Source organism: Stenella coeruleoalba, assembly GCF_951394435.1.
Source record: "Stenella coeruleoalba genome assembly, chromosome: 19".
NCBI classification, from domain to species: domain Eukaryota; kingdom Metazoa; phylum Chordata; class Mammalia; order Artiodactyla; family Delphinidae; genus Stenella; species Stenella coeruleoalba.
In genome coordinates, this window is record NC_137165.1 from 43618332 (window position 1) to 43723968 (window position 105637).

General features: G+C 48.5%; 3 protein-coding genes across 11 annotated transcripts; 2 read left to right on the top strand and 1 right to left on the bottom strand.

Moving 5' to 3' along the window:
- The first annotated feature begins 3034 nt into the window (after window positions 1-3034).
- DBF4B (DBF4B-CDC7 kinase regulatory subunit) lies at window positions 3035-30027 on the top strand. Of its 2 annotated transcripts, XM_079905550.1 has the most exons (13): window positions 3035-3156; window positions 3641-3703; window positions 11077-11231; window positions 14384-14569; window positions 15192-15242; window positions 15998-16085; window positions 17261-17334; window positions 19383-19416; window positions 20866-20911; window positions 23219-23335; window positions 26587-26695; window positions 26834-26958; window positions 27795-30027. In XM_079905550.1, the coding sequence occupies exons 2-13, from the start codon at window positions 3670-3672 to the stop codon at window positions 28732-28734; spliced, it is 1959 nt and encodes a 652-aa protein (XP_079761676.1). In that variant the 5' UTR covers window positions 3035-3156; window positions 3641-3669; the 3' UTR covers window positions 28735-30027. The 2 variants fall into 2 exon arrangements, with proteins under 2 accessions (XP_079761676.1, XP_079761675.1); XM_079905549.1 differs by having other exon boundaries at window positions 26587-26958.
- A 5055-nt stretch (window positions 30028-35082) lies between these two features.
- Window positions 35083-54982, top strand: ADAM11 (ADAM metallopeptidase domain 11; the record flags this gene model as incomplete). Of its 4 annotated transcripts, XM_079904352.1 has the most annotated exons (26): window positions 35223-35307; window positions 35763-35938; window positions 44131-44207; window positions 44356-44422; window positions 45415-45500; window positions 45582-45657; window positions 46071-46137; window positions 46206-46273; window positions 46617-46691; window positions 46772-46843; window positions 47050-47216; window positions 47752-47836; window positions 47952-48042; window positions 48159-48210; window positions 48719-48818; window positions 48901-48972; window positions 49082-49174; window positions 49547-49627; window positions 50172-50222; window positions 50321-50384; window positions 50587-50686; window positions 50890-51009; window positions 51101-51269; window positions 51359-51473; window positions 51561-51651; window positions 52302-52477. In XM_079904352.1, 26 exons carry the CDS (start codon window positions 35238-35240, stop codon window positions 52348-52350), a joined length of 2334 nt encoding a protein of 777 aa, XP_079760478.1. The 4 variants fall into 4 exon arrangements, with proteins under 4 accessions (XP_079760479.1, XP_079760480.1, XP_079760478.1 ...); XM_079904353.1 differs by lacking the exons at window positions 51561-51651; window positions 52302-52477 and adding an exon at window positions 52835-54982 and having other exon boundaries at window positions 35083-35307; window positions 51359-51494; XM_079904354.1 differs by lacking the exon at window positions 51561-51651 and having other exon boundaries at window positions 35083-35307; window positions 52302-52738.
- A 9744-nt stretch (window positions 54983-64726) lies between these two features.
- GJC1 (gap junction protein gamma 1) lies at window positions 64727-101495 on the bottom strand. Of its 5 annotated transcripts, none has more exons than XM_079905646.1 (3): window positions 100804-101495; window positions 72763-72838; window positions 64727-71588 (listed from the first exon to the last, which is right to left on the bottom strand). In XM_079905646.1, exon 3 carries the CDS (start codon window positions 71566-71568, stop codon window positions 70378-70380), a length of 1191 nt encoding a protein of 396 aa, XP_079761772.1. In that variant the 5' UTR covers window positions 71569-71588; window positions 72763-72838; window positions 100804-101495; the 3' UTR covers window positions 64727-70377. The 5 variants fall into 5 exon arrangements, with proteins under 5 accessions (XP_079761772.1, XP_079761773.1, XP_079761774.1 ...); XM_079905647.1 differs by lacking the exon at window positions 100804-101495 and adding an exon at window positions 100361-100418; XM_079905648.1 differs by lacking the exon at window positions 100804-101495 and adding an exon at window positions 92911-94405.
- Window positions 101496-105637: the final 4142 nt, after the last annotated feature.

Consider the following 105637-nt stretch of genomic DNA (forward strand, 5'->3'; position numbering starts at 1 on the left):
TATATAAGAAATTTAGAAAGACTAGGTGCCAAAATACCCAGGACAATACTTATATATTTTTTGTATCATATAGGACTGAAATCCCAGGAACTATGAACACTCTGGACCTTGTGTGGTTTATTCCTTCCATCATTTCAAACATAGAAAGTAGGGCCTGTAAGGTTCTTTGCTCACAATTCCCACATTCATACCAGTATACATCAGATTTGCTCTTCTTTTTTTAGTTAACCAAGTCTTACAGTGATTATCTAATGTCTTTCTGTAAATCTCATTTTGTGCTGTTATAGAAGACCTCCATTTTGAAAATCTACATTGTACAGAAGCACATGTTTTTAATGTCTCCAGACAAAAAAGCCTTAATTTTAATGTTTGCGCTTTGGGGTGCAACTTACATGATGAAAGAATGGGAGGAGGCTATTAAGTACTTTTAGTAAAATGTTGCCTTTGTCTTGTGCAGGACATATAGAACATGCCCTTTAACTTAGTAAATATTTTTTAAAAGGTAGAAATACTTTGTTATTGTAGCTAAAACAATTCTTAATCATAAAATTTCTGAAATTCTTGTAATTATTTTTCAAACTTATCTGAAGCTGTTTACCAACTTAATTTTGTTTGAAGTGTGATTCCCAACCTCTCTTGCAAAAAAAAAAAAACAGAAGTGGGTTTACATTTAATACTTTATATGCCTTTTGAGCTGTGTAACTTAATATTTGGATACTTGACAATTCGTTTTATTATGTAATTGATAATATGGTGATGTGTGTTAACGTTAGCTCAACCATATATTTATACTGCCCGGGAACATGTGGTTATAGTTCTGTGGGAGAAATAATTCGTCAGTGTTCACCAGCTTGTAAAAATCTAGTGTGAGGGCTTAAACCTTAAATAAATGATGAAATGCATTTATCGTCATTGAAAAAAAAAATGGGTAATGATGTTAATATCACTGTAAAAAGTTTCAACCTCATGGAACCTTCTGAAAGGGCTGAACCACACTTTGACAATCTTGAGCTAGATTCTGATATGGTAACAAATGATGCCGAAATCTCAGTAGGTTACAACAACAAAGGTTTATTTTTTTTTAAGGTGAATGGCTTTTTCTTAAAATTAATTTATTTTATTTCTGGCTGCATTGAGTCTTTGTTGCTGCGTGCAGGCTTTTCTCTAGTTGCGGCGAGCGGGGACTACTCTTAGTTGTGGCGAGCGGGGGGCTACTCTTACTTGTGGTGCGCGGGCTTCTCATTGCAGTGGCTTCTTTTGTTGTGGAGCACAGGCTCTAGGAGCGCGGACTTCAGTAGTTTTGGCTCATGGGCTCAGTAGCTGTGGCTTGCGGCTCTAGAGCACAGGCTCAGTAGTTGTGGTTCACGGGCTTAATTGCTCCGTGGCATGTGGGATCTTCCCGGACTAGGGCTGGAACCCGTGTCCCCTGCGTTGGCGGGTGGATTCTTAACCACTGCGCCACCAGGGAAGCCCTATTTCTTAATCATGCTACACATCCATTATGGCTTGCCCATGGTTCTGTTCCAGGTCCTCTTCACCAAAGAACCCATGTTGACAGGGCACCCTTTGGCTGGACATCACTAGATAGGGGAAGAGAGAACTTGGTAAACCAGCCTGCCTTTTAAAACGTATTCTTGGAAATGATGTGTCACTTTTTTCCTTGTTTCATAGCCAAAGCAAGTCACATGGCCAAGCTGGATTCTTCAGAGCTGAGATGTGTACTCTTCTGCAGGGAGAGGCCCCATGGGAAGGGATACCAAGTATATGTGGTATATAAACTTCTACCATGGTGCTTAAAGAATATCACTGGTTGCTCATGGAGAATGGATTATACTGGGAAGAGGTAGGAAGCTATTCAAGAGTAGAAGTATGTTAGGAATTGACTGCAGTACTTCAGGCAAGAAATAACAGTGGGTTGGACTACAGTGGTGGCAGTGGTCTGATTCAAGATGTACTTTGGAGTTGGTAGAATTCGTTCTGGGAGTGGGGTGGGGATAAGGGAAAGTACTGAAAGATAACTTATAGGTTTGAACAACTGAGTGGATGATGTGACATTTACGGAGATGGGATAGGCTGAGAAAAGGATAGGTGAGTTTTTTGGGGGTGGAACAAATGTTAAACATCTTAAGCCTGAGATGCCTATTTTACACCTAAATGGAAATGTCTAGTAGGTACTTGAATATATGTCTGGAGATCTGGGGAGATGTCAGAACTTGGGCGTTAGCATAGAGCTGAATTGTAAGGCCATGGAGTTGGAAGAGATCTCCTTGGGAGAAAGTGTTAATAGGGAAGAGAAGAGGGCTGAGGGTTAAGGGCTAAAGCCTTGGCCTACGCCAACATTTTTAAATGGAAGTGGCTTTGGATCCAGCAAAGGAGGTTGAGGAGGAGCCATTGAGGTAAGATGAAAATGGGTAGAAATGGAAGCAAAAAGAAGAAAGTGTTTCAAGAAGGAGGGAGTAGGCTGTTTCAATGTTCTGTAAGTCAGATAGGATTGGGGAAAATGCAAGTCACAGTTGATAAGTGGAGGGGTGAGGATCAAACTCTAATTGGGTGAGTTGAAGAAAAGAAGGGAAGTGAGGAATGGAGACAACTTTTGAGAATTTTGGGGGGGGGGGTTGGATAAGTGGGAAAAGGGAGACAAAAGGTGTGAAGATGAAATTGTGTGTACGTGAAATCTTTATGTAAACTATAAGCTTTAGGCTTATTTTGTTAGTTATTATTGAACTCCTAGGAATTTCAAACTAGCTTAGTGTGAAGAATCACTAAGATGCTACTGCTAGTCTCCAGCTTGCTGGCTATTAAGCCTCAAAATATCTCCAGCCTATGAAAAGCCGAGACATGAAGAGACAGAAATAGAAAACAGAGCGGAAAACGAAGGGAAAGGGGGGGGAAAAGGTTTGCTGAGTTAATATTGTCCTCCCAGGGCCCCCGTAGGGCAGTCTCGCAGCTCTTACGTAGTTTTAGAGGCGGAGACGACAGGAAATTTAAACCGAAGCCGCGGCCCAGGGCACCTAGAGAATGATGTTATAGTTGCAAAGGAACAGCCGGTGCACGGGAGGCTGAAAGCTCATGGAACCCGCGAATGTGATACGGCGGCCTTAAAGGAGTACGGAGGCCGAGAAAGAGCCGAGAATTTGAGGAGGGAGCCGGGAAAGGGTACGGATGCCGGGAAGGGGAAGCAGGGGTGAGAAGCAAGGCGGAAAGGGGTCCTAAGAGTTAAAGAAGGGTGCGGGGTTGGGAAGTGGGCACAGGAATTGGGGAGCAGATAGGTCCGGGAGCTGGGGAGAGTAGAGGGACCGGGAAGGGGTCACAGGAATAGAAGGGATAGAGGTCTAAAGGGGGCAGAGGGACTTGGGGGACAAGAGCCTGGAGAGAGGCACGGGAATTGAAATGTAAGACAAGGGGTGGCGAAGAGGCCACGGGAGTTGAGGGAGCAGAGTATGAAAGGGGGCTGAGGGATAAGAACCTAGAAGGAGGCGCGGGAGTGGAGAGGGGACATGGGTTGGGATGGAGTTGAGTCTTGGGGTTCCTGGGACCCTCGATGGGAATTGTGCGGGGTTTGGGAGGCGGGAGGAGGGGATGATGGAAGGTCGAAGGCTAGTGAAGGTGGTTCAGCTGCTGTTTTGTCCTTCTTTTTCAGGCGACGATTGCCTTGAACTGGAGAGTTCAATGGCTGAGAGTAGGCTCCGGGCTCCGGACCTAGGTGGGTAACAGGTCAACCCTAGGGATGCGAGGTCACAGTTGCAACTCCCGCCCCAGAGTCTCTTGGGAAGAAAAGGCCGAGAAATGTTAGTTCTCTTAAGGTTTTCTAATTACTTTGTGTGGCGGAGGGGGAGTGGGGGAGTAGAGTATGTGTTGAGGGATGTCATGGATCATTTAGGAATTAATGATAAAGGTCAAACAAGAGCTTTCAGTCAGATATTATGAATAAGATTAGAAGACTTGCTAATTATTAACTTATAAAACCCGTATCCATGGTTATTTTTACCATAAAATTCTTAAAGTTATCGATAAACGGCCCCACCCAATTAGATAAGTATTCTAGCATGTAGTCACTTCCCTGGGTACTGCCTTCTCCCCTCTTAGCATCATCTAGTTTGAGTCCTGGATTGTTACAGATATGCCGTTTGTTCGTTGCCTTTCAAACAGTGATACACCTCGCTAAATTATTTACTCTCCCTTCCCATGTCTGTTGCTTTCTTCTGGATCTATTTCTCTTTTTGCTGATGAACTTTCTCCAAGAGTGTTTTCAAAAGGGGGCTTTACGTGATAAACTTTCTGAGGCTTGTATGCCTGAGAACATGTTTATTTCACCCTTGTGTTAAAATTCTTGAGTCAAAGTTTTTTTTCCTTCAACACATTGAAAAATGACGGTGGTTTCTTCTTGCAAAAAGCAGGTGCTGTTGAAAATTGATGTCAATCTGGTTCTTGTTACTTAGTTTGTGACCTGCTTTTCTCTGTAGAAGATTTTAGATTATCCTCTTTATATTTGTTCTTAAAATTCACTATACCATAACCATGTGTGACTTTTGGAGGGTTTTAGTTTTCATAAAAATAAAATTATGAGAAATGAAAACAAAAATTACAGTTTTATGCTTACACAGTTTATTTTTTTTTTATTTATTTATTATTTATTTTTGGCTGTGTTGGGTCTTTGTTGCTGCGCGCAGGCTTTCTCTAGTTGGGGCGAGCGGGGGCTACCCTTCATTGCGGTGTGAGGGCTTCTCATTGCAGTGGCTTCTCTTGTTGCGGAGCAAAGGCACTAGGTGCACAGGCTCACAGGGTCAGTAGTTGTGACTCGCGGGCTCTGGAGTGCAGGCTCAATAGTTGTGGCACACGGGCTTAGTTGCTCCGCAGCATGTGGGATCTTCCCGGACCAGGGCTTGAACCCATGTCCCCTGCATTGGCAAGCGGATTCTTAAGCACTGCACCACCAGGGAAGTCCCTATGCTTGCACAGTTTAAAAGGCCAAGGTATGTCACACACACACACACACACACACACACACACACACAAGAGTGGGAGTTGCTCCTCCTTTCGTAACTCCTGATTCCTAGGGTACAACCATTTATGCTCTTTTAGCTATTTCTTCTAGTATTTACCTTCTTATTTCTAAATAGCGTGCTCATACTGCTTTTGTTGTTTTCAATTTTAAATTATATCTATTGACTTTCTGATATAGAGGATAAAGAGGTTTTTCTGGCCCCCTCTCCTCTACATCACACATAAACACATACACATTTCCCTCCTCTCCTCCCATTCCCCCAATATATATGTAGTAATTTTTGTTGTCATTTTTGTATTTACATGATGATGATATTAGCTGAGCCATATAGCAAACCAAAGTAAGCTTTGTTTTCTGTGTGTGGATCACGAATTCATGTCTAAATATAAACCAAATATAAACCAAAAATATAAACCTTCTCTCAATACTTTCAAGCTCATGAGAGAATCAGTTTCTTCTTTGTGGGGGACATACCTCCTGAGACCATTTGTCTTAGTACTACAGTCTGGTCCAGCTGTGCACTAGGCCTGTTGCACTGATTCCATCCTAGGATCTCCCTTCATCATTCTGTGGAATTCCCTTTGCCGCTTTCCTCTGTAGGGTTCCCTGTGTTCTAAATTCCATATTTTCCTCTCTTTGTTTACATCCTCATTTTGGGCGAGTACATCTTCTAGTATAGCTTCCTGAGAAAGGGTATGTGACAAGTAAATTTTTTGAGACCTTGTAGGTATGACAATTCTTTATGCCACATAAAGAGTTCTAGGTTGGAAATAGTTTTCTCTGAGTTTTGAAGACACATTTCATCTTTTAGCTTCCACTGTGCTGTGGCCAAGTCTGATGTTACCAGTATTTCCACCCTCCTCCTGAACACTGACTGCAAGGGCCTAGGCCCCATGTGCTCTGAACCACCCCCACCCCATCAGCATGATTGCTGTCTAGCAACAATACTGTTGTTATTATTGTCTCTCCTTTTTACTTCCGAATTAGTCGTCATTATGATTGTTTTACACAGTCAGTGATTGTTTAGATTTATACATATTTTTACCAGTTTGGGGACATTTCAGTCCTTCCTTCTGGGTTCAGTTTCCTTCTTTCCAAAGTATACCTTTTAGAAGTCCTTTAGTAATAATTGGTTGATGATAAACTGTTTGGGCTTTTGATTAAAATGTGTTTAGTTTACCCTCATTCTTTATTTAATCAGATGTAAAATTCAAAGTTGACGTTTATTTTCCCCCAGCATTGTAAATACTTATTTTAATAAAATTAAAGTATTTAATAATTTAAATACTTATTTTATAGTCTATGTCTGATCATTCTGTTTGAAGCTCTTGGGGATCCAATCTTGCTGTCTTTAATTTCTGCTGATTCTTATCCATGATGGTTTGTTTTCTTTGTGTGTTTTTTAATGTTGGAGTGTGATGTTGGTTTTTTTGTGTGTTTTTTTTGCGGTACGCGGGCCTCTCACTGTTGTGGTCTCTCCCGTTGCGGAGCACAGGCTCCAGACGCGCAGGCTCAGCGGCCATGGCTCACGGGCCCAGCCGCTCCGCGGCATGTGGGATCTTCCTGGACCGGGGCACGAACCCGTGTCCTCTGCATCGGCAGGCGGACTCTCAACCACTGTGCCACCAGGGAAGCCCCATTCCCTTTTTTTTAATTAAAAAAATCTTTTATTGAGGTACGATTGACATACAACATTCCTTTTTATTGTTGAATATTATTCTGTTGTGTGGATTACCACATTTTATCCATTCAGCAGTTGATGGACATGAGTTTCCACTTTCTGGCTATTATGAATAATACTGCTGTAGACATTTGTTTCCAGGTTATCGTGTGGATATATATTTTTTTCCATGAGTGTACACCTAAGAGTCATATTGCTCGGTCATATGGTAACTCTCTGTGTAACCTTTTGAGGAACTGACAGACTTTTCCAATTGGCTGCACCATTTTACATTCCCACCAGCAAAGAATGAGGGTTCCAATTTCTCTATGTTCTCACCAACACTTGTTATTATCTGTCTTTTTTTGTTAAAGCCATCCTAGTGGGTATAAAGTGGTATCTCTTTGTGGTTTCAGTTTGCATTTTCCTAATGGCTAATGACTTTGTGCATCTTTTCATGTGCTTATTGGCCATTTGTATATCTTTGGAGAAATGTCTGTTCATTGCCCATTTTTAAATTGGATTTTTTTTTTAATATTTGAGGGTTTTTTTAACTATTATATTTTTTACGTCCATTGTCTCCGCTTACTTCTTTTCTTTACCTGCTGTTCCTATTTTATGTTTCTAGTATGCTCCTTGCCGTCTTGAGGATATTTATTATGCTTTAAAATTCTTTTTCCTGTCTGGTCCATTACTTATGAGAGAAAGACAGCCTATACCAGAGAAAGCATCTTTTATAGTACTTGCTTTCTTCAGTTGCCTCATATTTTCTTAGAAGCTAATGTTCTCTTGAGACTGTTAGCCACTCTGATTGGTAATGTGCTCCTGGAAGAAGATGCAAAAGCTTAGGTTCTCATGTTATGCCCCTCCTTTGAGTTTAGGGCTTGGGGGTTGGATAGAAGAGGAAAACCACCCCAAGGTGGGGAGCCCCTGGTTCCAGTGTGGGCTCAGTCACCCCCCGCCTTTGCAGCAGCATTTTGAGCCCCCCAGTACACACACGTTGCATTGTTATTCATTTGCAAGAACTGTTCCCTTGAGTTGTAATTACCAAACTAACCAAATGGATGGGGCAAGGGAGGGAGGCTCATTCGTGCCATCTTGACCTCTTGTTAACTGTTTCTCTTTCTCACACACACACACACACACACACACACACACACACACACACAAGCATATTCACCCCAAGGTAGGCTCCACCACTGCCCTGATGTTACCCTACTGTGTCTGGTTGGTGCTGGGCTGCTTATCTGGCACTGGCAGTGACCCACTGAGCACAACTAGAAGGCATTCTCCAGTCTCACCCTCCTGCGAGTCCTGGCATTCCGCTGTAGGCTTGCTGTTCACCCAGCCCCCCGTTTCTGACTCTGGCATCCATCTAATTCCCTCTTCAGTGGCTTCCCTAGGATTAGGTCCTGTGGAGAAAGTCACAGGCCTTGTGTGAAAGTCAAAAGGGCTTATTCTGAGAAAGCCTTCTATACAAATATTGAATCCTTATGTTGTATCACCTGGAACTAATATAATGTTGTATGTCAGTTATACCTCAATAAAAAGAAAAAGAGGGACTTCCCTGGTGGCACAGTGGTTAAGAACCTGCCTGCCAGTGCAGGGGACACGGGTTTGAGCCCTGGTCTGGGAAGATCCCACATGCCGTGGAGCAACTAAGCCCGTGCGCCACAACTACAGAGCCTGTGCTCTAGAGCCCGCGAACCACAACTACTGAAGCCCGCGTGCCTAGAGCCCGTGCTTCGCAAAAAGAGAGGCCACCGCAGTGAAGAGTAGCCCCACTCGCCACAGCTAGAGAAAGCCCCCGCGCAGCAACAAAGACCCAGTGCAGCCATAAATTAATTAATTATTTATTTATTTTTTAAAAAAGCAAAGGAAAAGAAAGCCTTCTGGAGAAGGTGGCCTTGGGGAGGGAACCAAAATGGCTACAGTTATAATAATTCCCCTGGCTGACATTCAGCGCATACTCCTGGTGTGGCTGTATCAGATGTTTCTGGCCAGTCTCCGTTCTGAATGGTTGGTGCCTGTTTTGAATAGCTCCTCAATGAGGGTGGGTGTTTATCATTATCACTATTTCAGAAGTGAGGAAATAGGGTTTCATAGACACTAAGTGAGATTATTGTGGCTTACCCAGGGTTACACAGCTAGTCAGAGAGTGAGGCAGGACTCAACAAAGGCCTTTTCTGTAAAATGCCAAGCTGACTTTCCAGTATTTCCTGTCTCTATATACCTAGGACTTTCAGGAAAATGTTGGTTTATGGGACCAGAAGGTAAGTGCTTGAGGGTCAGGTGCCAGCTGAGGATGGGAGAGCAGGATCTGGTTTAAGCATTATGGGAATGATAATGATGTGTAAGTCAGAGGACTCTTCCCAAAATAGTTCCCAGTCTACTGGGGAGATCAGAGGTGGACCTGAAGGAGTGAGTAAACAAGAATATGAAGCTGAAAATACTAAGAGGACAATCAGTAATGTGGAACTCAGAGAAAGAAAAACAGTATCTCATCAGGGCAAGCAGGGTTTAACTGAGGGGGTCCAATCAAAAGTCTGGCTGGCTGGTAGATAGGAAAAATTCAGGAATTCATGGAGTCGAAGAGTTTTAGAAGATTTTAAAAAATACCAGGTCCATGGGACTTCCCTGGTGGTCCAGTGGCTAAGACTCTGCGCTCCCAATGCAGGGCGCTCGGGTTCGATCCCTGGCCAGGGAACTAGATCCCGCATGCCTCGACTAAAAGATCCCGCACATGGCAATGAAGATCCCGCGTGCCGCAACTAAGACCCAGCGCAGCCAAATAAATAAATAAATATTTTTAAACAATAAAATCAGGTCCAAACCCCTCATTTAAAGTCCAGCAGTTTTACTAACTATATCTTGGTATCAGCTATTCTGGGTCAATTTTTTGAAGTATGTGTCATGCTCTTTCAATATGTTAGTTTCAAATATGCATTTTTATTTCAGGAAAGTTTTTAGAGTTTTTAGTATTCTGGGTGTTTTTGTTTGTTTTAGTTTTTGTCTTCAGAGACTCTGATTATCTGTATATTAGAACTTCTGTGCTTATCTTCAGTATTTGCCACTTTCTCTTGAATCCTTTTTATCTCTTCAAATGTTAACATTTTGTTGTGAAAGTTTTCAAACCTGCAACAAAGTCGAAAGTAACAGTGAGCACAGACACACCACTTAGATTTTACCATTGACATTTTATTTGTTTGTGTGTGTGTGTGTGTGTGTGTGTGTGTTTTGGGTTTTTGTTTGTTTTGTTTTGTTGTTTTTTTGGCCGCACCACGTGGGTTTTGGGATCTTAGTTCCCTGACCAGGGAATGAACCTGGGCCCTGGCAGTGAAAGCACCGAGTCCTAACCACTGGGAATTCCCTATGACTGACATTTTAATACATTTGTTTTATCACATATCTATCCATCTTATTTTGATACACTTCAAGTAATTTGTAGACATTATAATAATTCAGCATGCATTTCATTGACCAGAATTCCATATTTGTTTGTAGTTTTTTTCCTTTTAATGTAAGATGTGTATACAATGAAATGCACAATTCTCAAAGGTATGTTCATTGAGGTGGGGTTTTTTTTAGCTTTATTGAGTTATAATTTACATACTGTAAAATTCATTTGTTGCAAATGTACACTTGCAATGCTTTTTAGGTCATTTACAGAGTTGTGCAATTAACACAACAATCTAATTGCAGAATATTTCCATCACCCCAGAAAGAACCTCATGCCAGTTTGCAAACGCTCCTCATCCCCACCCCCAGCCCTAAGCAGCCACTAGTCTAATTTCTGTCTCTCTATATTTTTCCTTTTCTGAACATTTCATAAAAATGTACTTTACAGTATGTGGTCTTTTGTGTCAGGCTTTTCTCACTCAGCATATTTCTGAGGTTCAGAACTGTAGCCTGTTGCTGTAGCCTGTGTCCACAGTTCATTTGTTTTTCTTGCCAAATAATATTCCATCATATGGATAGACCACATTTCGCTTACCATTTTATTTACATTTGAATTGTTTCCACTTTGGGGCCAAAATGAATAATGCTGCTGTGAACATTCTTGCACAAGTTTTATTTGGAAGTATGTTTTCATTTCTCCTGGGGGTATGCCTAGGAGTGGAATTGCCGGGTTTCATGTTAACTCTATACTTAACCTTTTGAGAAACTGCCACACTGTTTTCTAAAGTGGCTGCACCATTTTACATTCCCACTATCCATGTATGAGGGTTGGGTTTCTCCGCATCTGGGCTTCCCGAGGACAGGAACACAAGTCTCACGTCCACCTTGGTGGACAGGTGCCCGAGGCCTGGCCAGGTGCCATGCAGGGGCTGTTTGCGAGGGCTGATTGACCTGCAGGACTCTCTCTTACCTCAGGCTTCTCACTTTGCTCCCCTTTGTTGTTGTTTTCTAGGGGCTCAGCTAGGAGTTTCCAGTTGTCTGGGAAAATGCCCGAAGAGCTCACCAGATGCTGGGAGGCAGCCCTTTTCTGGAAAGTCCTTTTACTTGGATCTGCCCGCTGGCAAGAACCTACAGTTTTTGACGGGGGCCATCCAGCGGCTGGGCGGGGTATGTAACCTGCTTCTCCCCTGTGGTACCGTGTGCCTTTGCGAGTTGTAGGGCAGGAGCTGGAGAGGGATTATATCTGTGACCTCCAGGTATTTTTAGGGCTATCACTACATTTTCCAAAGCAATTTAAGTATAAACCATTTTTAAAAAATAAATTTGTTCCCTAATTGGAAAAGTAATATCTGTTCATTCTAGAGACTTTGGAGAACATGGAACTGTTCAAGTAACAACCATCATTGTAATACATTTATTTTCTTGTGGATTCTTTTCTTCTTTCCCTCCCCTCCCCTCCCCTCCCCTCCCCTCCCCTTCCCTTCCCCTTCCCCCCCCCCCTCTCTCATGGCTTTATTGAGATATAATTCACATACCATACAACTCACCCATTTAAAATATACAGTTCAATGGTTCTTAGTATATTCACAGAGATGTGCAAATTGTGTGATTACACAGTCAATTCTAGAACATTTTCATCAGCCCCCCCCAAAAAAAGACCCATACCTATCATCAGTCACTCCCCATTTCCCTCAACACTCCCAACCCTGTATAACCACTCATCTACTTTATTTTATTTAATGCTTATTTTCTGTATAGCTATTATCATGAATACATTTTTGATTACCAACTTTTTGCCCATAACCTTAAAGCATTAGCACTTTCCTATCATTCTTACCCCTCATGGACATTCTTTGTAATGAGTATATAATATCCTTTTGAGTAGATTATTAATTTATTTAACAGTTAACGTATGGGCATTTAGATTATTTCTAAATTTTAGCTCTTATAAATAGTACTGTGGTGAACAACTTTGGGGTGAAAGCATTTGCTGTATCTGAGTCCATTACAATATTTTCTAGAGCACATCATACAGTACTTTTAGTAAGGGGTTGACAGGGGTATTTCTGTGTTTAGAAAATAGGATGGTAACACTTGGCCCAAAAGAGGCAGGTAACTGGGGAAATTGCATGAATAGGATCAGAATGCAGAGGCTCTTTGCCATCAAACGAATGGAAACTCAGGGATCTAGAAACTCAGCAATGGGGATGGACAGAATGAGGATTATACACCCAAACCAGCCCAAAATTACATGTTGAACTCTCAGTCTGTTCTTTCATTTAGCCTTTGCTGTGTAAAAAACCACCCCAGAACTTGGGCTTAAAACAATTTATTGTTTCTCACTGTTCTGTGTACTGGCTGAGTGCTTTCTCTGCTGGTTTCATAAGGGCTCACACCTGCAGCTGCGTTCGGCTGCAGGGTCAGCTGGGCTGGAAGGACCCAAGATGACCTCCCCCACACAGCTGGCTGTTGGTGCTGGCTGCCTCTCTGTGACTTCTCATACATTGTATGAGAAGTGTCTTACATATGTCATATGTATACACACCATCCTATGTACATACAGCGAGCTAGACCAGCTAATCTACAAGGTGGTCTTAGGGCAGCTTTCCCAGAAGATGAAGGGAGAAGCTGTAAGGTCTCTTGAGGCCTAGGCTGTAGAACTCACACGTATTACTTTCATCACATTCTGTTGGTCAAAAGGAGTCCAATTCAAGGGAGTGGACAAATGGGTTCCATCTCCTGATGGGAGGAGCAGCAAAGTCAAAGGAGTGGGTTTGTTGGGATGGGAGGAACGTGTGGCCCTGAAATCATCTATCTTTTTGCCATATTACAGAAGATAGGCACACTCCTTCTAGCCATAGCTTTAAAGATTTTTTAAAATTGTGATAAAATGGATATGACATAAAATATGCCTTTTTAACCATTTATAAATTCATTCTTTTAAGTTCATTGGCATTAATTACATTCATCCTGTTGTATAACCATCACTATCTGTTTCCAAAACTTTTTTCACCCCAAACAGAAACTCTGTAACCTCTAAGCAGTAACTTCCCATTTCACCTCCCCCAGCCCCTGTAATGCGAATCTACATTATGTTTCTGAATTTGCCCATTCTAGATACCTCACATCAGTGGAATCACTGATGTTTGTCCTTTTGTGTCTGGCTTATTGTGCTTTAGCGTAAAGTTTTCAAGGTTCACCCATGTTGTAGAATAGATCAGAGCTTCACTTCTTTCTCGTGGCTGAATAATGCTCCATTGTATGGATAGACCACATTTTGCTTATCTATTCATCCATGGATGGACACTCGGGTTGTTTCTGCTTTTTAGCTATTATGAATAATGCTGCAGTGAACATCGGTGAACAAGCGTCCATTCGAGTCCCTGTTTTCAATTCCGTTGGGTGTGTACCTCGGAGCGGAATTGCCGGGTCATGTGGTAATCCATGTCTAACTTTTTGAGGAACCTAAACTTTTTTTTTTAAACCTAAGTGTCAGGTTTCTCATCCAGTCACACTTCAGAGAGATCATCCATCCTTACTTTCACAGGGGTGCTGGAGCTGGCAGCTGCTGGCTCACGGGAACCAATTGTTACCATCTCTTTCCAGTTCCACATTCACTGATGTCATCTGGCTAGCTTGAAATCAGCCACAGTAGTGTTTTACCCCATAGAAATCGGCAGATGCTACAAAGCGGGTTTTTTCACCCGGAGAGCTGGTCATTAAGCATTTGCCAGCTCACTACTGCTTATTTCCGTCTTTTCTTCTTCCCACAGACATGAGTTTTGTCATTGCGTTTCCGGCACTGTGTTGGGTTCTTGGGATGCAAGATGAGTCAGACCCTCTCAGTGCCGTGACGGGCTCACAGGTAGGATGAGCAGATATTTAGGCAGCTGAGTCGTAGCCAAAACCCATTTTTGTTTCAGGCTTTTGGTAGGGTGGTCAAGATTACCGATGCAGCGTGTGGATGTCCCAGTGTATCTTCACAGCAAAATCATGGCTTAGCCAAGTTCTAATCTTCTCCGATCACTTCAGTGTGCTCTCACTCCATGCAGACTCAAACTAGTCAAATACTCAGAGCCTCCGGGCTTCTGCTGCTGGGGCAGGAGGAGCTGCAGTTCTGGAGACAAGAACCTGTGTCATATCCTGTTGTATTTCAGGATGATGTCTTCTTGGGGGCCTGGCACTGAACTGCATTTGGTCTATTTAAAGACATTGATTCTAGAACTTCTGGCAGCCAAGATTTCCTTCCCCTACCTCTCGATATTGATGATTCTACTTCGGCCTTTTGGGTTTTAGCCACCTCTGTGATCTGGTTTCAGGTAATTGAGGGGTTTCTGAGCAAAGAAGTAAGTTACATCGTGTCCAGCCGCAGGGAGGCGAAGGCTGAGAGCAGCGGGACAAGTCACAGAGGCTGCCCCAGCCCCAGCGAGGTCACAGTGGAAACACTGTCCGTAGCCAACCCAAAAGGCAGCCATGCCAGCCCCGCACAGAAAGCTGTGGACTCGGTAAGAACCTCATGGGGAAGGAAGTGTGTGTCTGATAAACGAAGGAAGTAGGCCTCGGTGAGCCCGCTTCGGCAGTTTCTGGTTTTAGTTTCATCTGGTTTATTTTAATCTCATATTTGAATTCAGGGGCTGAAACTGTCTTATCATAGCTCTGGATCTACACACCTCAGCGACATGCTATCCCCACGCCCTCCCTTCTGTGATACACGTTCACTTTTTCTGGGACTTCAGAGTCTGAGGTTCAGAAGCAGTAGGAGCATCCTCTGTAAACCAGAGAGGCCTTGTTGGATTGGCCGAAGCTTGTCTGCTGGGGAGTGCGGGCTCTTCAAGAGAGGTCTCAGGACATTTGTAACGCTTGATCTTGGGTGAATTCAGAATGCCCTTCACCAGGCTGCAAGCTGCCTGGGCTGCAGCTCCCTGTGGGTGACCTGAACTTGAGTGTGGCTTTACCTTTACCTCTGAAAGGTTCTCCGGGCTCTCACTTCTGCCACTCCTCAGCTGTCACTGCTCCCAGCTTTCCGAGGGATGTGACTCCCAGACGTCCTTGCCAGCCCCCGTGGAAACATCTGTTTGTGCACAGGTGGTCTCCACAGCTGCCCCCATTGCTCCTCTCTTCCGCCAGGTGCCTCTGAGCAGAGGGAAGGAGCTCCTGCAGAAGGCCATCAGGAACCAGGTGAGCTAGGGGGACGGGCTGGAGGCCGGTGTCTCTGGCACAGGGACGGAGTCAGCCTTGCCTCTGGAGGTTCTTCTGAAGCACTAACACAAAAGGCACACCCGGGCAGACGTGTAGAACTGTCGAGATTTTCTCCTTACAAACGAGGAAGTGGGGCTCAGAGAAGCTAAGTAATCTGCCCAGAGTCACCCAGGGTGGAGGTGGTAGAGCCAGGGTTTGACTCCATGATCTTTCCAACTCCAGGGCCTCCCAAGAGAGCTTGGGAGAAACGCTGTGGCACGTGTCAGACTTTGTACTGCTTTCACAAGTAGCTGTTTATCCTTTTTGTGAGAATCCAGGGCCATTACAGTGAAGTGGCAGGAGGAGGAGTTCAGGTGCCGTCAGTGGGCGCCTTGGCTGTGGCTGTGACGCGGGAGGGTGGTGTCGCCGGACTCGGGCAGCCAGCGTAGTTTCCTGCTCGATGATGGTGACTGTTTATTGTGTCCTTCTGGTCCCAAGGTGGCCGGAGCAGAGCCTATAGGCAGATCAGCAGTCCGTGCCCTCCCGATGTGGCCAGCCCGTGCGGAGGAGAGGCTCTTCCCCGGGGGTTGGGATCAACTGTCCAGGCCCTGTGCTCTCGCCCCTGTCCACCCCGCCCCACACGACAACCCCGCACATGGATGACCCGGGGCTCCCAGAAGCCAGGCCAGCCTGTCCCCTGGTGGTCAGGCCTTGGGGGATCTCACGCTCCTGCATGACTTGGCTTGTCTTTCCAGGGCAGCGGCGGCGGAGGCGGTGGCGGGCGCAGCAGCAGCCTCCTGAGCAACGCCCGCTCCTGGGGGGTGCGGATTCTCCACGTGGATGGTACCCTTCCTGCCCGGGGCCTGCGGAGGGGAGGGTTGCCGACTTTGTCTGGGAACCTCGACTGTGATAGGGACCAGAGCCGTGTACTAGTTGAAGCCAGATGTACTCAGTTACTTACTGTGCTGCTCTGCTACGATGCGGGGGGTGGCGTGGGGAGCAGCACCAGCAGTAGCAGAGCGCGGGCGCTGGGGAGGCTGCTTTGTTTAACCCAGGCACAGCCCTCCTCAGCTGCTGTGAAGATCCTGTTTTATAAATAAGAAACAAATCCTAATATCCATGACCCCTTATCAGGTATTTCCGCTGTGCTAGGAATCGCCTAATTTAATCCTCACCGCAGTCTTCTGCCCATTGTACAGATGAGGAAATTGAGCCTCAGAGAATGGATTAAGTAAATTATCCATAGTCTCACCAGGAGTGAATAGTGTGGCTCACATTCCCACCTATTTTGGCTCAACTAAATTTCATGTTCTTTCTTTCCTCTAGGGTTGCCTCACACTATAACCACCTGTTTGCAGGTTATAATAAATTTACATGAGAATAGCTGTCTTGAATCTGCAGCCAGCCCTCACACCCAGCTGCACTTTGCTTCTGGGGTTTTTTCTCTGACCCACTGAAGGGGGATGGTCCAGATCCAGCCCTAGATCTGTGGTCGGTGGGGGGGTGCGGGTGGTAGGGAACTGTGCTGGGGAAGATCCTGGTCTGGGATGCTGGGGGGTTCCATCGCCGCTGGAAAACCAGCCATTTCTGACTTGATCTAATTTCCTGCCTTCCGTGTATTAGAGAAGCTGCAGCATGTGTAGCCCCTGCTGGGTCTGCCACCTAAGGGTGCATCTGAGTAACTGCCATGGCTTGGTCTCCCCCACAGAAGCCGCTTTTCAGTAGTACCTTAAAGCTCTTTATGGGTCATAAGGCACCTCCTGTTCAAGACTTGTATTCAGTGCTCCAAAGGAGCGTGAAGCCAGCTTAGGTACTTTTCCAGGGATAGAGGACCCAGCCCTCTCTTTTATTATCAGCAGGTGCAGAGATGACACGTAGCCAGAAGGTGGCAGGCAAGGCTGGTGTGATCCAGCAAGCCAGGCCGGGTGAGAAGTTTAGTCCCCCAGCCCCAAGATGGGGCTGTGCTGGGGAAATGAGGAGAGGAAGCCTTCGGCTGCAGCCCTCTGTTTCCTCCACAGAAATGATGATGCATGTGCAGCAGCTGTCTCTTGATGCGCCATGTGTGAAGAAGCAAGGGCCAAAGAAGCCAGAGGTAGGTCATTCCCCTGAACTGAAGGGCAACAGCAAAGTCTGTGACAACGCTGGTAAACCCAGGACCCACTCCAGCCACCTCCTTCTGGCCTTGACCGAGAGGAGCTCGGCCTCTCGGTCAGCTCATCCCTGGTGCTCACAGCCCTGCGTTGCCCTGTCTTCTCTCCTCCCTGTGCTACCTGCGCATCCCCCATGCTACACTGAGGCATTCGTTGCAGCCTGGGCTGTGGACTGCCTGCGGGTAGTCCTGGCCTGGATAAAACATAAACACTCGTGGCCTGCTGGCCAGCCTGCCCTTCCGAGGATGGCTCTTGGCCCAGGAATGAGCCTACAGATTGCACGGGTGGCGGCAGTGGGGTGATGGTGTGGGAAGTAGCTGCCGTATTCCAAATCCTTGTTTGGCTTTTCCTTCCTTTGCTGGAGTTAGAAATTGATGTGTATCACATCAAGAGAGCCGGGCTGATTTAAAGCCACGGGGTATTCACCCAGCCTGAATCCGAGGAAAAATTAAGCCCCACAGGTCCATCCAGGGCCTGATACCCAGGAGCAGAACCACATCCAAACCAGATGGCGCACTCAGCCTCGACACCCCTCGCCCCAGCCCCTCTGGTTTGGGCATCTTTAGGGTCTTGCTGCCGCTGCTAAGTAGATTTACATTGCTCGCATTTGGGAAAAGTATACAATGAAAGTCTCGTTCCCCTCCAACTCCTGCTCCCCAGCCGCCGAGCTCCCTCCCTGAGGTCCACAATGTGAACAGTTTCTCAAATGTCCTTCCAGGACTCCAAGCATCTACAAGCAGATACATCAAAATTCCCCCCCTTTACACGAATACATAGTATTTTTACTTTGTTCGCTTAATAATCTCTTTTGTAGTTACTTGGGACCCTTTCGGAGCAAGTTCTGGGTGCAATCTGCTGATAGGTGAGGGCAGGTGAAGGGTTCTTCGGGCTGTGTTTGCCCCGGCAGTGCAGCCTGGAGGAGAATCTGGAACCTCCTCGGGCCCAGAGGCGCACACAGTCATGGAGCCGTTGGATCTCTCATCCTATCCGAACCCTCCCAACTCTTTAACTGATTTTTAAAAATTTGTTCCATTTGGTTTTTAATATTAGCTTTGTTTGACCTTCGCCTAAAAGTTGGTTTGTTGTTTTTTTTGTTTGTTTGTTTTATTTATTTATTTTTGGCTGCATGGGCCTTCGTTGCTGCACGCGGGCTTTCTCTAGTTGCAACAAGCGGGGGCTACTCTTCGTGGTGGTACACAGGCTTCTCATCGCAGTGGCTTCTCTTGTTGTGGAGCACGGGCTCTAGGCGCACGGGCTTCAGTAGTTGTGGCACATGGGCTCAGTAGTTGTGACTTGCGGGCTCTAGAGCACAAGCCCAGTAGTTGTGGCGCACGGGCTCAGTAGTTGTGGCTCGCGGGCTCTAGAGCACAGGCTCAGTAGTTGTGGTGCACGGGCTTAGCTGCTCCTCAGCATGTGGGATCTTCCCAGACCAGGACTCAAACCTGTGTCCCCTGCATCGGCAGGCGGATTCCTACCCACTGTGCAACCACAGAAGTCCCCTAAAAGTTGGTTTTGACAAACACAGTCAGGGTATGCGAGATAGGGCACCGTAAGCAAGAGGCGTTGTCTTCACCCTTTTCCTATCAGCTGCCCTGAAATGGCAGCCATGCCTAGAAAATACAGGCTGCCGTTAGCAAGCACCTACTCTGCGTCAGGTCTGTTACCTGCTGGAATTTCATCTGTGCCACATCCAAAGAGTTAAGTGGGAACTCTGCACATCGGCCCCCGAGCCCTTGCTCTTTGCTCTGCCCTGCATTCCCTGTACAAAGTCAGCTGCCGTTGAGATTCACGCAGAGTTCACCACACTTCAAGTCCCTGGGGAGGTGGAGGGAGCCGTGGTGCTGAGGTCTGCTCCAGCTCACAGTCCAGCCGTGGGCAGGAAGCTAAGTGGGGCAGACTGGTGGCAACTCGGCTTACTGGGCCCAGTTCCTCGACCCCCCCCCCACGCCGGCTGCCTCACATCCTTAACCTATTTTCCCTTTCCATTTAGGGAACATGTCCAGCAGAGTCAAGAACACGGAAAGGTCAGTGTGATAGCTCCTCCTCATTTAATTGCCATCCCTCCCTCCCTAAATGCTTCCCCACGACTCCCTCTGTGGCAGCATCTGCTCGCTTTTCTGCGGCAGGAAGCAAGTCCAGGTTGTATGGCCCCATCGTGTTTCCAGGGCCTGAGCTTCGGAGAGGAGAGTGGTGGGAGAGAGGCCTCCATGAGCGAGTCCCGGGCTGCTGGGCCGGGCCTTCTCTTTACAGCCAAGACCTCAGGCGGTCGCTCTGGCTCCTGCATCCTCTGGCTGTTCCTGGTCACTGATCGCAGTTCAGCATCCTTTTCCTTCTGATTCAGGAGCAGTTTGGGGTGGGCACTTTGACAGCTGCCTACCACTTGCAGAAATGCCAGACTCCCTGAAACTGACAGACAGGCAAAATGGTAGGCCGGCTCTCCTTGGACAGCAGGAGAGTTTCTCCCCCTGGATGTTCCTCCCAGAGATGCTCTTTAAGTGGCATTTATTCGTGCACAAACAGGAGCTAAGAAAAGTCACTTGGCACCTCTCACATGTGAAATCCAAGGAAATCTGTAGGGGACTTGATTTTAATCACTGGCTCAGTTAATTAGAAAGACGAGAAGTCGCCCCAAAAAGTAATTAATGGGATCTGCTGCTACTCAAGGAGAAAGGCTGCTTCTGTTTGGGCAGTGGTGGCCTGGAGCGGGCCTGGGAGCTGAGAGGGGCCAGCCTCTTTGGGGATTTGGTTCTGCCCAGGCTTCCAGTGCCTTGGCTTCCCCTTTGACAGGACTTCTGGTCATTGTGGGAGCGTGGAAGTGGTTTATAATGCCTAAGAGAGTCTGTAAACTGTGCAGATAGGCAGCTAGTAGGGGATGAATCTCTTGATTAATTGACTCCAAATCTGTCTTCTCAGCACCCCTTTGCCCTGTTTTTTCAGGAACCAGATTTCACTTTTGATATTTTTTTCCTGTCCTTCTGCCAGGACCTTGAAACACTCTTTTGCTCCCTTCCTCACTGCTCCTCCCCTAAAAAAAACCCAGGATTCTCGTGGAGAATTCTGTCTAGGAGCTGTTCTCAGGCCCCTTGGTAAAGGTCTGGGAAGGAGCTGAGGCTTTTAGCAGAAACCAACAGGGGCTGGGTTTCTCCCACGCAGCCAAGTTTCTGACGGTCGAGGTTGACAGCCTCCAGCACCCACGCCCAGGAGGCTGAGGGCGGGCACACCTAGGACCCCGGGCACCCTGCAGCCTCTCCCCGCAAGAGTTGCTGCCTCTCTCCCAGGTAGAGGCTGGAGGAAGTAAGAGTGGGTGCCTCGCTCTGCAAGTGGAAAGGCGCACCTCGGGGCGGCAAGCGTTCCAGCTCCGAGAGCCCTTGAGGCTTTGGCAGAGCCTCACCTCCCTGCGCATTTCCTGCGTGTAGAGCTCAGGCCCCACACCGGAGCAGACAGATGGCTAACGGGCACACTCTTCCTTCCAGTGGCCAGACTGAAGGCACCGTTCCTCAAAGTCGAAGATGAGAGCAGGTGAGTGGGCCACCAGATGCAATGGAGGAGAGGTACTCGGGGGCCCCAAGCTGCCATGGGGACATGAAGCCCCTCAGCCCTGCACTTTTGTCTTCCCCGGAAGTCCCTTTGTCCCCTCTGTCATGGAAAAGTCTCACACGGTGCCTCTCAGGCGGCACCGTGCCCAGCCGGCTCTCCTCTTGGTCATAAGTCAGAGGTTAATGATCCTGTGTGTGAATTCCCTCCTTTTAATGCTCTGCTTTTGTGAGTCCGTGGTGTCCCATCCAGGCTCAGTTTTGCTCCTCGTTTCCCCCCCACATGCACACTGACACTTAATACCGAATCGTTGCTGGTATTAGTGCTAGTACTGTCTTGGATGAAGTGAAGATCTCTGGGGTGATATTGGGGTTCCCTTGTCAGACCACCTTGTACTTGATGCAGCCTTTCTGTCTGGCTGTGTAAAACCCTTTCCTGGTACATGTTATCTCGTGACAGCCCTGGGTAAAACTGGCATGAGGAGAGTCCATTCTCTTCCCAGTGGGGAAACTGAGGTCAGAGAAATTAAGGGACATGAACATGGCCACTTTCCTAATGAATCTTAGCCCAAAGCTAGAATCCATATCCAGCCGGGCGCCCTCTCCACTCTGCCCTGTCTGCCCCCACGAGGGCCCCTTCTTACCTAGAGCAGGAAGGTCACATTGATGATAACCTGATGAGCTGTTAGCCACCTGGGTTACCACTGACTCTTCCGTAGAAACTAGATCAGGAGTCTGTGAGAATCTAGAATTAACCCAAAAAGTTTTTTTAAAAGAGAAAAAGCCCACATGTACCCAGCAGCAACTCCTGCACCAGAATTCTCTGTGTCCCTCAGCTCAGGTGGGCCAGCTAGAGACCCAGGCCCAGGAGCCTGGCCTGCCTGCCCGCCCTCCAGATGGCACCGGCACACAGTACAGAGCTGGCTCTGGCAGCTCGAAAGCCAGTAGAAAGAACACGGGTGGAAGGAGGCCCCCTCGTCTGCTGTGCCAGTGGGCCGGGAGGCACGTCCTTCACACTCAGCCCCTTCACAACCAGCTAAGTCAAGTAGTCATGACTCCAACGCAGTGGCTGAGACACCGCCAGGGTCTCAGTATCTCTGCACACGGCATGCACAGGCCGTGTCACCGGTAACCGGAGCAGGGTACATGGGTTTGTGTGTCCCTGGCATCGTAGGCAAGATCCAAGTGGAGCTGAGCTTTCTCACGATCCTTTTTTACGTGTGGTTCTAAAGCAGGCGGTCTTCAAAGCCCAGCATAGCCACACCAAACTCAACTTTCCAGCCTCCTAAGCAGGAACAAAGAAACATGGAGGAGGCGAAAGGCGGGTACCAGGGCTGTGAAGGGCGCCTCCGTCTCCTTCAGGGTCCAAGAAGACTTTTTTTTTGGCTGTGCCGCACGGCTTGCGGGATCTTAGTTCCCCGACCAGGGTTTGAACCCGAGGCCCCTGCAGTGGAAGCGCCGAGTCTTAACCACTGGACCACCAGGGAAGTCCCCAACAAGACTCATTTGTTAATTCACTTCTGAGGCCGCGGGGCTCTTACTGTGCCACCCAGCAACCCAGGGCCTGCTCTCCTCTGGAGCACCGGCCACTGCAACCCAACACCGTGTGCCCAGGGTTTGCTGAGCATCCACAGATCGCCAGATCTGGCTCTGAAAGTCTCCTGAACGTGAGCAACTTGAAGCAAACCCCCCAAATCACTCAGTATAGGTCTGACTATCCAGAACCTTCACTGTGCCTCTCTTCGTTCCAGAGCACCACCCCTCAGATAGTACAAAGGACCAGCCCAGAGCAGAGATGTTCCTCTTCATGGAACAGGAAGATCACTGCTCTGGGTTAAACATCCTTGCATTTAGATTCTGCCAGGCTAGAGTCCTCAGAGGTCACGTGAAGATCGAGAAACAAAATGGAAAGATGGGAGGAACTAGATCAGGATTTGGGAGACGTGGCCTCCCACCTGGACCTGGCCACTTACAGGTCGTGAGCCCTTGGGCAAGTCACAAAACCTTCTGGGCTTTGTTTCCTCTTGTGTAAAACAGGGCGACACCGTTGTCCCGCTCAGCTCAGAGGTTACAGGATTCAGGGGAGGCAGTAAGTGTAAACAGTCTTGGAAAGTAGACAGGAAGAGTGTTCATTTAAAATATTAATCTAACCTAGTAAGGCAGATGAGAGCATTGTTCTAGAATTTAAAAGTTGGGCAGGTGAGAGTGGAATTCTCGGGAGTTGGGCCAGCCCCCCTTCCTCACCCTTTCCACTTCCCCACTGTAGTCAAAGTGGAAGTTTTCTGTGTTTCAGGAAGTTTCGTCCTTTCCACCATCAGTTTAAATCCTTTCCCGAAATTTCTTTTCTGGGACCCAAAGACGCAAGTCCCTTTGAGGCCCCGACGACTCCGGGCATCTCGCAGCATACCAGGTGGGTCTTTCTGGTTCCTGAGTACCAAGAGCTGGTTCCAGGCCAAAGTCCTCCCCGTTGGGCCTGCTGGTCCGGTTTGGGAATGGCCATGTGTTAGCTCCTTAGGCGAGGTCTATTCCGGGAACTTAGCCCAGAGAAGAGAGACGCCAGGAGTGTTCATTTTATTTGGTGCTTTCCATCCATACTGAAGAATTTGACTTGTGTCCAGAGGGCAAGAGGCTGTTTTCTAAAACTCGAATTATAGACCACCTTCATCAGAGTCCCCTGGGGTCCCTTTAAAAATGCAGGGTCCTGGACTCCACACTCATAGAATCACAGTCTCTGGCGATAGAGCCCCCAAACCTGCATGTTCGTGGGCTCCCCATGTGATTTCAGTGCACATCAAAGTTCGAGGCCTTTTGGGCTAAACATGGGGGCAGGGGATCTGGGGGACCTGCCACACCATGTGGTCCAGAGTGGCTTGTATGCTGGTCGGTATTCCTACTCTGCAGATGGGTGAGAGTTTGAACCTTCACTGACCAAATCACAGAAGGAAGGTGGTTCGGGTGATGGCCTGGACACCTTCTCAGCCCCTTTCTAACTTGTGGACCGCAGGGTTAGTTTACAGACCAGGAGAATAGAAGGCAGATGTTCAGCCCGAGGGTCCCCAGGGCCAAGGAGGACCTGTGGCTTCCACCAGCAGAAAAGGGCCACGTGATCAGGAAACAGTGCTAATGGTAAGAAAAACAGAAAGGGAATGTGGCAGTAGATGGAAAGCAGAGGAAGGCAAGAACAGGCTGGGGTGAAGTCCAGGTGCCCCTCATCCCTTTCTCAGAAGGTGCAAGGGACAGCAGAGAGGAAGTCATGAGGCCGCCCGGGCTGGGCCTGGGCGGGGTGCTCGGCCTGGGATGGCCTGGGGATGGCAGAGGAGCCGACAGGTTGTAAAGGGAAGACAGTGAAGCAGTGAAGCTTTGGTGACCAGATGTGAGGAACAGAGAGGGGGTAGCCCAGCGTTTTGGGGGTGTGCATAGAAAATCTGTGGGAGGAAATGTTACATTTTTTTTTAATTTTAAAATTGTTATATTTTGGTTCAAAATTCAAGAGTTACAAAGGGTTTAAAGTGAAAAACCTACATTCTACACCCATCCCCCAATCTCCAGACTGTGAGTCTCTCTCCAGAGAGAGTTTATGGACAGAAGTACATTGTGTATCCTTTGTTCCCTCTTCTCACAATATTCTTCCCTGTGCTGGATCTTGCTTTTCCACTTAACATATCTTAGATTAATTTCTATTAGTACCTGAAAAGCATCTTCATTCCCTTTAACGGCTGCAGGGTATCCCATGGTATGGATTTACCATATTTTATTTAACAGACACGTAGATGATTTCCAGTCTTTGGCTGTCATAAACAGTGCTGCAGTGAGTAGTCTTGTTCAGAGTAAATTTGTGACTGTTCAAGTATATTTGCAGGATAAATTCCTAAAAGTGGAAATGCCAGGTCAAAGGGTGCTTACATTTGTAATTTTGAGAAATGCGGCCAAATTGCTTTTCATGGAGGTGATGCCAGGGTACGCTGTCACCCGCACTGGACCAGAGCCCGTTTCCCCATCCCCTTGGCTAATGCTGTGAGCTGTCAGACCTGTTGACTTCGGCCAATCTTATAGATTAAAAACCGTATCTCAGTGTAATTGTAACTTTTTTTCTTTTTATGAATGAGCTTAAGTGTGTTTTCCTGTGTTTGATCATTTGAATTTCTTTTTGTGTAAACCTTTTTCATATCCTTTGCCCACTTTTCTATTCAGTTATTGATCACTTACTGATTTGTAAGGAGCCCTTTGTGTTTCAGGGAAATGGGCCCTTTGCTATGTTATTAGTTATAAATGTCCTCCCCAGTTTATGGTTTGTGTTTTAACTTTGTTTATGTTTTCTGCCATGCATATATTTTAAAAAATTGCATGTAGTTGAATTTTTCAGCTTTTTTCTGTTTCCTGGGTTTTGTGTCATACTTGGAAAGTCCTTAGGGGAATATTTTGGACCCGTTGAGTTTGCTGGGACAGCCAAACACCAATGCCCTACAGGCTGTTAAAAATGCAGGACTGACTACAAATAATAAATGCTGGAGAGGGTGTGGAGGGAAGGGAGCCCTCCTGCACTGTTGGTGGGAATGTAAATTGGCGCAGCCACTATGGAGAACAGTATGGAGTTTCCTTAAAAAACTAAAAATAGAGCTTTAGTTTTGATGCCATATGATCCATCAGTCCCAAGACATGGAAGCAGCCTAAATGGCCACGGACAGATGAATGGCTAAAGAAGATGTGCGCGCACACACACACGCACACACACACACGCGCACACACACACACACACACACACACACACACACACACGCACACACAGCGGAATACTGCTCAGCCATAAAAGACACTGAAATAATGCCCTTTGCAGCAACATAGGTGGACCTAGAGACTATCATACAAGTGAAGTAAATCAGGTAGAGAAAGACAAATACCATATGACAGCGCTTATATGTTGAGTCTAAAAAATAATACAAATGAATTTATTTACAAAATAGAAACAGACTCACAGACATAGAAAACAGACTTATGGTTACCAAAGGGGAAAGGGGGTGGAGGAGGGATAATTTAGGAGTTTGGGATTAACAGATACAAACTACTGTATATAAAATAGATAGACAAGAAGGTCCGACTGTATAGCACAGGCAACTATATTCACTATCCTGTAATAAACCATAATGGAAAAGGGTATGAAAAAGAAAAAATACACACACATATATATATAAACTGAATCACTTTGCTACATAGCAGAAACTAACACAACGTTGCAAATGAACTATACTTCAATTAAAAAAAAAAATACAGGACTAAATTCAGAGGAGAGGTCAGGTTCAAGAAAGATGTGAAAGTCCTCAGTGAAGGTGCAGCTGTGCGGGTCAAACGAACATGGGTTTGGGTGCGTGTGCAGAGCTGGAATGTCCTCAGGGATTCTTGCTGCCACTCATCAGCCGTCCTCACCTGTGGTTTGAGATGTGTGGGCAGGGACAGGACAGAGCTAAGAAAGGGTACTCACAGGGAGGCCTCGCCTTCCTTGCTGCCTCTCCTGAGGCCAAGTGTAGGCAGGCCAGCCTGTGCCTGCCCGGCTCTGGCCATTTTGGTCCATCCCTGCCCTGGTCTGGGCTCCAGGCCCCGGAGCAGCAGTTCCTGCTCTGAGGGCCCCAGCAGTGACCGCTTTCCCCCACCCTGTCCCCTCGCCAGAGAAGCCAGGGACCAGGAGCCAAGCCGGCGATCAGCCGCCTGCACGGTGCCCAGGAGGAAGAAGGGGTACTGCGAGTGCTGCCAAGAGGCCTTCGAGGAGCTGCGCGGGGTGAGCTCCTTCCCCACCACACACAGCAGCTCCCAGCCTGTCCTGAGGCCGCCTGCCCCGCCCGGTCTCTCCCGCCTGCTCCGCTTGTCTCCCGCCCTGGTCTGGTCTAATGCCCCTGCCTCCTCTCACCCTGGGCAGCATCTTCAGAGCCCCCAGCACCGGGGCTTTGCCCTGGAAGCCCGCCCGTACGCCGAAGTGGATCGGATCATCGCCCAGCTGGGCCACAGCTTTGCGGACATCCCCTTCCAGGCCAGCCTCCCCGGGTGAGCGCCACCGTGCCGCCCTGCTGCGGGTGGCGGGCACGACCACCTGAGGTGGGAAGGACCCTCAGGTTGGCGGCAGCAGGGACCAGGCTATAGCGTCCCTTCCCTTTCTTTCCCGCCATCTCCTGTCCTGTTTGTTTCGGGGGGGGGGTTGGGGGGGGGGAAGACCTCCATTTGTGGCTTCAACTGATCAGATCAGGATGGGCCCTGATCAGAGTGTGGCTCCCTTTTCAACGCCCGGGCATCGCCACAGTTGGGGGCACAGGAGGAGCAGTTCAGCTGCTGTTTCCCGCCATGTGCCTGGTCATGGGCCTTTCTGGCCTTCTAGAAGTGGGGAGGGGGATTCCTGGGTCCTTCCCAGGTGGGTGAAGAGGAGGATCTTGCTGCTTCTCTAGACGTTTACCCCCAGAAAGGATTGCAGGGGATTCAGCAGAATCCCAGGGCCCTCTGAGCCCCAGCTTCCCTCTGCTGCCCACCAAGGAGCTGTGGCTTCACCTCCCACCCCAAGTCTCCACCCCGGGCAGCCTCCCTGGGCTCAGGTTGGACAGCCAGGACCTGTGCTGCTTTCTCTAGCCACCAAAGGGCACAGCCTCCTGTGTGAAGTTAATAAATGAAGCAGCCTCTAACCTGTTCCCCTGGCCAGCCCCGAGCACAGGCCGCAGAGCCAAGAATGGGCCTCTCACAGGGACCCAGAATGGCCAGCTGTCTTCAGCACAACCAGAACACAGAAGGCCCCCGCTCTGCCCTCGGCCCCAGCCTCAGCCCGGGAGGACCCCAGCTTGCCACCTGCTCTGGAGTTGAACGCTATGGCCCGCTGGGTGCTTTTATCCCCACAGGCAGCCAGGCTCCTTGGCTTCCGATTGTGACCCTCTGTGTCCTGAGACTCCGCCTCCCAGCCAGCCGTCCTATCTCAGGGCAGCATCTCCCAGGAGGAGGAAAGAAGACGATCACCAGGCCCCAGGTGCCTCAGAGCAAGATGGGACAGTGGGCGGCATGAAAGCACCAGCTGAACCTGTGGAGGCTGGCAAGATACCTGGACCAATAGCAAGCCACCAGGAGCCGGGAGGGTCGGCTGATGTCTCTGTGGACCCCCGAGAGACACCAGTGTCCAGGAGCCCTGCTTACCAGTGCCTGCTGACCAGCTCTGGATTTGCTGAACTCTCCTCTGGCCCAGACCTGGCACTTGTTGGCCACAAGCGGAAGGTTCAGTTCCCCAGTGGCAATGCCGAGAAGAGGCCAGGGGTGTCCCGGCCACAAGCCTCATTCTTCGTCCCGAGAGCCCCCAGCCCCTGTGGCACCAGGACAACCAGTGGCAAGCATCTTCCCTCCCTTCCCCTTCCAGGCCATGAGCCCAGGCCTCTGGCCTCCCTCCAGCCCGTGTGCCACCAGCAGACCTGCCTGTCCCTCCCGGGCCCCTTTCCCGGGCAGCCCACAGACAGGCCAGCAGAGTTCTGGGCCACACAGGCCCCCTGGCCTGGGGGAGGATGGCCCCCAGGATCTAAGGATTCTGAGTGCGCAGCCTCTGGCCCTGTCTCCCAGCAGGCTGAGCAGCTCCCCAGCGGCCCCGCAGCTCCAGGCCAGCTGCCAGCCCACCTGCACTCAGCTGCGGGCACACAGATCCCAGGAGGACCTGCAGAGAGCCAGGCTACCTCTCTGCCCCCGCCCCTTCCAGCCAGCCGGGGGGCCAGCCGCTCCCGATGGTCCTGGACCCCCCAGCCTCTCCCTGTCTCCCAGTCCCAACCCCAGCCCAGTGCCAACAGAGAACTACTCCTGTGAGTCCCCCCGGGCACGCAGCTCTGGGGCCAGACAGCTCCCAACTCAGGTTAAGTTCCACCTCTGCCGAGTGCTGCACACCCAGCCCGGGCTGACCGGGCACACGGGGAGGAGCTGCGCCAGGGGCCTGGCCCTTGAAGTCCACGTGAACAGCTGTGGTCATGGCCAAGCTCTGTGGGGTTGACGGGGCCAGTCCTCCCACCCGCCAGGTCTTCAGGTGGGACCAAGAGGGTCTGGGCTGGGGGCTGCCCTCTCCCCTTCCTCCAGCCATGGCTCGTGCAGCCACGGCCAGCTGCCCAGGCCAGGAGGCAGAGGCAAGGTTGGCATAGGGAGAGCCCACAGAGAAGCTAGAGCAGCAGGCGCCATGGCCTGGCTTACCGTCCCTCTGCAGGTACTTGCTCTGCAGAGCCAAGAGGGTTAGTTGTCGGTGTTCACAACCACCACCCCCCAGCCTCCTTTCCCACAAGCATGTGGCTCTCTTGCTTTCTGAGATGTGTTGTCCCCTCCCCCAGCCCCCCACGCTGGTGCACACAGATCCTCAGGAACATATGAAGCAGAGGAGGGGCTCGGCTGTGCACTTCCAGAGCTCCCTCCCTGCTGCACTTAGTGGGGGCCCGGCACTGACCTCTCCCCTGAGCCCAGGATGTAGCCAGAGCCCCCTCTGGGGACCCCCGTCAGCTCTTCCCTGCCGCTCAGCTCTGGCTGCCCACCCAGAGTTCAGTTCCAGTGTCAGTGGCTCACCTGCCAACTTCTGCAATCACCCTCCTCCCTCTCTCCTTCCCCGAGGACCTCCCCCCATTTCTTTCAGCCAAGCCATTAATCTGGAGACAGATGAGTTTGCTATCGATTCTTTGGCCACTTTTTTTTTTTTTTACATTTTGTACTGTGGTTCTTCTCACCCTTCTCTGCCTCTGTGTGTTTCTCTCTTTAAATGTGGGGCTACCAGAAGGCTGGTGCTATTCTGTATCTCATTTTGGAGGAAGAAAGGGGGGCCTACCTGCAGGTGAGGACCTGAGTTGTTAGTTTGGAAATAGAGCAACTATGTGTGCAACCCTCATAGAGGTCTTGTTTGTCCTTTTTATGCCATCCTGTTAAATTTCACAATTAATCTTGGTTCAGGAGATGTAAAATAAATTTGTTAATAACAAATAGCAAAGATAGGGGGGCTGGAGTATGTGTGTCGGGCCTTGATCTCCCCTCCAGGGACCTGAGCAGTCTGACAGCCCAGCAGATACAGACAGAACAACTGGTAAAAAGGACGGCTGCCTCCTGCAAGTGGGAGAGCATGTGTGGGTGCCACCGCCCTCCTGAGGGCTGCAGGGAGGTGGGGCCGTGCCTGTCCAGTCTGCTCAGGTCACTCACTGGCCCTGCTGCCCACTGAGTGGTCGCCTGCTGAGGGCATGCTCGCCGCCCACTCCCAGAGAAACTCCTTCGCCCTAATGAGCGTTCTGCTCCAGGCCCTCTCCCCTTCCCTGGGGCCCAGACAGTAGCTTCCTTCTGAGCTCCCTGATGGGTGCATCCCTTTCCTTTTGTGACACATGGGCATGCCTTGTCCCCCAGTGCCTTTCCCATGACTCTGCCACTCTGGGTGGGAGCTCCCCCGCCCCTTCCTGAGACCTCTGATAGCCTCACATGCTACTCACTCCAAAACCGATGCACCAGGTCCTAATACCCTCATCACCATCTGCCCAGGACCTCACATCCAACTGTATGGAATTCCCCTCCCATTTCAACAATTTCATGTGACCTTGGACATCACATCTCTGCCAGGTCAAACCCCAAGGTAACATCTCTCCACAGCCATGTCTCTGTTCTGGCCTCCAGGATATAAGTTGAGAGGAACCCAGGACGTCTGAGGTCCGAGCCAGGACAGGTAGGTGCTGCTTGACCTTGATCTTTAATTGAGGGGGCTTGTTTGAGATGATTTCAAGGGTCCTTCCTCCGATAATAAAATACCATAACCTCCTAGGAATCCCTGCGTCCCTCCTGTCCTGCTGCCACCACAGAGGGACTCTGGTCCGAGCCTGGATCCCCTGCCCACTTCGTCATACGTCTCTCCTGTTTCCTCCACCAGCCCCAGGGCCCTCCAGTGCACTCTCCCTGCTGGCAGTGCTCCCCTTAACCCACCCTCCTCCCTGTCCTCTCGGCCCCCTCCATCTCGGACCCTGTCCAGCCAGACCATCGCGGGCAATGCAGCCCCGTGTCCTCACTCTTGGGCCCTGACCTAGAATGACCCTCCAAAACAGCCGGAATGCCCACTCTTCAAGGCACAGCTTCCATATTTTCCACGAACCCTGTAGCCTTCAGGCCACGCAGGCCTGAGTTTAAATCCAGATCCTGCCACTTTGTGACCTTGGGCAAACTCCTGAAAGTTTTCTTAATCTGAAAAATGGAAGTAATTGTCATTGCCACATCACCAGGAAGTAAGAATTAAATCTTATGTCGGCGAGGTGCTTGGCACATTGTAAACACTCAGCAAACTAACTTATTATTACATCCTCCCACCAACACACTCACCTGCGAGGCCTGCCTTCTAGACATTTCACCAGAGATGAATTTCACTCCTCTCCCACCTCATGCTGGCTCTCTGACCCATAGCCCCGTCTCCAGTGTAAATTTGTGGATGAAGCTGCTAAGGGGCTCTGTGAGACACCCCATCCCTGGGCACCCCACTTTCCAACAGCCGGTTCCCCAGAACTCCAGGAGGATCCCTTGCATGGGACAGGAGGGGCAGTGGGGTGGGCGTACTGTTGGCCCCCCAGGGGCACGACTGCATTTGTGCACTGTGAACCTCTCAAAGGGTGGGTGTCCCCAGGATTCTGGCACCCTAGGCACCTCCAACTCCTCCCTGAGGCGAGGCCTCAGAGCTTCAGAGATTAAAGGAGGGGGCCACCCAGACAACCAAGAGGGAGGAGCTGAGGCTTCCCTCGGAAGGATATTCGGACGACAAGAACGGTCCTCTCCTGGTGGAAAGGACAGGGCACTGGGTGGGACCTGGGAGGAAGCAGAACGAACTTCTTGTTCCACCCCCCACCCCTCAGTATCATGTCATTAGGCACAGTCTCCCCACATGCTGGGTAGAGAGGACCCCGCACATGCTGGGTAGAGAGGACCCCGAGGCCCCCAAGCCATAAAGGAGTCCTTTGGGTCCTGGACAACAGCCAGGAGCTGGTTTCCTCCTTGTCACCGTAAGGGCAACATGAACAGTGTGAGCCCAGGGTGAGTGAGCCCTTCTGTCACCAGGCACTGCTCTGAGCACCTGAGGCTCACCCACTCATTTATCTCCCCTGCAACACTGCGGGGAAGACTTTTTACCCCCATTTCACAGATGAGGAAACTGAGGCTCAGAGAGGTTGCGGGACTCGCTCAAGGTCACACAGCGATTAACCAGGATTGGGACCCCAGTGGGTTGCCTGGAGCCCTGAGTCCTACTCTTACTCACCTCACCACCCTGCCCCCTTGCCTGGCGTGGTCTCTGCTGCAGGCCTCGCAGACTAGGCAGGGGGCCTAGACTGCCTCTGTTGGCAGGAATCCCTGCCCACCATGCTGCCCCAGGGTGGAGGCAGCAGACACCCCTCCCTTACCTGCAGCTGCTGCTGGGACTAGGTCTTGGTCCCACATACGCCCAGCTTCGCCCCTGTGCAGGAAAATTTGAGGGGAAAATTGGCTGAAGGGCAGGAAGAATGTACAGGGAAGGAGGCCCCAGCCTCCTGATGGTAGGGGGGCTCCTGAGAGAGGACTGGGGGTGGGGACCAGAGCCTAACATCTCCCCAGAGGGTGGCCCGAGGATGGCATCAAGACAGCAGTGGCCACCAACCTCTGATTTCTTCTGCGTGGGGAAACAAGTGATGGGCAGAGGGTCCAAAGGAGCCCACCATAGCTGTGGGGTTAGGGTGAGCATTCCCTCAGGGAAACCAACCCCTGTTTGAGGGGGAAACACAGGCCCTGCCCTCAGGAGCCCCCATCTAAGGAGAAAACCATCCTTGCTATCAGGGGCCAAGTAGGATGGGGCGGCAATCCCTACTCTTGTGAAGTCCCAGTCTGAGCAGAAGCTGTCTACAGCCGCCACCCCCGACGTCAGGCAGGAGGTTGCGTGAGGGAATTGAAGGAAGCCTCCTGCTTGGGAGTGGCGTGCAGCTTGTAGCAGAGCTGCCACTGAGGACACGATGGGGAGGAGGGGACTTGGGTGGGGAGTGGAGTATGGTCAAGGGAAGGTCAAGCTGTCCAGCTGGGTGTGCTCAAAGCTGGGAACCCAGAGAGATAAGGGGCTGTTGGAGGCCAGTGGGCCCTACAATTGAGCTCCAGGGGAGCTGGCCCAGAAGGCCACGGGAGACGTGTCACTCAGGACCAGCAAGATCTCCCCACCTGGAAGACCAAGGAACCAGGGCCACAGAAGTTGTAGGAATGTGCTTCAGCCTAGGAGGTCCGGGCCACAGACTGGGGTCTCTGTGTGGTCTTGGGCATGTTGCAGGAGGGGATCCAGACTCCCACAGGCCCAAAGCCCTCCATGGTGAAATGAAACCCTGGGAGGCCGTGTAACATGGCGAGGGTAAGTTAGGACAGACTCACCCTGGTGGTGTCTGGGGTGCCAACCAAAGGGGTAGAGGGTGGGATAGATGGACCAGATGGGCCAGTCCCTTCTAGGTCCCAGATAGAAGGCAAAGGTGGGGATAGGGGTGGCCAGGGAGGAGGGAGACCCTGGAATATGGGATGTACCTCTCACCGACCAGCTGTTTGACTTTGGGAGGCTCGCGTAGCCTCTCAGAGCCTTAGTTTCCCCACCTGTAAAATGAGAAACACAGTCTCCCCCTCCTGGATAATTGTGGGCTTCCAGGGAATATCACACAGTAGGTCCTAATTCCTCAGAGCCCCTACACCCTGGAGGAGGTTTCCAAGATGTCTCAAGGGTGAAGGAACAATTGACTCAGACTTGCTGAGCATCTGGGTCTGGAATGGCAGGTGGTTGGATGGGGGGGAGGGGGAGTCACCCTGTTCCCAGCATTGATGTCAGCGCCTCCTGGGAAATCACCTTCTCACCTCTCCTGGGCCTAAAATAGAGCTGGGGGGGCCTGTCATGAGCCAGAGGCAGCTCCCTCCCTGGCAGAGGCCCTGGGTCCCTGGGGAAGCAGAGGACCCAGCAAGGGGATCCCTGCCTCCATTCCTGCTCCTCAGTGATCTGTGGTCTCCCAGTGTGGTGTGAGGATGCTCTGGCTTGGGGCACAAAGTCAGGGTGAGGCCTCACCAGCGGGGCTCACGCGTCTTACCACACCCTAACCCATCACTGACTCTTAGGATTCCTAGCAGGGGTCAGAGATCCCAAGCCCCCAGTGTGGGCACCCACCTTGCCCAGGAACCTGGGAGCTGAGCTGAGGGCACAGCTGGGGAGGTAGGTTGGGAGGCCAGATGGTCTATAGACAGGGCAACCTAGTTTGGCGAGAGAGGGGAGGCTGGGGCTGCAGAGGTATCTTCTGCTCCTCAAAGAAGTGGGCTGGCAAGGGAGGGACAGAAATTGGACATGCTAACCTCATGTAAATTACCTGGCTAGTTTATATATTTAGGGGAAGGGGAAAGAATTGAGGTGTCCTGTGTGAGGGACTCAGCCCAGTGAGGGGAGGACCCCCCCCCGTGACAGCAATGCCTGAAGCCCTCCTGGAGGCAAGGGCATCATTCACCCAGAGAAGGAGGCTGCTGGATGGAAAGGGGTCTGGCCCAAGAGTTTGAGAGGACCCAGCAGTGCCCTACTCCACCGGGAGAGATCCCAGAGGCACTGAGTTGGGTTGGCCGCAAGAGCCCCTGCCCCTCGCTTCCATCCCTGGGGCCTCAGCCTTCCCAGCTCCAATAGCCTTCAGTGGAGCAGGGCTCTGGGGGCTGGGTCCAGGGAAGCCCTCTCCCGGGTACGAAGCCAGAGGGGTGACCCCAGGCGGGGCAGCCACGCCCCCGCACCTCGATCGCGCGGGTCCCCAGAAGAGCCGTCACCAGATCAGAGCCCGGGGGTCCCTCTGTACCCGGCCTCCCTCCCCCTATGAATCGACGGGTCCTCGGAGCTCCCCAAGCAAGGGCAGCCGAGGAGGGGATCGCGAGGTGGAAACCGCGTGCGCCCAGCCCTGCACCTGCCGAGGGGGCCGAGGAGGGGCGGGAAGGCTGGTCCCGGGCGGCGCCTCTTTTGTCCTCCCGTCGCGGCGGCCCCGGCCCGGCCTAGCTGCGGGTGGGGGTGGGGGGCCGCGGAGGGCGGGGGCGGGCCCTCGGCTCACGTGCTCGCCGCTCGGCTCTTAACCCGGCCCGCAGCCCCGCCGGGATGGCCGCGTCCGGAGCGCGCTGAGCCGGGCGTCCTCCCTGCCGCCGTCGCCGCAGCCGCCGGCCCGCGCACCGCTCCCGCCCCTCTCCCGACTGCCCGGCGCCCCCGCCCGCGGCTCCCGCAGCCCGCGCCTCCCCGCCCGCCCTTCCTCCTGCCCGCGCCGCGCAGCTCGCCGCCGCAGCCCCCGGACCCGGAGGATTATGAGCGAGCCATGAGGCGGCTGCGGCGCTGGGCGTTCGCGGCGCTGCTGCTGCTGCTGCTGCCGCTGCTCCCTTCGCCCGGTGAGTGACCCCCGCCCGGCCCGGCCTCGGCGCCCCCTCCCTGCCCCCGCCCCGGGTTTTGCGGCGGTTTCTGCTGCAGCCACATTTTCCTGCAGTGCTCGGGGTGACAGCAGGTCCAGAGCGCGGGAGGGCGTGGGGGGGGGGAGGGAGGGTGCGTGCACCCACCTGTCCACATCTGCCCCCCACTGCGGCCAGCCCCCTGCCGCCGGCCGGCGGACTCTGCAGGTCTGTGAGGCTTTGGTGGGGGGGCAGTCGTGACGGTCGGGCTGGAGTGCAGCTCCTGGCCCCCTCCCCATCGGGTTCTTGCCTCGGCAGGGCAGCAGATCCTCTCACCCAGATCCCCCCAGGGTTCCAGGGGCCACATCAGAGTGGGGGATGGGCTGCCGTACCCACCCCATTCCCGTCTCTTGCCCCATGGTGGGCATCTGTCTGCAGCTATGCCCTTTTCTCCCCAGGTGTGGGGACCCGGGGTCCCGCCGGAGCTCTCCGCTGGAGGGTCTCTCCCCCGTTGGGGGGCATGGAAGCCCCGGAGGTCACAGAGCCCAGCCGTCTGGTGGGGGAGAGCTCCGGGGGAGAGGTCCGAAAGCAGCAGTTGGACACCAGGGTCCGCCAGGAGCCTCCCGGTGGCCCGGTGAGTGGGGCCGGCAGTGAGGCCAGGGGGCTGGAGCAGGCCTTAGAGCCCAGGGGAGACCACGGGGCAGCCAGGGCTTGGGCGCCTGCCTCCCCAGCAGCCGGCTCCTGCAGCTTCCCCTTCTGTACAATGGGCTACCGAGGGGGTGCTGGAGCCCGCTAGTGGGAGCACACACCTGCCCCTCTCCAGGCCCCCTCCCATCAGGGTGGGGATCCCCTGCCCTCCGCGGACCTAGAAGGCCCAGGGCTCAATCCAGCCTTGGTCAGCTTTCCGCCAGCCCCCTCTCCTGCCAAAGCAAGCCGTCCTACACCAGATGGGGCTTGGGGAGGGCAGTGAGAGGCAGGAAGAAGCAGCTAAGAGGCCAATCAGGGGTTAGGGCTGCTGGGTGCCCGCCACAGCCACCCTCAGTGGGCTTTTTTGGGGACCAGCTTAGTGCTTGCTTCTGCCTCAGTTTCCCCCTGTGCCCTGATCGAATTGTTGTTCTCCTTTCCGTTCTCGCTGTGCGTGGGCCTTGGGAAAATGTTCAAGGCCCCAAGCTCACTCACAAATGCCCACTCCACTCACCCACTGTCCCTTTCAGCTGCCAGGCCCCTCCTGCCTCCCTGAGGAAGGTTGGGAATGAAGGAGATTAATTGCAATTAATAATTAATTAATGTCATGTGAATAATAATCACCCAGATGGAATATTCATTCAGCATGCCTAGGCTCTCCAGGAGCTCGAAGCTGCAAGTTAGCCAGGCCAAGGGGTCGGCGAGGGCAGGACGGCAAAGGCCTGGCAGAAATAGGAGGAGGCGAGAGACTCAGAGGAGTACAATCAAGGTCTGGGAAGTTTTGGCAGCTGGGAGTGGTGGGAGGTAAATTGGGCTGGGCAGAGGGAGGAAGCAGGGAAACGGAGGCTAACATTGCGGACATCTGTCAGACTGGCTTCTGGCCCTGCCTAATGTACTTGGTTAAAAGCCCTTGGGGGGGTGGAGGGGGCTGTGGCGTTGCCGGGGGGTGGGGGGGCGGGGGGGGCGGGGGTACTCGGGGAAATGGAATGGAGCAGGAAGGCGGCATGCATAATAGATGGACCATCACTCAGGGCAGTGTGGGGTGGGGGAGGGGTGGTTAATGGTCCTGAGCGGGCAGGCCTGGTGAAGATGGGGAGGGGTGGGGGGAGGTGGGCTGGGAGGGAGGGGAAGGCGGTGGAGGCTGCCTTTGGGGCCTGCCCAGGCTCCCTGGCAGGTGGTAGATGGGCAGTAGGCATGGTCCCAGGGCCAGGGATAGGGTGTCCTTGCTGGGTTTGGCCCTTGGTCTGACTTTCTTCCTTGGTGGCCCCCTACCTGTGAACCGTGCACCCCAAGTCTGTGTTGGCTGGGAGTTGGCTGCCGTTCCTGGCTGCTGGGAGTCTGACTGGTGTCTTAGGGGATGTCCAGATTGGAGGATGGGGTGGTACCACAGTGGGGTCAGAGGACAGGGATGAGGGAAAGCCGGGGGGCCAGGGAAGGCTGAAGAGTGGGTGCTCCTTCGGCTTAGTCCTTCCTGAAGAGAAAGAGTGGGGGCAGGAGTCTGAGGTATGGTGGTACCTGTGATGGTGGGGAGACGGGGATGGGTGCGCTTGGACTGGATGGGTTGAGTATGCAGAGGATGGGGGAGTCTCTCTGGGTGTCTCTCTGCTGGGTGAGTGGGTGGCATGTGTGCATGTGTTACAGTGTGTGAGTGACCAAGTCTGAATAAGCCCAACCGGGTGTCTGGAGGGTGGGAGTGGAGCTTCTGTGGAGCTGTGGGGCAGTGGTCACGGTCGCTTCCAGTGGGGATCTCTCTGGGACTGAGCCTTCCCTGGGACCTCCCTGCAGCCTCCCAGTGAGGCTCACTCATTGTCCTGACTTGTCTGTACCCCATTTTCCCCTGGGGTGGAATTCTTACAGCTCCGTAAGGCGGGTAACTTTTGTCTGCCCATTTTGCAGATGAGCAAACTGCGGCTCAGAGAGATTAAGTAACTTGCCCAAAGTCAATGAGATCTTAATCAGTGGGGTGATTTTCTCCAAGAGCAGGGATCTTCCCACAGTGCCGTTCTGCCTCCAGGCACTCTCTGGGTTTTGGCACGGGGGTGGGGGTGGGGGGGGCATTTCCCAACCTCCCTCCCCCCACCCCAGCCCAGCACAAGGTGGAGGAAGGCCAAGGGAGACAGAAAGACATGTCCAGAATATTCCCACCTGACCGGAAGGAGGCCCCTCTAGCTCCCACTTGGCATTTCTCCCTGGAGCACTTCTGGCCTCAGAACCTCAGGGGCCGATGGTGGAGCCCGTGCAGCGTTGAGCCCAATGTCCCAACAGGAAGTGTCCCACCCTGCTGCTGTGTGGTTTTGTCTGAAGTTCTTGCACCCATTTGGGATCTCAAGCCAAACAAGGTCTTGGGTCAGCAGCAAGATCTCCATCTGCTGTGGGTCATGTGACAAGTTTGGGGGCACGTGCGGGCCGGCAGGGATGGGATGGTGGGAACCAGGGTGCTCACCTGCTCTGGCCTTGGGCCAGCACCTTTCTGAGCCCGGATCCCTCAAATCAGGATGATGAGAACATTGATCTCAGACCCACCCACTGCCAGGAGGTAGTGATGGGGAAAGACTCCTGGGTTTTGTGAGGGGGGACCAGGGAGAGCGAAGCAGTCCAGGAAGGAGTTCGAAGCTAGAGAAATCACAATTTACTGGGCCCTCAATGGGACAGGCACTGTTCTACCTTTCTATGTTATTAATTTATTTCATCCGCATCACAACTCCAGGAGGTGGGGCTATTATTATTCCCATTTCACAGATGCGGAAACAGGCACAGAGAGGTGAAGTAACTACCCCAGGTCACTCAGCACTTAAGCAGCATGGTCAAGCTTGATTTTCAGGGCAGCCCTCTTAGCCAGTGCATGCTGGCCCCTCGCTCAAGGGTACAGCAAAGAGAGGCCCAGGGGACTCTGCCCTCCTTGCCACGGCTCTCAACATCTCACTAATGTCCAGTTTGGAAACAGGCTAGGCCTGAGGCCGAGAGGTCGGGGAGCTTCTGGAAGTGTAGAAATCTGGGATCACAGGGAGCCTGCAGCTGGGTGTGAGGCGGAAGAACAAGCAGGGCCTCAGTGTACAGTTGGGCTGGTTGTTCACTGCACAAGGGTGCCCGGGCCAGTGGGCTGAATGAATCGGAGGACTCGTGAGGCTGCCTGTGTTCTGAAGGGACCCTTTTTCTAATCCACACGAAGCGGCTGTGCAGGTTGTGCCGCCCCCTGAAAAACCCAGCCTCCTTCGGAACCAAGGAGAGGGCAGGATGTGAGTTAGTGAATGGGGGCGTGGAGGGTCCCAGGCCCAGGAGTCAGCTGGCAGAGGGGACCTCAGTCACTGGGTTGAGCTCCTGTGAGAGCTGCCCAGACCAGCATTTGCCACCTGTGCTGTGGTGTCTGCGTTTTCTTGCTGAGGAGGAGTGGGGGGCAGTTAGGCAAGGCTCAGTCCTCAGCCCCTTGCAAGATGGCAGTCACGGGCAGGAAGCCACAGGGCCTGTGCCTGGAGCCCTAGTGCCTGCCCTGGGTCAAGGTCACAGCTCTGACCTGGGATCAGAGGCAGGAGGGGGTTCCTGGGAGGGGGCTGGTGGCTGGAAGGATTTGTGCTGGGCCCAGCTCGCTCCAGGGTGGGCCCTGAATGAGCCCTGCCGTGAGGCTGGGCAGAGGGAGAGTTCATGCAGGAAGCTCAGCTTCCATTCGAAAGGCTGTACCTGTGGCTTTGGCGCGGGACAGCCTCAGTGGGTCCTGGCTCCCCTGCTTCTGACTGAGTGGCCTGGGCAAGCCTTCCGAACCCCACCTTCCCCATCCATGAGATGGGGGTAACTAGTCTCTACTTCGCCCAGGCTGCTGTGAGGATTAGAGGAGATGATGGGTGTCAGGTGTCCTGCCTGGGATCCGGCAGGAGCAGATGTTCAACATCTGGCCTCCTGAGTGTCCGGGGCCAGGTGTGGCAGGAGGGCTGGGTGTCAGGAACAGGAGCCAGGGCATTTGGGGTTACCTGTCAGACTCCGTGCAGGGTTGGGGGAGGGGCAACGTGGCAGGAGTCTTGAGTCCTCCCCAGCCAGACTCCAGCCTGTGGGCTTGGCCTCACCAAAGCACCCCTCCTGGCTGCCTGGAGGGACCCAGCTGCCCAGAGTCTGTCCCCAGAGAGACTAATGACCCTGTCAGGAGTCACTCTGTCCTCAAGCATTTAGGTCAAATCCCATTATCGGAAGTTGGTCCAACTGTTCTCACTATCTGGGACTCCCGCTGTCCTGCCGAAAAGTGCAGGCTCGGCGCATCTTGGGGGACCAGGGCTGGGAAGGCGGGGATTTCTCCCAGGTGGGGCTCCTGCCTCTCTGGCTCCTCCCCCTCTGCCACCACCAGCCCACGCGGTTTCTCCAGTGCCTCAAAGCCCTGTTCAGCTGGAACATTTACGCTTCCTTTTTCATTGATTATTATATTACTAATCCTTGTGAGAAAAACACATGTAAAAGGGCTTTCATTTAGTCCTCATGACAGCATCATTTTACCAGTGGGGAAACTGAGGCTCAGAGAGGGTAAGCAGCTCACTCGGCCCTTCTGATGCCTTTCCTTCAACATAAGTGTTGAGCCCCTGGGCAAGGAAAAAGGTGGGTGTAGCCCGAACCCCAGGGGACTAAAGGCCGCCCCTGTGAAGAATTGAATCAGTGACCAAAGAAATCGATGTGCCCGAGGTCCCAGGGATAGAGAGGGGCCGAAGCCCTGTCAGGTGGGTGGGTGGGTGCACGCCCTGTGGTCGCAGACGAGGGTGAGGAGAAGGTCCTGGGAGGAGATGGAAGCTTGGGAGGAGGGATTCAGGGTAACTGTTTGAGGGGTAGCGCCTGGATGTTCAAACTTTCTGAGGTGTTTGGGAACCCGAAAGATATTTAGGCTTCCCCTTCCCGAGACTGTGATTCTGTAGGTCTGGGGTGGAGGCCTGGCATCTGTATTTGTGATTCTGGGACTTCAGTGGGGATTTTGCCTTCTTGCCTCCACACTCATATCTGGTGGGGGGCAAGCAGGTGCCTGGAGAGTGGACCAGCTGGCGACAGGGGAGGGTGAGGTCACCGCAGCCAGGTGGTCACAGCGGCCATGAGAGACAGGAACTCCGGCCCGAGGGTGAGCCTCGACCCAGCTTCTCCCAAGCGTGGCCCTGGGCCAGTCACCTCCAAGTGTCCCTCCCTGGCGTTTATAAAATGAGCACCAGACTGCCCGGGCAGGTTGAGATCCAATGAGCCTGAGCACGTGAGAGCCAGTGGCCGGGGAGCGAGAGGCAAGCACGGGGCACAGGGTGGAGGCCCGGTCGGCCGGTCACCAGCAGCGCTGAGCTGGGTGCAAAGGAGGGCAGCAGTCGGGGACAGGAGGGGCTCCTGAGGGAGGGACTGAGGGATAGCAAGAGAGGTCAGGGACAGGTCTGGCAGGATGCAGGCCAGGAGCAGTTTGGATTTGATAGAACATGGGCTGAAAGCTCGGCTGGGAGTGTGTGGGTTGGTGGGGGGAGCTTAAGACTCTGGTGCCAGCAGGAACCCCCTACCCGGGCGCCTGGGGTCCAGAGGGCCTGGGGACTGAGGTGGCTTTGCCTGATCTTTCTCTTCCTGCGGACAGGGGGTGTCCCCCCCAGTGCCCCTGCATCGGGCCAGGTTAGGCAAACGTGCCCCATTATCTACTTTCCGTCCTCTTCTTCCCATAGCCTTTGGTGGTTCCCCCAACCCCTCCTGGGCTTGCCTCCCAGTCCCAGCAGCTGCCCTTGCACTGCCCCAGGATCCTACCTGGCCTGAACCCTGTGTCCTGCTGGGGAAGAGGGCCTCCCAGCCCCACAGTTAGGCCTTGCCAGGTAAGGAGAGGGATGAGGCCTCAGCAGGCTGCAGGAAGTGGTGGGGACAAAGGCCACCTGGTGTCTGCTCCCGCATCGGTCCGGGCTTTACCCTGAGTTGGGGTCAGCTTGGTCTGCACAGAGAGTGGGGAGGCCAGATGGGTTAGCTCTCTGACTTTCTGAGTGGGGGAGATTCTGCAAGCACCAGGGTCGACTCTTCCAGAATCCCCCAGGCCCAGGACAACCTCTGCCACACAAGGCAACCTTGCAGCCTTGCATCTGGGCTCATCTTACCATTTTCAGTGGGAAAATCTGAGGCTCAGAGAGGTTGCTTTAGAGAGCGGAATCAAGGCAAGGGGCCTGGACAGGCTGCTCTCCTGGGTGGCCAGCATAGGGGCCGGTATACAGGCTTGTCAGTGGGGGCCAGAAAGAACAAGCAGGAACAGACCTGAGGGCAAGAGAGGGCAGAGGTGGTCCAGACAGGGATGGGTGGGGAAGGCAGAGATAGTCCAAGTCCAGGAGGGGAGAGGGAGGGCAGGGATGGTCCAGACAGGGATGGGTGGGGAAGGCAGAGGTAGTCCAAGTCCAGGAGGGGAGAGGGAGGGGAGGGGTGGTCCAGACCAAGGAGTTAGGGTATTGGGGACAGAGCTGGTCGAGGCCCGGGGCAGGGGGAGGGCAGGGGTTGTCCAGACCAAGGTGGGGAGAGGGAAGCAGTGACTCCTTGTCTTTGACTTTCTATTTCAAATCTGGTTGACGCTCTACGGGCTCAGGATGGAGCTTGGAGCCTCGGTCAGCCTGGGGTGGGGTGAGTCAGTGTCTTTGGGGCTCAGAGGGCTGCCTACCTCACCCTGACTCCCAGGGCCTCTCATGGACACTGGGCCGTTTCCATCTTACCTCACCGTTGAGGGGAGAAGGCCCTAGAAGCTGGTTCCCTAGGCTTGAATCCCAGCTCTACCACTTCTTAGCCTTACGACCATGGGCATGTTAGTTAGCCTCTCTGTGCCTCAGTTTCCCCATATGTTAGATGAGGATAACATTAGTATCTATCCCACTGGGTTGTAGTGAAGATCAAATACGATGATACTTGTAAAGTGTTTAGAACAGTGCCTGGCGCACAAGCGCTCATGAAGATTAGAAATCTAGGGGGCTGATGAGGAAGCCGACTACACCAGGCTATGGAGTTTTGTGACATCGGGGCTCCCCTCCATCTTGTAACCTGCTCCCCCAGAAAGAAAGGCAGCCAACAAACTTCCTCACATCTGTACAGCCCAGTGGTGGGCCCCTCATCTGGGGATCTGGATTTCAGTCTCCTTAAACGGACGGGGATGAACAGAAGTCTCCAGCCCCCCTCAGGCCCTCCCTGTGCTTTGAGATCTTTTGTAAGACCTGAGGCTTGGGCTGGGGATGTGGGAGCCGAGAAGGCTGACTTCTCCTCAGCCCAGACTCTCCTGCCCCTTCTTCTCTTGGGGTCGCTTTCCCTCCAGGCACACTAGCGTCAGGTCTGGAATCCGCACCCGCTACAGTAGCTGGGCACCCAGGCCTGGGAGGGCAGCCATCTTGCTCAGGCCTGGTACGTTGCCATGACAACCTGGAGCCTCCCAGCCCCACTGCAAAGGCCCCTCTGAAAAATTTATCAGGAAAACTTCCGTGTTTAAAAATTAACCATGGGATTGAAATATCAAAGATGAGCTGCTTTGGGCGAGGCAGAGGGCAATGGACTTGGGGGTAGAGGAGGCACGTTCTTTCCCCCGACAGGATGGCATTTGCCCATCATCCCGGCTTCCAGGGGCCCTGCGATCATTTCTAACCCATTCCACCCCTGTCTGCAGTGTACGAGGCCTCCTCCATAAGTTGAGGCTAGGGCCAAGGTAGGGGGACAGGAAGGGAGGGGCCTGCTTCAGCAGGGCCCTGGGGTCACACTGCACCCCATCTCCTGTTTGCCTTTTTCCCGTGATACTTCTCGGGGCCTCCCTTTAGTTCACCTGTGGGTGAGCGTGGCCCTACCAGCAGCAGGGAGGGCCTGGCGTGAGGCAGTGGGCAGGCTGAGCTGCCCCTGCCCATCCCTACCGTAGACTGGCCCCAGGGCCACACCAGAGAGGGTGGGCTGGCACCCAGAGAGCCAGGAGGCCTGTGCCCCGGGATGCGTGCTCCTGCCCCTCCCCCCAGAAAGGAACAGGGTCTTGGAGGAAGATGAGCTTGGAGGAAAGCATCTTCCCCCTAGATCAATGGTACCCACAGCTACTGGGCCTGGGTCATCCCCTCCCCAGGGCTACTCCCCTTACTGGGGTTTCGCCAGTCCCCCCAGTTCCCACCTTCAGGCCTCCCCAGGTTGACTCCCCTTCTGCCTTCCCCCACTTTCTCCCAGCCTGTCCACCTGGCCCAGGTGAGTTTCGTCATCCCAGCCTTCAACTCAAACTTCACTCTGGACCTGGAGCTGAACCAGTGAGTGTGGCCTTGAGTCTGGGGGAAGGGCAGCAGGCGGGCAGGCTGGCTGGGGCAGGGCACCTGGATCTGAGCTGTGGTGGGACCCAAAGAGGACCCAGCCCCACTGTGACCCGCTCCTTCCTCCTGCCCACTCTGTCTGTTCCAGTCACCTTCTCTCTTCGCAATATGTGGAGCGCCACTTCAGCCGGGAGGGGCCCACCCAGCACAGCACCGTGAGTGCCTTTGGAAGGGGATGGGGAGGTGGTACGAAGGGACAGGTGGCCGGTGAAGATGGGGTCTGGGGTATTTTCTACACTCGGGTTGGGCCTGGCCCCTCCAGGATTGGAGTCGGGGTGGCCTGTCGAATGGCATGGAGCCCTCAGCTCCCCTCGCCCAGCTCCAGAGGGCTGACCCCCAGCCAGCCTGTCTGCCAGCATGGAGACATTCCAGGACCCCCACTGCTCCATGCCCAGAATCTTCTGGCAGGGGGCGGTTGGGGCAACGCCCCTCTTGTTCAGCACCAAGGAATTCCAGGCTGCCTGGGACCCCAGGGTCCCAGCCCTGAAGGCCCAGGGGTGCAAGCAAAGATGAAGGGGTGTCTATAGATAGCCTCGGCCCTCCCCCTCCAGACTGGTCAGTAACCGGAGCACAAGTCATTCTGCAGGAAGCAGAGGGGAGGGGGTGCTCGTCCCCTCTGACCTGTGAGCCTGGCCAGGAGGACACACGCTGCTCACGTTTCCTCAGCCACAGACCATGCGTCCAGGGGTGGTCCACAGAGGCTGTGGCGTCTGTGAACACACCGTGTGTGAAATGGTGTGTGTGTGTTGGGGGTGAGTCCATAGCTTTCATCTGATTAAGTGAGCTGATCCGTGGGAAGTGCTTAGAATGGTGCCTGGCACCCAGTAGGTGCTATATGAACGTCAGCTATTCTTCTCAGATGAGTCTGTGATCCCTGTACCAGCCCCAACTCATGGTTAAGAGCCACTGATGTGCCCCAAAGTCCTCACGTTGTAGGTGAGGTAAAGCAGGCCCAGAGAGGGCTAGGAACTTGCCCAAGGTGAAACAGCAAATTAGGAGCATAGCCAGAGCAGAGCCAGGCTCCAGATCCCCAGGTGTATCCAGGGACCGTAGCCCTGCACACGGGGCAGCTTCAGCGGCCCTCACCCATCCTCCTGCCTTCGTGCGGGGAAGGGAGCATGTCCACTCACGCTCTCTGCTCCCCCAGGGGGCTGGAGACCACTGCTACTACCAGGGGAGGCTCCGAGGGAACCCGAACTCCTTTGCTGCCCTCTCCACCTGCCAGGGGCTGCAGTGAGTATGGGGAGGGGCTGGGCGGCCAGGATGAGCCTCCAGCCCTGGGGACGGTGGGGAGCTGCGTCTCTCTTGCTGCAGCGGGGTCTTCTCTGACGGGAACTTCACCTACATCATGGAGCCCCACGAGGTGGCCAGGCCTCAGGAAACCCTCCAGGTGAGCCCCTCCCTGGCCCCTCTGACAGCCCTGCTGCGCTCGTCCCAATGGCTGTCACCTCAGTGGCTACTGCTGCCTCCTCATCCTCCTGCCTTGGTAACCTCAGCCTCACTGCCCTCCCCCGTGCCCCCAGCTCTGGTTCCCTCCCCCGTGCCCCCAGCTCCAATGTCCCCTCTGTCCCCCAAGTGACCTCCCATCGGGCTCCAGTGTCCTTTGCCCCTGTCTCTCAGGGTGCCCCCAGGTCTCGACCCCGGAATCTGAGCATCTGGGAGATCAGATCCGACATGGGAGCTCTGGCCAGTTCTGGGTCACCCTGGGGTGGGGTGGGGGGAAGGGCTGGAGATGTTCCCCCGCAACTGGGCTCAGAGCAGATCTGGTCGGCCTCCCCAAGAACTAATTTCCCCTCATTGCAGGGACCCCTTCCCCACCTCATTTACCGGACCCCTCTCCTCCCAGCCCCCCTTGGATGCAGGGAACCAGGTAAGGGAGGGAAAATGGGGCTAGGGAGGGGGTCGACTGTGCCCCCCTCACCGGCACCCTCCCCCCAGGCTGCCTGTTTGCTGCCCCTGCCCATTCTGCTTCTCCGAACCGACCAAGGCTGAGAAGGAAAAGGCAGGTATGGGGGCCCGCACAGACCTCCTGCTGCAGAGGCCTCAGGCTGTGGCCGGGAGCAGGAGGTCACCCCCATCCATAGCCGGGGCAAAGGAGGGCTCAGACTGATGTGGCTGGAAGCCAGGGAACCACCTCTGGCAGGAAGCGCCCACCCTAGGCCCTACCACTAGTGACTAGGCAAACCGAGGCTGCCTGCCCTGGTACCAAGGCTGGATGGGACCCGCACAAGTGGGGAACCGACACTGTCTCTGGCTGGAGTCCAGCCCCTCCTTGAGTCTGTCTGTGGCTTGGCCACGATGCCAGGCATGGAGGGGACTGATTCCAAGTGCCCACCTCCCCCCCGCCAGGTCCGCAGGGGCCACCCTACAGTGCACAGTGAGACCAAGTATGTGGAGCTGATTGTGATCAACGACCACCAGCTGGTACAGTCCCAGGCTGGGAGTAACTTTGGGAGGAGGGGCTGGAAGCAGACTGGCCCTCCGCCCACTCTGTTCTCTCCCAGTTTGAGCAGATGCGACAGTCGGTGGTCCTCACCAGCAACTTTGCCAAGTCCGTGGTGAACCTGGCAGATGTGGTGAGCAGCCCTCCCTTCCCTTCCCTCTCCTCCCACCCCCCACGCCACCGCAGGCATCCTCAGGGTGAGCTCTCAAGGGCACCGTCAGCCTCTGACCCCCACTTCCTGGAGGGACAGATTGAGACCTTCCTCCAGCCCTGTTCCCCCACACCCACTCCCACCCTCCAGCCCCAGCCCCCTCCTCATCTTCTCCCTTCCTGGCCCAGATGTACAAGGAACAGCTGAATACCCGCATCGTGCTGGTTGCCATGGAAACGTGGGCAGATGGGGACAAGATCCAGGTGCAGGATGACCTCCTGGAGACCCTGGCCCGGCTCATGGTCTACCGGCGGGAGGGCCTGCCTGAGCCCAGTGATGCCACCCACCTCTTCTCGTGAGTCCCTCACCCCATGAACCCTGCCAGCCTCTGCTGGTGGCTGTGGTGCACAGGGTTACTGAACATGGCTCTGGGCCAGGCATGCTTGCAGGGTGTGGGGACTGGGCTCCCCTTGTACCTACTCCCAGCCATTTGCAGCAGTGGCTGGGCATCTTCCCCTGCATCTTAGGCTCAGGCCCCTTTTCCCTACCACCCGTGGTCTTCCTCTGCCCATACCTCCCCTTCGTCCCCTCTTCCCCTTTCAAATGGTCCCAGCATCCCTTCCTCAGGGCATCCCTTCCAATGCCCTAGTAGGGAAAAAAATCTGATAAAAGGTCCTTGCAGTTAGAGATGATCTATTAGGAATCCCTCATTTGGCTTAAGGGCAAATGAATCCAAAGAAGGGAAGGGAATTGCCTGAGGTCACACAGACTGACATGAAGGGCAGAACTCACCTCCTCATGGGGGGGGGCTCACCTGTCTCCCCATCAGAGCCCAGGGGAGCCACCACAGGGAAGGCAGTGGGTTCTCCTGACAAGCCTCTCCCTTCCAGGGGCAGAACTTTCCAGAGCACCAGCAGTGGCGCTGCCTACGTGGGGGGCATCTGCTCGCTGTCCAGGGGTGGGGGTGTGAACGAGGTGAGCAGTGGCGGGGGCGTGGCCAGGTGGGAAGGAGAGGGGCTGCGAAGGGCATGAGCCCTGTGCCTTTGGGAGGGATGTAGACATCTTTGTGCTCCATCTTCCTCACCCCAAGTATGACAACATGGGGGCCATGGCGGTGACCTTGGCCCAGACGCTGGGGCAGAACCTGGGCATGATGTGGAATAAACACCGGAGCTCGGCAGGTATCAGTGAAGACCCTCACACCCCGCCCAGACCCACACTCTAGAGATGAAGAGGGTGCCCACGGGAGGGGGGCAGTTCTTCACCCTCCCTTATATTCACCTGGCTTACCTCTCAGGGGACTGCAAATGTCCGGACAACTGGCTGGGTTGCATCATGGAGGACACTGGGTGAGTTCTTGGGGACAGAACGGGGGAGGATCTTGGGCAAAGGGAGTCCTAGAGCGAGCACTGGGTGACATTCTGGACCCGGTGGCCTCAAGAGACCCAGCTCTCTCTCGGGACCACTCAGAATTCCAGGAAGCACAGCTGTCTGTGGACACTGCATAGGGAGACGCACATTCCCCAGCCGGACGCCCGAATTGTTCAGGCTTGTAGTGCGCACTGTCGCCACTGGGCACCGCCAAAGCCTCATTTGGAGGCACCTTCCCTCCTTGGCGCACAAACCTCCGACTCCCGGAGTCCTGAGGTTTCGGGGAGAAGCCAGGAGCGGCGTCCCCTGCCCACTCCCGCTTGATGGGCAGGCGGGAGGATTCTCATGCAGTGTCCAGGCACATAGATCTTCAGCCTCCTCGAGATGGTGACCGAGTCCGCCGGTGCACCCCATCCCAGTCTTGAGAAAGGACGAGACAGTGGGCTGGCGGGGACTTAGCGGCACGGCCCCCTCATCCCTACCCAGGTTCTACCTACCCCGCAAGTTCTCGCGCTGTAGCATCGACGAGTATAACCAGTTTCTGCAGGAGGGCGGCGGGAGCTGCCTCTTCAACAAGCCCCTCAAGGTACCAGCCCCAGGGCTGGGAACGTGGGAGCGGGGCTTGGGCAGGGTCCCGGCCAGACTCCCGACACCTCTTCCCCGTCCAGCTCCTGGACCCGCCTGAGTGCGGGAACGGCTTCGTGGAGGCGGGGGAGGAGTGCGACTGCGGCTCGGTGCAGGTGCGAGACTAGTGCTGGTGCCAGGTGGGGGGCGGGGAACGCAGGGGTGAGTGCGAGGGAGGGTCTGGGTGGGGAGGGTCAGGGCTCGCCCTTTCCCTGCGTCCCTCAGGAGTGCAGCCGCGCGGGCGGGAACTGTTGCAAGAAATGCACCCTGACTCACGACGCCATGTGCAGCGACGGGCTCTGCTGTCGCCGCTGCAAGGTGAGGGGGACCCGCCGCTGGGACGGGAAGGAGCGGGGACCGGGAGGGACTGGGCTGCGGACGTCCAGATAGGGGGCGGGACTTAAGGAGGAGGAGCCGCTGGAGGCAAATCTGTAGGGGCGGGGCTTGACGCGAAGAAAGCGCCAATGGGGAGGGAGGAGCTGGGCGTGCGGCCCTCTCCGTTCTGTTGAAGGCGGAGCTACGGGGAGTGGGGCGGAGCACCTGTTGAGAAGTAGCGGGGTGGGCGGAGCCGTGAACGGATCTGGGGGCGGTGCTGAGTGGGCAGGGAGCGGGCGGGGGCCGGGCCGAGGAGGCGGGAAGACGAGGGGTCGGTGGTTCTTGCTTGAGCCCCGCAATGCATCCCTTCCCTAGTACGAGCCGCGGGGTGTGTCCTGTCGAGAGGCCGTGAACGAATGCGACATCGCGGAGACCTGCACCGGGGACTCGAGCCAGGTCCGTCCGTCCCGGCCGCCCTGCGGAGTCCCGAGCGAGGCAACCACTATCCCTATCCGTTTAGCTCTGCTGGGTGACTGTTCTGCGCGCCCCTCCTCTCCGCTGCTGTAGTCGCCGCCGCTGATCAGCCTCCGTTTCTCATCTGAGAAAGGAGTTCTTCATGCCTTCTGGCTTTGTTCCTCCAATCGTTAAACCAGTATTTATAGTCTAGCTGGTGTTCCCAGTGCCTGGCGCAGTGCCTGGTGTCTACTAGGGATCACAGTGGATAATAATATTATTTAACCTCTAAGTCCTTATTACATACCAGGCATTCAGTCCTCCCAGCCCTGTGAAGGAGGTGCAGGAAACTGAGGGAGACTGGAGAAACTATGGGACCTGCCAATCCATGTGGTCTGAGTTCCCTCCTCTTGTCCTTGACCTGGAGGAGCCCTGGGACCTGAGCCCCCACCTGGTGGGCCTTTGGCACCCCTTTATTCTTCCCTGGAGCCGACCTCAGCTCCCAGTCCTGGGTCAGCTCTACTCAGTCCAGCCCCTTTCTCCGCAGTGTCCCCCCAACCTGCACAAGCTGGACGGTTACTACTGTGATCACGAACAGGTATGATGGGGTGGAGCTTCCACCCCCTGTGGGTCTCTGGCTCAGTGCAGTTTCTTGTCCTCAGTGTCTGTGTCCCTTGTCTCCTGTCTGTCCCTCAGGGCCGCTGCTACGGAGGTCGCTGCAAAACCCGGGACCGGCAGTGCCAGGCCCTTTGGGGCCATGGTGAGTCTTTGGCTGGAGATGGGAGAGGGGAACGTGGAATACCTGGAATGGAGAGGCTGGGGACAGGCTCTGGCTGAAATGCCTTCTGCCAGATGTGCGGCTCCCCAGGATCTCAGGGACCCAGCTGGACTTGGGGTCAGGCCTGAGGCCCCAGGTGGGTTCTGGAGTGGGTGGGGTGATGCCTGGCGTCATCTCCCTACAGCGGCTGCTGATCGCTTCTGTTACGAGAAGCTGAACGTGGAGGGGACAGAACGTGGGAACTGTGGGCGCAAGGGGTCAGGCTGGGTCCAGTGCAATAAACAGTGAGTAGTCAAAGCTCCTGGTTGGGCTTCCCCAGTTTTGGGGCTGGGGCTCTGGGGCTGGGCAGGGTTTTTTCAGAGATGGGGCGGGCTATGAGTCCCAGCGGGAGACTATGTGAAAAATCAGGGGGAGAGGGCAGATACAAAGTCAGTTGTTGGGTCTGAGGTCAGACTTGGGGCCCACTGTCTCCACACTACCCCAACAGGGATGTGCTCTGTGGCTTCCTCCTCTGTGTCAACATTTCTGGAGCTCCTCGGCTGGGGGACTTAGGGGGAGACATCAGCAGCGTCACTTTCTACCACCAGGGCAAGGAGCTGGACTGCAGGTGTGGGCTGGGACCATGGCTGGGGAAGGGGAGGTTGCAGCCGTGATGGGGTCGGGGGCAAGGGCAGAGGTCGGCTGTGCTGTTTCCCCAGGGGTGGCCACGTGCAGCTGGCCGATGGTTCAGACCTGAGCTACGTAGAGGACGGCACAGCCTGCGGGCCCAACATGCTGTGCCTGGACCATCGCTGCCTGCCAGCCTCTGCCTTCAACTTCAGCACCTGCCCTGGCAGCGGGGAGCACCGGATCTGCTCCCACCACGGGGTGGGTGCCTGGAGGTCAGGGATCAGGGGAAGGGCTTACAAGTGGGGACAGGGCCCTGCTCACCTCTACCGGCCCCACCCCACCTCTAGGTCTGCAGCAATGAAGGGAAATGCATCTGTCAGCCAGACTGGACGGGCAAGGACTGCAGTATCCACAACCCCCTGCCCACGTCTCTGCCCACAGGGGAGACGGAGAGATATAAGGGTGAGGCTGGAGCTGGCCAGGGTGGGGCTCCATCTTTCCTGTCCTCCATGACTGTCCCTGCCAACTGAGCCCTGCCCTCCTCCCTAGGTCCCAGCGGCACCAACATCATCATCGGCTCCATCGCCGGGGCTGTCCTGGTTGCAGCCATCGTCCTGGGCGGCACGGGCTGGGGATTTAAGTAAGACACACACACGGCCCCTGCACCCCCTGGCATCCTCTGGGGTTATCAGAACCCCAGGCTGTTGGAATTGAGGGGGCCTCCCTGAGCGGTTAACCAAACCGGAGCTCGCCTGTCACAATCCAAGCCAGCCCACAGCGTCTTGTCTTAACATTTAAAAAAATTGGTTGCTCACATTTAAAAAACCAGGAGATTTTACATTAAGAATCCTGATTTCCAGCTTCTCTTGAAATGTGAGAAGATGGGGGCGCCTTGTGCTTCAGTGCATCCCAGCCTGGCCACAGTGGAGCTGAGCAGGGAGCTGCCCGAGTCCTCAGTCCCCAGGCCCCACCCAGCCTACGGTGCTCTGTGGGCACCCGTGTCTGGGGCCCTCGAGCTGGTCTAACCCCTGAGTGTACAGAGGAGGACCTGAGGCTCAGGGTCATGCGGTGAGTTAGTTGCAGTCAGGACTCAAACCCAGGACCCAAGTTCAGTAGGTATTCCTGGTAGCGCTCCCTGGGCCTGTCATTAGCATCTAGGTCCTGGGGCCCCTGGCCCATCTCTGGGGCAAAGGGTCTCCCGGGAGCCAGAAGGCCCCTCCCTGGGAGAAGGACAAGGTCACAGACGGCTCCTTTTCCTTTCTCTGCCTGTCCTCTCCTTGGCTCCTGAAGAAACATCCGCCGAGGAAGGTATGACCCGACCCAGCAGGGGGCAGTGTGACGCCGGCCACGCCATCCCTCCCGCTGTCCCTGTCTCCTCCATCTCATTCGTCACCTCGCATTCTGTGGATGGGGAGCTGGGGCTGGTTCCTCCACCCTTGCTGTCACTGCTGTCACTACAGGGGTGGGAGAACCCCACTCCAGGAAGTGTCCTCGACTTGCCCCTTGCCCCTTCCTCCAGTCCACCCGCCCCCTCAGGCCTTGGTCGTTTAACTCCTGCCCTTCCTACGGCCAGACCACCTCTGGCCCCGTGGACCCTGGAGCTGTGCCCCCGCCCACACAGGCCCTAACCCCTGGGAAGGGAGCCTACCTCTGCGTCCCATCTGTTTTGTCTTTCATGTCACCGCTGTCTGACCTCCCGCCAGATCCCCTCCCTGACCAGCCTGTGACTTGCTCCAGGGCCCAGCACGACCTCCCAGGGCCCAGCTCGAGGCTCTCCTGGGCCCTGCCTTATACCCTCCCCTGATGCCCCCTCTCCATTCCAGGTCTGGAGGAGCCTAAGCGCCCTCCCCCTCCCTCCGAGCCTGGCGTCCACCATCTCGGCCCTGAACCAGGAGTCTGCCCCCGCCCAGCCACGGAGGGAGGCATCAAGCAAATGTCTTCCGGGCTCAGCCCTTCAACCCCCGGCCCTACAAGGGCTTGGGGCCGGGTTGTGGCCCTGCCCTCACACCACCAGGGTGGACCAGGCCTGCAGGGCATTTCCCCCATGGTCCCCCACCCCACCTCATGCAGCTTTGGCCTTGCACACCAACTCTCCCTGTGTGAATGTACCTTCCATCATCACAGATTGCCACAGCTCAAGTTGGGTGGGGGGAGGACTAGAGGGGTGCCCCAGTGGGGCAGGCAGCCACCAGTGGGCATGGCCTGGGATGGCCCCTCCTCAAAACCTGGCAGCTGGGACCAGGCAGGGTTTAAGCTCTCTGGGACCTAGTGGGAGAGGGCTGACATCTACATTCTTTTTTTTTTTTTTTTAACTGAATCTCAACTGATGAATGTAACTTTGGGGGTGCTGGGGCCAGGGCAGTTGTGGGGATGTTTCGACATTTGCAGGAAGGACTGGAGGAGCTGAGGTCTGACCATCCCCGCCGTCCCTCCCCTGGGATGGTCACACCTGGAATCTTCTCACTGAACACAGACGTCCCCAAGCCAGGCAGGGGCCTGGCATCCCTGCTTGCCCCCTCCGCCCAGCCCTGCTGAGCTTGGAGAGAAGTAAGAGTGCTGATTCAAACCAAAGCTGCCTGTTCCGTGCCCAAGGCCTAGGTTATGGGTGCGGCAACCACATGTCCCAGATTGTCTTCAATTCCAAAACAACCGTCCTGCTGTCCCTGCCAGGACACATGTATTGGGGGGACGATCCTAGAAAATACAGTCCCTAAAATAACACGGCACCTTCCCCCTTTCAAGAAGGGTGATTCTGACTCAGGGTTTAGGTGCCCCCTGGCGTGGCCTGGAGGTTCCCGGCTGGGCCATCTTCCCAGGGAGCACTCTCCCAAGGACGGAAGGCCAGGGGTGGCCCAGTGCCTGGAGGGTTAGGGGCTCTGCCTGTGATGTGCAAGAGGACGTAGGAAAAGGCAAGTCTCATGTTTGATCCTCAGCTTCTAGAAAAGTCCTCAAGTCCCTGTCAAACCCATTCTGCTCCTTAACCCCACTCCAGGGCAGAGTAGTAAGTTTACAGTCGTTTTCCCCATTAGTCCTCTGATCCCCACTGCAGCTGAGCCCGAGACCGAGGCTGGCAGAATTCCTCAGTCCCCCCACAAACACAGTCCTGCCCAGGGCCTTTCCTCATGACCCTCGCTTGGGACAGAGGAGCTGGCTCCTTAACTGCTGAAAAAAAGCCGGCAGGGGCAAGCTGGGGGTCAAGCCACCTTCCGGATGAAAGCCACAAATGAACAGAGCCCGTCTTCCCAGGGATACCCCCACCCAGACCAGCAGGGGTTTCTGAACACCCCAGGGCCTTTGAGCTGCCTCCCCCTGGGGCATCTTTGAGGAGGAATCATGGAAGAAATGGCTCCCTGTTTATTTGCACCACCCCTCAGGGCAACCTGGGGACTGAGGCCCACTGACACCCTTTAAGGTGGCTGGATGCAGCTGCAGTGGGGTCCTTGATACTGAGCTCCAGCTGGTACTGCCCAAGTGAGGGGAGTGGATGGGGTACCCCTCTGGCCAGTACTGCCCCACCAGCCATACAAACTGAGGCAGGGGCAGGAGGCTGAGGGCCGGGTTTTGCACTATTGCTGCGGTATCTGAAGGCATCCTCTGGTGGTACACACGTGCACACAGGTGGCGATGCATCTGGCACAAGCATTTGGATCCACATCTCCGCACAAGTCTGAATACCTCTGCACGCACAGGCACACCTGTGTGTGCGTGCACATGGGGGTGGGGGTGGGCATGTGGAGAACACAAGACTTCCTGTGACCAGTCCACCTGGCTCCCAGCTGTCTGCATCCTCCTGCCCCACCCTGGCAGCGCCCACCCTGGCAGTGCCCAGGGAGGAGTGGAGGCCGCACTGACCTGGGCCTGGAACTGGCTCCATACAGTATCCTGTAAATATGTCATCTGGGGCTCGGGGTGGGGAGGCAGGGACAGGAACATCAATTAAAGATCATGTCCAGGGGCTTCCATGGAGCTCACACCGACTTGTGTCTCTCCTTTCTGTAAATGACCGCGCGGTGGCTCGGGACCCTTCCCTGTCCTCTCTGGCCCAGGAGGGAGTGTGATGACTGGGCACTGAAGGTGGGACGGGAGCACCCAGGACTGGGCTCTGGGAGGCTGGGGGGAAGGGGCGTAGCTTTCCATTCCCAGACAGGAAATAGGCATCGACTGGGTGGAGGGCCTGGCGCTTCCGCTTCCTTGCTCTCCTGACAAAGATAATGCTGTCTCTGGCTTCAGCAAAGCAGATGGGAGTTGAGTTAGGAAAGCATCTTACCAACAGGCAGAAGACCCAACTTCCCTTTTATGGTTGAAGCCAGAGCAGCCTGTCCTCACCTCCCAAGAGAGTCCAGAAAGCTGGATAAAACCGCTATCTGGTCCCAAGGGCACTGTGCTCTTGAGCCCACAGAGAATTTGCTCTTTCCTCACTGTGCCCGGGGCAGGAAGGGGCTGAGCAAGGCCAAGGCTGGGAGTCCCTCCCCCACTGGGGGCCCAGTTTGAGCCAAGAACCTCCTCCTCCCATCCTCCCCTCCAGAGCGTTTTGGGCCTGCAGATATCTTGCTCTGAAAGTCCTGCCTGTTCAGGGGAAAGATAAGATGAGAGAGGTTGGGGCAAGGATGGAGGAAGGGAAGGGTAGAGAAGAGATAAGGGGAGCAAGAAATAGCTGCAGTGGGCAAGGGCCTGGGGAGGGCGAGCAGCTAGAAGCTGCCGGAAGGGCAGGATTCCTCGGACCACCTCCACGTGCAGGACCACCTCCACGGGGCAGTGCTGGCCTAAATTCCTGGTCCCCACCCTGTTCCGGCATCTCAATCCCCCAGCACATCTGCAACCTCTACCCCCAGACTCCCCCACTGCAGAAGGTCAGTGACGACCGATGACGACTCTTCTTGCCGAAAGGACTTCACGGGCTCTCAGTAACGGCTTCAGCTTCAACATTTGGCCTTTGAAGATGGAGATTAATTCTCATTTCTTAAGATGCTACAGATACATTTAAGGGAGTGAGATCTCTGCACCCCAGGCTCACGCAGACCCCCAGGAGCTCCCGCCAACCCCGGAACCCTCCGCACCCCAACCTTAGCTCCACATTCACAGTGGCTCTTCAGGCCTCCTGGTGCTGAAAGCAAGGTGGGAAATAAACGTCGATCGGTGCTGTGGTTCAAACTATCACTGTTCTTTTATGACCTTACGACCTGGACGCCACCCGTGGTGACAGTTCCTGAAAGGTGCGGCGACAGCCCTTGGGGCAGGAGTCCTCAGGAGGACTTGCTGTCGCCTGAACCTGGGAGAAGTGTCTCCGTACTTCCTGAACTTGATGAGGCTGTGAAGCCCCGGATCCCATCCCCCGCGCAGTGCTGCCTTCCAGCTCAGCTGTAAGGAGATGAGGCACACTTGGTCCCCCAGAATGCCAACAGAGCATCCCTGATGCTGGACTGCCCTTTGCTCTTGCAAAGAGCTCTTCACGTGGTCCGTCTGACCACGAATTGAGACCCAGCCTGACCCACCCCCCCGGGAAGTGACGCCAGCCGTGTTCAGTACACTCACGGCCCCAGGGCAGCCCAGACCACTGGGCTCAGGCCTCGCGCCCCCACTGCCGTCTTGGGCTCCGAAGTGTTACCTGCTGCTCCCTGCAGATCCCCACCCCGGCCCCTCAGGGACTGTCCTGGCCTTCAGCCACCTGAACCCCTGCCCACTTGGCAGCCTACATGCTTCCTGACAAGTGTCTGACCAACTGCCAACCTCTATTCTCCCCAAGAGCTGTCTGCTCCTCCCTGGCAGCTGGAGTGCCCACTTGGGTTTAAAAATAAACTCATGCTCTGCCTTTCTTCAGCCTGACCCCTGTAACTTCCTCCAGGTTAAGCCTGATCCCGGCAGCTGCTGAAAGTACGGGGCCTCCATCACCCCAGAGGCCACTGCAGGAACGTGTTCCAGCGTCTCCACTGAGGACAGACCGTATGAAGTTTGTCCCAGAAAACTCTGTTTTGTCATGAGATGATTGTCAGTTCTCTGGGGTTCATTCCCAGGTTGAGGTGTGGTTGAGGGCACAGGGGTAGGGTGGTGGGAAGCAGGGCTGATCTTAGGGGGAGAGAGACTCTCAGGCTTGCCCAGGTTGACATCATTACAAAACCGTAGTCTCGAAACAACCTAAATGTCCATCGACAGATGAATGGATAAAGAAGATGTGGTCCTTATATACAAGGGACTACTACTCAGCCATAAAAAAGAATAAAATAATGCCATTTGCAGCAACATGGATGCAACTAGAGATCATCATACTAAGTGAAGCAAGTCAGAAAGAGAAAGACAAATACCATATGACATCACTTATATGTGAAATCTAAAATATGACACAAATGAACCTATGTACGAAACAGAAACAGACTCACGGACATAGAGAACAGACTTGTGGTTGCCAAGGGGGAGGGGATTGGGGAAGCGATGGGGTGGGAGATTGGGGTTAGCAGACATAAGCTATTATGTATGGAATGGATAAACAATAAGGTCCTCCTGTATAGCACACAGAACTATATTCAGTATCCTCTGATAAACCATAATGGAAAAGAATAAAAAAAGAATACATATATGTATAATTGAATCACTTTGCTGTACAGCAGAAATTAACACAACATTGTAAATCAACTCTACTTCAATTAAAGAAATAGGTAAAATTAAAAAAACCAAAACCAAAAAAAACACAGTAGTCTCCCACCTCAGCTGGGTGCTCACAGCAGCGGCACAGGCACACCTGCATTTGCCTGGTCGATGCTTTCCTCTCCCCGTCATTTAATCCCACCTCCTTTGCTCCCGACAAACTCACCCCATCCCACCCCTTCTCACCCAGATAACCACTCGCCTCCTACTTCACACTCAAACTGAAACCCCACTCTTAAGCCCTGCCGGGGTCCCACTTGCATTCTTACCAGTGCTCTTGAGTCCTTCCTCCCAAAGGTCAATCCCTCTTTAGCTTGAACCGCAACCCCCCCTACCTTCTCAGGACATCATTCTGCCATTAATTTTTTTTTTTTAAGTTTTACTTATTTATTTATATATCTTAGTTGCGGCACGTGGGATCTTCGTTGCAGCACGTGAACTCTTAGTTGCGGCATGCATGTTGGATCTAGTTCTCCGACCAGGGATCGAACCTGGGCCCCCTGCACTGGGAGCGCAGAGCCCTACCCACTGGACCACCAGGGAAGTCCCCATTCTGTCATTTACTAATCCTCTCCCCTGATATCTTCTACTTCTTTGCAAACTCAAGACCTTTCCATCTTTAAAAACAAAACCACCACCACCAGAACACCCCTGGCTACCAGCCCTGAATCTTCACAGCCACACTTCTTTTTTTTTTTTAATAAATTTATGTATTTGTTTATTTATTTTTGGCTGTGTTGGGTCTTCATTGCTGCACGCGGGCTTGTTGCGGTGCGCAGGCTTCTCATTGCAGTGGCTTCTCTTGTTGTGGAGCGTGGGCTCTAGGCGCGAGGGCTTCAGTAGTTGTGGCACCACAGCCACACTTCTTGATAGAATTGGCTGCTCCTACCATCACATTTCCTCATCAATCATCCAGGGCTTCCCTGGTGGCGCAGTGGTTGAGAGTCCGCCTGCAGATGCAGGGGACATGGGTTCGTGCCCCGGTCCGGGAAGATCCCACGTGCTGCGGAGCGGCTGGGCCCGTGAGCCGTGGCCGCTGAGCCTGCGCGTCCGGAGTCTGTGCTCCGCAACGGGAGAGGCCACAACAGTGAGAGGCCCACGTACCGCGAAAAAAAAAAAAAAAAAAATCATCCAGTCCTTGGAGCAAACACTGGAGGTTGTCAACTCCAAATCCATCTCCTTCTCTATCCCATCATCCGGACCCTGGCAACGGCCAGCTCCACTCCTCCAGCCACGCCCTCTCCAGTCATTCCTCAACGCGGAGCTCTGGCTCACCTTCCTGTTCCCTACCTGCCTTTCCAGCTCACTTCAAGTCCACCTTCCCCCTAGACTACAACCTTGGGAATCTCTTTCAGTCTCTTGAAGTTTTTCAGGACCTTCTCCCCATTTATGACGTGACTGACCCTCATTTTCTCCAGCTAACTCCTATTCATCATTTAGGTCTCAATGGACGTGGCTTGCTCCAGAAAGACACCTGGGTTGGGTGTCTCCCCCACATGTTCTTGGAACACTTGTTCTCCTTCCTAGATCAGAGCACTCAGCACACTCCATCACACTAGCCTGTCCACGCATGCTTCCCACCCCTCCAGACAGCATCAGCTCCGTGACGGGTGGGCAGAGCCTGCCTTTCACAGTATCATATTCCCAGCATGTAATGTGATGCCTGCAATATTCATGGTGCTTAGTGTTTGTCAAGTAAAAAAAGGCAGTGCCTCCAAAGACTAAACTGGACTGGATTGGATGGCTGTGCACTGGGCTAGGGAAAACAATAGGAAACGTACAACTGGACCTGAAAATCCAGACTGGCTCACAACTGTCCTGCTTTTTTGTTTTTTTGTTTGTTTTTCTCGGCCACACAGTGGATTCTTAACCACTGGCCCACCAGCGAAGCCCCTGTTGTGTTGAACTGGGGTTTAATCTGGATTGTGAATGATCTATGGGGTGTGAGAGCAAAACAGTTTCATTTGAGACATACCCCACAACAGGTGTTCACTGTGGAAATTTCTTTCCCAATGCACAGCAGAAAGAATATCTGACTTGTTACTGTAAAAAAGAATTGGGATTATATTCCCAATCCCACACCCTCTCCCTCAACCATATTTCCTCTGAGCCTTTCCAGGTTTATTGGTGGAAACACCATTCGTCCCACCAAGTACCCTCATGTATGAAGCCTTAGAACTCACAGCCCCTAGTTAGTAAGGGCTTACAGTGGGCCGGGCACTGGCGCAGCATCTCAGGTGATACACTCACCAAATGCAGGTCTATTTTAGCCCCACTTGACAGATAAGGAAACCCAGCCTTAGAGGACACGCCCCCTTGAACCCACTATGTTGCTTGTAACGTTCATCTGACCCTGTTAACTTTGATGTAAAGCTCCTATTTTCTACAACTCTGTAAAGGCACTCAGGGAGTCTCGTTTTCTGTCTTTTTGCAACTTCTGCAGAGTTTTTTCTTATGTGGGGCTACCTAACATCCTTGCTGGGGAGGACGCTAATACATGACACCCTGTGCAGTCGCCGTGGCCCAGAGCGGAGACGGTGGAGCTATGAGGTAGAACAGGCCTGCTGCTCCAACACAAGAGCCGGCCACTAGCTTCAGAGGATCTCCATGGGTTCTTCCCTTTTCTGAGTAATTCATAAACTTCAAAGATTTATAGTGTTTACTTACTAAAACACTTGGCCAGCCCCTCCAGGAGCTTCAGGGGAAAGAATAAAAGAAAAAAATCCTAATAATCAGTGTTGTTGAAAGGGGGATGGAGACTAAAATCTTGTTTATTCAGACAGAACTGCAGAATCAGGAAATGAGAAGGACTTGAGAAAGTATCTGTCCAACTTCCCGCTTGATTCCTGCTGCAAACCCCCCAGTTTAGGCTTCGTGTGAATTACAATGATGGGAAACACACCACCTCAGAACCCTAGACATTCTTTATCAGAAAACTTAAATTGTAACCACGTTCTGCCTCCCTCCGATTCCTCCTTGCTAGTGTCCTCTTATCTTCCTAGGACTGTCCTTTTTTTTTTTTTTCGTCCCGCTGCATGCGAGATCTTAGTTCCCTGACCAGGGATCGATCCGGTGTCCCCTGCGGTGGAATCCCGGAGTCCTAACCACTGGACTACCACGGAATTCCTAGGCGAGTCCTTTAACTGAGAGGACTGCTCCTACTTCCCCAGTGCAAGTCTTCTCTCCCTCAAGCTAAAGATCCTTTCGGATTCCTTAAGTGCCCTTCACGGGCCAGGGACCCAGGTCTTGCCCTGTCCTGTTATTCTCCTCTGGACATGCCCCAACCTACCCATGTTCCTCCTAAAGCACGTTGCCCAGAAACAGAGAATACGCCAGTGTGTCACGACCAGTCGAGCCAGAGCAGTGGGCCCATTACCATCCTTGATGAGGAAACCTCACTTCTACAGAAGCAGTACCTGTGCTCTGATCAGACCACATCAGAAATGCGTATTTACTGGCCTTCATCTTACCATGATTTGGCCTAACTCTGTAGATGTTAAATCTGAGAAAGTTTTGGGGGCTAAATTTAATAACAGTTTTTAGGAAAGAGCCAAAACTACATGTCAATCCTTGTTCAGAGGATGTATTATACGAAGACACTAGAAATTACGAAATTACGCTCGGAGAGACAGCTGAAGACCCCCCATCAAGCACCTGCATGGTCTTCGCTTTTGGTAAGCGCTTGCAAATTCACTTCTGGGAAGCTCTCTCTCCTGTTCTCTTGAGAACATGGTGTTGAGGGTTGCTAGGAGCATAAAGTATAAAACTGAAGGCATCCAGCAAAGCAGGTCTACAAACGCTGGTGTGAAAAGTGCTCCAAGATGTAGGAAGTGAAAAAATAAGACATGGAGGTGTCTATAGGATGACACCTCATACGTAGACTGATATACGCACAGGAAAAACCTGTGTAGAACTCACAAAAACAGACCAGCATTTACATTTGGGGAGAAAAACTATTGGGAAAGGGATATTTACTCTTCACCCACTTAACACATTTTGGTACATTGAATTTTTGTTTGTTTGTTTTTGTTTTCTTTTGCGGTGCGCGGGCCTCACTGTTGTGGCCTCTCCTGCTGCGGAGCACAGGCTCCGGACGCGCAGGCCCAGCGGCCATGGCTCATGGGCCCAGCCATTCCGCGGCACGTGGGATCCTCCCGGACCGGGGCACGAACCCGTGTCCCTTGCATTGGCAGGCGGACTCTCAACCACTGAGCCATCAGGGAAGCCCCAGTACTTTGAATTTTTAAGACATGTGCATGTATATTACTTTTTAAAAAATACATAAATGTATGTATTTATTTATTTTTGGCTGTGTCGGGTCTTTGTTGCTATGCGCGGGCTTTTCTCCAGTTGCAGCGAGCGGGGGCTACTCTTCGTTGTGGTGCGTGGGCTTCTCATTGCGGTGGCTTCTCTTGCTGTGGACCACGGGCTCTAGGCACGTGGGCTTCAGTAGTTGTGGCACACGGGCTCAGTAGCTGTGGCTCGCGGGCTGTAGAGCGCAGGCTCAGTTGTTGTGGCACACGGGCTTAGTTACCCTGCGGCATGTGGGCTCTTAGTTCCCTGATCAAATGCATGTCCCCTGCACTGGAAGGTGGATTCTTAACCACTGGACCCAGGGAAGTCCCTACTCTTCTAGCTATTTCCCGGGATCATAGCCAACAACTCAAAGGGCTGGCTTGAGCAGCTGCTCACAGCCTAGGGTCGATTAAGATAAAGGAAAAGCAGTTCCTACCCCACACTATGTGTCTTCTGGGTCAACAAGCCCCCCAAAGCAGACCACTGGAACTAAACACCATAATCACAAGCTGGTCTATAATCACAACTGGTTCAAAAGCTGTAGCTCAGGCTTCCCTGGTGGCGCAGTGGTTAAGAATCCGCCTGCCAATGCAGGGGACGCGGGTTTGAGCCCTGGTCCGGGAAGATCCCACATGCCGCGGAGCAACTAAGCCCGTGCGCCAAAACTACTGAGCCTGCACTCTAGAGCCCGTGCTCCACAAGAGAAGCCGCCGCAATGAGAAGCCCGCGCACCACAACGTAACCACCGCTCGCCGCAACTAGAGAAAGCCCATGTGCAGCAACAAAGACCCAACGCAGCCAACGATAAATAAATTTATATTTTAAAACAAAGCTGTAGCTCCTTTCTCTGTGATCATTTCCACATTTGAATGTGAAGTAAGCAATCCACTGACAATTCGCGCTGTTTCCAGGGCTTTTGGCATTAAAAGTGTCTTACGGAGCCCAAATCCTGTGCAGACCCCTCTGCAGTCAGCAGTTGAGGCCTGTCATTGCTCTCTACAGCACCTGGGTGCAGGATCGAACATCAGTCTCTGCCTGCTGGGCAGAAGCCACAGCTGCAACACGCTTTCAGGAAAATGGGCCAGGCTGAAGGAGCTCCCTGTCAGTGTTTTTCAATGTTTCCAGAGCAAAGATAAAATTTCACTTTCACGGGACTGACTGTACAAACTAAAAATAAAATTGAAAAAAGCTATCTAGTTCTGTATCATTTTTCCCCATGGTCAAGTCCCATTCAGGTCACTGGCTATGCACCGAAATCGGTTATGAACAGTTGCTTGGTTCTGCCTTGCCTGGAGTTTAAGGCTGTCAGCCAGCCCATACCCTGTGTGATGGCCCCGCAGAGCAGAGCAGACAAGGATACTTGTGGGAGGTTTGGCCGAGGGTAAAGAGGGAATCCGGTCAGCTTTTCCTTGAGGCACTAGCAGTGGGCTTCCATAGGTTTTCTTTCACCATCCCTGAATCTCGTTTAAAGTAGGCATAGCATGTCAAGGGCAGGGCAAGGAAGTGCTGTGCCGTTTCCTCAGGATTGAGAGGGCAGGAGAGAAAACCAACTGACAGCGGATGCGTGTTACCACGTCATCATCTTTTTCCTTTTGTTTTCCAACCCTGAGTCACTTCCTATTTCTAATTTCCTCAAAGATGTTATAGAATGTAGGGTGGAGAAACTCCGAAGTAAAGACACCAAACTCGTTCATATACAAGGTGGGATGGTTCTTGGTCTAGTCATAGTCATAAGCCAGAAGTCCTGAGTGCATATTGGAAGATGTTTTGAAAATTTATGCTTGGGGGGGGAGGGATAAATTGGGAGATTGGAATTGACATACACACGCTACTATATATAAAATAACTAATAAGAACCTAGTGTATAGCATAAGGAACTCTTCTCAATACTCTGTAATGATCTATATGGGAAAAGAATCTAAAAAAGAGTGGACATATGTGAACGTATAACTGATTCGCTTTGCTGTACAGCAGAAACACATTTTAAATCAACTATACTCCAATAAAAAAACACTTATGTTTAAACATCTAGTTGGAGACAGCATTCTTCCCAGCGGCCCCCGCCCCTCCCCCAAATCACTTACGGACTAACCCACTGATTCCAGATGAGAGTCTGAATCATCCTGCAGTCCTCCACTCCAGACAGCCATCAGTCTGAGCTGGCACGTGAGATGACATTCATGTGCTACGTCAGGTTTAAACCTCCTTGAACAGAGATCGCTCAAAACAATCCCCCTCTCACTTTTATTCTGGCCCACATTCCATGTTTTCATTTTTTTCCTAAGTGGTTCTCAAACCTCAATATACCTAAGAATTACCTAGAGAGAATTTTTGGGTGATGTCACTATTCTGTATCTTCCGGTGGTAGTTGCTCAATGCATGCATTTGTAACTATACACTAAAAAGGGTGAATTTTACATCATGTAAATTACACCTTAATAAAAGATTAAAAATCACCTGGAGAACTTATTAGTTCTTATTATAGGCCTCAGATGGGTCCAAGGAACCAACATCTTAATAGGAATTCCCTGTTACTTCTTCATAGGTGGTCCAAGGGTCACATTTGGAAAAAATGCTGTAAACACAGGACGGTCCAGCCAGCTGGATCCACCCCCTGCCACAGTGAGAGCCCCACTCATATCTGCTTCTGCACTTCGCTAGGAAAAGAACATAGGATGCTGGATTAAGCCACTGCGCAATCACTGTGCAGACCTGGATTCTGTTCTCAGCTCCGCCTCGACCCCCCTATCCTTTATGCCCCTGTGTAACATGCTTCCAACTCGAAATAACTAAAGGAGGCAAACGCTAAAAGTATTACATGTTAAGATTGGTATAAGCCCTTAAAACCTTAGAAATATTGTTTTAATCTCTATGTAGCAAAGAAAACAGACTTTAACTTTCATGCAACAGCTTTTCCAGGTACTAATATCTGTTCTGATGGCAAATCTGCTAAAGAATCCACTTTCCAAACTAGCAGTGACTTAACAGCTCCAGCAGCTTTCAAACAGCTCACAAGTTTATTACCAAATATGGTTGGCTGACCAGTTTACAATCTGTGCCGCTGAGGGTGGGCTTGACGCATGACCTATTCTGTCACTCAGTCAGCTATTCTGTGTCTGGGGTAACAGAGGGCATTGTTGGAATAAATGCTACCCTCTCCTCAGCCCTCTCCCACATCCGCTACTCTCACAAAGTGGATTAGTCACACCAAGACTGGTCTACGTCTGTGAGGAGCATCTTTCTCAGAAGGCACTCCTCTTCTCCAGGCCTCGAGAACCAAAGGGAGCCAGAGAGCGGGTATGTTCCCGGTTTCTGTGCTTAGACCTTAGCCTCCACCCTTAAGGCCACCTACGCCTCCCAGATTGGGATGCCACAAACACGCCAAGTCCTTTTAGCCACAGCCATTCCAGAGGAGTTCTAACCCAGCTATGAAAACAGGCATCTTTTGAGCCCAAACCTCTACTTGGAAAATTTCCTGCTCACGTATTTCCACTGAGATCAACTTACAGGTGAAGGTATGGGAAGAGACTTTCATATCAGGTTTTCTGTGTAAACCATTAAGCTCTCGGGCACTATCTGACACAAAGAATGGGGTAAAAATCCTCAATATGACATCTCCTGGCAGTTGAGTTTTCACGTTTGGAAAAAGATGCACAGACCACGAATGAATCTTCTAAGCTGTATTTGGAACTGACAAAAACATCTGGAACTGACAAAAAATCTTCCTAGAGACAAGGCCCTCAGCAGAGTCTGTCCCCACCATAAAATTTTACATCAACTGTACAGAACAAAATTAGCAACGAGTGATCTTTGGCACTAGAATGGGTAACTCCTTAGCTGTTCATACAATATCCAAACTGCACATCACATGACATTAAATTGCTGGTTAACAGTTGAATTTTACATTTAAATTATCTTAAAAAGTTGGAAGTCCTAGCTAAGATTTTTGGTATCAATATGCTAATCATATCTAACACTTAGTGCCTGAGGTAGAGACTTCTGTAAGAGATTTATCGAAGAGGACACAATAGAGAGTACAGAAAAGAAAACCACTTCCAATCTTGGAATCATACAGCCAAATGTCTTTGCTGGTTCAGCAAGCCAACCCTGAAGTGCAGAACTCTTACTTCTTTTATTTCTGTAGAGATTTTGCACGGGAGCAGGGCTTTCTTTTGTTTGGACTCCTGAATTTTGGAATCCATGGATTGCTTCTTTCAAAAGTATGATTATTAACATGGAATGTGCATGAACCAAACTCACTTACCATCATTATTAAAAACAACACAACTGCACATTAGGGACAACAAATAAAATCTTTTAAACTCTCCAGGACATGTGGCCAGAATGCGTGACAAGTATGCAAGTCAACCTAGTGACTCTAATCTTTGATGGTGACTGTGGATTAGTACAGATTTACGATATATAGGCGAGCTGAAATTTTATTTCCAAACTCTGCACTGTATAGGTGCAGGGGCTTTACTTTCAGGTGGTAAGACTCTTCGTGAAATTACATGATTTTATAAAGATAAAATTAATCTAACAACTGGAACCTTCCAATCAAAATGACCAGCAGCTGCATATCTCTGACTTCAGGTACTTTTCTTCCAGTTGGGAAAGACCTTTCCTGTATAAAAAGGCATTTGTGAAGTAGGTTCAAGTATAACATACTTGCCTTTTATAAAAAAACTGGCTGGCCAAAAATTTATCCTAAACTATAGGTATTATTTTTAGCAGTGTACTGTCTCTTAAATGAGACAGAAAACGTAAAGCCTAGACGTTTATAAGCATAACGGGTAAAGCATAGGTATGACTAATAGGAATAACATTTAAGTCCATTCTTGGTATAAACTGCTTAGAGCAAGTTAAGTGTTTTAAACAATCACTGACTCCTGTGATAAAGAGCACTGAAGGACTTCTTACTACATCACATAGTTCTTTCACCTATTTTTTTTTTGAAGCTCCAAGGTCAGACAAATGACAATAATAGTTGGCTTTTTAATACTTTTTACCAGACGCTTTTTCTAACTACTTCATAACACTTCTGAGAGGTAAGTGGCTCCTGGAACTTGGAAAAGTAAAGTGAACTGCCTAGTCTCATACCATGAAGAAATGACAGTTAAGGTACCTAATGATGACGTTTTTCTTTTTAAAGATATAGGTGTCCTTCTAAAAGACAGATATATGGGAGCCCTAACCTGTGAGAACCATTTTAGTTGGCAAAGTTCCTTTTTATCGAAAGTCTGTAGACGTCAGTCAAGGAAAATCCCCAGACAAACTGACTTCAATGAAGTAACACGCTTGTGGTTTTAAATGAACAAATATAGAAACAGGCGAAGCTAAGGCATAAAGCAAAGAGGAAGCCACAAAATGAACAGTAACATTTCTTTAGGGGAAAATGTTATATAATTCTTCCCTCAAATTTGAACTAAGAAAAAAAGCCTATTTGTTTTACTGATCTCTTCTGAATAATTGTAACAAAGATGAACAAAGGACACACCACATCTGAATAAATCCAACTGTATTTTAAGGAATATAACATGTTGACCATATCCTGATTGTAGTCTGTGAAGGACTAAGCACTCAACTTCTATTTAGAGAAGCAAATGTCATACGACAGAGCATGTCTTTTTTTGCGGTACGCGGGCCTCTCACTGTTGTGGCCTCTCCCGTTGCGGAGCACAGGCTCCGGACGCGCAGGCTCAGCGGCCATGGCTCACGGGCCCAGCCGCTCCGCGGCATGTGGGATCTTCCCGGACCGGGGCACGAACCCGAGTCCCCTGCATCGGCAGGCGGACTCTCAACCGCTGCGCCACCAGGGAAGCCCTACAGAGCATGTCTTATACAGCAATTCAAAGGAATGATTTTGATAGGGAAAAAAAACCCTGCTGACAGGTGTTTTATACAAATACCTGCAAGTTCCAGAACAGTAACTGGAACGATATTTTATAGACTCAATGTAGACCCAATTAATGGGTTAACAAGCTAGACACTGATAGGGCCGTTTTCTTAATGTAAGTCCACGACATGTTGTTAGGGGAGAATGGCCTTGGCAAACTCATATGTTCAAAGGCTGAAAGAAATGGACTAAGAAAGCAGTGAGAGTTCGGAAATCTATGTCATAATTAGAACTTTAGTGAGAGAATAAAAATAGACCTTAACACATGTGAAGTGACCCAGAATATCTTTCTATGTACTTGAGGAAGTTGAAGAATTATCCAGACACAAAAGATAACATTCTCATCAGAACAAGCCCAGATGAAACACCAGAGGCCCTGTTTGTAGAAACTAAGTGGATGCTTCTGGCGCCGAATGTCTGCCTGGCATTTCTGCTTGACTCCTTCCCTCTCTCTCACTCAGATCCCCAACCCTTCCACCGGCAAAGCCACTCTGTTCTCCTTCAGGCTCTGAATATGGATGTGAATGTATGTGTATTTTTTCTGTCCTTCAATTAAGAAATATACATGAAGTTCTACTGACATAAGAATTATTGCTAGTTCTTTATCTTAGCTGGCCTGAAGTATTTAAAAGCCTCCCTGTTTTAGAATAATTATTTGAAATTCCTTATTAAACACTTGGTTTCAAGGAAACTGTGCAGGTCTATTAATTATCAAGGATCCATACATGTAGAAATCATTTTCTGAATTTCCCCTTCAGTCTCAAGGGAGTTTACCTTTTGCTTAAGTGTTTAGAGATCCTGAAGAACTTCTCTAGGCTAAAATTTACAGACTAAAAAAAGCAAAATAAAGGTAAATGCATGGTTAGAAGATAAGCTTAAATTTGCAACTGAGTGTCTTTTGCGGGGGGGGGGGGGTGGAGGTGGGGGAGAAATGCAATGGACAGCAACAAAGAAAAAAAGAACTGCATACAGGACGCTGTTCTAAGAATAGAGAACTGACATTTAAAAATTAAGTCAAAAAAATAGCACTCTTGGAATTTCAAAGTTGGAGGTGGCTTGCAATAACTTTCTGTTGGAAGAGAGTGAGATACCCAAAATGAAAGCTCCCTGGTGAAGCAAACACCGCTCCCTTTAAATCTTTACCAAAAGCTCTTACTCAGAAGCTCATAAACTGTAAGACAAATGATGTGAACATGACAGGAGAGCAAAGTTCTCCAACGTTAGAGAAGGTTGAAAATGGCAGTAAAATACTACTGCAAATTACGAGTGTTATGTGAACATTAATGCTTGTCATTAACTAATAGATATGCCTATAGCAAATAAATACTGAAATTCTCTTTCGGTCTATTCACAGATAGAATCCCAGGTCTGACTGGTCTTCCAGGCAGAAACCTACATTGGCAGAAATATGTAAATTATAAAAGTTCCACGGTGAATTATAAAAAATAAGGAATTTGAATTTAGGCCTTCTGCCATATGCAGTTTAAGGTAGCTTTAATTTTTAGCCTAGAAGGGAATTTTCGTATTTTTACTGTTACCATATAAAAAAAATATCCAGCACTGGCTTCTTAAGAAACCAGAGAGGCAGGTGTTTGCATACAGGTTTAAGGCAAATCAAACAGGTCCACAACTAAACATGTCATCAGGGCTTATTTCCCAGGAGTGCCTTTGTTTTGTGACAGAGGAATCTTAGAACAGTTCTAGCCAGGGTCTCCACACTGCTACTGGATGAGGACAGCTTTGTGCACCAGCCTTTTGAAAGAATTGACATTATATACGCACCATCAAAGCATACACTGGCAAGGCTTGATATTTAAAGGACTTCTGCAGTGAATCACTTTATCTTCTTTGAAAACACAAATAGGTTTTCAAAGACTAGATACAAATCTGGACACATGAATGAGATTCAAAGATTTCTCAAGTCAAAGAAAGATCTCAACCTCCCTCTACTATGGACTTTCTTTCCAAGACTGAGAACTGATTCATCCTCCTCCGGCTCCTTACATATCTGAAATCTTCCCTGCAACACGAGAGGCACTTTTATTAGGTATGTAGCATCTATTAAAACTTTAAATCCAGGGTAGAATTTGCTGAACAAAGTAATAACACTAGCCTAATAGGCATTACCTTAAGAATTATTTCCCCTTTAATATAAAAGTATAACTACAGTGGTCCAATATACAAATACAAAGAAAAGTTCTCATACTAAAAAAAAAAAAAGTACCATAATACTGTACATACAAAAACTGTTCAACAAGAATGATTTAAATATATCTGTTCTTTTCCAGATCTGGAAGACGCAAATGTAAAGTTCTGCAACTGTATTATTGCTGGAACATGTGTCCAGGAACACTGTGTTTCCCGTTCTTTCCCCCTGTCCCAGCCCCCACTTCAGAGTCCCCTGAGCTTGGATCATGAGCCAACAGCATCCCTGAAAATAACCAGAGCTGAATGTTTACTCAGTGGAAGTCGTTATTCCGTGAGCCGCTGCTTACCGTGAACTATGAAAAGCACAAGTTTTAAGCCCAGCCAAGGTTAAATCCAGACGGAGGTCTTCCCATCCCCCGATTTGCTACTAGCACTGCTTTTGTTGGACCCAGCCTTGGACCCCACTTTGGCTTTTTTGTCCCGGGGACCATGGGGGTTGTTTTGGTGACTGTAGGCCTGGATTGCCAGATCCAGGCGTTCCTGAGCCATTTTGATTTCCCTCTGCAGAGTCTCCAGGTCAGCTGGGAGGTTGTCCTCATGGCTGCCGTACTGTTGTTCCTGGGCGATGTTGGCCTTGTTTTGCTTGTAGGCAATCTTAGCGTTGGACAGTTCGGTGTACTGGATTTGATCTGGTTTGACGGCAATGTTATAGCCAGGGGGAGCAGATGGTGTGTTCCAAGTGAAAGGATAATTATAAGCACCCGGATCTTCCAGTTCCCTCCTTTTACTGTTTAGTGAGTCTCGAATTGTCCCAAATCCTAAATGAAGCATCTCCCAAATGTTAAGCAACAGGCAAAGGCCTGTGACACCATACATTATCAGAAGAAAGATGGTCTTTTCAGTGGGTCTGGAAATAAAGCAGTCTATCTTATGAGGGCAAGGAAGTCTGCTGCACACATAAAATGGGTGGACTTGGAAGCCATACAGGAAGTACTGCCCTATCAGAAAGCCCACCTCAAACACGGTCCTTGCCAGCAGCTGCAGCACGTAGATTTTCATGAGCCCGTCCTCCTGAATCCGGTGTCGGCCATCATGCTTAGGTTTAGATTGGTTCTGATCTTTATTTTCTTTTTCACTTTCTAATTCCATTTCTGGATACATCATGGGATCCTCTTCATGGTCCTCTTCTGTTTCTTCCAGGGCCCGGTGCTGTTTCCAACGCATTGCATAGGGTTTGCTCCGAGCGGCCTTCTTGTCTGCTTCACCGTGCTCCATTTTGGCAATCTTATGAATGGCGTAGCCCAGGTACATCACTGAGGGGGTGGCCACCAGGATGATCTGGAACACCCAGAAGCGCACGTGGGAGAGGGGTGCAAAGGCATCATAGCAGACGTTCTCGCAGCCTGGCTGCTCTGTGTTGCACACAAATTTGCTTTGCTCGTCGTAATAGATGGACTCTCCTCCTACAGCTGTAAGGACAATCCGGAAGACGATCAATACAGTGAGCCAGATCTTCCCCACGAACGTGGAGTGGTTGTGGATCTCCTCTAGCAGGCGAGTGAGGAAGCTCCAACTCATGGTGACTGAACTGGTTCACCCTGATAAAAATGAAAAAATACTAAAGGAAAATCAGCAAATATTAAAATCTTAATTTTTTCATTGATGATATCTCTAGTAAGTACTTCTCTACATACTTGAAATTTATCTTCAAGGCTCATACTAGAATGACTGTTAGAATAAATAGCATCTCACTCTCTATACTACCATCAGGTAGGACCATTCACCTCAGTCTAAGAGCACTGGTTTGGGCCTACAGGGTCCTAGGAAGTCTGATTAGTTTTCATGTCTTCCTTAGCTTAAAAGGTAAAATTATAGCTATCATTTGAGATATATATCTCAAAATATACTGGATTTTTTTTTTTTTTTTTTTGCGGTACACGGGCCTCTCACTGCTGTGGCCTCTCCCGTTGCGGAGCACAGGCTCCGGACGCGCAGGCTCAGCGGCCATGGCTCACGGGCCCAGCCGCTCCGCGGCATGTGGGATCTTCCCGGACCGGGGCACGAACCTGTGTCCCCTGCATCGGCAGGCGGACTCTCAACCACTGCGCCACCAGGGAAGCCCTATACTGGATTTTTTACATACAGTATTATTTCATAAGACCTTCGAACTTTGTGGAATATAGAGAAGAAAATAGCACAGAAGCATGGCTATTTGGTCACAGTAAGACTGCCACTGAGAACATAACGGGGACACCCGGGCTGGATGGACTCCATTGTGAAGAGGTACCTTACCAGGAAAGTTAAATTTTGGACCTGGTGACAAAGTATTAAAAAAGAATTAAGGAGATAGTACAGCTGCAAATAACTGGCAAAGATCAAGAACTAAAATAAAAGACAGAAAGAAACAAGGAAGACACTCCTGAGCCAGGCTGCATCACAGAGATTCTAGCATTCTGTATGTTTCTGTATTTTGTTTACAGTAGAAGTTAAAAAATGCCTGTAGATTGAATTGTGAGGACATTAAAAATCCAATCAATAGACAAATCCACTTAAAACAGAATTTTGAAGGATAGTTTTATTCTGAGATTCTTAGATCTATGTCCAGAATCCAGGTAAAAACCATCAAATGAGATAATGTACGTAAAATCCCTAATACAACCCCTGCCACACAGCACACCTAGCTTTTCTCTTCTATCTTCCCTCTCTTGGTTTACTTCTGCAGATAATAGTTGATTATCAGCATCACCAAAGAAATCTAAATATACTTTTTACCTGTTATCCAGAATTTCTGTTATCCAAAATTTTCTAAGAGAAATGATGTTTTGCTTACAAGTTTTCCAGATTCCCTCTGGAAGGGAAAAAGAAAAAAGAAGGTCATAAGTTTCCTCCCACAGAAAACAATAAATCACTAGAACGCCATTTTCAGGGAGAAACAGTTTTCTATGTACCATAGGAATCAATCAGCATGAGATGGAAACAGGCTTGAGTTTGAATATCACTGTTCTCTCCTCCTATACGTGGTAGGAGAAACTACCTAACAGTGACTCAAAGAGTCTTAGGTCACTGTAGTCTAAGAAAATATGACAGGAAGATGAGTCATTGGTGAAAATCTGAAGCAGATGAACTCTGGCACCTATAGGAAAAAGCCAAAGTAGAAAATTTCACCAAATTTAAACTGGGTCACTACAGGCCTTGCAAAAATCTTCACCCTGTGTGCTCTATTCCTGTTCTATTCTCTGGAGCAGCCAATACCTCTCCCAATGGGATCTGAGCAGCCAACTAGGAGCGAGCTGTTTAGTTTAAACACCCAACAGCTGGCTCTCAGTCACTGGGACACCCATATCCACAGAAGGTGATTTACAGACTCAACTGCTCACAGAAGGAAAACACCTGCATCTGTATTGTGATTAAAAACTATATATATAGGACAAATTATTGCTCATTATCAAGTTCTGCAAACTATGGAATAGCTATGGCCAAGAGTCATCCACACTTACTATCATTTAATTTAATAAATGAATGTAAAACAATCCCTGAGTGTTCCAAGTTATTATGTGTTCAAAATAACTTAATAAAAAAGATACATGAAAAAAACTCAGAACAGTTCCCAAAAGGTCAATGAAGAAGAAGAAAAGTTCAGGCATCTGCATAACATGCGAGTACGAAGATTCACATACAGAATCCAACCACACAAAGATCTCACCATAGGACTTCAAGTACAACTCTTATTTCCAGCCCTGATGTCCAACTGAGCTCACCACTTCTCTCACTGCATACACAAGTTATAAAACCACACCACAAGAAGTAAATAATATGCAGTCTTTAAATGGTGATGTAAGCCAGATTTCCAACACAGAACTCAATAATGATTCACGTCCACAAGTCCAGATTCACATTTTCCCAAACGCCATATATATCTAAAGCATTTCCCTTAAAGCCTGAAATTCTATTTGTTCCAATAAGCCAAAATCGTGAAAGTGCAATTGTTAATTAGTTAGGAAGCTCATCCTCTACACTGCCGTCCATACCGAAAACAAATGGGTACCTTTTTAATAATTATTGCTATGAAATAATTTCTCAACAGTTCAGGGGGAAATTAGTGACAAACCCTTCAAAGCTTATAAGTTATAAAGCAGCCACTTAAACACATCCAGAAATACACACTGCATACTGGTTAAGCTGTAGGCCTAGACAATGATGAACCCTTAGAGCCTGGTTTTCCGTGGCTACTTATAAGTGCCACAGCACCCTATACCTGAACCCTGAGTATAAATGATGTGTAAGGTAATGTAGCTTCAGCATCTCATAAAATGGGTGACGGGTGATTTTCTTTCTAAAATAACCATGGGCTTCCTAATCAAATGGCAGCTCACCACTATGGATCTACTGAGCTGTCAGTAGGTTTTTCTTTGATACTCTTCCCTTTCCAAATCCCTTTCTTCTCCTTGTAAGCATTAAGAGAAAGGCTTAAGTATCAGAGTAGACTCCTCCAATTTGGGGGGTGGGGTGGAAAGGGGAAGAGGGAGAGAGGGTGTGAGAGAGGAGAAAAAACTGAATGAGAAGAATGGTGGGTTCTGGAATTGACATTTCTAAGCAAAAACGTGTCACTGCCAAGTGTGGTCTTGCTGTGTTCTTGCTCCACTAAAATTCCCTTTTCTCAGAAACATTTTTTCGCTCTCCTACCAGAAGCCTAAGATTCAGAACACAGTCTTCTCTGACTTCCCTGTTTCAGCACACAGACTTGGTTATAGAGTAGGGAGTGAGAGCATGCAAAATTAACCTGTGAACAGCTCTCGTGAAAAAAATAAAAATCATTTCCATACTCTATGAATGGAAAATATGGGAGCATGTGATGAGTGGTGGTGAGAGGTGGGGGGATGCCAAACACCTAAATATTTTTTGCCGATTAGGAAAGCCAACTGATTTAAATGTATTTTGACAATGTCTTCTTGAATATATTCCTTTATACTTTGGTTGAATTTATCTATAGACAAATTCTAGGAAGTGCTATTATCAGGACACAAGAAATGTAAGTCTGCGTGGTTTTTGCTCTGTACTGGCATTTGACTTTCTAAAAAGGTCTTAGCAGTTTACAATGCCTGGCAATGAATGAGTACAATTTTACCTCAACCTCATCAGCACTGTCTGTTATGCTACTTTGCTAGGTATAAAATGGTATTTCAAAATTATGTCAATTTGTATGTTTTTAATACAGCAGGATACCCTTCCCCTATATTCCTCCTTCTTTGTGAACTATTCTATCCTTTTGCCCATTTATCTGCAGAATGTATTCTTAATACAGTACAGAAATCAATCATTTGACATTTAATAGGATTCTCAATTCTCTCTCCACCCCCCAACATACTGAAGAAAATCATGTTTGCTTTTATAACATTTACTGGACAGAAATCAAATGTGCTATTTTTAGTCTGTTTTCCAAATAACTTTCAAATCTACCTTGTCTTACACTAGAAAATAGAATTTAAAAAATTACTTGGTATCAACACGGTAATAAATTAAGTAATCCCCTCCCAAATTATTTATATTTGAAGAGTTTTCTATCAGCTACATCCTAACAGGATCAAGTCAAAGTTTACTGTATGTCTAAAACTCAGGATCTTTGAAGATTAAATATAAAAGCTCATTATTTGGATTATCTCTGGAGGTGGATTATATGATTAGATCTATTTTAAAGATGAAGAAATGAGGTCCAGAAAGTTTATAAAATTTGCCCGAGATCATCCAGGTATTAAGAGGTGAAACTAGAATCTGAAGTCAGCCAGTCTTGTTCTAGTCTCAGCTTTTAACTACTAGTAAAGAATTACATTCCAGATGAGGTGGAACTATGTACAGGCCCCAGGTGAATAAAGAGGAGGGCACCTCGCCCCAATCTTTGGAATCGGAATTAAACTAAATAATAAACTCACAAAGATTAAAGGTGGGGGGTTAGTTCTGCTGCCAAAAGAAAGTGGAAAAAAAAAAATCAAAGGGGGAAATTTCAGGGTTTAAGATCTTACACATAGAATGAATTGAAAGTTAAAACAAAACAAAACCCCCCAAAACAAACAACAACAAAACATAAAATCCAAAAAGAACTCCAAGGTTGTTTCTTGGCAGTTGGAAGGGAAGAATAAACTAGAAAAATGGTATCTTCAACAAAAATGTTTTTTTTCACTAAGAAGGATAACTTCTTTGGGCATTGAGAAAAGTGACACAGAAGGTGGTAAATTTAGTTCAGGGGTGAAAATGCTTGTAAAAGGGTAGATACAAAGATGGTATACATATGAAGTGCTCAGAGCTGTGCCTGGTCTCAAGGCAAGCACCATTATTACCATTACTACCAGTGTTGCTGCAACTTTTTGTCTTACCACCTCAACTGTACTGGGAGCCCCTAGATGTTAGACACATCTTTTATCTCTGCTTCCCTAGCATCTAGCCCGATGATTGGCCATTTTTTAAAAAAATCAATTACCTTATTTATTTATTTTTGCCTGTGTTGGGTCTTCATTGCTGCACGCAGGCTTTCTCTAGTTGCCGTGAGCCGGGGCTACTCTTCATTGCGGTGCACGGGCTTCTCATTGAAGTGGCTTCTCTAGTTGCGGAGCACAGGCTCTAGGCGCACGGGCTTCAGTAGTTGTGGCACGTGGGCTCAGTAGTTGTGGTTCACGGGCTTAGTTGCTCCGCAGCATGTGGGATCTTCTCGGACCAGGGCTTGAACCCGAGTCCCCTGCATTGGCAGGGGGATTCTTAACCACTGTGCCACCAGAGAAGTCCCTGATTGGCCATTTTAAGTGCTAAATAAACATTTGACAAACAAATGAATAAATGCATTCCTATCAGATTTGCCTTACATTTTTCACTGCAATCTCTTCTCTCTATTTTTTTTCCTCCTAGATTCCCACTGCATCAGCCTCTCCAAAAATGGAATAAGCAGCCTCATGAAGCAGTGAACCCTGGTATAAATGCAGCAGGGAGGGTAAAGGGATAAAAAGGGAGGTGTCTGTTCTTCACTGAAATCTATAAAATGTGACACCAATGATGGCAATACATTATGTATGTACAGTGTAATACCTAAAACAACCACTAAAAAAGCACACAGAGGGACTTCCCTGGTGGTGCAGTGGTTAAGAATCTGCCTGTCAATGCAGGGGATATGGGTTCAAGCCCTGATTGGGGAAGACCCCACATGCCACAGAGCAACTAAGCCCATGCACCACGACTACTGAGCCTGCGCTCTAGAGCCCACGAGCCACAACTACTGAAGCCCACATGCCTAGAGCCCGTGCCGTGCAACAAGAGAAGCCACCGCACCACAACGAAGAGTAGCCCCTGCTCGCCACAACTACAGAAAGCCCGCGCGCAGCAACGAAGACCCAATGCAGCCAAAAATAAATAAATAAATTTAAAAAAAGAAAAGAAAAGAATAACCATACCTAGTGTTGGTGAGGATGCGGAGAAACTGGTACTCTCATACAAGTAGGAATGTAAAATAGTATAATCACTTTGGAAAATAGTCTGGCAGTTTCTTAGAAGTTAAACATATACCAACTATATGATCCAGCCATTCTGCTCCTAGGCAAGAAGTGAAACCGTATGTCTATAAAATGACTTGCACATAAATGTTCACAACAATTTTATCTGTAATAGGCAAAACCTGGAAACAACACAAATGCCCATCAGCAGGTTGATGAGTAAATTGTGGTACACTCATACAGTGGTATACTACTCAGCAGTAAACTATTGATACGCATAGCATGGAGGAATCTCAAAATAATTAGACCAAATGAAAGAAGTCAGGCAAAAAAAAGGCACACACTGTATGATTCCATTTATATAAAATTCTAGAAAATGCAAACTAATCTATAATGACATAAAGCACGTCAGTGGTTGCCTATGGATGAGTTGGGGGTGGGAGGCAATGAGGGACTGGCCAGCCTGATATCAAACTCTCGTGGCTATTATTTTTCAGTTTCTACTTCTGTCTTACTTTTCCTTTTCCAAACTTCTAAATACATATCCTGATTTTTGTCCTATCTTATTAGCCTCCTTTTCAGTGCTCTTTGCTGGTTCTTCCACCAGAATCCAAGCTGGAAATGATGTCCCACTTTGCTCCAACATCTCCCTGAAACTTCAGACTTGAAATTCATCTGCTACTCAACATCTTCTCTTGGATGTCTAATAGGCACATGAAATTTAACATAACCCAAACCAATCCTCCCATCCTCCAAAGAGCTACTCTTACTCTGTCTGCAGTTTTCCCAAACTCAGTAAGTAGTTTCACCATTCATGCAGTTTTTTAGGCCAAAACCTTCAAGGCAACCTCACTCCTTTTTCTCACTCCATAGGCAAACTATACCAGCAAATCCTGTCAGTTCTATCTTCAGAATATACCCACAATCCAACCACTTCTTTCCACCTCCACTGCCATCAACTCTGATCCAAGCCCCCTTCAACTCTAACCAAGATTATTGTAAAAGCAAGAGTCTTCTAATTGGTCCCCTAGCTTATGCTCTTATGCCTCTCAAATCTCTTCTCCAAAAAGCAACCAGAGTAAAGCTTTTAGAAAGTAAGTCAGATCATGTCCCTCTTCTGCTCAAAACTCTCTCAGAACAAAACCCAAAGTCTTTACTATAGTCTACAAGGCCCTTTATCATACAGCTACGAGCACACTTCCGGTCTCATCACCTTCCATTCTCCCTCTTGCTCATTCCGATTTAGGGATATCTACATCCTCACTATTCCTCTGATCATACCAATCATGCCATACTTTTGCCTCAAGATTTCTGTACTTGCTATTTTCACTGCTTTGAACTTTTTTATTTCATAGATATTAGCAGAACACTCTCTCATTTCATTCAAGTCTGCTCAAAAGTCATCTCCTTAACTTTCCTCAGACCACTTTCCTAAAATAACATCTGTCATTCTCTAGCCCCTTTAATTTTCTTTATAGCACTTAACCCTCACATAATTTTTATTTTACAATTTTACTGTTTATAGAATATAAGCTCCCTGAAGGCAGGATTTTGTTCTTTTATCCCCAATATCTAAAACCCCACAGCCTGACAAATGGTAGTAGGTTCTCAATAAATATCTGTTCAATAAATTAATTCAAACATTTAGAAAAATGCTCCTGATGTATTAACGGAAAAATATAGGATACGGAACAGAATTATCCCAATTTTGGAAAATTTATGCATTAAAAAATCCTAGAAGAAAAACAAAAATGTAAAAAAAACCCCACCAAAACCTGAAAGGTTATAAACAATACCCACTACTTTCTCCCTGCTTCAGCCTGTTTCCTGCATCTCTACTAGAATTCTCTCTCTAAAATGGATGTGTTACTCCTTTGCTGAAAAACCACTAATGGAGGTGGCTCCTCAAACCAGTGGGGCAAAGACGGACTTTTTAAAGTATTAGAATAAAACACAGTTGATATCTGTTATAACTCTGGATATGAGAAGAAAAGATGAATCTGAGTACAAAAACTAAAAAGTGTCTCCGTGGTTAAAAGAAAAAACAACCTAAGCAATACTGAAAAACAATGGGAACTTGCCTGGTGGCGCAGTGGTTAAGAATCCGCTTGCCAATGCAGGGGACACAGGTTCAATCCCTGGTCCAGGAAGATCCCACATGCCACAGAGCAACTAAGCCCGCGAGCCAGAACTACTGAGCTCGCAAGCCACAACTACTGAAGCCTGTGTGCCTAACAGACTGTGCTCCGCAACGAAGAGTAGCCCCCGCTCGCTGCAACTAGAGACAGCCCATGCACAGCAATGAAGACCCAATGCAGCAAAAAATAAATAAAAATTAAAAGAAAAACAATGAACTGGGGAAAAAGGTTTCAGTAACTCTTTTATAAGCAAAGAGCTAATTTCTAATATATAAAGAGTTCAAAACGTACATTCTACAGAAATAAAAACACAAATTCCCCTTTATAAATGCACAACGTGGATGAACCTTGAAAACATAATGCTAAGTTAAAGAAGTCAGACACAAAAGCCACCTATTGTATGATTCCATTTATATGAAATGTCCAGAATAGGCAAATCAGTAGAGACAGATTAGTGGTTGTCAGGGGCTATGGGAAATGGACTGTGACTGTTAATGGATACTGGGTATCTTTTGGGGATAATGAAAATGTTTGGAATTAGACAGTGGTGGTGGTTACACAACCTTGTGAGTATACTAAAACCACTGAACTGTACACTTTAAAAGGACAAATTTTAGCACATGTAAATTATGTCTCAATAATAAACTACTCTAAGATACAATTCTTCTCCTATGACACTGGCAAAAATCCAAAAGTTGGAGAGGCTATGGAAAAACAGACATTCTCACATATCACTGATGGGAGTGGTACAACCTCTGGTAGCAATTTGATAATATCTAACAAAGTCACAAATGCATCTATATCCTTTGACCCAGTAATCTCACTTTTGGGAATGATCAAACTATAACACTGTGTTTATATAACTCAAATGTCCACTGTCAAGGCAATGGTTAAATGCACTATGGTCTATTTATACAACAGAATACCACGTGGCTGTAAAAAATAATGAGGAATGCTCTCCTTGTATAGAAAGATATTTAAGGGCTTCCCTGGTGGCGCAGTGGTTAAGAATCCACCTGCCAATGCAGAGGACACGGATTCGAGCCCTGGTCCAGGAAGATGCCACAGAGCAACTAAGCCCATGCGCCACAACTACTGAAACCCGTGCACCTAGAGCCCGTGCTCCGCAACCAGAGAAGCCACTGCAATGAGAAGCCCACGCACCTCAACAAAGAGTAGCCCCCCCTTGTCACAACTAGAGAAAGCCCGCGCACAGCAACGAAGACCCAACGCAGCCAAAAATTAATTTAAAAGATATTCAAAACATTTAATTAGTGAAAACAGCAAGGAAGTGTATTTATGTATATGTCTTTTACATAAGGAGAAAAAATATCAATCTGTGTTTTTGCTTATATTTCTACAAAGAAACACAAGGATACATTTTTTAAAAAAACGAATAAAAGTGGGGAAGGAGACTAAGGAGGATGGGGTAGGATCAAGACTTTGATTATTAATCTACTTAATTAACTTATTTGGCTGTGCCGGGTCTTAGTTGTGGCACTCGGGATCTAGTTCCCTGACCAGGCACCGAACATGGGCCCCCTGCACTGGGAGCACAAGACTTAACCAATGGACCATCAGGGAAGTCCCTGATTATATTAATATCTTTTTACATTGTCTTATTTTTTTTAACCAAATGAATAAGTTGCCTTTTTAAAGAAAACACTGCTAAAAGCATTCCATGCCCTACAGAATAAAGTCTGCTTGAGATTTTAAAGAAATCCTTTTGCAAACTTTTTGAAGTTAAAAAAAACTTACATATTTTTCAGAAATTAAATGTTTTATAAAAAGATCATCTTTGTAATGAATTCCTTGGAGGTCCACTAGTTAGGACTCAGCGCTTTCACTGCCAAGGGTGCAGGTTCAGTCCCCGGTCGGGGAACTAAGATCCTGCAAGCTGCGCTGCACAGCCACATTAAAAAGAGCTCATCTTAATTTGTTTAACCCCAAATTTAAATACCACCTGTACATTTCTCATCAGCTTACACTATACATTTTCACATATGCATTTGTTGTTTCCCTCCATTAAACCCACTTCCCTTGGACATCCTCACAGTTTACTCCCTCACTTCAATTTATGCTTCCCTTCAGATGTCACCTCCTGTGGTGAGGACTTCCCTGACCACTTTCCTACGATAACATTCTTCCATCACTCTCTACACCCCTACCCTGCCTTTTTCCTTCAGAGCACTCAACACTACCTAAAACACTTTTTATTTGTTAATCTGTTCATTATCTGTCACCCCAATAGATAAACAAGGACTTTGTTCTTGTATCCCTGGCACTTAGAACAACTATTAACTGAGTGGTTTAATAAATTTGAATCTCTGCTCACTGATTTTCCTCTGCTTTATATGGTCTTTCCACAATTTCCTATTTGGAAAAATTTTTATCCTTTAGGATCTAGCTCAAAGGTCACTTCAAGTTTTCTTGACCTCCTCGCTTAATCTCCTCAGAAAGTCCATAATAATTTTTCATTCCACAAATAATCAGGACTTAATCTATTAAACTGAGGTTAGAACTATCCGTTTCTTCTGCTGGAATATAAGTTCCTTGAGGGGAAAGTCCATGTTTTTTAAAATTCTCTGAGCCCTCAGGATACAAAAATAACTCAATAAATGTGTGCTATATTTAACAGAAGATCTAAATGAATTTATAGGAGGTAGAAAATATAAAATATGTTCACTAATACAAACATTTCAGGGCGGAATACAAGGAATGGTATAGAAGTACAAAATGTGAAAATACTCAGAGAAGGAAAAGAGACAATTCCTACAAACTAAGAAGTATAAGCTGTCAATTATACCTCAATGAAGCCAGAAAAAAAAAATAGTATAAGCTTACTGCAGAAGACAAGTGGGTCTCTGAAGAATGGGTATGGTTTCACCAGGCAGAGCTGGGGTGGGAAGTAGAGGCAAGGCAGATGGAGAAAGTGGTGTGAGTGAAAAGTTGCACAAGAAGGCTCTTAGACTGGAACATGATGGAGGATGTTTGGGAAGTAGTTGTAGAGAAGGCTGAACAGGGAAGTCAAAGACCAGTTTGCAGAGGGCCTTAGCACACCATGGAACCTGAAATTAAAGCATGTAAGTAATGATGAATAAATGTTCCTCAGATGTGGTCCACAGACCACCTTCATCAGAATTATCCAGAGTACACGTCTAAAATGCTGATTCCTAGGTCCTACTTACCCAATTCCCACTCTCAGGCCTACTGAATCAGAATTTAACATATCTTCTATGGTTAGACATTTAAGTTGTTTACAATGATTTATTACAATACTTATAACTTTGTACACATCCCCAGTTATAGATTTAGGATACATTTTTCTAAAAGAATTGCTGGGTCAATAGTTGTACAAACTGTGAAAAAACTGTGTGTGTTATTAAGAAAAGATCAGCTTCTTTATGCACTATCTCTCCAAAAATTCTAAGGCTTTTAATATGTATTACCAAATCACCCCTGCAAAAAGCCGGTACCTATTTATATTTCCACTACTGAGAGTATGAGAGTATGAGAATACTGGTTTCCTCACTCCCTCACCAATGATTTTAATGCATTTTTCAAGAAACAAGGCTTGGGTCAATCTGTGTTTAAACTATAAGAAGTTTTAGATGATCATTAATCATTAGGGAAATGCAAATGAGACAATGCACAGTGAGATACCATTTCATACTCAAAAGGATGACTACTATTAAAAGAAAAGAAACAAAAAAGAAAAGAAACAAGTGCTAAAAAAGTTATGGAGAAACTGGAATCATTGTTGTGCATTGCTGGTGGGAATATAAAATGATGCAGCTGCTGTAGAGAATGGTATGCTTATGATTTTCTCAAAATATTAACTATAGGGCTTCCTCGGTGGTGCAGTGGTTGAGAGTCCGCCTGCCAATGCAGGGGGCTGGGGTTCGTGCCCCGGTCCGGGAAGATCCCACATGCCGCGGAGTGGCTGAGCCCGTGAGCCATGGCCGCTGGGCCTGCGTGTCCGGAGCCTGTGCTCCGCAATGGGACAGGCCACAACAGAGGCCCGCGTACCGCAAAAGAAAAAATGTATATACATTAACTACAGAATTATCGTATGATCCAGCAATTCTACTTCAGGATGTATACCTAAAAGAAATGAAAGCAGGGACACAAACAGATATTTGTACATCCATGTTCAGAGCACATTATTTACAATAGCCAAAAGGTGGAAGCAACCCAAGTGTCCACTGACAGATAAATAAACAAAATATGGTATATATCCACAATGTTATTCAGCCTTAAAAGGAACGAAATTCTGACACATTCTACAATGCTGAGGAACTTTGGAGACAGTATGCTAAGTGAAAGAAGTCAGTCACAAAAGGACAAATATTACGTTTCCACTTATATGAGGGCCCACTTATATGAGGGCTAGAGAATAAAATTCATAGAGAGAGAAAGAAGAATGGTGATTGCCAAGGGCTGGGAGGAATGGGGAGTTAGCATTTAATGGGTAAAGAGTTTCAGTTAGGAAGATAAAGTTCTGGAGATAGATGGTGATGATGTTTGCACAACAATGTAAATGTACTTAATGCCACAGACCTATACACTTAAAAAATGGTTAAAATGGTAAATTTTATGTTACGTATATTTTACCACAATGAAAAAGTAAAAAAAAGTTTTAGACTAACTTCATTCATGCAATTAGTATTCACCTACCATCAAGAAGCTTGCAATACAGTAGTTTATAGGAAATTACAAACACTTAAAAAAAACCCTACAGTTGTTTTCAAGAAGTATTTAATGTTATATATGCTATGCAACAGAAGATGAGGAAATAACTGGAATCATCTGTTAAAGTTTAAACATATTTTATAGCATAGTGACTCTACAGGGAAATGCTTCATTTTCCAGTTTATCTGATTCATTTTTTCCATTACAACCTCTTTACTATAATGTTGGCCACAAAAACACCGTTAATCCAAAAATATCTTTCATATATATATCTTTGGAAATGTTTCTCACAGACTCATGTTTAAAAAAAAAGCTCCCAAGGGTTTCAGATCAACAACTATAAAAGTGTGTAACTTGTCCCTTGTCAACTTTTTTTTAAAATAAATTTATTTATTTATTTTTGGCTGTGTTGGGTCTTCGTTTCTGTGCGAGGGCTTTCTCTAGTTGTGGCAAGCGGGGGCCACTCTTCATCGCGGTGCGTGGGCCTCTCACTATTGCGGCCTTTCTTGCTGTGGAGCACAGGCTCCAGACGCGCAGGCTCAATAATTGTGGCTCATGGGCCCAGTTGCTCCGCGGCATGTGGGATCTTCCCAGACCAGGGCTTGAACCCGTGTCCCCTGCATTGGCAGGCAGATTCTCAACCACTGCGCCACCAGGGAAGCCCCCTTGTCAATTTTTTAATGCTCACTAAACTAAAATAACCAGGAAATTTTAAAAATTTAAATAAGTAGTGCTATTCTAAATGTTTTACAAATTCAACAACCGAGTCCAAATGGGTCAGAGCCAAGTTTTAATCTGCTTCTAATTAAAAAAATTTTTTTAAACCTCAAAATCTATAATAGGTAGACCATATTTAAAAACCTTAATTTCGGGCTTCCCTGGTGGCGCAGTGGTTGAGAGTCCGCTTGCTGATGCAGGGGACGCGGGTTCGTGCCCCAGTCCGGGAGGATCCCACATGCCGCGGAGCTGCTGGCCCCGTGAGCCATGGCCGCTGAGCCTGTGCTCCGCAACGGGAGAGGCCACAACAGTGAGAGGTCCACGTACCGCAAAAAAAAAAAAAAAAAAAAACAAATCAAAAAAAACACACCTTAATTTCTTTTCTAAACAAAAAATCCAGGATGAACTAATATTCTAGAAAAGTGATTCTAACTTTGAATTTTGTGAAACTAAGAGCAAGCACTTAACTAGGAGCCAAGAGATTCTAACAGGCACTTCAGGAATAAATATTTCTTTCCACTTTTTCATTTGTGAGATAAGTGAAGAATATCAGATTAGATTATTATTAAGGTCCCTTCTACTAACAGTTGATGAAAATCAACTCAGGCAGAGTACTATTCATAAAACAACCAACAAATTATGTGGAATTCTGAACTCTAGGGACAGGAAAGAAGCAAAGTAAGAGCCGTGAAATTAAACAATAATAAAATGTCAAATTTTCAAAAAGGCACTTCCTAGTCATCCCAGAAAATCTGTGGTTGGACTAAAATTAAAAATTTCAATATTGACTCACCATGATTCTACATTATTAACTATCTGGGCATCCCAGATTATGAGCTGAGCGATTAAGAATAGTGCTAGTGACTCACATTCCTGAATGAGATTGCTTTATGTGTAGAGACAAAGAATCAATTAAAGGGTTTACAATGAAGTTTTGTTTAACTGGAACGTTTTAAGTGGAAGTTAATTCTGCATGAGTGATAATAGATGTTTAATAACTAGCTAGTGACAATTTCTAAGCAAAAGCACTATGGCAGCCTTAATCTATGTATTACAAACAGTAATCTATGTATTATAAATATGAAAACAACTTGTTTTTCAAAAGAGCTCTTGGCTATGGACGATATTTGAGAAACATAAATTTTTTTGTAAATCAAATTATAAAATAAAGGAGAGAAAGTAGTTTGAAATCTTGGCTCCATTAACAAGGAAACAAAATACACCATTGTGGGTTGAAGTGTCAATCTATGCTGGCAAAAAGCCATTCTATTTGAATGTAAGAACCTTCAGGAACCAGCTGGAGAAGTATGGGGAACCTGGGATAATGTGTTCATTCACAGTGCATCGTAAGTGGTACTGTCTTCATGTAAAAAAGGACAGTATTGGTACACTTGTCCAAAACAGCTTAAGTCAAATCAAAAGGATGACATCAGTCTAGGAAAATGACATGTCTAAGAAAAAATTTAAAAAAATAAACATATAACATTACCAGTATGACTAGGGTCACAACACAAAATTTACAAAAAACATTATCATACACTGATGGTGAGGATGGTCTGATACAATCTTTCTGGAAGGCATTATGGTAATATTTATCAGAAACTTTAAAATGTTTTATGTCCTTTGATCAGTAACATCACATCTAGTAATTTACCTTAAATGAATGCCCAATAAAATATAAATATATTTATTTATAAAATAAATATCTTAAATGAATGCCCAATAAAAGAAAAATTTTACATAATTTATGATATAATCTCTATGAGGAAATACTGTACAACCATTGTAAATCTTGTTTTCGAACAGAGATCACAAAATACAAATGTCTACAACTATATAGAGACAAAAAGTAGATTAGTGGTTGCCTAGGACTGAGAAGAAGGGGGAAGAGTAGGGAATGACTGATAACAGGTACGGGGTTTCCTTTGGGGGGAATGAAAAAATTCTAAAATTAAACTGAGGTGATGGCTACACAACCCGGTGGATATACTAAAACCACTGAATTGTACATTTTAAACAGGTGAACTGTACAGTGTGTGAATCATACATCAAAAAAGCCATTTAAGACATTTTCTAAATGTCTAGGCACCAGTAAGTGACACAAGGAACTGAAACAGAAAAATGGGGCCTGGACAACACAGGCACCAACTAAAGAGAGGCTACTGATTGTTAGCTACAGCTGCTGTTGTTACCAGACTGTCATATCTTTCAAAATAAGTCTTCAACCTGGATTTTTATGTGAAGCCTGATTTGGGGGTAATTTTTTTCTTTTCTTTTCTTTTCTTTTTTTCCTCTGTGTTGGGTCTTCGTTGCTGCACGCGGACATCCTCTTGTTGTGGTGCACGGGCTTCTCATTGCAGTGGCTCCTCTTATTGCGGAGCATGGGCTCTAGGCGCGCGGGCTTCAGTAGTTGCGGTGCATGGGCTTGGCTGCTCTGCGGCATGTGGGATCTTCCCGGACCAGGGCTCGAACCCATATCTCCTGCATTGGCAGGCGGATTCTTAACCACTGCGCCACCAGGGAAGTCCCTGGGGGTAACTTTTTGATTGAAGTATAAAATACCTACAGAAAGGTGCACAAATTTAAGTGTGCAGCTCAATGAATTTTCACATATCCATGTAACTAGCACTGAAATCAAGAGCAAAGCATTACCAGCCACCCAGAGCCACAGTTATGCCCCTTCCTACCCAAGGGAAACCGTCACTATTGACATCTTGGATGATTCTTTGTTGTGGGAGACTGTCCTATGCATTGTAGAATGTTTTGCAGCATCCCTGGCCTCTTCCAGTTGTGACAACCAAAGATGTCTCCAGATACTGCCAAATACCCCTTGGGGAACAATATTATACCACATTGAGATCCACTAGTTTAAACTGTCCTTGAACGTTACATAAATGGAATCACAGAATGGACTCTCTTGTATCAGATTCATAAGGAATACACTTCTAAAAAAATTTTTTAAATAAAAGAATACACTCTCGTGTCTGTTTTTTTTTTTTTTTTTTTTTTTTTTTTGTGGTACACGGGCCTCTCACTGTTGTGGCCTCTCCTGTTGCGGAGCACAGGCTCCGGACGTGCAGGTTCAGCAGCCATGGCTCACGGGCCCAGCCGCTCTGCGGCATGTGGGATCCTCCTGGACCAGGGCACGAACCCGTGTCCCCTGCATTGGCAGGTGGACTCTCAACCACTGCGCCACTAGGAAAGCCCCTGTGTCTGATTTTTGTTCAACATCTGCTGAGTCACCAATCTTATTGCATTTAGCTCTAGTCTGTTCATTCTCTTTGCTTTATTATATTGCCAGTGTGTATATATCACAATTTATCCATTCTACTGCTGATGGGCATTTGAGCAGTCTCCAGTTTGGAGCTATTATGAATAATGCTACTGTGAACACACCAAATGTGCCTTTTGGTGATTATATGTACATTTCTGTTGAATACCTAGACCCAGAATTGCTAGTTGTAGGGTATGCATATGTCAGCTTTAGTAGATCAGTACTTTTCCTAAGGGGGTTGTATTCATTTACACTTCTACCTGTCTCCTTTTTTTTTCATGTTGGCAACTAATAGAAAAAAATTTTTAAGTAATATTGAGCCAGATATTTTATTGGCTGAGTAAAGCCTGCCAATTTGTGATCTGTTTTAAAAAAAAATGTTTCACTATGTGAGAAAATGCTCATGTGTAGTAAAGAGACAAAAAAACAAACAAAATAACTCCCAATAAGATAATATGCCTGAATGGAAATACACCAACATTAACAATTGCCTATGAATGTTTTCTCTTCTATTTGCTTTTCAGTATCTTCTACAATAAACATGTAATAATGAAGTTGGCAAAGCCTTCCTATGCAACGAAAGCCCCAAGAGAAATTTAAAAAGTAGGTCAGGGTACAAATTTCATAATATTTGCATACATACATATTTTACATTCATGAAGACCTAATTAAGTAATGAATACATCACAGAAAAGTTAACTATCTCATAGAATCTTTGGTACAATTACTACACGGCCCCTCCATAAGGGGGTCCACGACAGAACTTATATAAAATTTCACCCTAGAGTAAAATATAGGATGGTGAGAGTACAGGGTAATCCTTAATTTGGAAGGATATATCAAAAGATAGTAGTCCTCTGACATATGTTATATAGCAGGTAGTATAATAATGCTGCTCTTCCCATTTCTTTAGAGACTCACTCTAAAATGCTCCAGAAGCAACACAGAAAATTAACATACTCAATACTCCCTTGAAATGCATAGTTGTTGCCATTGCTACCTGCTGGCTATTGAGTGCCTGATATTGAATATTTGGAAAGAGTCACCTCTATTTGAGAAAATGATTATTAAAACAGCCACCAAAACCTTTCCAGTGTCCCTTATGAGTTCTATTAAATGTTTACTTGACACGCGAAAATGTTACAAACCTCATACTTCCTGTCCTAATCACTCCACTTCATATCAAGGATTCTGCTGTTGGGATAAGACTGTGCCCATGAGATTCACTACAAACCCAAAAGATGTATCTCCTGAGTCAAGATACTAAATGCTAATATACTGCCTTAAATGGAGTTTTTTAAACCAAAATAACCTGTTACTTTAAGGCTTTGCTAAAGGGCACTAATCTGAGCACTGCTCCCATCTGCATTTTCCTATCAAGAAACTACACTGACATGTATATAATTATAAAACCAAATGGCAAAAAACAGTTTTCTGAGGCAAAATAAATAAAAAGCAGTAGAAAATAAAGCTTTTAACTACTAAGAGCATTCTAGCTGGGGTTCAAAATGCTAAGGTTGCTTTAAATTTCTCATTGAACTAGTAACCATAATTAACTGGCAACCAAAATAAATCTATTCAAGCTATGCATACATAATTTTCCTCCCAGGATATATCACAGATCATAAACACATTTTCCCATCCTCTTTCCTTTTCAGAGTTCAAGTATGATAGGAGACAATGGCTTCAGATACACAATTCAATAAGAACTGAGATACTCCCCCAACTCCCGGTAATTTTTCCAAGCTCAAAAAAGAAAGCTTTCCTTTCCAAGTGAATCTGAGAAGTGCACATCTGCTTGAACTGCTCAACCTTTAATAAATATAAAGCTTTCACTCTGAATAACATGAACATCTAGTACTGAACTGGAATGTGAGATCAAAGAAAACTATTTGAGTTAGACAAGCAAACAAATTCCCTTTCAGAAAGTACTATATGGCTTCTCTCACTAAATCATTTTCTGTACAAATCCAGATAGGCTAGTCAGTCAGGTCTTTTAAAAACAGAACTAATAATTAACATTTCTGACATTATAAGCTTAAAAATCATTATCTTAAGAAACAAACAAACAAACCAAGCACCTTTATCACCCAAATCTTCCACAAACACACGGTTTCATAGGTTCACACACTATATCAATGGTAAAAGAAATGTTAAGAGGTTGGCTACGCTAGTAGTAGTCTCCAATTTCTAGAGTCTGAGGATCTTTATGTAACTGCAAAAGATTTTCCACTACATAATAGTGGTTATACATTTATTATCTATCTTTGGAGAAAACACATACACTGGTAAAGTTTAAAAATAAATCTGCAGTTTATGTATCATAACATCACTCATATATACATTTGAAAAGGTTATACGTATCTGTAAGACATTACTTATACACTTCACAGATAATACTTGCATGGATTCTGAGGTCATCCTTCAACTATTCTGCAGTGGCCCATTGTCTGACACCATAGTATGACATTAATATCCTTATTTTACTGAAGAGAATACTAAAGATCATGATGACTTGCTTAAGATCACACAACTAATTAGCTGTAAAGCCTAGAATACAACTCAAGACCTACTGATCGTTTTCCTATACCATGTAGATTTAGTATTTAATTTTATTTTAAGACCAAACAGAAGGTCACTGAAAAAACTGACAGTGATATACAATTAATATAACTAAAGAAAAGATTCCATTTAAAACAGCAACAAATAGATGAAAAAAACTTAGGAATAAGCCTCACAAGAAACATAATACCCAGGAAAATACTACCGAGGAACACAAAAGACTTAAATGCGTAAAACACGTTAAAGACTTAAAGCATTCTATGTTCTTGGATATAATAGCCATCATAAAAATATTAATTCTTCCTAAATTAATCTAAATTTAATGCAATCTTGATTTCTAAAAATGCCAATAGGATTTCTTTGGAACCAGACAAACTAATTCTAAATTTAATGTGTAAAATTAAATAGTAAGAATGGTTGGGAAATTTCAGAAAGAGAAATGAGGGCATACAAGCTTCTCTCAATATATACTATAAAGTTGTAATAATTTTAAAATGTGGAACTGGCAAAACGATTAACAAACTAGAACAGAATAGAAAGTCCAGAAGATCCAAATACATCTGAGAATTTAATGTATGATAAAGGTGGCATTTCAAACTAACGGAAAAAACATGGAATATTCAATAAATGATATTGAACTACCATGGGTAGCTATCTAGAAAAAAATTAAAGTTGGATCTTTAAATTCCAGATGGATCAAAGATTTTAAATTAAAAACAATACAATAAAAGTTAGATGAAAACATGAACATTTTTTCTTAATAATCTTAGTGAAAACTTTTCTAAAATGACACAAAACCTAGAGGTCAAATGAAAGAAATGACAAATTCAATTATATAAAATATAATTTCTAGAAAGCAAAAAAATACTATAAACAACTCAAAAGATACACTAAATGCTTAAAATTATTTGCAATTCTTAGAATAAAAGGCTAAATTCTCTTAACACATAAAGCGCTCCAGCAGATCATTAAAAAAAACAAAAACACTCAATAGAAATGTGAAATGCAGACACAGAAAACAAACTTATGGTTACCAAAGGGGAAGGGGGGAGGGATAAACGAAGAGTTTCAGATTAGCAGATACAAACTATTATATATAAAACAGATAAACAACAAGGTCCTCAACTATACTTCAATTTAAAAAAAACGTGCAAAGAAGAGAGAGTTCTCAGAAAAATATAAATGGCTTTTAATAATACAGTATGAAAAGATATTCAATATCACTTGTAATTAAAGATTTACAAATTAAAACTATACCAATAGGGCTTCCCAGGTGGCGCAGTGGTTGAGACTCCGCCTGCCGATTCAGGGGACAAGGGGGACAAGGGTTCGTGCCCCGGTCCGGGAAGATCCCACATGCCGCGGAGCGGCTGGGCCCGTGCGCCATGGCCGCCGGGCCTGCGCGTCCAGAGCCTGTGCTCCGCAACGGGAGAGGCCAAAACAGTGAAAGGCCCGCGCACCGCAAAAAAAAAAAACTATACCAATATACTACTTTTTCATTTATCCCATTGGAAAAAATTTAAAAATTGATAACAGATCAGCAAGAAGGAAGGGTGTATATATAAAGAGGCATTCTTTGTGCTCTACTGGAAGTGATGGGGTAAAATGGTAAGCGTCTATAAAAGACAACGTGGAAATATCCATCAAAATTGAAAATGCAGATGTATTCTGATCCAGCGATTCCAGTGCTCAACACTTATCTAATGAAATGTTCAGACATACAAAATAATGTACAAGAATATTCACTGCAGTACTGCTGATAATGGGCTGTAAACAATTTAAAGTCTATCAGTACGGGACTGGGTAAACAAATTACAGAACATCTATTAGTCAAAAAAAAAAGAGCTCTATCTGCAATGATATGAAACAAACTAAGATATTATTAATGAAAAATGCAGGGTACAGAACAGTGTGTAGAGTATTCTACCATTTATGTACGTTGGGGGGGTGGGGGATACTGAATATATGGATATCTGTAGAAGAATTCACAAAAAAAGCAAACAGTAATTGCTTCAGCAGAGAAAAGAAAACTGAGTGACTGAGAAGAGAATAAAGGAAGACTTACTTTTTTTAAAACATATTATTTGTTTGTTTTTGGCTGCATTGGGTCTTCATTGTTGCCCATGGTCTTTCTCTAGCTGTGGTGAGCGGGGGCTACTCTTCGTTGCGCTGTGTGGGCTTCTCATTGCGGTGGCTTCTCTTGTTGCAGAGCATGGGCTCTAGGAGCACAGGCTTCAGTAGTTGTGGCATGTGGACTCAGTAGCTGTGGCTCACGGGCCTAGCTGCTCGAACCCGTGTCCCCTGCATTGGCAGGCAGATTCCCAACCACTGCGCCACCAGGGAAGCCCCAGAAGACTTATTTTTCACTGTACATCCTTTCATACCTTTTGATTTTGTATTATGTATACCTATTTCAAAAAAAAATTTTGTCAGTGAAGTGAAATACTCAAACTGTCGATGTCAGCCTTAATGTATAACTGCATAATATAGCCAGGTTTCTTGGGACATTAATTATACTGACTCTTGGCCCACCAAATGGGGAGAAATTAAAATTAGAACTAAGTACAGTATGTCAAAGGAAAAAACTAATCTTCAATTTCTTTATTCCATCTGATAGCAATTTCTTTATTCCATCTGATAGCCTGCCTAAGCCTAGCTGCGATTATCTTCCTGGGAGACAAGAGTCTCCACTGTGTATACCACACCATAAGTGATCATTGTATTTCTGGTCTATTAAAACTGCTGAAGCGAATTCCCTGGTGGTCCAACGGTTAGGACTCCACACTCTCACTGCCGAGGGCCTGGGTTCAATCCCCTGTCAGGGAACTAAGATCCCATAAGCCTTGCAGTGCGGCAACATGGATGGACCTAGAGATTGTCATACTGAGTGAAGTAAGTCAGACAAAGAAAGAGAAATATCATATCCCTTATATGCGGAATCTAAAAAATGATACAAATGAACTTATTTACAAAACAGAAACAGACTCACAGACTTAGAGAATGAACTTATGGTTACCAGAGGGGAAGGATGGGGGGAAGCGATAGTTAGGGAGTTTGGGATCTACATGTACACACTGCTATATTTAAAACGGATAACCAACAAGGTCCTACTGTGTAGCACAGGGAACTCTGCTCAGTGCTATGTGGCAGCCTGGATGGGAGAGGAGTTTGGGGGAGAATGGATACGTGTATATGTATGGCTGAACCCCTTTGCTATGCACCTGAAACTATCACAACATTGTTAATCAGCTATACTCCAATATAAAGTTAAAAAAAAAAAAAACTCCTGAAGACTGATCAGGCCATGGCTACCAGTAAGTTCACATCAGTAAGTATTTACTGAAGACCTAGCACTGTAATGGCATGTAAGACCAAAAATACAAAAAACAAAATACAATAATAAGGCTTCTAGTCAGAACAAAAGCTTTGTCAGAAGTTACTTCATTACCATCAATAACTACAAATAAAAAAGAAATTAGTAAACATCCAAATAATTGCTGAATACCTAAATGAACTATGAGCTGGGTGGCTGGGGATACTGGCCATCCTTATGGAATATAAAGTATAGTCTGGGAATTCCCTGGTGGTCCAGTGGTTAGGACTCGGCACTTTCACTGCCGGGCCTGGGGTTCAGTCCCTGGTCAGGGAACTAAAATCCTTCAAGCCAGGGCATGGCGGGGGGCAGGGGATGGGGCGGGGTATAGTCTAATGGTGACACAGGTATTATACAAATAATTAAATTAATTAAAACTGTGATCTGTCCTACAGAAGGGAAGTGCAGGGTGCTATAAGAGTGTATTATAGGGGTCCCTAATCTAATATAGGAGAATCAGAGAAGGTTTTTCTTCAGAAGTGATATTTAAGCAAATTCTGAAGAATGAAGAGCTGCCTTCCAGGCAGAGGGATTAGCTACAGCACGTACAAAGACTGCTGGGTGAGCTTTGAACCTTCAGGGAACGGGGCGGGGGAAAAAAAAAGATCAGTATGGCTAGACCATATATACCAAGAAAGCAAGTAAAAAGAAACGATGCTCGAGAAGCAGGCAAGGCCAGATCACATCATGTTAAATGAAGAGCGAAGGGAAAACAACAGAAGTTTTCAGGTAAGTGACTCGATTAAATTTTTTTTAAAGATAATTTTAGCTGCTGTGAGAAGAATACAAGAGGGTATATTGCTTAGGTGTATATAATACATAGTAAAAGTACAAAGAAATGCAAGAGAATAATAAATTCCAGTTGGTGATTACCTCTGGGAAGGACGCCTACAACAGTGGTTGTTTGGGGTACGGGGGTGCAATCAGGTAGGGAAACAGAGAAGACTTCAACCGTACTGATAATATTGTATTATTATTATTATTTTTGAAACAAGAGTGAACGAGGAAGGACCATTTAAAATTGACCTATAATAGGGACTTCCCTGGTGGTCCAGTGGTTGAGAGTCCGCCTTGCAGTGCAGGGGACGCGGTTCAATCCCTGGTCAGGGAACTAAGATCCCGTGTAACGTGGGGCAACTAAGCCTGTGCACTCTGGAGCCCGCACAACACAACTAGAGAGCCCTCGTGCTAGAGAGAAGCCCGCGTGCTGCAATGAAGCATCCCGCATGCCACAACTAAGACCCAATGCAGCCAAATTAATTAATTAATTAATTTAATTGACTATAATAATTGTCGGGACTTCCCTGGTGGCGCAGTGGTTAAGAATCCACCTGCCCATGCAGGTGACATGGGTTCCAGCCCTGGCCCAGGAAGATCCCACATTCCGAGGAGCAACTCTGCCCGTGCGCCACAACTATTGAGCCTGAGCTCTAGAGCCCGTGAGCCACAACTACTGAAGCCTGCGCGCCTAGAGCTCGTGCTCCACAACAAGGGAAGCCACCACAGTGAGAAACCCACGCACTGCAATGAAGAGTAGCCCCCGCTCGCCACACCTAGAGAAAGCCCGCGCCCAGCAACTAAGACCCAATGCAGCCAAAAATAAATAAACAAATTTATTTTTTAAAAAAATCGTCTTGGGAAAAGGTGGCCTAGACTAGGATGGGGAGACTAGAGTGGAGAGAAACTGCAAGAATCTAGCCTCAGTAAGTTGTTGATAGAGCCACTTAATGAAACTGAGTACAGTGAAGAAGGTCTAGGTTCGGAGCCAAGATCAAGAGCTCAGTCTGGGCAACTCAATTAAAAATACCTCTGAGTATCTAAGTGGAGTTGTTGATTGAGCAGGCAGCTTGGATCAGAAAAGGGGTCTGAACTACAGATTAAAAAATGGTTGTATTCAAAATATACATGGGAACTGAAACCACAGAATGGTTAAGATTAGAGTGAGAAGGGAGGAAGACTAAGGACCAAGACCTGAGAAAGACCATCAATTAAAGATCTGGTTGGGGTGGAGGGGACCTGAAGGAATAGCCAGAGATCGAGGAAGGACAATTCGAACCCAAATAAACACCTACTCTAGATAGGCACTTAGGAATCCAAGGTTCAAGAATGAGTCAAAGGGAATTCCCTATAAATAGACAAGAGTCTAGATCCACTTTACTCTGAACATTCCCAAAAGGAATGCTGTAACTCAGTTAAGTAACAATAAATTCCATCAAAACTGATAAATCCTTCCAAGATGTAGATGAAAAGTTTTCTAACTATTTGAGACTTAAATACAATTAAGAGATTAGTCGAAAACAGGGGTGTGGAGTTTATTCCATTTCTGTAGAGAAAAAATGAAAACCCGAAATCCTATACATTTCTTTTCTTTCAAAGATTTTTAGATAATTTCCAGATTGCTAAACCTTTTTAGCATGTTAAACCAGGGGTCCGAAATTGAAATCTGGACTTCCCTGGTGGCGCAGTGGTTAAGAATCTGCCTGCCAATGCAGGGGACAGGGTTTCGAGCCCTGGTCCGGGAAGATCCCACATGCTGCGGAGCAACTAAGCCTGGACGCCACAACTACTGAGCCTGCGCTCTAGAGCCCACGAGCCACAACTACTGAGCCCGTGTGCCACAACTACTGAAGCCCGCATGCCTAGAGCCCATGCTCCGCAACAAGAGAAGCCACCATAATGAGAAGCCCGCGCACCGCAACGAAGGGTAGCCCCCACTCGCCACAACTAGAGAAAGCCCTCGTGCAGCAACGAAGACCCAACACAGCCAAAAATAAAAAAAAAAACAGGGGCCCCCAACACTTGGGCCACGGACTGATACCTGTCCCTGGCCTGTTAGTAACTGGGCTGCAGAGCAGGAGATGAGCAGCAGGCAAGGGAGGGAAGCTTCATCTGTATTTACAGCCACTCCCCATCGCTCACATTACCGCCTGAGCTCTGCCTCCTGTCACCATTATGGTGAGTTGTATATTTCATTATATATTAATGTAATAATAATAGAAATAAAGTGCACAATAAATGTAACGCACGTCAATCATCCCGAAGCCATCCCCACCCCACCCCCATCCGTCCGTGGAAAATTGTCTTCCACGAAACCAGTCCCTGGTGCCAAAAAGGTTGGGACCGCCGTGTTAAACTGTAAGCATTTTGAGAACAAAGCCCACATAACATTCATCTTTGAACTGAATCTTCAGCCCAGTTCAGTGTTTAACATAGTACCTGACGGAAAAAACAGTTAACTGAATGAATGGCCACCAGAACACTTTTGTCCAAACTGTACTAGTGCTACAGCATATATAGCCTCATAGAACAGGCTTTAACTGAGAGTTCTACTCATTCCACAGAAATAAAGATCTCTCATCCTTGTCTTACGGTAAAAAAAACCCCATGGGGCAACACGTTCCACTGGTCTGAATGGTAAATCCAAGTGCTGTCAGCCACTGCAATGCTTGCAAAACTCAAGAATGTACTAGCCTATGCCAACCCGTACTGACTGATCATTCATTCTTTTTTTTTCTTTTAAATAAGTTTTAATATTTAATTAATTAATTAATTTGGCTGCTCCGGGTCTTAGCTGCGACACGTGGGCTCTTTTTCAGTTGCGGCATTCGGGATCTAGTTCCCCGATCAGGGATGGAACCCGGGCCCACTGCGCTGGGAGCGCGGAGTCTCAACCACTGGACCACCAAGGAAGTCCCTGATCATTCTTTCTTTCTTTCTTTCTTTTTTTTAAATATTTATTTATTTGGCTGCACCAGGTCTTAGTTGGGGCATGCAAGATCTTTAGTTGCAGCATGTGGGATCTAGTTCCCTGACCAGGGATCGAACCCGGGCCCCCTGCATTGGGAGCCCGGAGTCTTAGCCATTGGACCACCAGGGAAGTCCCTCATTCATTCTTGAGAGCTGTAGAAAACAGCAATGCTCAGACTTAACCAAATAGGTCCTTACTTTCACACAAACTAAATTCATCAGCTGCGGTAGTGTGCTTGAAAAACAACTGTTGACACTTTGCTGATATTAACAGTTCATAACTGTTTTCTATGTGTAAGCTTCAGGTTAATGATAATAACCAAAATCTATCGTATATGTATTCTCAAAGAAGTGGTCTACAAAAGCAAAAAACCCACAAAAAACCCATCCTTTCTCTGCCTAAATCTTCACTAGATATTTTGGATAGGAGCCACACATGTTCTATGGCCACAAGAAAAGCACAAGTTCAGAAATAAGTAATTATACCTCCAGGTGCACTTAACTATCAAGATTAATATTAAAAACAAAACAAAGGAAAACACCTCATTTATTTTGAAATGTGAACTAAAAAAACCCAGCTTTTTTGGAACTCATCACTTTGCACTGAATAAGTCATGGAACAAACTATGTATTTATTAAGAAAGTCATGCTCTGAATTTTAATTATATGTTTTGTATTCTAGGATCCCAATTAATGAATTGATAGGTAAGCCTGAAGCTAGAAGTGAAGGAGGGTGTAGCTAATCAGAGACCCACCCTGAATCCTTTCACTTTGGCTAATTTATACAGATACAAAATAAGAGTAAAAATGATTAAGAGACAGCGGCATTTATAAGTAAGATTATTATGTTGAAGATATGTTAACTTCTTAAATCCTTTCTTTTTTTTCCTTTTTTTTAATGGTTAAGATGGTAAATTTTGTTACATATATTTTCCCACAATTAAAAAAACCAAACACATCTATCTTCCCTCCCTCTCCCCCCCCCCCCGCCCCCGCAGGTGAACTCCTTATCTTGATCCGTATTTAGTTGATGTAACCTGGAGAAAGCTGGGAGGAATTCTTAAATCCTTTCAATTAAAGACTGAAACTCAATTCAACCTTCACGAACTGAATAGAAAGTTACTGAGTCCTTTGCTCCTTTTTAAGAGCATTGTGGCTACTAGCACAAGTAGAAAACCAATTCAAAAGTCACACAACCTAAAAGGAAGCTAAAAGCGTTGACTTTTGGAAAGGATGTTGGAAATGCTCTGGAAAAGTGCACAACAGTTTAAGATTATTAGTAAATAGTATCAAACCATTACAAATCAGGACAAATAATAAAAGGAGAATTTTCACATAACCACCATGTATTCTCTTCAAAATGTCCTTTGCCTACAACACCCTGCTCACAAAGATCTGGTGAAAACTAAGACACAGATTTGTTTACCAGCGCTTTTTACCTTTTACCCAGAACAGTTCATGTTTCTTTAATTCTGCCATTACATAGCACTTAAGAAATCCAAAGCAACTGCAATATACAAAACTCTGCTAAAATCCAAAAAATAAAACACACACAAAAAAACATCAAATGTAATCACAATTCACATACTTTTAATCGGGAGCTCTGCAGTTAAGTTTATTTTTCTGCATTCTTATTCTGAAAAATACCTAAGCCCTCTTCCAGGGGTAAAGGATTTGATCCCTAAATTACATTATGAAGGCTTTTTTCTACAGATATTAATGTACTCCGTTTATCAGGGAATTAAAATCCCTTTCATTTATAGTTTGATTTTTACAGCACTTTCACCGGAACGTATACACAACACGAACGTATAATAATTTTAGATTAATCAGGCCTACAAGATAACGCTTATCCAGAACTTATTCTAACTTGGTTTATTCGATCCCACAAAGTAATCTCGATGCTAACAAAATAAAGCTCGAGCACAATGAAATCTGTAACACTGCTGGTTCTCAACGAACAAAAATTCCTTCAAATGGTAAAAACCAAACTCGCCCATTTCCCAAAGAAACTGTAATCCCAATCTTAGAAACAGTCGCAAAAAAAAAAAGAAATAAAAAAAGAACAAACAATTCTAAACCACACAATCATGTAACTCTTTCCAACTCAAAGCTCCAAGAGCAGCCGCCAACCACACAACTGGCCACAATCACAGCGTTAGCGCCTTCTCGTAATTTTGAATCTGGAGACAGAAGGAAAAAAAACCACAACACACCAGTCATCCAAAGTTTCACGAAGAGGAAAAAAAAATCATTTTAAGTAAAGAAAACGTGTTAACCGAGAGGCGACTACTGCATTCCCCATCTCCCACTACCAGCCCGCGAACTAAATCTCTCAAACATTCAAGGAGACAGAAGTCCCGGCAGGGATGTTAGAGGAAAGAGCCAGACGAACCGCACGCCGCCCGGAGAGATGTCAGGAGCCAAGCATCGGGAGACAAAGACCAGCCCGCGAAGAGCCCCGGCGCGGCCCTGCGCCCCTAACAGCCCGAGGAGTTGCGAGCACCGCCCAAGAGCGAGCCCAGGTCCTTCGGGCTCCCCGCCCACCTGGCGCCGCATCCGCAGCCCCGGCCCACCCCCGAGCCGTTTTCCCTCCCAATTTGGGAACCGCGCGCCTGGGGACAAAGAGGGAGGGCGCGCCGGGGGCAGCGGGTCGCGACGCCCCTTCGGGCTCGGACGGAAGCCCTTGGTGGCGTCCTCTCCCTCCCCCCTGCCCCCGCCTCACTCTCCGCCGGCCCACCTGCCCCTCTCGGGCCTCCCCACAAGTTCTCCCACACACCCCCTCGGGCCCCGCCCCTGGCCCGCCGCCTCTCCGCCGACCCTGTGGCCGCCCCTCACCTGCCGGCGGGGTCCCCCGGAACCGCCTCCTCCACCGGGCCTCGGCCCGTCCCGCCGGCCGCCGCCTCATGTGCCCCGCGTCGCCATCGCCTTCGCCGCCACCGTCATCTCTCCTCCTCCTCCTCCTCCACCGCCGCCTTCGCTTCAGTCTCCGGCCGCGGCCAAAGCCGCTCCCGCCGCCCAGAGCCACAGGGAGGCGCCTGCGCAGTGCGCGCCGCGGTGGGGGCGGGGGCGTCCCGCCGAGGTCTGGGAGACGGGGGTGCGCTGCACGTGGAGCTGTGGTAGGAGGGGGCGTCCGGAGCGCGGGGGCGGAGGCGCGGGCGTCCAACTTTCCGCGGAGGGGTCCGCGCGCTCCCGGACGGGGCAGTGGCGCGGCGCTTGTAGGAACTACCCAGGCGCGTGGAGTCTGGGCCCTGGGTGGGCGCAGCCTTCGCCTCCCGGACAGTTCATTCCTCCAGCTTGATCCTCAGGACAGGAACTCCGCCGTGGGCAGTGCCTCACTTCGAGCGGGCAACTAACGGCGCAGTGAGGACACGCCTTACCTGGGTATCCTGGGTTGCTGGTCCAACGAGCCCCGGAGTTGTATTCTGTGCACTCCGCCAAGGCCTGGGTCCAGTGTAACGCGGGATGCTGATTCCCCGTTCTAGGTTCTGCTCTACAACTACTCCAGGATCCTACTGGCCCCCGTCGGGTTAATCGTCCGAATTCCTTGGCCTCTGAGCTTTTAGTGTTGTTCTAGATACTTTTGAAATCCTGGACTTCTCCGATTAGCCAGACCCTAATAGGCCATTTCCTTTTAACCCCTTGCATCCCAGCAGGATCCCATTTTCAAAGGACTTTGCATAGGAATCTCCAGCCTTGAATTGCCTCGTAGGAATGTGAAAACTCCTCAAATGGTTTAAGTAGAGGGAGTCCGTGCATAACAACAGAAGTCGTACTAAGGAGATGAGAGAATACTTTACTTTGTAAAGTGCTCCTGAATTATCTTATTGACCATCATTATGCGGAAGGATAGGTTTTCATTTTACCCTTTTGACCACAGAGGAAATTAAACTCTAACTAGTGAGGTGTCTTGCTACAGTTCAACCCCACCCCCTCTACGAAAAGCCAGGCCCTTATGGCCAGTCAAGTGGCTGAAAACTTGAGGGCTGAGCATCTGGCCCACTGACAGATGTTTTGTTTGGCTAGTATGATGTTTTCCAAAATTATGAATTAGTTGCCACATTTTAAAAATCTGTCTTTTTGACTTCTCTCTAAAAAGTCAAAAGTTTCGCTCATTTTGAGCCTCTCTTTTCACGTGACAGTTACTTCTGAGTAACATCTGTCCATCCAGGGCAGGCGCTGTCTCCACTTAGCTGCTTGAATGATTTTCGTTAGCTGCTTGGCCTCTGTATTTAAATTATCTTCCCCCTATACTTGCCATGCCCCAGTCTCCGTCCCCTCCCCATTATCACGTTCCCTCTGTACAAATGTATTTAAAATGACAAGTGTGAAGACCCTGTAAATATGTGAAAACAGGAATAAAGAACATGTTAGCTGAGATGACACAGGAGACAACATCCATACTGACTACAACATTAAAACTCTCATCTATTGCTAGTACAAGTGTAAATCGCTACAAATCACTTTGGAAGACTCTTTGGCGGTGTCTACTAAAGCCGAAACTGGGAATGCACTGTGAATCCGAAATTTCACAGAAATGTGTACAAAATACTTGTTCTAGAATATTCATGGCAGCACTATTTGTAATAGCCAAAAAACTGGGAACTACCCCAAATGCCCATCAACCATAGCAAGGGTAGATAAAATGTTATATGCTGACAATGGTACATTATGCAGCAATGAGAATGAATAATCTACAATTACACGCAGCAAGATAGATGAATCTCACAAAACTTTCCATTTATATAAAGTTCAAAAACAGGCAGAACTAATCTGTGCTGTTAGAAGTAAGGATAGTGGTTATCCTAGGGTAAGGATAGTTATCGGAAGGGAGCCTGAGGGGACTTCTAGGGGCCTGTTCCTGTTCTGTTCTTGAGCTGGATGCTGAATACACGATATACAGGTATCTTTAGTTGCCACATTTGAGCCGTTCTCTTTTGATAGTGATAGTACACTTTTATGTGGCATGTTGACTTCAATAAAAACCTTTAAAATATTTGGTTATATATGTATATATAATATTTATAAACAAATATGTATTGTGTATTATATATAAATTTTATATATATATATATATATATATATATATATACTCAAATGTTTATTGGGTATTATTTTCCTATAAATTCATGGATGAACCTGCCAGGAAGTGTGGAGTCCTAATCACTGGACTGCTAGGGAATTCCCAAGAGCAACCTTTTAAAGATGCAAATGATGTGCTTCCCTGGTTAAGAGTCTGCCTGCCAATGCAGGGGACACGGGTTCGATCCCTGGTCTGGGAGGATCCCACATGCTGCGGAGCAACTAAGCCCGTGTGCCACAACTGCTGAGCCTGTGCTCTAGAGCCCGTACTCCGTAACAAGAGAAGCCACCACAATGAGAAGCCTGCGCGCAGCAACGAAGACCCAATGCAGCCAATAAATTTAAAAAATAAATAATTTTTCAAAATAAAATAGAAAAATAAAGATGGAAATGAGACCCAGGGAAGCTAAGTTGTTTTAACTGCAGATAGTTAAAAAAACAGAAATGTAGCCAAAGACTCTGTCTCCTAGTCAGGACTCTTCGTCCGTTCCTCTGTCACCTTGCCAGCTACTGACATCCTTTAATCCAGTTACAGGTGGGGAAGCTGAGGCCAGAAACCTAAGCCAGAGGTCCAGGCATTCACCATGGTCCGGAGCAAACCAGGGCAACTGCTAGAACGTGAGCTCCCTGAAGGCAGGGCCGCTGTGTCGCAGCTCCTTGAACCCAGCCCAGCACACAGTAGGAGCCTGGCAAGTGTATGCAGAGTGCATGAGTGAAGGAAGGCTTGCCATTGCTAACATAAGAAAGGCTACGGGAGGGAAGAAAAAAAGCCTCAAGTTTCAAACAGGGAAATGGGTCTGGTTTCCGTCCTCTGGCAGGGAGTGGTAGAGCCGGGTGCTGTGAGAACCATGTCACTTTTTATTCACATAGGGCCCAGGCAGGAAAGAATCAAAACCCAGTTTGAGAACTTGAGAGTCGCCCTGGGGCTCTGTGGTTTGGAAACTGTAGGGTCAACTTGAAGGCTGCAGTGCGTCACTATTTCCATTACACATTTTCCAGGGTCCCCACTTGGCTGGTAAACTCGGAGCAGATTCTTCTGTCCAGGGGGATGGGAGCAGAGGCCCAGAGAGGTAGGATTTGGGAAAGCTCCCGGTTGGCAACAGGAAGCCCTGCTTGCCCCAGACTGGCTGGATTAGAAGTTCTTGATTACTTGTGCTATTGGGCGGGGGGTGTTAGTAGCACAACCCCCTGCCCCCATAATCCCCAGCAGTTTCAGTTAACCTGTGAGACACATTATACTGCTCCTCCCTGCCACAGGGATGTTGTTTGAAGCAGATTTTTTGGAATAGGTAATGCAAGTAGTATAGAAGGAACAGTAAGATGACTCCCCCCACTGTTTCCCAGAGCCCAGCTAGCTGTTTCTTGTGTAGTTAATGCTGGATTTCAAGTTAAGGTCAATTTACTTGCAAATGAAGGGCAGGTGAAGTATGCTCAGGAATTAGGGGTGGGGAGAAGGGTATGGGAGCTGAAGAGACCTCCTCTGGTACCACCCACAAACAAGGACTTTTGGACACGCTCAGAACACAGTGGGGGGGAGGGATGAATTGGGAGACTGGGACTGACATATATACACTATTGATACTATGTATAAAATAGATAACTAATGAGAACCTACTGTGTAGCACAGGGAACTCTACTCAGTGCTCTCTGGTGACCTAAATGGGAAGGAAATCCAAAAAAGAGGGGATATGTGTATACTTATAGCTGATTCACTTTGCTGTACAGTCGAAACTAACACAACATTGTAAAGCAACCATACACCAATAAAAATTAAAAAAAAACAAAACACAGTGCGCTGGCTCAGGACCTACCCTGCCTTGGTGAGAGGCAGTGCGGTGGGTGTGCAGTCCTCGAGTGTCTGGAAGCCCTGGGTTTAGAGGTCTGCTCTGCCCAGCTGTGTGCTTTCATTTATGTGTATTTCGACCCCAGGCCCTTGGCAGTGAGAGCACGGAGTCCTAACCACTGGACCACCAGGGAATTCCCTGTAGTGGTTATCATTATTGGCTGGGTAGTGCCGCCATTTACCTGCTGTGTGATACGGCTGTTACTTAACCTCTCTCAGCCTCGGTTTCCTCATCTATAAAATGGGGATAATGATATCTACCAGTTGGGGCTGTTGTGAAGATTAAATATATGAAGTACCCTAAATCTTGTAGGCTCTCAAGACATTAGTTCCCTCCCATAGTGCACTTTGGGTAATTTGGGTATTCAAAAGCACCCAACGCAAGAACTTCAGCAAAACATTTCAACTCCTCTGGAGCAACCATTTGTTAGTACAGGGGTCTATACTGGTGTCTTCTGCAGCTCAAAATTATTCCTTCACAAGACATGATTCTGTGTCAGCATCGCTACAGTCTGATTCAGCCTTCCAAATTGCTATTATTATCCACACCTCTTAGAATCTTTAAAAATATGTGAGCAGTCCCTCCAGAATGATTAGTGGGTACCAAAGGCACTGTCCTGGCCCAAGCCTGTGGCTCTTGAGGCTGTCCTTGGACAAATACTGCGAGGTCCTTGGAACCCAGTGCCTGTTTTTAGAAGGAGAGGGGGTGTCCCACCCTCCCCACCCCAGGCACCCTCTAGAGGCTGC

What these genes read in the sequence shown, in the direction of transcription:
- DBF4B (XM_079905549.1), top strand. Translation starts at nt 3,670, where the DNA reads ATGGCTGAGAGTAGGCTCCGGGCTCCGGACCTAG. An exon ending in CACAGAAAGCTGTGGACTCG is followed by an intron (nt 14,570 to 15,191) that starts GTAAGAACCTCA and finishes CTCTTCCGCCAG; the next exon opens with GTGCCTCTGAGCAGAGGGAA. An exon ending in GGCATCTCGCAGCATACCAG is followed by an intron (nt 23,336 to 26,586) that starts GTGGGTCTTTCT and finishes TCCCCTCGCCAG; the next exon opens with AGAAGCCAGGGACCAGGAGC.
- GJC1 (XM_079905646.1), bottom strand. Translation starts at nt 71,568, where the DNA reads ATGAGTTGGAGCTTCCTCACTCGCCTGCTAGAGGAGATCCACAACCAC.